General features: G+C 44.0%; 2 protein-coding genes, 1 long non-coding RNA gene and 1 pseudogene across 20 annotated transcripts; 2 read left to right on the top strand and 2 right to left on the bottom strand.

Moving 5' to 3' along the window:
- Positions 1-15,099: 15,099 nt before the first annotated feature.
- Positions 15,100-27,974, bottom strand: LOC309647666. Its single transcript, XR_014256239.1, has 3 exons — positions 25,484-27,974; positions 20,947-22,831; positions 15,100-16,029 (listed from the first exon to the last, which is right to left on the bottom strand). It is a non-coding gene; the product is annotated as an uncharacterized lncRNA (long non-coding RNA).
- A 9,004-nt stretch (positions 27,975-36,978) lies between these two features.
- On the bottom strand, positions 36,979-65,404 carry LOC309647368 (alpha-1,3-mannosyl-glycoprotein 4-beta-N-acetylglucosaminyltransferase-like protein MGAT4E; annotated as a pseudogene). Its single transcript, XR_014268473.1, has 4 exons — positions 64,428-65,404; positions 45,784-48,473; positions 43,391-43,544; positions 36,979-42,625 (listed from the first exon to the last, which is right to left on the bottom strand). The product of XR_014268473.1 is annotated as an alpha-1,3-mannosyl-glycoprotein 4-beta-N-acetylglucosaminyltransferase-like protein MGAT4E (transcript).
- A 16,599-nt stretch (positions 65,405-82,003) lies between these two features.
- Positions 82,004-95,552, top strand: TMEM183A (transmembrane protein 183A). 4 transcript variants are annotated; one of them, XM_082434775.1, is made up of 8 exons: positions 82,004-82,226; positions 82,421-82,510; positions 83,324-83,491; positions 87,970-88,126; positions 89,016-89,196; positions 91,611-91,691; positions 93,310-93,457; positions 94,793-95,493. In XM_082434775.1, exons 1-8 carry the CDS (start codon positions 82,118-82,120, stop codon positions 94,885-94,887), a joined length of 1,029 nt encoding a protein of 342 aa, XP_082290901.1. In that variant the 5' UTR covers positions 82,004-82,117; the 3' UTR covers positions 94,888-95,493. The 4 variants fall into 4 exon arrangements, with proteins under 4 accessions (XP_082290901.1, XP_082290900.1, XP_082290898.1 ...); XM_082434774.1 differs by having other exon boundaries at positions 82,005-82,226; positions 87,967-88,126; XM_082434772.1 differs by having other exon boundaries at positions 82,007-82,226; positions 93,302-93,457; positions 94,793-95,552.
- Positions 95,553-95,685: 133 nt separating this feature from the next.
- On the top strand, positions 95,686-143,959 carry PPFIA4 (PTPRF interacting protein alpha 4). Of its 14 annotated transcripts, XM_082434466.1 has the most exons (31): positions 95,686-98,209; positions 98,351-98,412; positions 109,406-110,037; positions 112,078-112,179; positions 112,570-112,734; positions 113,049-113,123; positions 113,355-113,444; positions 114,021-114,212; positions 114,512-114,658; positions 114,928-115,062; positions 116,926-117,009; positions 117,306-117,437; positions 117,803-117,865; positions 118,556-118,647; positions 120,523-120,631; positions 122,188-122,396; positions 123,892-124,132; positions 124,601-124,636; positions 124,854-124,987; positions 125,291-125,457; positions 127,341-127,434; positions 127,928-128,009; positions 128,542-128,742; positions 129,446-129,508; positions 131,858-132,033; positions 135,517-135,614; positions 136,364-136,539; positions 139,290-139,358; positions 142,875-143,052; positions 143,290-143,395; positions 143,656-143,959. In XM_082434466.1, the coding sequence occupies exons 3-30, from the start codon at positions 109,804-109,806 to the stop codon at positions 143,346-143,348; spliced, it is 3,603 nt and encodes a 1,200-aa protein (XP_082290592.1). In that variant the 5' UTR covers positions 95,686-98,209; positions 98,351-98,412; positions 109,406-109,803; the 3' UTR covers positions 143,349-143,395; positions 143,656-143,959. The 14 variants fall into 14 exon arrangements, 7 of the variants coding, with proteins under 7 accessions (XP_082290592.1, XP_082290593.1, XP_082290591.1 ...); XM_082434467.1 differs by lacking the exon at positions 143,290-143,395; XM_082434465.1 differs by lacking the exon at positions 143,290-143,395 and having other exon boundaries at positions 114,021-114,254.
- Positions 143,960-144,179: the final 220 nt, after the last annotated feature.

Raw genomic sequence — 144,179 nt, 5'->3', positions numbered from 1 at the left:
TGACACTTTGGCTCCAACGTGTGCTTCCTTGACCTGGGTCCAGGCGTGAGAGCCTGCAGTCCTGAGAGGCCTACCAGTGTTAAAGCAGTACCTTCACTGAGGCTTCTCAGAAGGAGCTGCACTGCCACACTTTTCATGGCACACGCGGTCCTTCCTTTGGCCGCATGGTGGCAGGTTTCCTAACCACTAGCCAAGAAGGCTTTGGGATGAGCTCCTAGTGAGGAACTGCACACACCCCCTTGTTCTTTCGAGAAAACTCACTCTTCCTCACTTTGCCTCCCAGGGAACTCCTACGGTGAGTACAAGACGGGCAGAGGGACTTCTTTTCAGGCAGCTCTGAGCACGCAGCTCTCCGGCTTGCCAACAGGACAGATTTCGCTTTGCTCGTCCAGCCCCCTTTTCACAGTTGCCACACAGCTCATGTAGCTGACGTTCCCGGGCAGCCGAAGGAGACCCATGTCACATACTGTACCCCTTCGCTGAAAGCACTTTGGAAAGGCAGTGTTCCTCCTGAAGTGAATTGCGCGAGCCAGTGAATGCCTTCGTTTCGCCTAGGTCATGGTACATTTTGCAAAGGAGTAGCAGTCTCCGGAGGACGACTGCCTATTTCTCCCTCGAGAGGTGAAGTCCAGGTGCTGCTTCAGGGAGCAAGAGGTCTAGTATGAATTCCGAGAACTCGTGTAAGCCCGGTGTTTTTCCAAAAGCAGCTCAGGGTTACAAAAGTAGGCCCCCTTGCATTGGCCAGAAGCCCCGTTATAAACGTGTTCTTCAGGCATCCTCTAAGCTCTCCAAATCGAGCTCTCCAATGGAGCAAACACGTTGTTGCCCAGCCTCCTGCATACAAAACAGTAGAGTCCAAACACCCTTGTGGCTGGGTGTTGCTCAGCAGGCACAGATGCCACTTCTGCTCCACAGTGACCTTCCTTGGCATACGGTGCAGACGCTCGCATCCTCATCCTTTCAGAGTCTTGAAAGGCACACCAGCATTTACAGCAGTTCAGTCGGGAAGGCCTCTTTGAAACTGCTGACTGCGACTGTGCCGGTGGAGAGAAACACTGCCCCTTACCTTGAGTCTGGCGCTCGGCTGACTTACGCCCTAGATAACCTCCTCTGCTGGATGTACACCTTGCAAGCAATTGCCAGCATGCTGTTTCCTGGGGCAAAGTCTCCGTTCCTCCCCGGGTATTCCCGCAGGGTTGGGAAGGTTGGCGACCGCCGGGCTTTTCATTAAGCACTCATCATCGAAAACACGGACGTTCCTTGCACCACGCGGGCAGGTTTCCTTCCCACTGGCCAAGAAGGCTTTGGGATGAGAACCTAGCAAGGAACTGCACGCACTCCGGTTCGTTGAAGAAAATTCACTCTGCCTCAGGTTGCCTCTCAGGGTAATCCAGGGGTGAATAGAAGACGGGCAACAGAACTGTTTCTCAGGCAGCTCTGAGGACGCAGCTCTCCGGTTTGTCACTGGGGTAAATTGTGCCATTCCCGTCCCCCTCCACTTTCACGGTTGACACCTAGCTCATGTACCTGAAGTTCACAGGCAGGCCACATAGACACATGCCACACACAAGGGCCCTTCCATGACAACACTTTGGCAAGCAGGAGTCCTCCTGAGGTGAATGGCGTGAGCCAGTGAACGCCTTAGTGTCGCCTACCTCACCGTGGATCTTGCAAAGGCCTAACAGTCTTCAAAGGCTGAGAGCACAAGTCTCCAGCTGGATCTGAAGTCGACGTGCTGCTTGCGAGGGGAAGACGTCAGCTATGAATTCTGAGCACCCTTGCCGTGGCGGTGTTTGTTCCGGTGCAGCTCAGGTTGTACCAACCGGGGTCCCCTTGCATTGCACAGCAGACCAGGGAGAAAACTCTTCCTGAGGATTCTTCTAAGCTGTGGATATCTGGCTCTCCGACGGAGGAAACACATTGCTGCCTGGCCTTCGGCATACCAACAGTAGAGCCCAAAGACCATCATGAGGCATGAGGTTGCTCAGAAGGCACAGATGACACTTTCGGTACACAGTGATTTTCCTCGGAAAATGGTGCAGTCGCGAGCGTCCTCAGCTATGTAAAAGGCACACCAGCATTACAGCACTTCAGTGGTGAAAGCCTCGGGTCTACTTGTGACCGCCAAGTTTGCTGATGGAAACATTGCCCCTTACGTTGAGTAGGCCGCTCAGCCGACATTCGCCTTAGCTGAAGTAGTCTGCTGCATGACCTCCTGGCAAGGAGTGGCAGGCACACTGTTTCTTTCGAGAAAACTCACTCTTCCTCCTGAGGGATTCCTGCAGGGCGCCCAAGATGGGCGGCCGCCCACACCCGCCCCCGTGCTTTGCCTTCAGTTTTCTGGCCCCAAGCCTCCTGTTCCAGAGGAGCCAATAATGCTTGAGCCCTCAGGATCCAGTTTCTACGTGCAAACCCAGCCTGTGGAGAAGCACCTTCTGCTCAGCTACAAGAGAGCCATGTGACACAGCAGGCGCTCCTGTGAGGAGTCTTTGTAAGCAGAGGTTCTGCGCAAGGTGACGTGGCTAGCCACGACAGCGCTTCAGTCAGGCGTTGTCGCTACGGAACTTTCCATCTCCCAGCAGTGCTTCGGGAAAGGTGTCCATCATTGCAGGCTGGTTGTAAAATCACATTTCTACTGGAGGTGAAGGGTCGTCAGCTTTGAGTTCGTAGAATCCATGTTACTCGCCGGATATGATTCAGTGCAGCTAAGAGCCAAGCCGGGAGTCTGACAGGCATTGCACGTGACACCGTCCCCCACTCTGTTACCAAGACTGCTTTCCAGAGTTGGAGGTCTGGCTCTCCGCCGGAGCAAGCCGTGTGTGGCCCAGGCCTCTGCATGCACAGAGTGGAGGCCAACCACCCATGTGGCTGCAGGTTACTCGGAAGCCGCAGTTGACACTTTGGCTACAACGTGTGCTTCCTTGACCTGGGTCCAGGCGTGAGAGCCTGCAGTCCTGAGAGGCCTACCAGTGTTAAAGCAGTACCTTCACTGAGGCTTCTCAGAAGGAGCTGCACTGCCACACTTTTCATGGCACACGCGGTCCTTCCTTTGGCCGCATGGTGGCAGGTTTCCTAACCACTAGCCAAGAAGGCTTTGGGATGAGCTCCTAGTGAGGAACTGCACACACCCCCTTGTTCTTTCGAGAAAACTCACTCTTCCTCACTTTGCCTCCCAGGGAACTCCTACGGTGAGTACAAGACGGGCAGAGGGACTTCTTTTCAGGCAGCTCTGAGCACGCAGCTCTCCGGCTTGCCAACAGGACAGATTTCGCTTTGCTCGTCCAGCCCCCTTTTCACAGTTGCCACACAGCTCATGTAGCTGACGTTCCCGGGCAGCCGAAGGAGACCCATGTCACATACTGTACCCCTTCGCTGAAAGCACTTTGGAAAGGCAGTGTTCCTCCTGAAGTGAATTGCGCGAGCCAGTGAATGCCTTCGTTTCGCCTAGGTCATGGTACATTTTGCAAAGGAGTAGCAGTCTCCGGAGGACGACTGCCTATTTCTCCCTCGAGAGGTGAAGTCCAGGTGCTGCTTCAGGGAGCAAGAGGTCTAGTATGAATTCCGAGAACTCGTGTAAGCCCGGTGTTTTTCCAAAAGCAGCTCAGGGTTACAAAAGTAGGCCCCCTTGCATTGGCCAGAAGCCCCGTTATAAACGTGTTCTTCAGGCATCCTCTAAGCTCTCCAAATCGAGCTCTCCAATGGAGCAAACACGTTGTTGCCCAGCCTCCTGCATACAAAACAGTAGAGTCCAAACACCCTTGTGGCTGGGTGTTGCTCAGCAGGCACAGATGCCACTTCTGCTCCACAGTGACCTTCCTTGGCATACGGTGCAGACGCTCGCATCCTCATCCTTTCAGAGTCTTGAAAGGCACACCAGCATTTACAGCAGTTCAGTCGGGAAGGCCTCTTTGAAACTGCTGACTGCGACTGTGCCGGTGGAGAGAAACACTGCCCCTTACCTTGAGTCTGGCGCTCGGCTGACTTACGCCCTAGATAACCTCCTCTGCTGGATGTACACCTTGCAAGCAATTGCCAGCATGCTGTTCCCTGGGGCAAAGTCTCCGTTCCTCCCCGGGTATTCCCGCAGGGTTGGGAAGGTTGGCGACCGCCGGGCTTTTCATTAAGCACTCATCATCGAAAACACGGACGTTCCTTGCACCACGCGGGCAGGTTTCCTTCCCACTGGCCAAGAAGGCTTTGGGATGAGAACCTAGCAAGGAACTGCACGCACTCCGGTTCGTTGAAGAAAATTCACTCTGCCTCAGGTTGCCTCTCAGGGTAATCCAGGGGTGAATAGAAGACGGGCAACAGAACTGTTTCTCAGGCAGCTCTGAGGACGCAGCTCTCCGGTTTGTCACTGGGGTAAATTGTGCCATTCCCGTCCCCCTCCACTTTCACGGTTGACACCTAGCTCATGTACCTGAAGTTCACTGGCAGGCCACATAGACACATGCCACACACAAGGGCCCTTCCATGACAACACTTTGGCAAGCAGGAGTCCTCCTGAGGTGAATGGCGTGAGCCAGTGAACGCCTTAGTGTCGCCTACCTCACCGTGGATCTTGCAAAGGCCTAACAGTCTTCAAAGGCTGAGAGCACAAGTCTCCAGCTGGATCTGAAGTCGACGTGCTGCTTGCGAGGGGAAGACGTCAGCTATGAATTCTGAGCACCCTTGCCGTGGCGGTGTTTGTTCCGGTGCAGCTCAGGTTGTACCAACCGGGGTCCCCTTGCATTGCACAGCAGACCAGGGAGAAAACTCTTCCTGAGGATTCTTCTAAGCTGTGGATATCTGGCTCTCCGACGGAGGAAACACATTGCTGCCTGGCCTTCGGCATACCAACAGTAGAGCCCAAAGACCATCATGAGGCATGAGGTTGCTCAGAAGGCACAGATGACACTTTCGGTACACAGTGATTTTCCTCGGAAAATGGTGCAGTCGCGAGCGTCCTCAGCTATGTAAAAGGCACACCAGCATTACAGCACTTCAGTGGTGAAAGCCTCGGGTCTACTTGTGACCGCCAAGTTTGCTGATGGAAACATTGCCCCTTACGTTGAGTAGGCCGCTCAGCCGACATTCGCCTTAGCTGAAGTAGTCTGCTGCATGACCTCCTGGCAAGGAGTGGCAGGCACACTGTTTCTTTCGAGAAAACTCACTCTTCCTCCTGAGGGATTCCTGCAGGGCGCCCAAGATGGGCGGCCGCCCACACCCGCCCCCGTGCTTTGCCTTCAGTTTTCTGGCCCCAAGCCTCCTGTTCCAGAGGAGCCAATAATGCTTGAGCCCTCAGGATCCAGTTTCTACGTGCAAACCCAGCCTGTGGAGAAGCACCTTCTGCTCAGCTACAAGAGAGCCATGTGACACAGCAGGCGCTCCTGTGAGGAGTCTTTGTAAGCAGAGGTTCTGCGCAAGGTGACGTGGCTAGCCACGACAGCGCTTCAGTCAGGCGTTGTCGCTACGGAACTTTCCATCTCCCAGCAGTGCTTCGGGAAAGGTGTCCATCATTGCAGGCTGGTTGTAAAATCACATTTCTACTGGAGGTGAAGGGTCGTCAGCTTTGAGTTCGTAGAATCCATGTTACTCGCCGGATATGATTCAGTGCAGCTAAGAGCCAAGCCGGGAGTCTGACAGGCATTGCACGTGACACCGTCCCCCACTCTGTTACCAAGACTGCTTTCCAGAGTTGGAGGTCTGGCTCTCCGCCGGAGCAAGCCGTGTGTGGCCCAGGCCTCTGCATGCACAGAGTGGAGGCCAACCACCCATGTGGCTGCAGGTTACTCGGAAGCCGCAGTTGACACTTTGGCTACAACGTGTGCTTCCTTGACCTGGGTCCAGGCGTGAGAGCCTGCAGTCCTGAGAGGCCTACCAGTGTTAAAGCAGTACCTTCACTGAGGCTTCTCAGAAGGAGCTGCACTGCCACACTTTTCATGGCACACGCGGTCCTTCCTTTGGCCGCATGGTGGCAGGTTTCCTAACCACTAGCCAAGAAGGCTTTGGGATGAGCTCCTAGTGAGGAACTGCACACACCCCCTTGTTCTTTCGAGAAAACTCACTCTTCCTCACTTTGCCTCCCAGGGAACTCCTACGGTGAGTACAAGACGGGCAGAGGGACTTCTTTTCAGGCAGCTCTGAGCACGCAGCTCTCCGGCTTGCCAACAGGACAGATTTCGCTTTGCTCGTCCAGCCCCCTTTTCACAGTTGCCACACAGCTCATGTAGCTGACGTTCCCGGGCAGCCGAAGGAGACCCATGTCACATACTGTACCCCTTCGCTGAAAGCACTTTGGAAAGGCAGTGTTCCTCCTGAAGTGAATTGCGCGAGCCAGTGAATGCCTTCGTTTCGCCTAGGTCATGGTACATTTTGCAAAGGAGTAGCAGTCTCCGGAGGACGACTGCCTATTTCTCCCTCGAGAGGTGAAGTCCAGGTGCTGCTTCAGGGAGCAAGAGGTCTAGTATGAATTCCGAGAACTCGTGTAAGCCCGGTGTTTTTCCAAAAGCAGCTCAGGGTTACAAAAGTAGGCCCCCTTGCATTGGCCAGAAGCCCCGTTATAAACGTGTTCTTCAGGCATCCTCTAAGCTCTCCAAATCGAGCTCTCCAATGGAGCAAACACGTTGTTGCCCAGCCTCCTGCATACAAAACAGTAGAGTCCAAACACCCTTGTGGCTGGGTGTTGCTCAGCAGGCACAGATGCCACTTCTGCTCCACAGTGACCTTCCTTGGCATACGGTGCAGACGCTCGCATCCTCATCCTTTCAGAGTCTTGAAAGGCACACCAGCATTTACAGCAGTTCAGTCGGGAAGGCCTCTTTGAAACTGCTGACTGCGACTGTGCCGGTGGAGAGAAACACTGCCCCTTACCTTGAGTCTGGCGCTCGGCTGACTTACGCCCTAGATAACCTCCTCTGCTGGATGTACACCTTGCAAGCAATTGCCAGCATGCTGTTCCCTGGGGCAAAGTCTCCGTTCCTCCCCGGGTATTCCCGCAGGGTTGGGAAGGTTGGCGACCGCCGGGCTTTTCATTAAGCACTCATCATCGAAAACACGGACGTTCCTTGCACCACGCGGGCAGGTTTCCTTCCCACTGGCCAAGAAGGCTTTGGGATGAGAACCTAGCAAGGAACTGCACGCACTCCGGTTCGTTGAAGAAAATTCACTCTGCCTCAGGTTGCCTCTCAGGGTAATCCAGGGGTGAATAGAAGACGGGCAACAGAACTGTTTCTCAGGCAGCTCTGAGGACGCAGCTCTCCGGTTTGTCACTGGGGTAAATTGTGCCATTCCCGTCCCCCTCCACTTTCACGGTTGACACCTAGCTCATGTACCTGAAGTTCACTGGCAGGCCACATAGACACATGCCACACACAAGGGCCCTTCCATGACAACACTTTGGCAAGCAGGAGTCCTCCTGAGGTGAATGGCGTGAGCCAGTGAACGCCTTAGTGTCGCCTACCTCACCGTGGATCTTGCAAAGGCCTAACAGTCTTCAAAGGCTGAGAGCACAAGTCTCCAGCTGGATCTGAAGTCGACGTGCTGCTTGCGAGGGGAAGACGTCAGCTATGAATTCTGAGCACCCTTGCCGTGGCGGTGTTTGTTCCGGTGCAGCTCAGGTTGTACCAACCGGGGTCCCCTTGCATTGCACAGCAGACCAGGGAGAAAACTCTTCCTGAGGATTCTTCTAAGCTGTGGATATCTGGCTCTCCGACGGAGGAAACACATTGCTGCCTGGCCTTCGGCATACCAACAGTAGAGCCCAAAGACCATCATGAGGCATGAGGTTGCTCAGAAGGCACAGATGACACTTTCGGTACACAGTGATTTTCCTCGGAAAATGGTGCAGTCGCGAGCGTCCTCAGCTATGTAAAAGGCACACCAGCATTACAGCACTTCAGTGGTGAAAGCCTCGGGTCTACTTGTGACCGCCAAGTTTGCTGATGGAAACATTGCCCCTTACGTTGAGTAGGCCGCTCAGCCGACATTCGCCTTAGCTGAAGTAGTCTGCTGCATGACCTCCTGGCAAGGAGTGGCAGGCACACTGTTTCTTTCGAGAAAACTCACTCTTCCTCCTGAGGGATTCCTGCAGGGCGCCCAAGATGGGCGGCCGCCCACACCCGCCCCCGTGCTTTGCCTTCAGTTTTCTGGCCCCAAGCCTCCTGTTCCAGAGGAGCCAATAATGCTTGAGCCCTCAGGATCCAGTTTCTACGTGCAAACCCAGCCTGTGGAGAAGCACCTTCTGCTCAGCTACAAGAGAGCCATGTGACACAGCAGGCGCTCCTGTGAGGAGTCTTTGTAAGCAGAGGTTCTGCGCAAGGTGACGTGGCTAGCCACGACAGCGCTTCAGTCAGGCGTTGTCGCTACGGAACTTTCCATCTCCCAGCAGTGCTTCGGGAAAGGTGTCCATCATTGCAGGCTGGTTGTAAAATCACATTTCTACTGGAGGTGAAGGGTCGTCAGCTTTGAGTTCGTAGAATCCATGTTACTCGCCGGATATGATTCAGTGCAGCTAAGAGCCAAGCCGGGAGTCTGACAGGCATTGCACGTGACACCGTCCCCCACTCTGTTACCAAGACTGCTTTCCAGAGTTGGAGGTCTGGCTCTCCGCCGGAGCAAGCCGTGTGTGGCCCAGGCCTCTGCATGCACAGAGTGGAGGCCAACCACCCATGTGGCTGCAGGTTACTCGGAAGCCGCAGTTGACACTTTGGCTACAACGTGTGCTTCCTTGACCTGGGTCCAGGCGTGAGAGCCTGCAGTCCTGAGAGGCCTACCAGTGTTAAAGCAGTACCTTCACTGAGGCTTCTCAGAAGGAGCTGCACTGCCACACTTTTCATGGCACACGCGGTCCTTCCTTTGGCCGCATGGTGGCAGGTTTCCTAACCACTAGCCAAGAAGGCTTTGGGATGAGCTCCTAGTGAGGAACTGCACACACCCCCTTGTTCTTTCGAGAAAACTCACTCTTCCTCACTTTGCCTCCCAGGGAACTCCTACGGTGAGTACAAGACGGGCAGAGGGACTTCTTTTCAGGCAGCTCTGAGCACGCAGCTCTCCGGCTTGCCAACAGGACAGATTTCGCTTTGCTCGTCCAGCCCCCTTTTCACAGTTGCCACACAGCTCATGTAGCTGACGTTCCCGGGCAGCCGAAGGAGACCCATGTCACATACTGTACCCCTTCGCTGAAAGCACTTTGGAAAGGCAGTGTTCCTCCTGAAGTGAATTGCGCGAGCCAGTGAATGCCTTCGTTTCGCCTAGGTCATGGTACATTTTGCAAAGGAGTAGCAGTCTCCGGAGGACGACTGCCTATTTCTCCCTCGAGAGGTGAAGTCCAGGTGCTGCTTCAGGGAGCAAGAGGTCTAGTATGAATTCCGAGAACTCGTGTAAGCCCGGTGTTTTTCCAAAAGCAGCTCAGGGTTACAAAAGTAGGCCCCCTTGCATTGGCCAGAAGCCCCGTTATAAACGTGTTCTTCAGGCATCCTCTAAGCTCTCCAAATCGAGCTCTCCAATGGAGCAAACACGTTGTTGCCCAGCCTCCTGCATACAAAACAGTAGAGTCCAAACACCCTTGTGGCTGGGTGTTGCTCAGCAGGCACAGATGCCACTTCTGCTCCACAGTGACCTTCCTTGGCATACGGTGCAGACGCTCGCATCCTCATCCTTTCAGAGTCTTGAAAGGCACACCAGCATTTACAGCAGTTCAGTCGGGAAGGCCTCTTTGAAACTGCTGACTGCGACTGTGCCGGTGGAGAGAAACACTGCCCCTTACCTTGAGTCTGGCGCTCGGCTGACTTACGCCCTAGATAACCTCCTCTGCTGGATGTACACCTTGCAAGCAATTGCCAGCATGCTGTTCCCTGGGGCAAAGTCTCCGTTCCTCCCCGGGTATTCCCGCAGGGTTGGGAAGGTTGGCGACCGCCGGGCTTTTCATTAAGCACTCATCATCGAAAACACGGACGTTCCTTGCACCACGCGGGCAGGTTTCCTTCCCACTGGCCAAGAAGGCTTTGGGATGAGAACCTAGCAAGGAACTGCACGCACTCCGGTTCGTTGAAGAAAATTCACTCTGCCTCAGGTTGCCTCTCAGGGTAATCCAGGGGTGAATAGAAGACGGGCAACAGAACTGTTTCTCAGGCAGCTCTGAGGACGCAGCTCTCCGGTTTGTCACTGGGGTAAATTGTGCCATTCCCGTCCCCCTCCACTTTCACGGTTGACACCTAGCTCATGTACCTGAAGTTCACAGGCAGGCCACATAGACACATGCCACACACAAGGGCCCTTCCATGACAACACTTTGGCAAGCAGGAGTCCTCCTGAGGTGAATGGCGTGAGCCAGTGAACGCCTTAGTGTCGCCTACCTCACCGTGGATCTTGCAAAGGCCTAACAGTCTTCAAAGGCTGAGAGCACAAGTCTCCAGCTGGATCTGAAGTCGACGTGCTGCTTGCGAGGGGAAGACGTCAGCTATGAATTCTGAGCACCCTTGCCGTGGCGGTGTTTGTTCCGGTGCAGCTCAGGTTGTACCAACCGGGGTCCCCTTGCATTGCACAGCAGACCAGGGAGAAAACTCTTCCTGAGGATTCTTCTAAGCTGTGGATATCTGGCTCTCCGACGGAGGAAACACATTGCTGCCTGGCCTTCGGCATACCAACAGTAGAGCCCAAAGACCATCATGAGGCATGAGGTTGCTCAGAAGGCACAGATGACACTTTCGGTACACAGTGATTTTCCTCGGAAAATGGTGCAGTCGCGAGCGTCCTCAGCTATGTAAAAGGCACACCAGCATTACAGCACTTCAGTGGTGAAAGCCTCGGGTCTACTTGTGACCGCCAAGTTTGCTGATGGAAACATTGCCCCTTACGTTGAGTAGGCCGCTCAGCCGACATTCGCCTTAGCTGAAGTAGTCTGCTGCATGACCTCCTGGCAAGGAGTGGCAGGCACACTGTTTCTTTCGAGAAAACTCACTCTTCCTCCTGAGGGATTCCTGCAGGGCGCCCAAGATGGGCGGCCGCCCACACCCGCCCCCGTGCTTTGCCTTCAGTTTTCTGGCCCCAAGCCTCCTGTTCCAGAGGAGCCAATAATGCTTGAGCCCTCAGGATCCAGTTTCTACGTGCAAACCCAGCCTGTGGAGAAGCACCTTCTGCTCAGCTACAAGAGAGCCATGTGACACAGCAGGCGCTCCTGTGAGGAGTCTTTGTAAGCAGAGGTTCTGCGCAAGGTGACGTGGCTAGCCACGACAGCGCTTCAGTCAGGCGTTGTCGCTACGGAACTTTCCATCTCCCAGCAGTGCTTCGGGAAAGGTGTCCATCATTGCAGGCTGGTTGTAAAATCACATTTCTACTGGAGGTGAAGGGTCGTCAGCTTTGAGTTCGTAGAATCCATGTTACTCGCCGGATATGATTCAGTGCAGCTAAGAGCCAAGCCGGGAGTCTGACAGGCATTGCACGTGACACCGTCCCCCACTCTGTTACCAAGACTGCTTTCCAGAGTTGGAGGTCTGGCTCTCCGCCGGAGCAAGCCGTGTGTGGCCCAGGCCTCTGCATGCACAGAGTGGAGGCCAACCACCCATGTGGCTGCAGGTTACTCGGAAGCCGCAGTTGACACTTTGGCTACAACGTGTGCTTCCTTGACCTGGGTCCAGGCGTGAGAGCCTGCAGTCCTGAGAGGCCTACCAGTGTTAAAGCAGTACCTTCACTGAGGCTTCTCAGAAGGAGCTGCACTGCCACACTTTTCATGGCACACGCGGTCCTTCCTTTGGCCGCATGGTGGCAGGGTTCCTAACCACTAGCCAAGAAGGCTTTGGGATGAGCTCCTAGTGAGGAACTGCACACACCCCCTTGTTCTTTCGAGAAAACTCACTCTTCCTCACTTTGCCTCCCAGGGAACTCCTACGGTGAGTACAAGACGGGCAGAGGGACTTCTTTTCAGGCAGCTCTGAGCACGCAGCTCTCCGGCTTGCCAACAGGACAGATTTCGCTTTGCTCGTCCAGCCCCCTTTTCACAGTTGCCACACAGCTCATGTAGCTGACGTTCCCGGGCAGCCGAAGGAGACCCATGTCACATACTGTACCCCTTCGCTGAAAGCACTTTGGAAAGGCAGTGTTCCTCCTGAAGTGAATTGCGCGAGCCAGTGAATGCCTTCGTTTCGCCTAGGTCATGGTACATTTTGCAAAGGAGTAGCAGTCTCCGGAGGACGACTGCCTATTTCTCCCTCGAGAGGTGAAGTCCAGGTGCTGCTTCAGGGAGCAAGAGGTCTAGTATGAATTCCGAGAACTCGTGTAAGCCCGGTGTTTTTCCAAAAGCAGCTCAGGGTTACAAAAGTAGGCCCCCTTGCATTGGCCAGAAGCCCCGTTATAAACGTGTTCTTCAGGCATCCTCTAAGCTCTCCAAATCGAGCTCTCCAATGGAGCAAACACGTTGTTGCCCAGCCTCCTGCATACAAAACAGTAGAGTCCAAACACCCTTGTGGCTGGGTGTTGCTCAGCAGGCACAGATGCCACTTCTGCTCCACAGTGACCTTCCTTGGCATACGGTGCAGACGCTCGCATCCTCATCCTTTCAGAGTCTTGAAAGGCACACCAGCATTTACAGCAGTTCAGTCGGGAAGGCCTCTTTGAAACTGCTGACTGCGACTGTGCCGGTGGAGAGAAACACTGCCCCTTACCTTGAGTCTGGCGCTCGGCTGACTTACGCCCTAGATAACCTCCTCTGCTGGATGTACACCTTGCAAGCAATTGCCAGCATGCTGTTCCCTGGGGCAAAGTCTCCGTTCCTCCCCGGGTATTCCCGCAGGGTTGGGAAGGTTGGCGACCGCCGGGCTTTTCATTAAGCACTCATCATCGAAAACACGGACGTTCCTTGCACCACGCGGGCAGGTTTCCTTCCCACTGGCCAAGAAGGCTTTGGGATGAGAACCTAGCAAGGAACTGCACGCACTCCGGTTCGTTGAAGAAAATTCACTCTGCCTCAGGTTGCCTCTCAGGGTAATCCAGGGGTGAATAGAAGACGGGCAACAGAACTGTTTCTCAGGCAGCTCTGAGGACGCAGCTCTCCGGTTTGTCACTGGGGTAAATTGTGCCATTCCCGTCCCCCTCCACTTTCACGGTTGACACCTAGCTCATGTACCTGAAGTTCACAGGCAGGCCACATAGACACATGCCACACACAAGGGCCCTTCCATGACAACACTTTGGCAAGCAGGAGTCCTCCTGAGGTGAATGGCGTGAGCCAGTGAACGCCTTAGTGTCGCCTACCTCACCGTGGATCTTGCAAAGGCCTAACAGTCTTCAAAGGCTGAGAGCACAAGTCTCCAGCTGGATCTGAAGTCGACGTGCTGCTTGCGAGGGGAAGACGTCAGCTATGAATTCTGAGCACCCTTGCCGTGGCGGTGTTTGTTCCGGTGCAGCTCAGGTTGTACCAACCGGGGTCCCCTTGCATTGCACAGCAGACCAGGGAGAAAACTCTTCCTGAGGATTCTTCTAAGCTGTGGATATCTGGCTCTCCGACGGAGGAAACACATTGCTGCCTGGCCTTCGGCATACCAACAGTAGAGCCCAAAGACCATCATGAGGCATGAGGTTGCTCAGAAGGCACAGATGACACTTTCGGTACACAGTGATTTTCCTCGGAAAATGGTGCAGTCGCGAGCGTCCTCAGCTATGTAAAAGGCACACCAGCATTACAGCACTTCAGTGGTGAAAGCCTCGGGTCTACTTGTGACCGCCAAGTTTGCTGATGGAAACACTGCCCCTTACGTTGAGTAGGCCGCTCAGCCGACATTCGCCTATAGCTGAAGTAGTCTGCTGCATGACCTCCTGGCAAGGAGTGGCAGGCACACTGTTTCTTTCGAGAGAACTCACTCTTCCTCCCGAGGAATGGCTGCAGGTTGCCCAAGATGGGCGACCGTCCACCCCCGTCCCCGTGCATTTCCTTCAGTTTTCTGGCCCCAAGCGTCCTGTTCCAGAGGGGCCAATAATGCTTGAGCCCTCAGGATCCAGTTTCTACGTGCAAACCCAGCCTGTGGAGCAGCACCTTCTGCTCAGCTACAAGAGAGCCATGTGACACAGCAGGCGCTCCTGTGGGGAGCCTTTTGTAAGCAGAGGTTCTGCACAAGGTGACATGCCTAGCCGAGACAGCGCTTCAGTCAGCCGTTGTCGCTACGGAACTTTCCATCTCCCAGCAGTGCTTCGGGAAAGGTGTCCATCATTTCAGGCTGGTTGTAAACTCACATTTCTTCTGGAGGTGAAGGGTCGTCAGCTTTGAGTTCGTAGAATCCATGTTACTCGCCGGGTATGATTCAGTGCAGCTAATATCTAAGCCGGGAGTCTGACAGGCATTGCACGTGACACCGTCCCCCACTCTGTACCAAGACTGCTTTCCAGAGTTGGAGGTCTGGCTCTCCGCTGGAGCAAGCCGTGTGTCCCCTGCCCTCTGCATTCACAGAGTGGAGGCCAACCAGCCATGTGGCTGCAGGTTACTCAGAAGCCGCAGTTGACACTTTGGCTACAACGTGTTCTTCCTTGACCTGGGTCCAGGCGTGAGAGCCTGCAGTCTTGAGAGGCCTACCAGTGTTAAAGCAGTAACTTCACTAAGCTTTCTCAGAAAGATCTGCACTGCCACACTTTTCATGGCACACGGGGTCCTTCCTTTGGCCGCATGGTGGCAGGTTTCCTAACCACTAGCCAAGAAGGCTTTGGGATGAGCTCCTAGTGAGGAACTGCACACACCCCCTTGTTCTTTCGAGAAAACTCACTCTTCCTGACTTTGCCTCCCAGGGAACTCCTACGGTGAGTACAAGACGGGCAGCGGGACTTCTTTTCAGGCAGCTCTGAGCACGCAGCTCTCCGGCTTGCCAACAGGACAGATTTCGCTTTTCTCGTCCAGCCCCCTTTTCACAGTTGCCACACAGCTCATGTAGCTGACGTTCCCGGGCAGCCAAAGGAGACCCATGTCACATACTGTACCCCTTCGCTGATAGCACTTTGGAAAGGCAGTGTTCCTCCTGAAGTGAATTGCGCTAGCCAGTGAATGCCTTCGTTTCGCCTATGTCATAGTACATCTTGCAAAGGCCTAGCAGTCTTCGGAGGACGACTGCCTATTTCTCCCACGAGAGGTGAAGTCCAGGTGCTGCTTCAGGGAGTAAGAGGTCAAGTATGAATTCTGAGAACTCGTGTAAGCCCGGTGTTTTTCCAAAAGCAGCTCAGGGTTACAAAAGGAGGCCCCCTTGCATTGGCCAGAAGTCCCGTTATAAACGTACTCTTCAGGCATCCTCTAAGGTCTCCAAATCGAGCTCTCCAATGGAGGAAAAACGTTGTTGCCCAGCCTCCTGCATACAAAACAGTAGAGTCCAAACACCCTTGTGGCTGGGTGTTGCTCAGCAGGCACAGATGCCACTTCTGCTCCACAGTGACCTTCCTCAGAATACGGTGCAGACGCTCGCATCCTCATCCTTTCAGAGTCTTGAAAGGCACACCAGCATTTACCGCAGTTCAGTCGGGAAGGCCTCTTTGAAACTGCTGACTGCGACTGTGCCGGTGGAGAGAAACACTGCCCCTTACCTTGAGTCTGGCGCTCGGCTGACTTACGCCCTAGATAACCTCCTCTGCTGGATGTACACCTTGCAAGCAATTGCCAGCATGCTGTTTCCTTGGGCAAAGTCTCCGTTCCTCCCCGGGTATTCCCGCAGGGTTGAGAAGGTTGGTGACCGCCGGGCTTTTCATTAAGCACTCATCATCGAAAACACGGACGTTCCTTGAACCACGCGGGCAGGATTCCTTACCACTGGCCAAGAAGGCTTTGGGATGAGAACCTAGCAAGGAACTGCACGCACTCCAGTTCATTGAAGAAAATACACTCTGCCTCAGGTTGCCTCTCAGGGTAATCCAGGGTTGAATAGAAGGGCAACAGGACTGTTCCTCAATCAGCTCTGAGGACGCTGCGCTGCGGGTTGCCCTTGGAACAAATTCTGCTTTTTATGTCCGGCCCCATTTTCACCTTTGACACACAGCTCATGTACCTGAAGTTTCTGAGCAGCCAAAAGAGACACATGCCACAAACTGGGCCCTTTTTTTTTTTTCACACACACACACACACACTGTATTTTATTTTTACAAGAGATAAATAGACTGACACCAAGCATTGTACATGGTTGACCACAACAAAAGCAACAATGATTGCAATTACCAAACATGAAACACACTCATACTATGTCATAATATTGACATTCAGTCCAGTAATCCTCCACTGTAACAGCTCCTTTTCTTTTCAGTGAAAATTGATTTCTATATTCTTTGCCTCTGAGTCCTTGTGGGATTTTTTTTTTTAATTCAGACAGAAAGTCACAAAAATTATACTCATCCTCATCAGTTCACTCAGTCCCATGTAATTAATTGTTTTTTTTCATCTTGATCTTTTGTTAGCACTTTTATGAGTTCATCAGTTTTTCATCAGAGTTCTGAAAATGCTTATTCATTCAGTTCAGCAGTACAGTCAGTTACCAGAAACCTGTACTTGTCAGAGTCTTTTCCATGAATTTCTTAAAGATGAAACCCTTTTATAGGAACATGTTTGCAAAATCATCAGAGTACACCCAGAACTGTCTGTAAATGACAAAAGACTTAAAAATGACCACGGTAAAAGATTTGATGAAAGTTCATAATAATGCAGTTGACAAGAAAATTAGTTATTTCTGAGATATACATTTTAAAGTAATAACTAGGATTATTACTTATAACATTATACCAGAAGATATATGATTTTTAGAAATTTCATGTAATGTCTGAATCATTTATATTAACATATTTCCATACAAATAAAAATATAAGATTTTTAGAAATTTCATGTAATGTCTGAAACATTTATATTAACATATTTCAATACATATTTCCATACAAATACAAATATAAGATTTTTAGAAATTTCATGTAATGTCTGAAACATTTATATTAACATATTTCCATACATATTTCCATACAAATACAAATATAAGATTTTTAGAAATTTCATGTAATGCCTGAAACATTTATATTAACATATTTCTATACAAATAACCCAATGAAAGTTTAGTATTAGTTGTTTTGTTTGTTTTTTTATACTGCAGGTTCTTATTAGGCATTAATTTAATACACACCAGTGTATACATGTCAATCTCAATCGTCCAATTCAGCACACCACCATCCCCACCTCACCGCAGTTTTCCCCCCTTGGTGTCCATATGTCCATTCTCTACATCTGTGTCTCAACTTCTGCCCTGCTAACTGGCTCATCTGTACCATTTTTCTAGGTTCCACATACATGCATTAATATATGATATTTGTTTTTCTCTTTCTGACTTACTTCACTCTGTATGACAGTCTCTAGATCCATCCACGTCTCAACAAATGACTCAATTTCGTTCCTTTTTATGGCTGAGTAATATTCCATTGTATATATGTGCCACAACTTCTTTATCCATTCGTCTGTTGATGGGCATTTAGGTTGCTTCCATGACCTGGCTATTGTAAATAGTGCTGCAATGAACATTCGGGTGCATGTGTCTTTTTGAATTATGGTTTTCTCTGGGTATATGCCCAGTAGTGGGATTGCTGGGTCATATGGTAATTCTATTTTTAGTTTTTTAAGGAACCTCCATATTGTTCTCCATAGTGGCTGTATCAATTTACATTCCCACCAAGAGTGCAAGAGGGTTCCCTTTTCTCCACACCCTCTCCAGCATTTGTTGTTTGTAGATTTTCTGATGATGCCCATTCTAACTGGTGTGAGGTGATACCTCATTGTAGTTTTGATTTGCATTTCTCTAATAATTAGTGATGTTGAGCATCTTTTCATGTGCTTCGTGGCCATCTGTATGTCTTTTTTGGAGAAATGTCTATTTAGGTCTTCTGCCCATTTTTGGATTGGGGTGTTTGTTTCTTTGATATTGAGCTGAATGAGCTGTTTATATATTTTGGAGATTAATCCTTTGTCCGTTGATTCGTTTGCAAATATTTTCTCCCATTCTGAGGCTTGTCTTTTTGTCTTGTTTATGGTTTCCTTTGCTGTGCAAAAGCATTGAAGTTTCATTAGGTCCCATTTGTTTATTTTTGTTTTTATTCCCATTACTCTAGGAGGTAGATCCAAAAAGATCTTGCTGTGATTTATGTCAAAGAGTGTTCTTCCTAATTTTTTTTCTAAGAGTTTTATAGTGTCCAGTCTTATATTTAGGTCTCTAATCCATTTTGAGTTTATTTTTGTGTATGGGGTTAGGGAGTGTTCTAATTTCATTCTTTTACATGTAGCTGTCCAGTTTTCCCAGCACCACTTATTGAAGAGACTGTCTTTTCTCCATTGTATATCTTTGCCTCCTTTGTCAGAGATTAGTTGACCATAGGTGCGTGGGTTAATCTCTGGGCTTTCTATCTTGTTCCATTGATCTATGTTTCTGTTTTTGTGCCAGTACCATATTGTCTTGATTACTGTAGCTTTGTAGTATAGTCTGAAGTCAGGGAGTCTGATTCCTCCAGCTCCATTTTTTTGCCTCAAGACTGCTTTGGCTATTTGGGGTCTTTTGTGTCTCCATACAAATTTTAAGATGATTTGTTCTAGCTCTGTAAAAAATGCCATTGGTAATTTGATAGGGATTGCATTGAATCTGTAGATTGCTTTGGGTAGTATACTCATTTTCACAATGTTGATTCTTCCAATCCAAGAACATGGTATATCTCTCCATCTGTTGGTATCATCTTTAATTTCTTTCATCAGTGTCTTATAGTTTTCTGCATACAGGTCTTTTGTCTCCCTAGGTAAGTTTATTCCTAGGTATTTTATTCTTTTTGTTGCAATGGTAAATGGGAGTGTTTCCATAATTTCTCTTTCAGATTTTTCATCATTAGTGTATAGGAATGCAGGAGATTTCTGTGCATTAATTTTGTATCCTGCAACTTTACCATATTCATTAATTAGCTCTAGCAGTTTTCTGGTGGCAGTTTTAGGATTCTCTATGTATAGTATCATGTCATCCGCAAACAGTGACAGTTTTACTTCTTCTTTTCCAATTTGTATTCCTTTTATTTCTTTTTCTTCTCTGATTGCCGTGGCTAGGACTTCCAGAACTATGTTGAATAATAGTGGTGAGAGTGGACATCCTTGTCTCGTTCCTGATCTTAGAGGAAATGCTTTCAGTTTTTCACCATTGAGAATGATGTTTGCTGTGGGTTTGTCATATATGGCCTTTATTATGTTGAGGTAGGTTCCCTCTATGCCCACTTTCTGGAGAGTTTTTATCAGAAATGGGTGTTGAATTTTGTCAAAAGCTTTTTCTGCATGTATTGAGATGATCATATGGTTTTTCTTCTTCAATTTGTTAATATGGTGTATCACACTGATTAATTTGCGTATATTGAAGAATCCTTGCATCCCTGGGATAAATCCCACTTGATCGTGGTGTATGATCCTTTTAATGTGTTGTTGGATTCTGTTTGCTAGTATTTTGTTGAGGATTTTTGCATCTATATTCATCAGTGATATTGGTCTGTAATATTCTTTTTTTGTAGTATCTTTGTCTGGTTTTTGTATCAGGGTGATGGTAGCCTCATAGAATGAGTTTGGGAGTGTTCCTTCCTCTGCAATTTTTTGGAAGAGTTTGAGAAGGATGGGTGTTAGCTCTTCTCTAAATGTTTGATAGAATTCACCTGTGAAGCCATCTGGTCCTGGACTTTTGTTTGTTGGAAGATTTTTAATCACAGTTTCAATTTCATTACTTGTGATTGTTCTGTTCATATTTTCTGTTTCTTCCTGATTCAGTCTTGGAAGGTTATACCTTTCTAAGAATTTGTCCATTTCTTCCAGGTTGTCCATTTTATTGGCATAGAGTTGCTTGTAGTAGTCTCTTAGGATGCTTTGTATTTCTGCAGTGTCTGTTGTAACTTCTCCTTTTTCATTTCTGATTTTATTGATTTGAGTCCTCTCCCTCTTTTTCTTGATGAGTCTGGCTAATGGCTTATCAATTTTGTTTATCTTCTCAAAGAACCAGCTTTTAGTTTTATTGATCTTTGCTATTGTTTTCTTTGTTTCTATTTCATTTATTTCTGCTCTGATCTTTATGATTTCTTTCCTTCTGCTAACTTTGGGTTTTGTTTGTTCTTCTTTCTCTAGTTTCTTTAGGTGTAAGGTTAGATTGTTTACTTGAGATTTTTCTTGTTTCTTTAGGTAGGCTTGTATAGCTATAAACTTCCCTCTTAGAACCGCTTTTGCTGCATCCCATAGGTTTTGGGTCGTCGTGTTTTCATTGTCATTTGTCTCTAGGTATTTTTTTATTTCCTCTTTGATTTCTTCAGTGATCTCTTGGTTATTTAGTAACGTATTGTTTAGCCTCCAAGTGTTTGTCTTTTTTACGTTTTTTTCCCTGTAATTCATTTCTAATCTCATAGCATTGTGGTCAGAAAAGATGCTTGGTATGATTTCAATTTTCTTAACTTTACTGAGGCTTGATTTGTGACCCAAGATGTGATCTATCCTGGAGAATGTTCCGTGTGCACTTGAGAAGAACGTGTAATCTGCTGTTTTTGGATGGAATGTCCTATATATATCAATTAAATCTATCTGGTCTATTGTGTCATTTAAAGCTTCTGTTTCCTTATTTATTTTCATTTTGGATGATCTGTCCATTGGTGTAAGTGAAGTGTTAAAGTCCCCCACTATTATTGTGTTACTGTCGATTTCCTCTTTTATAGCTGTTAGCAGTTGCCTTATGTATTGAGGTGCTCTTATGTTGGGTGCATATATATTTATAATTGTTATATCTTCTTCTTGGATTGATCCCTGGATCATTATGTAGTGTCCTTCCTTGTCTCTTGTAACATTCTTTATTTTAAAGTCTATTTTATCTGATATGAGTATAGCTACTCCAGCTTTCTTTTGATTTCCATTTGCATGGAATATCTTTTTCCATCCCCTCACTTTCAGTCTGTATGTGTCCCTAGGTCTAAAGTGCAAACTGGGCCCTTTTTTGAACGCATTTTGGCAAGCAGGCTTTCCTACTGTGATGAATTGCGTGAGCCAGTGAACGCCATAGTTTTGCCCTGTTCACGCTGGACTTTGCAAAGGCCTACCAATCTTTAGAGGATGACTGCAGATTTCTCCAGCTGTGTCTGAAGTACAGGTGCTGCTTGAGGGAGCTAGACATCAGGTATGAATTCCAAGAACCCGTGCAAGCACGGTGTTTTTTCCAGTGCAGCTCACGTTTACAAACTGAGGCCGACTTGCAGTGCACCGAATACCGAGTAGGAACGTTTTCTTGTGGCTTCTTCTAAACTCTGGAAATCTACATTCCAAAGGAGGAAACACTTTGATGCCTGGCCTTCCGCATACCCAATAATAGCTACCAAAGACCAATGAGGCTGGAGGTTGCTCAGAAGGCATACATGACACTTTTGGTAAAGAGTGACTTTCCTTGTAAAATTTTGTACCCCGGATCATCCTCAGAGTCATGAAAGGCACACCAGCATTACAGCACTTCAGTTTCGAAGCTCGGGAAACTGCTGACTGCCAACTATGCTGATGGAAACACTGCACCTTTCTTTGAGTCTGGTGCTAAGCTGACATGTTCCTTAGCTAAAGTAATCTGCTGGATGAGCTCTTAGCAAGGAATTGCAAGCACCCTGTTTCTTTTAGAAAACACTCTTTTCCTCTCTGGGCACTGCTTCAGGGTGTAGAAGACGGATGACCACCGTGCCTTTCAGTCAATTTTCTGGCCCCAAGCATCCTGCCTCCCAAAGGGGCAAATAATGCTTTTCCCATCAGGCTCTATTTCAACGTGGACCCCCAGCCTGTGTACTAGCACATTCTGCCGAGCAAAAAGAGACCCATGCAACACACTAGGTGCTTCCATAGGATAATTTTTAAGTAGAGGTTCTGCATGAGTGACGTGCATAGCCGAGACACTGCCTCAGTCTGGCCTCAGTGACGTTGAATCTCTTAGAGGCTTAGCAATGGTACAGAAACGGTGTCATTCATTTCGGCGGAGGGATATAAAGTCACGTTTCCGTGTGAGGTCAAGAGACGTCAGATTTGAGTTCCTGGAATCAATGCTAAGCGCCGTGTATGTTTCAGTGCAGCTCATATCTCCGCCGGGAGTCTGACATGCATTGCGCCTGACCCTGTCCACCACCATGTTCCTGAGGCTCTTTCCAAGTGGTGGAAATCTAGCTCTCCGCCAGAGGAAGCCCCTTGTTGCCCTGCCTTCTGCATGCATCGATTTGACCCCAACGACCCATGCAGCTGGAGGTTGCTCAGAAACCACAGCTGACACTTTGGGTACACCGTGTTATTTCTTGACCTGGGTCCAGCCATGAGAGACCTCGCCATCCTGAGAGGCATACCAGCGTTAAAGCAGTACATTCACTAAGGCTTCTGGGAAACACCTGCACTCCAACACTGTTCAAGGCAAATGCGAAACTTCCTCTGCAGCATTTGGGGAAGTTTCATAACAACTAGCCAAGAAGGCTGTGGGATGAGCTTCTAGCAAGGAACTGCTCACACCCTGGTTCTTTTCAGAAAACTCATTCTGCCTCATTTTGCATTCCAGTTTACTCCTGCGATGAATAGAAGATGGGCAACAGGACTTTTTTTGCAGGCAGCTCTGAGGACTCAACTCTCCGTGTTTTTGCAATGGGGCAAATTTTGCTTTTCCCGTCCGACCCATTTTCATGGTTGACACACAGCTCATGTACCTTAAGTTCCTGAGCAACCAGAAGTGACACATGCCACACACTGGGCCCTTCCATGAAAGGTTTTTGGCAAGCAGCGGTTCCTCCGTTTGGGAGTTGCGTCAGTCAGTGAATGCCTTAGTTTCACCTAGATCTGTGTGGATCTTGCAAAGGCCTAGCAATCTTTTTTTTTTTTTTCTTATTAGTTACCCTTCTTTTTTATTTAATTTTTCATTGATTTATTTTTACATTCCATCAGGGAACGTGTATACACCGAGTTCTGAGAGTACAGTGGTGAACATACGTGCTGCTGTTTAGTTAGTGCTCATCCAACTAAATGGGTCAGAGAAGTAAACAGATGATTATGAAATTAAAACATCATTCAAGGTACTTTGCTCTAATGCTACAACTTGATAATCGGTATCATAGGTGTATACAACCAGTCTTCAACTCCTGCAAATTCTTCCTTGGCAACACTTTTTTTTTTTAACATCTTTATTGAAGTATAATTGCCTTACAATGGTGTGTTACCTTCTGCTTTATAACAAAGTGAATCAGTTATACATACACAATATGTTCCCATATCTCTTCCCTCTTGCATCTCCCTCCCTCCCACCCTCCCCATCCCACCCCTCTAGGTGGTCACAAAGCACCAAGCCGATCTCCCTGTGCTATGCGGCTGCTTCCCACTAGCTATCTATTTTACTTTTGGTAGTGTATATATGTCCATGACACTCTCTCACCCTGTCACGTCTCACCCCTCCCCCTCCCCATATCCTCAAGTCCATTCTCTAGTAGGTCTGTGTCTTTATTCCCGTCTTGCCACTAGGTTCTTCATGGCCTTTTAAAAAAAATTTTTTTCTCCTTAGATTCCATATATATGTGTTAGCATACTGTATTTGTTTTTCTCTTTCTGACTTACTTCACTCTGTATGACAGACTCTAACTCCATCCACCTCATTACAAATACCTCCATTTCATTTCTTTTTATGGCTGAGTAATATTCCATTGTATATATGTGCCACATCTTCTTTATCCATTCATCTGTCGATGGACATTTAGGTTGCTTCCATGTCCTGGCTATTGTAAATAGAGCTGCAATGAACATTTTGGTACATGACTCTTTTTGAACTATGGTTTTCTCAGGGTATATGCCCAGTAGTGGGATTGCTGGGTCGTATGGCAGTTCTATTTGTAGTTTTTTAAGGAACCTCCATACTGTTCTCCATAGTGGCTGTATCAATTTACATTCCCACCAACAGTGCAAGAGTGTTCCCTTTCCTCCACACCCTCTCCAGCATTTATTGTTTCTAGATTTTTTGATGATGGCCATTCTGACCGGTGTGAGATGATATCTCATTGTAGTTTTGATTTGCATTTCTCTAATGATTAATGATGTTGAGCATTCTTTCATGTGTCTGTTGGCAATCTGTATATCTTCTTTGGAGAAATGTCTATTTAGGTCTTCTGCCCATTTTTGGATTGGGTTGTTCGTTTTTTTGTTATTGAGCTTCATGAGCTGCTTGTAAATCTTGGAGATTAATCCTTTGTCTGTTGCTTTATTTGCAAATATTTTCTCCCATTCTGATGGTTGTCTTTTGGTCTTGTTTATGGTTTCCTTTGCTGTGAAAAAGCTTGTAAGTTTCATTAGGTCCCATTTGTTTATTTGTGTTCTTATTTCCATTTCTCTAGGAACTGGGTCAAAAAGAATCTTGCTGTGATGTATGTCATAGAGTGTTTTTCCTATGTTTTCCTCTGAGTTTGATAGTGTCTTGCCTTACACTTAGGTCTTTAATCCATTTTGAGTTTATTTTTGTGCATGGTGTCAGGGAGTGTTCTAATTTCATACTTTTACATGTATCTGTCCAATTTTCCCAGCACCACTTATTGAAGAGGCTGTCTTTTCTCCACTGTATATGCTTGCCTCCTTTATCAAAGATAAGGTGACCATATGTGCGTGGGTTTATCTCTGGGCTTTCTATCCGGTTCCATTGATCTATATTTCTGTTTTTGTGCCAGTACCAAATTGTCTTGATTACTGTAGCTTTGTAATATAGTCTGAAGTCAGGGAGCCTGAATCCCCCAGCTCCATTTTTCGTTCTCAAGATTGCTTTGGCTATTCGGGGTCTTTTGTGTTTCCATACAAATTGTGAAATTTTTTGTTCTAGTTCTGTGAAAAATGCCAGTGGTAGTTTGATAGGGATTGCATTGAATCTGTAGATTGCTTTGGGTAGTAGAGTCATTTTCACAATGTTGATTCTTCCAATCCAAGAACATGGTATATCTCCCCATCTATTTGTATCATCTTTAATTCCTTTCATCAGTGTCTTATAATTTTCTGCATACAGGTCTTTTGTCTCCTTAGGTAGGTTTATTCCTAGATATTTTATTCTTTTTGTTGCAATGGTAAATGGGAGTGTTTTCTTAATTTCACTTTCAGATTTTTCGTCATTGGTGTATAGAAATGCAAGAGATTTCTGTGCATTAATTTTGTATCCTGCTACTTTACCAAATTCATTGATTAGCTCTAGGAGTTTTCTGGTAGCATCTTTAGGATTCTCTATGTATAGTATCATGTCATCTGCAAACAGTGACAGCTTTACTTCTTTTCCGATTTGGATTCCTTTTATTTCTTTGTCTTCTCCGATTGCTGTGGCTAACACTTCCAAAACTATGTTGAATAATAGTGGTGAGAGTGGGCAACCTTGTCTTGTTCCTGATCTTAGTGGAAATGGTTTCAGTTTTTCACCATTGAGGACAATGTTGGCTGTGGGTTTGTCATATATGGCCTTTATTATGTTGAGGAAAGTTCCCTCTATGCCTAGGCCTAGCAATCTTCAGAGGACTACTGCACATTTCTCCAAGCTGGATCTAATGTCGAGGTGTGCTTGAGGTAGCAAGACTTCAGGTATTAGTTCCCAATATCCATTCTAGGTCTGTTTTCCCAACTGTGTTGTGAAACCTCACGACCTTTACTTGCAATATATGTACCTCCATTTCCTGACAATGAAAAAGTGACACCCTTCTGTGAGTAAACTTTTCTACCCAGGGATTTCTGCGTGTGGTGAATTGCATAACTCTGTTAATACCCTAGTTAGGCTTAGGTGTGATCGCATATTCTAATGACATAGCAATATTTAGGGGAAAACTTAATTTTTTCAACCTGGTTCTAAAGTCACTTTTGTGCTTGAGGTAGAGAGACATCAGGTATGTGTTCCCAGGATCAAGGAAATCGCAGTTTTTATTTCAGTGTAGCTCAGGTTTATGCACCTATGTGACTTGCATTCCTATAATACCATGTAGAACTCTGTTCCGGAGGGAGTTTGAAAGCTGTGGAAATCTAACTCTCCAACAAAGCAGTGCGTTGCCGCTCAGTCTTCATACAGAGTTGATGCCAAGGGCATATGTGGATGTTGCTCAGAAGCGCAGGACTGACTTTCTATGCAGTGTTCTTCAATGGAAAATGGTGCAGACGCGAGCGTCCTCTGAGTCCTGAAAACCATAACAGAGTTATAGCACTACATTCACGAAGGTAATTTGCAAACTTCTCCACACTAACTTTGTTGTTGGCAAAACGGACCTTACTTTGAGTCTACTGGTCACGTTTATTTTCCCCTTTGCTAAAAAAGGTAGTAAGATGAATTCCTAGCAAGGAATTGGAAGCACTCTGTTTCATTAGAGAAAACTCACATTTTCACTGGGCATTCCTGCAGGGAATAGATGATGGGCAACAACAGTGTTTTTCAGGCAGCTTTCAGGCCACAACTATCCTGTTTTCAAATGGGGCCAATACTGCTTTTCCCCTCAGGCCCCAATTTTAATGTTGACACACAGCATAGCTACCAGCAGTTTCTGACCAGTGAAAAGAGACACAAGCTAAAATCTTGGCCCTTCCGCGATTAAACTTTTGTAAGCAGGAAGTTTTGCATGTGGGGAATTGGATTACAGAGTTAATGCCTTAGTTAGCCTTAGCTAACTTTGGATCTTCCAAGAGCCTGGCAATGTTAGGGGAAAACTTTAAGTTTTTTCTGGCTGGATCTAATGTTGAGTTCCTGCTTGCGGTAGAGAGATGTCAGGTATGAGTTCTCAGAATCAATACTAAGCACAGTGGGTTTTTTTCAGTGCAGCTCAGGTTTATGCATGAGGCAGGCTTGCACTGCACATGAGACGGACTTGTATGTCTTCCTGAGGCTGTTTGAAAGCTGTGGAATTCCAGCTATCCAATGAAGAAAGCTGTGCGGTGCCTCTTCATACGAAGAGTTGACCCAATGATCTATGTAGCTGGATATTGCTCAGAAGCCCCAGGAGGGACTTTCAGTACACAGTGTTCTTCCGTGGAAAATGGTCCAGACACGAGTCTTCTGAGTCCTGAAAGTCATACCAGCATTACAGCATTGCAATCACGAAGACATCATGGAAACTGCGATGGAAAAGTTAGATGAAATCAGGAGGAATGGAAAAGTAATGGGGGAGGATTACGATGAAGTCATAGATAGGTTAGTGCATAAAATTCCCTCAGTAATCGTCTATTGAGTTCCTAGAGATGGGCTGAAAATTTGAGTCTTTTTCTCATTGAGGTCAAAGAACCCAATTCTACTGGGTCTTTTCACTGTCATCTCTAGTTTGTACAAATCAGCTAACACAAAGCTTTTCAATGATGCTAGTGTTCCCTACACCAATATACTTCTTAATATCTTGGTGAAGGGTGTCCCCTGGGCTCTCCTTAGACGTATAGGTCCAAAAAAAAAAAAAAAAGAAGTATAGGTCCAACATTCCCATATCCCTGAACCTTTCCCATATTCCTTCCTCTATGGCACGCCAGGGAAGTTCAAGTATTTTTATCTCATTAGCAATAAAGTTCATAATCAAATCCAGCATTCCATTTACACTTCCATTAGTAGTAGACTATTAATGTAGACTACTATTAACATGTTCTCCAATGCTCAAGTGAGTATTCAATCTTGAATCCCAGGTTAGTATACCTTTGCCAATAAGTTCAACCTGATGGAGCCTTAAATTCCTTCTCCTTTGGTCCTATGAGTCCACTCTTATATAGTCTCTTTGGGCTCTTGCCAATACAGAGAGATGAAGAATTTATAGAAGTTTATAGGCAATTTCCTCCTGGAGCAGGCCTCATACCACATGACCTTACAGCCCAGAGACAATGCGAGGTGCAGAGGAGAGCTTGTTTCCTCATATGAGAGGAAAGTGAGATTTAGAAGAATTTGGAGTTTCAAACCTCATCCATATCTGCCAAAGTGTTAACACCCTAGGTCTCAGGGTCCACTCCTTTACCACCAGTGTTCTTACCTTAGTTTCAGAAAGCACTGATCATTTCATTTGCAACTCGATGTCTGTCGCTAAAATGTTTTTACATCGCCAAAATATTTGTAATTGAACACTTAGATGACACCACAATCTTTATAGTTGTTATTGTTTCCATAGTATCTAAATGCCACAGCCCCTTGATATGCTAAAACCTTGTCCTCCACTTGAACTTCATTTCATCTAAGACTACCACTGATGATAACTTGAGTAACCATGATGGTATAATTTGCCATGGATTACCATGTTCCATTTTCCTCCATTAAGGAATTTACTCCCTTAATGAATTGAGAAATTTCTTCCCATAATCTCAATCTGAAAATCAGTTTCCTGGTGCCAACTACTGATTAGCCCAGTGCTGTCCAATAGAAATATAATGCAAGCCACAAATTCACTTAGGTAATTAAATTTTTTCTATTAGTCACATTAAAAAGTAAAAGGTGAAATTTTAATAATACATTTACTTAATCCAATGTATTAAAAATATTATATCAACATGTAATCAATATAAAACATCGTTCAGATATTCTTTTTAGTATTAACTCTTTGGAATCAGATGTGTATTTTACTTACATCTCAATTTTGACTAGCTTCATTTCAAATGCTCAGTAGCTACATATAGTTATGGTATTAGTGCAGATTTAATAAGATAGTTGTTGACTAAGAAAAATGCACTACATGAGAGTTGTGAGTAAGGTTTTATTTGGGGCAAAATGAGGACTACAGCCCAAGAGACAGCATCTCAGATAGCTCTGAGGAACTGCTCCAAAGAGGTAGGGGTGCAGAGGTCAGTATTATACATGATTTTATTGAAGGGATATACGTGCAGTCAAGCACACATTGTGGCAGAGGCTTGCTGCTAGTCATGAGAAGGTTACTGCTAGTCAGAAGGAGCAGATGTCTCCGTTAATGATTTTAGTGCTTTTCTTGATATGAGAAGATGCAAGAATTTGGGCTCATACAATCTTCTCCTGAAAATATCTATCTGAAGACCTGTTTTTCCAGTTTTTCCCAGAGCATGGAGTGAGTCATTCTTGATCTCCACCCTGAACTCCTTTCAGGGTGTGTTGAAGGTCAGTGACTGCAGTGGCTAGGGACTTAATCCTTGTAGAGGCAGATGGCAAGTGCCAATTTTTAGTTGGCTTAGGAATTAGATAGGGGTTTAATAAAAGGACAATTTTGTTGCCAAAACTTGGCACCTACTCACTGGTGCCAAATAGAAACACGGAGACAGAGTTTCGGGTGAAGTAAGAAAGAATAGCTTTAATGCTTTGCCAGGCAAAGGGGGCCACAGCAGGCTAATGCTCTCAAAACGGTGTGTCCTGCCCTGGAGGGGTTACTGGGGAGTCTTATAGTGTTCAAGGAGCAAGATGTGATCATTTTGTGGACATTCTTCTTATTGGTTGGTGGTGAGGTAATTGGGAGTCAGCATCATAAACCTTCTGGTTCCAACCAGTCTGGGGTCCACGTGCTTGTGGGCAGCATATAGTTAACTTCTTCCACCTTGTGGGTGTTTTAATATCTGAAAAACAGTTCAAAGGACATGGCTCAGAATATTATCTATAGTCCTTGAGGAAAAACTAAATGTCTTTGACTTTGTTTAATGGCTAAAATATATATTATTATTTTGTCTTGCTTGACTGTTTTCCTTTCTTTCTGTATTTTTCTCACTTCTCTGATTATATTTATTCTTTGACTAAAGTTTTTGTACAGACAAAAGGCAGATGGAGGACACGGGTGGGGGTCTATTCTGGGAAGGCCTCATAGGGTCCTGCTTGGTTACATATTTACAAAAATGAAAGCAGAGTGGAGAAATCACAAAGGATAATAATACAGAACCGGGGGAAGGGGGGAGGGGGCTAGTAACAGAACTGTTATTATCCCTAAGCCTGAAAGGAGGAAGGAAGGGAGCAGTTATTAGAATCTCAAAGGAGAGAGTTTTGGAGAGAGGGATATAGCTTTGGGCAGAGGGATATAGCCAGACAGATGAGATTCTGCAGAGAAGGAGCCTGGATAATACATACCTAAACCTTATTCTTCTCCTCCTTCTAATCTCATCCAGATTCCTATTAGCCAAACACAACCAGAAGCCAGAGGGCAAGAGGACCTGTTAATGTGGACCATACTGTCTTCTGAGGCAGAGAGTAGAGTAGGGAGTGGATATCTAGCATCTCGGACATCATTTGTCTCCCTTCACTAGACAGTAAATTAAAATGAACAGGGATGTAGTCTGGCTAGTTCACCAGTATATACAGAACACCTGAAATACTACTTAGGCCTTAGTAAGTGCTCAATGGATGCCTGTTGAATAAATCTCAGATAAGATGACATTCTTCCCATCAGCTAGTGTGAGGAAGAGGTAGCATAAACAGAGAAGAGTAGACAAAATTGGAATGACTATTTGACTTATGATTCCTCCAGTGGTCATGTTTACACTTTACCTCTCTTTTGGTAACAGACTTCATCTTCCCCCTCTGCACTCCGGCTACAGAGATGGGTGTGCACATGACTCAGGTTAGACCAGTTAGTCTCTGGTCAAAGCAATTGGTTTTAAGGATAGGTGTATGACCTAAGCTTTGCTAATCAGAGTTCTTTCCTAGTATTTTTCTCACTGGGACTGGAACACCTTTTCTCTGGCCATGAGGCTGTAGGGAGGTAATTCTAGAGCTGCCTGGAACCCACATCACTGGTCTTGTGGGAAAAACCTGTCTTCAGCCAGAGAGAATATTGTCAACGTGTTAAAAATCAAAGACTAGAAATATAGATGGAGATGAACTTGGAGAAGGAATGGACAGAGAGATGGACACCTGATAGTACTGGAGTGTTTATGTTCTTAGTTATCCCTAGGACGAGTTGTACCCATAGACTTTCCATAGTTTGAGAGCATGAACCAATAAAGTCTCCCTTTTTAAACTGGGTTGAAGGTTTGAGTTTGTTATACAGGTCAAATATACAAGAGATGGAAGGACTTGTAAATCAAGTAGACTTCCAAATTATGTTTATGGCATGTTCTATAAAGGGTCAGAAAGGAAAAATCAACAAAGTTAGGAAGAACTGTGAAAAGCAGAAAATAATTAAGCCTGTAAAAGAGCAGATTACATTAGAGAATGAGTTACACTAAATCATATGAACATGTTATATTAAATGATTTTTGACCTACAAGGATGGCAATTTAATAAACCTAATAGAAACATTTGTTTTGGGATTTTGGGGTAAGAACTTATCCTGGAAGAGGAATGGCTTACCAGGTTGTTAGGGAAATGTTGTGGGGTCAAATAGTGACATCCCTCTTTTCTGCCTAAGTTTATAACCAAGTAAATGATAGAGAAGATCTGGTAAGATAGAAACTGGGGTAGACAGTCTCTAAAGAAGGCTGATATCGATTCTTTCTCTCCCGGAATGCTTTTCTCCCCACAGTGTAGTGGATTCTATATTCCTTTCTCTTGAATCTGGGATGGCCTTGTCACATACTTTGACCACTATGAATGTGACACAAATGGCATTATGCCAGTTCCAGGCCTAGCCAGCTGCTGAGCTCTCAAGGAGGTGGGACTAGAATACTGAAGGATAAAAGAGAAAGAAAAAGACAGACAGAGACAGAGAGAAGCCTGTCACCTGGAAGATCCCTGAGGCACCAGATATGTGGGTGATGCATTCTGAGACCTTCCAGCCCAGCCTAGCTACCAGCTAAATTCAGCTAAGTAACACCAGCTGATGCTATGGGAATCAGAAGAATGACCCGAGTGCTCTGAATTTCTGACTCAAAGAAAAAAAATAATAATTGTTTTAAATTACTAAGTTTGGGATGATTTGTTGTGCTGTAATAGATAACATGCAGAGACCAAATATTAACTTAATACCTGGTAAATTTTACAATGAGGAATGTGGCTTCAGTGTGTAACAAATATGGGCCTCCTAATATTTAGCACCAGAATTAGATAGACTTATCTAGTCCCTATGTATGGACTCACTCTGTAAAGCTTGAAGCATTGGGGGAAGGTGCATACCTCCTAGAACCAGCCTGACTCCCAAGAAAGAGGCTACCATGCTCAGTTCCTCCTCTCAAACTCACCAGTTAGGCACATCAGTTGGGAGGTATAAGAGTTGGAAAGAGGCCAGGAATACTGGGGGAAATCACTCCTCATAAAAAAAAAAAAAACAGACATAGGAAAGAAAGATAAAATATTGGGAAGGAGATCAAGTTAGAAACCTAACACTGTGGTACAGAGGAACAGAGGAGACATAACAACTTTGTAGTAACATAGATGTCCTTGCCTCATTCTTCACCAACAAAATTGAAACCATCAGCAATACTCTCATATTCCTAGCATTCTCCAACTCCATACTTTTATTTATACCTATTTGCCTCTGGTCTTAAAAGATGAGGAATACTTTCTTGATAAAATCTCTTTTCAGCTCTGCTTCTGATCTCATTTTATTCTGTCTCTTCTAGGACCTTGTTTCATCAGTCATAGTCTCTCCTGCGTCTTCCACCGCTACCTCACATTTGCTTCTACTTCAGACCTATAATTATACTCAATTCATCCTAATTCGAAATAAAAATAAAGTAAAATAAATCTTTCTCTTGGCTCCATATTTCCTCTAGCTACTACTCCTGCCTCTCTTTCACTTCTTATCCAAACTTATCAAGGAATAGATTTCATCTCCTGTGCAATCCACCTCTACCCCCTGCCACCTCAACCCTCTGCTCCCTTACCCTTACACACCATTTCACTGAAATAGCTTTCTCAGAACACCAAAGACCCTCATGTTTGCCAAACCCAGTAGTCACTTTCTACACTGTCTTAATGGCCCTCAGCAATAGATAGCTTTTGGGAATTTTGCCCAGCTCACATTTACATTCTTAATGGCTCTGAACCCATAGAGATGGTTCCTGGCTCACAACTGATTGTTTCAGAGTTAGACACACTACCAAAGCTGGACCAATCAGATGCTCCACAAATTTGGTATCAAGACAAAACATTTTAGTTCATACTGGACTAGACTCATTTATTTATTTGTTTGTTTGTTTAATTATTTATTTATTTTTCATTGCAGTGTGGGGGCTCTTTGTTTCATTGCGGTGCACGGGTTTCTCTTTAGTTGCGATGTGCAGGCTCTCTAGTTGTGGTGCATGGGCTTAGTTGCCCTGCGGCATGTTGGATCTTAATTCCCCCACCAGGGATCAAACCAGTGTTCCCTGCATTGCAAGATGGATTCTTAACCACTGGACCACCAGAGAAGTCCCTGGACTAGTCTCTTAAATGAAGATGTAAACTTGGTCAATGGTGACAGTGATGAGAGCCAAAGGGACACCTAACCTGGCTCTAGTTCTTTTTATATTCCACACTGCAGTCTTATGCTTGAATCCCTATGAAAATCTACGTTACATGTAGATTTCATTGGCGCCTTCCCAAAACTCTATCAGTATGTACTACTGTTTTCCCCATTTTACAGATGAGGAAATAGACACAGAGAAATTAAAATAATATGCCCAAATCACACAGCCAGTAAAGTAGGACAGCAAACATGTGAACTGAGGAGACACAGAGCCCACTGTATTACTTATAATACATAAATTTCCCATTTTGTTTGGGGCTAGTTTGAGTTAGCTAATGTTATTTTCTTTTTACTTCCAGTTTTATTGAGATATAATTGACATACAGCATTGTATAAGATTAAGGTGTACAGCATAATGATTTGACTTACCTACATCATGAAATGATTACCCCAATAAATTTAGTGAACACCCATCATCTCATATAGATATAAAATAAAAGGAAAAGAAAAAATGTTTTTCCTTATGGTGAGAACTCAGGATTTACTTACTCTTTACAATTTTCATGTATAACACACCAGTGTTAATTATATTTATCATATTGTACATTTCATCCCTAGTACTTATTTATCTTACAATTGGTAATTTATACCTTTTTAACCACCTTCATCCGATTCTCACTCTCCCCAACCCTCCACTTCAGTTAATCACAAACCTGGTCTCTTTTTCTAGTTTGTAACTGGAAGTTTGTACCTCTAAATTTCCTTCACCTACTTCACTCGCCCCCCAACCGCCTTCTGACAACCACCTAATTTATTATCTGTACCTATGACTCTGTTTTTGTTTTGTTATGTTTCTTCATTTGTTTTATTTTTTAGATTCCACATATAAGTAAAATAATACCATATTTGGTCTTTGTATGACATATTTTATTTAGCATAACAACCTCTAGTCCACTCATGTTGTCACAAACAGCAAGATTTCATTCTTTTTTGTGGCTAATATTCCATTGTATATATGTATCGCATCTTCTTTATCCATTCATCTATCAGTGGGCATTTAGATTGCTTCCATATCTTGGCTATTGTGAATAATGCGGCAGTGAACATAAAGGTGCATATATCTTTTCAAATTAATGTTTTTGTTTTCTTTGGGAAAATACCCAGAAGTGGAATTTCTGGATCATATGGTAGTTATACTTTCAAATTTTTGAGGAACCTCCATACTGTTTTCCATAGTGGCTGTATTGATTTACATTCCTACCAACAGTGCAACTTGATATTTGTTGTCTTTTTGATAATAGCCTTTCTGATGGTGTGAGGTGGTTTTGATTTGCATTTCCCTGAAGATAAGTAATATTGAGCATCTTTTCATGTGTCTATTGGCCATCTATATCCCTTCTTATAGTTTATTTCTCATGTTATAGCATTGTGGTTGAAAAAGATGCTTGATATGATTTCAGTTTTCTTAAGTTTACTGGGACTTGTTTTGTGGCCAAATGTGTGAGTTATCCTGAGAATATTCCATGTGCACTTGAAAAGAATGTGTATTATGCTGCTTTTGGATGGAATGTTCTATAAATTTCTATTAAGTTCATCTGGTCTAAAGTGTCATTTTTTAAAAACATCTTTATTGGAGTATAATTGCTTTACAATGGTGTGTTAGTTTCTGCTGTATAACAAAGCGAATCAGCTATACGTATACATATATCCCCATAGCCCCTCCCTCTTGCGTCTCCCTCCCACCGTCCCTATAAGGTGTCATTTAAGGCCAGTGTTTCCTTATAGATTTTGTCTGGATGAAATGTCCATTGGTGTAATGGTGGTGTTAAAGACCCCTGCTATTATTGTGTTACTGTCAATTTCTCACTTTATGTCTCTTAATATTTGCTTTATGTATTTAGGTGCTCTTATTTTGGGTGCATATATATTTACAATAGTTATATCTTCTTCTTGGATTGATCCCTTTATCACTATGAATGTCCTTCTTTGTCTCTTGTTACAGTCTTTGATTTAAAGTCTATTTTGCCTGACATAGGTATTGCTACTGCAGGTTTCTTTTCATGTCCATTTGCATGGAAAACCTTTTTCCATCCCCTCACTTTCAGTCTGTGTGATTCTTTAGATCTGAAGTGAATCTCTTGTAGGCAGCCTATGGTCTTGTTTTTTAAATCCATTTATCCACTCTGTCTTTTGATTGGTATCTACATTTAAATTATTTACATTTAAAGTAGTTAATGATAGGTATGTGTTTATTGCCATTTTATACATTGTTTTGGTGTTGTTTTTGTAGTTCTTTTTTGTTCCTTTCTTCTTCTTTTGCTTTCTTTCCTTGTGACTTGATGACTATGTTTAGTGCTATGTTTGGATTCCTTTCTCTCTTTCTTTTGTGTATGTGTGTGTGTGTGTCTATTATAGATTTTTGGTTTGTGCTTACCATGATATTTATATATGGCAACCTATATACATACATAATTATTTTAAGTTGATGCTCTCTTAAGTTCAAATATATTCTTTACTATTTCTTATAAAACCAGTTTAGTGGTGTTGAACTCTTAGCTTTTCCTTGTTTATAAAACTATTTCTCCATCATATCTGAATAATAGCATTGTTGGGTAGAGTATTCTTGGTTGTAAGATTTTTTTTTTCCTTTCAACACTTCAAATATATTGTGCTACTCCCTTCTGGCCTGCAAAGTTACTATGAAAAGTTGATGACAGTCTTACGGGAGTTCCCTTGTATGTAATGAATTGCTTTTCCCTCATTGCTTTTAATATTCTCTAATTTTTTCCATTTAAATTACAATATGTCTTGCTGTGGATATCTTTGGATTGAACTTGTTCAGGGCTCTCAGTGTTTCCTGGACTCGGATATTTGTTTCCTATCTTATTTTAGAGAAGTTTTCAGTTATTATTTCTTCAAATAAGTTCTCTACCCCTTTCTCTCTTTCTTCTCCTTCTGGAACCCCTATAATGTGAATGTTAGTATGCTTGATATTGTCCCAGAGGTCTCTTAGACTATTCTCACATTTTTTAAAAATTCTTTTTTATTTTTTCTCTTCGGCTTGGGTGATTTCCACTACTCACTGATCTGTTCCTCTGTATCATCTAATCTACTGTTGATTCCTTCCAGTATATTTCTAATTTCAGTTCTTGTATTCTTCAGTTCTGTTTGGTTCTTCTTATATTTTCTAGCCCCTTGTTAAACCTCTCACTGTGTTCATCCATTCTTCTCCTGAGTTCTCTGAGCATCTTTATGATCACTACTTTGAATTCTATGTTGGGTAGATTGCTTATCGCCACTTCAATTCGTTTGTCTTCTAGTGTTTTGTCTTGTTCCTTCATTTGGAACATATTCCTTTATCACCTCATTTTGCCTAATTCTCTGTGTTTATCTGTATATATTAGGTACGTTAGTTACATTTCCTGATCTTGGAGAAGTGGCATTTAGAAGATGTCTTATTGGGCCCAGCAGCACATTCTATGGTCACCTGAGCTATTTGATCTAGGGATGTCCCCTATATGGGCTGAGTGGGCCCTTCTATTTTGGGGGGGCTGACTACTGGGGGTGTGCTGGTAGGCTGACTACTGTGGGGCTGACTACTGTGGGTGTCCTGGGTGTGTTCCCATAACACTGTATTCCCCAGCCCAGTTGGCTGCCAGGCTCAGCCTTGTGCAGACACTGATGGCCACTGGCGGGGGAAGCTGGGTCTGAGGGCAACTGGCTTCGGGTGAAAGGGGCTGGGGCCGGCACCAGCCTGCTACTGAATAGGACCATGACCTTCAGAGTCCCAGGGCTGGATGCATGCCTAGGGGGTCCCAGAGAAGCTGGAAATGGGGCCTGGGGGACCTAGGGCTGGTGCCAGTCAATTGGTGAGCAGGGCCAAATACCCATGTGACTGGTTGCTCAACCAGGGGGTCTCCAAGGACTGGTGCCAACTGGCTGGTGGGAGGGGCCAGGTCCTGGCACTAATAGGCTAGAGAGAGGACTCCAAAGTGATGCTTGCCAGCACCAGTGTCCTCATGGTAGAATGAGCTCCCAAAAGTAGCTGCTGCCAGCATCCATGTTCCCAGAGGGAATCCCACTTGCCTCCTGCCTCTCTTGGAGGCTCTCCATGATCAGCAAGTAGGTCTGATACATACTCCTTTTAAATTATTGCCTCTGTGCTGGGTCTCAGAGCATGTGAGATTTCATGTGCACCCTTTAAGAGCAGAGTCTCTGTTTCCTACAGCCCTCCTGTTCTCCTGTATGCAAGCCCTGCTGCCCTTAAAAACAGACATTTCTAGAGGCTTTCCAGTGCTGGGAAGCCTGATGTGGGGCTCAGGCCCTTTACATCTTGGGGAGGACCTCTGCAATTGTGATTATCCCCTCATTTGTCATCACCTATCTGGGGGGTGTGGATTTTTACTATACCGTGTCTCTGCCCCTCTTGCCCTTCTTGTTGTGGTTCTTTCTTCATATCTTTAGTTTTGGAAAATCTTTTCTCCTAGTCTTCAGGTCATTCTCATTTATAGTTGCTCTGTAAATAGTTGTAATTTTGGTATGCCTGTGGGAGGAGGTGAGGTCAGGGTCTTCCTATTCCTCCATCTTGGCTACTCCCTCTCTGGCTGATGTTATTTTCAAAGAGTTTTAACTAGTATGCATTCACTGATCCTTGACACTGTTGGCAGCCTCCTCTTTCCTGGAATGCTCAGACTCCCTTCACTTTGGTGAGATGGCACTCTTCTGGTTCTCATACTGTCTCTATTTCCTTTTTGGTCCCTTCTCCCTCCATCCACCCCTTGCATAATTGTTCTCCTGCACTGTCATCTTTGTCCCTGTGCTTTTCTTACTGAACACACACTATAAGCCTCATCTCCCACCATTCCATGTCTAGCACTTCTGTTCCCATAACACTGTATTTTCACACACACACTGTGTCTTTACATGTCCTGTAATGAAGATAGGGTCAGAAATAAGTGTAACAGAAAAAAAATGCAATAGAGAAAATTAACCAAGCCAAAAATCGGTATCTTAGAAAAAGTAATAAAATTGATAAACCTCTGATCAAGAAAAAAGAGCACAAACAAATCTCCACAAATATTAAGAGACTAACAAGATAATAAGCCATAAATTTGGCAATATTTTGATGAAATGGACAAACCCTTGAAAAACCACATACAAAAATTAACACAAGAAGACATAGTAAATCTGATTAGTTCTATATCTATTAAAGAAATTGAGTTCATTATTAACCAATTTCCACACAGACAAAAGTAAAGACCCAGATAGCTTCATTGATGAATTCTTCTAAACATTTAAGGAAGAAATACTAATCTTAAACAAATCCTTTCAAAAAGTAGAGAAGGGAATACTTTCCAACCAATATTTTTGAGACCAGCATAACTTTAATACCAAAATCTAACAAGGGCAATATAAGAAAGGAACATTACAACCCAATCTCTCACAAGAACATAAATGTAAAAATCCTGAGCAAATATTAGCAAATCAAGACCAGCAATATATAAAAGAGAGTAATAAGCATAATACATCATGACCAAATGATACATTTTCCAGGAATTATCTTGATAGATAAAGAAAAAGAACTAGATAAAATTCAACATTCATTCATGGTAAAAACAAAACAAAACAAAAAACCCATAGCAACTAGGAACAGTGGGGAGATTTCCTTAATCTGCTTGGAGTATTTACCCCTTTCCCACAAAATACTAATGGTAAATTATTTATTTATTTATTTATTTATATTCATTTACCTTTAAAGTGTTCACTGTGATGGTTTGATATACATATACATTGTGAAAGGATTCCTATCATCGATTTAATTAACACATTCATCACGTCACATATTTACCATTTTTCTTTTTGGTGAGAACACCAAAAGAGAGTAAGTTCTACTCTCTGAAATTTCAATTATTCAACACAATCTTATCCAACATAGTCAACATGTTATACATGATATCTTCAGACCTTATTTATCTAACTAAAAACTTGTACTCTCTTTTACCAACCTCATCCTATTTCCTCCACGCCCTGCACCCCACCCCCAAGTCTCTGGAAACCACCATGACACTCTCTATGAGTTCAACTTTTTCGTTTTCTATTCCACATGTTAGTGGTACCATGCAGTATTTGTCTTCCTCTGTCTGGCTTATTTCACTTAGCACTCTGTCTTCCAGGTTCATTGATGTTGTAAGTGGTGGAATTTCCTCCTTTTTTTAAGGCTGAATAATATCCCATTGTCTATATAATAGTGAATTATTGAAAGTTCTCCCCATCCCTGAGATTAGGAATGAGCAATGATGTCCTCTGTCACAACTTCTATTCAACACTGTACTGCAGTTCCAGCCAGTTCAATAAGTCAAGGAGGAAAAGTTAAGAAAAGCCATATGGTTTGGAAAGAAATAAATGAAATTGTAGCATGATTTTATACAAGGGAAATCCCAAAGAATCTACAAACTTTTAGAAGTAATATGTGAATTTAGCAAGGTCACTGAGTACAAGGTCAAGATGTAAATATCCATTGTATTTTCTATATACTAAACACAAATAATTAGAAAAAAAAATTTCAAATGATACTACTGATAATAGCATCAGAAAATATCAATCCTAGGAATAAATTTAACAAAAGCCTTGTAAATTGAAAAATATAGAACATTAGTAAAATAAATTAAAAGGGATATAAAGAAATGGAAGAATATACTATATTCATGGATTGGAAGACTAAATATTGTAAAGGTTTAGATTCTTGCAATACAAATAAAAATTCCAAGAAATACTTACTGGTGGAAATTGACAATCTGATAGGGAAATGTAAAGTGTCAATAACAGCAAGTTTTGAAGAACAAAGTTGAACAACTTACAGTATCAGTTATAAAGATCTATTATAAAGCTATAGTAATTAAGTCAGTATGGTATCGGCATAAAGATAAGAAGCTGACCAATAGAACAGAGTAGAAAGTCCAAAAATAAATTCATGCATATATGGTCACCTGATTAATGACAAAGGTGATATAGTAGAGTGGAGAAAGGATGATCTTTTCAATCAAATGCTGCTGGGTCAAGTGGATACCCATCTGAAGAAAAAAATAATGATCCTAACTCATACTACATACAAAATATCAATTCCACATTGATAGAGTTCTATTACTAAGAGAATAGAAGAAAAGCTCTTAGGAAGGTATTTGATACTCTTAGTGATGTATTTACAGCTGGTAAAATAAGGTTCTCTTTTAAAGAATTTTCTTGAATATTTTCACATGTTTATTTTTATATGTCAAATATAGAATATCTACAGAATATATATGTAAATATATATGGAATAAAAATGTCAAATATCGGGAAATTTACAAATAAACTTGGAATTTTATTGGGATTGCATTGAATTTACACATATTTATCATATATACATGACTGTAAATAAAGAAAATCCAAAAGAATCTATAGACAAATTATCATATTGAATACTAAGCATTTGTGGTTGCTATTAATCTCTTGCTAGTACCACCTAGGTGTTTTTCTCATTTTAGAATCTTTGCTACCTTGAATAGGCCCCAACAAAAAGAACTCACAAAATAAATAACTCTGAATGAATATATGAAGGAATGAATTAATGTATGCTCTCAATCCTAAACTTAAAATTCTGAACAGACAGTTTCATGCCCTTAGGTAATAAATTGTTTACTGCCATCAAGAAAGTGTATCTACTAACTTAATAATTTTTGTGTTTTTTTTTTGCATATAGAATGCTGATGAGAGTTATGGTTCTTTGCCCTAGAAAAATGTAGGTGTGTAGATATACAAATATTTGCATCTACTGCTTAAAAATTCGTAGACAGTTAAAAGGTCATGTTTTGACTCTCAGTGAGGTCCAATGTTTGGTGTTTGGAGGATTAGACCTTGCATGAAATCAAATGCTATGCCCATGTTCATTTTTTAGGCACTGCCAATACTCTATAAAACAGTATCTACTTCAGGGAGAGATCCTACGATTGGAGATATGAGTAGAGAGAAAACTGGGGAAGATTTTGGTGAATACTTCCCTCTCTCTGGCTCTTGAGAGTTTTCTTCTTGCTGCTTATAAATCGGTGTCATCTATATTCAGTAGTGTAGAATGACTCCGCATGTGATGTTCCTGACCAATTTCAAAGTTTTAATTCCTTGTCACCTGTGTTAAGTCCATCCCCAAACCTGATCCTTCTGGAATGCACATTGACCCTTATATTCCTACCTTTTCTCAGACTTAATCCAGATGCTGATCTGTCTAATCCATAGCTTAGACTCCTGCCGGGCTCTCATCAGCAGTTGTACAGATACATATCTCACTGCCTCCACAAAATCTACTTCATAATATACCTTCTGATCAAATTTTTCCTTCACCAGTGGTCTCAACAGGGTATAGCGGACAGTCCTTTTTTTCTCCTGAATGGGATCATAGCCCAGTTCCACCTGCCTCTGTTTCAGTTGATATATCCCCAGCTTACCAATGCCTGTGAGCACCTGTATCTGGTTCACCTTGTGTAGCTGATCCAAAATCAAAGTATATATGTTGCCTGGAATGGGATACTGAATCTCAAAGTAACTTTCATTCAGAAAATAAGCATGTTCTGGGAAATGAGAGCTTTTCACCATCATGTCAGTGTAGATCTTGGTGGGAGAATTATCAGGTTTACTAAGATTCTCCTCTTCCTCTCCTTCTTCCTCTTGGTAACATGTGTCTTTAGAGGTAAAATAATTTTCCTGAGAGTGGAAGAAGTTGGGAATGAGGCTAATTGGAGCTGTTTGGCCCAAGAGGAAACTAAAATTTGAGAGAAGCAAGTGAATAGGACTGTCCTTATGGAAGAGGAGGAAGAAAGAGGTCAAGCGGGAGAGGTCACTGGTGTGGAAAACATTTCTGGAGAAGGTCAGTCTGGAAAACTCCAGGATCACCCAAGGTAGTTCTTTCTATGCTGATAATGCCCAATAGATAGTAGAAATAAAATTGGGGGTGCAGTTAACATAATCTTCCAGCATCATAAAGTATTCAGAGAGCTTGATAGCAAAGTTCATGAGGAGGGCATGATCTACTTTCTGCCTGGAATAAAGTGTTTCACAGGGTGAGGAGTGATTAACGTTATTCAGATCTCCTGGGAGAGGAGAGTCACTGAGATGACCATGGATCACGAGCAGCTGCTGGGCCTCAACATGAAGATGTCTGAAATACTGGCAATCATTTGGCTGAGCCATTCAGGGTCAAGATCTGACAGGTAGACCAGCACCACAATATACTTCACCTCAGGTTCTGAGGAAGCTTGGAACAGGGACTGCAAGGTGTCCAAGAGGTAGCACCCATTAAGATGCTACACTGAGGAAATCCCCACCGTCTGGAGTCCTGGGCGTGGGGAAAGATAAGGGAGCCTTTAGCACCAAGATGGTGAAGAGTTCCTAGGTCTCTCCTTCTAGGTCTTCCCCTTACAATACCTATGACAAATTCACATTTCCTCTCCCTAGGAGAGTGTGATCCAGAGGCTAATCTCTGGTCGGAAGTAGTGAAGTTGTTTTATTTGATCACTGCTTTGAAAGGCTGTTGGGGGGATCTTTATGAAGGACAAGACTCCCTCTAATGTGAAAGGCTGCCATGTACCAAAGATAAAATTGCTGGCTTAGCAAATTAGCCTGGCATTGACCTCAGAGTTATCTCAGCTATCATGGATCAACCAGACCTGGATTAGAGGATCTCCAGGGACCTATGACACCAAAGGATTCTGGCAGCCTAGTGTACAGTGGGTCAATATCCACCTGCCCTCTTCTCCCTCTACCCAGGGCTTTTTCCCATGGTTCCCTCTGGGTCCTCTCCCATTCTGTTTTCCTATCCCTGAGGGGCCTGCCATGAATGAGTTTCTCTATGGGTTGGCTTCTTAATGGTTGCGTATGGACTTAACTTGTTAGTCCTTCAAGGTGGTGACAAGTGGGAAGAAAATGCACTCAGGATTATAAACTATACCAAATTCTACAGCATGGCCCACCCTCAGAGCACCCTCCTTTCCCTGCCAGATGCCAGCTCATTTTCCCTGTTTACCCACTTTCCTTTTCCTTATTGGACTATGTACCATGTCTGACCTTTTCCCAGAGTGAGTACGGTGTCTCACATACTCACTCTTTTCCTGGGGAGGGCCTCCAGGCAGGAATTTGTACTTGGCATGTTGGAGTAAAAGGGAGTTTTTCTATATGTCCTTGAAGATCTCCAGATGGTTCCTGCTTTCAGAGCTGATTTCCTCAACAACTATCTGCCAAGCTATGTCCTGTTCCTCCTGTTGGGGATAAGATATGTATCAGATTTGAAATTCACCACCAGATCCTCTAGAGACAATTGTGAGGCAAATCCCCCTTTCTGGACGGCCAGGCAAGCCCCAGAATCCGGTCACTAATGAGACCGAGTGTCAGGGCTCAGTTATTTGCCATCCTTACCCCATCATGAGAACACACAGGGCCTTCCAGAAGGGGTGGTAGGCCTAGAGTGAGTGAAGCAGGGCTCTCCAGTTGTGTGCAGAATGCCTATAGGAAAATTCTAGGTTTATGTAGAGTAAGAACTTGCCTGTCCTGATCATAGCCCACATCTAATCTCTCCTACAATTAATCAGCTGGGCAAAAGTCATCTAAGTTGGATTAGACTGTGTTAGGTTCTTCGAGAGATGCTGAAGACCAATGCTTTGTCCTGTTCTTAAGGAAGTTACACATAGTGCCTCAGTTCTAATGTCCTTTCTTTTGCTCAATTCTGACCATGTACACATATGAACCACTTCCCCACAACTACCTTATGCTTTGCCTTCGCTGGCCTGAGGCATTTAGGAAAAATGGGGATTCCAAAACCTGAGCATGACCTGTGTTGGATTTGGTTTTCTCTACTTGCAGATATTGTACACTTGGGAGAAGTTATTTTAGATCTGAGTCTCAATCCCTGCATATGAGAAATAGAAAGAATAACATCTCTCATGCCAGGCTCTGGTGAGGGAAGTCACGCAATCATCATCACATGCTGGTCCTGCCAATCAGCATGGTCTTCTAGAAGTGTCTGTGCATTGTACTCTCCACACTTAAAATGCCCCCTCTTCTTCCCTGCCCATATTCAAATCCTATCCATATTTCAAGATGCAGTGGAATGTTGCTGTTTTAAACCCAAGAATTTGGAAAGCAACTTTGAATTAAGCTGACAGGTGTTGGTTTGAATTATTCCTTCAACAACATAGAGACCCTCGTGGAGTTTCTGAAGGAGAGCTACAGGGAGATGGTGGAATCTCTATTACTCCCATTCCACACCCCTGTTATGTGGGTCTATTAGTTACCACAAATCATGCATCAAATCTCTGATTATTTCCTACGTATAGTGCTGCTCTGTTTTCCCCTGAAATTTCCCTTTTCTTTATCTGTTCCTTTCTTCTGTCACCATTGACAGTTATATCAAGTTACTCTCTTCCCCTTTCTTGGCTGGGCAATTGAAAGAATGTAAATTGTCTCTTCTTCAGGAAAACTAGAAACCAAATCATATCATTTCCTTTTATGTTCATATAAAAATTTACTCTGAGTCTTAAGCTCTCTCCTCTGAGAACATTTGCAGTGATTCTGGAGTGTTCCACATTGATAAGACCTAACACTGACTTTTATTTCTCTATTTTCCTACTTAATGGTTGAAAATTGGCTACACTATCAGGTTCTTGTACTCACCAAAAGAAGTTTATATTCACCATTTTGCATTTTCTCATGGAGAAAGAAGCACAAGAGGGCTAATGACACAACTGCTATGATATATCTCCCAAAATAATGCTGCATGATGCCAGGGGTTGGGTGCAGTGAACAGCATACAGATCCTGTGTCTCCTACTCAGAGAAGCACACAGATGCCATTTTCTTGGCTTTATTCCTTCCTACTTCTAGGCATCACTGCCTTATTCTTCTCCCCCCTGCCATGACACGGCTCATTCCAACTTTTGCCATCTAAAGAATGAAAAAGCCCAAGGGGTTTGATTCTATTCACTCTCTACATTCTGTATCTTCTGCATGGGTTTACAGATGAATTGTTATTTTCTACTTATTTACTACAAGAAGTTAACTAACACTGACTTTTTCATCCACTTATACAGGAATACTTCTTAGGAAAGGTGAGGAAAGAAAATGGACATGGCCATGCTATTAAAACCCTCTTGGACTGGGATCTGATGGAAATGGCACCAAAGAGAGGAAACCAAAGAGGGCTCAAATACTCTGTCCTCCAAATTCCTCAATCTCAAACTAAAGTTCTCTCTTGGGTTTTGCTGATTCTCCCTTTCTCCTAGTCATTATGCTGCCTAATTCCTCAAGGCTCAACTCAATGTCTCCTTCCAACCTCACATTTGGTCCACATGGTAGCATTTTTGTAGAGACTTATACCTCAGAATCAAGTAAAGATATTAGAGTATAAGTGCTTCAAGACATGTATCACATTCCCACTAGGGCTATTGATGTAGGAAGAAAAATGAAAGTAACCAGAAATTTCTAACTATGTGAAAACCCTCACCATAGTGGGAACAGTAAGTCCATTGGAGTCATTTTGTCTGTCAGGTGGCTCTCAGATCACACACAAAAATGGAATGTGAAGTTCCTCAGGAAGCAAGGATTTTGCTGAAACTGAGAAGAAAACAATGCTAGTTGTCTGTAGGGTTGGGTTCTGACTATACAGAGTGGGATGAGGCCACTGAATAGCTCCTACAAGATAGCCAAACCTGTCCCCTGCCAGGAGACATCCCCTGACAACCATTGTTCTCTCTGAATGGAAAGCAGGTAGCGCACCATCCCCACTATCACAGAAAGATCCCTTTGCAGGCAAAGGTTAGTTTCAAGTAGTGAGAAAGTGTTGAAAACAGCTTTCTAATTATGGCAGAGATAATAGATCTCGCCAAATATTCCATTTGTTCTCCTACGTTTCCTGGCCGCCTTGCAGTTAGGTAAGGTCACAATACTAACTCAAGCCAATGAAAAATGAGTAGAAGGAGTGTGTGGCATTTCTGGCGTCAGACTGAGAAACCTATATGACCTTCTCTACTTTCTCTCTTCCCCTATTCTGGTGACTGAGTTGGTTATGCATTCCTGATGGCATGGCTACAAGATGTTGGAGTATCTATCAGTCTAATTTCTGAGTGACCATATGGAACAAAGCTACCACTCCTCCCCCAAACCTGGATGAGACATGTAATATAAGGAAGAAATAAATTTACAGGGAGTTGATGGGTCTTTCTTCCTTACTCCCATGCTATTTTTCCAGACTAAGATCAGGCTCTAATGCTAGGTAGATCCCTCAGTTACCATAAAGTAGTCATTAACCCTCCAGTTCTTTCCTAGCCCCCAATCTGTTCTGTTTGACCCAGGAAATTTCCTTATTCTTCATCTGTCCCTCTCTAGTTTTATCATTGACAGCATCCTAGTTGTTTCCTGGTCTTGTGGACTTTTACTTTATGTATGTATTGCCTAGCAGTCAGCAAAGACAAGGAAACCCCTATGCTGATTTCTGGAGCTCTTTGTTCTGCATAGTTTCCTCCTTTCTGGAACTCTGCTCTGGAGAATCTGTGGTCCAAAAATTGCCTCAAATCAGAAAGCCTGGGTAATTGTAGGACTTAACTTCAATTGTTTCCCTTCTCTCCTGGGTTACTTGTTGTCTGATATCTGAAAACAATTTTTCTTATATTTTATGTAATTTTGTAGTTGTTATAACAGGAGGTTAGCTCTGGTTCTAGTTACTCCATCCTCACCAGAGATAGAAATCCTAAATTCAACTTTTAAATATAAAGAATGAAGCCTACAATTGTAGATAAACTTTGCTTAGTGATAATGTTTTGTTAAAGCTATATAAAACTATATAGTTTTATATAAAGCTATATAAGACTACAGCATTATGTCACAACAGGGCATGGCTCATCTGAGACAGAGATAAATAAGCATCTTCTTCCTCTCCTTCTTCTCCTCTTCCTTCCCATATTCTTTCCTCCTTTTCCTTCTTAGTCTTTTAAAAAAAATTCTCCTCATCCATCCTCTTCCTTCTCTCTCAACCAAAATAGTTCTTCTTAAACAACTTATGTCAAAGTTAAAATGATCATAAAATTTCCAGTATAAAAAATAATTATTTCAGAAACTAGTATTTCTGTAAGTTTGGTTTGAAACTCCATATTTTCTTTTCTACATGATTTAGCAGACCAATGCATTAAAAAACAATTATAAGTCTATATTTTTGGAAACACAATGTAAAAAGATGTGACATTGCAATATCAAAACAGAAATGTTGCAGGAAAGAAAGTGGGGCTGGATAGGATAGTCACGTCCCAGGACTCAGGGAAGTCCCTGGGACAGCCACCAAGTGTGGGTTCTTGGCTTCACACAGGGAAGAATTCAAGAGCAAGCCATAGTAAAGTGAAAGAAGGTTTATTCAGGGATAAAAACACTCCATAGACAGAGTGTGGGTCATCTCAGAAGGCGAGAGGCCCCAGGGTACACGGTTGTCAGCTTTTACAGGGGTGGGTAATTTCATAGGCTAATGAGTAGGAAGATTATTCCAATTATTTGGGGGATGGGGCAGGGATTTCCAGGAATTAGGCCACCACCCACTTTTGGGCCTTTTAAGGTCGGCCTGGGAACTATCATGGCACCTGTGGGTGTGTCATTTAGCATATGTTGATGTATTACAATGAGCATATACTGAGGCTCAAGGTCTAGTGGAAGTTGACTTCTCCACCATCTTGGACCTAGTTGGTTCTAACCAGTTTATGTCATGTCCTCAATGGCTATGTCATTCTTTTAAAGGTTGTGCCCTGCCCCCTTCCTGTCTAGAAATGAGTTGGGATGAAAATGTATAGGAGCAGAGTTTTTCTATATTATTGAAGTTAAGAAGGTATAAATTTAAATTAGAATGTTATAAATTCAGGGTGTTAAATGTAACTTCCATGTGTTACCAGATGAAAGTCCATGTGCCTGATGCACAGTGAGGCCAAACAACACTGAAACGTTGGAGTTTGGAGCAGAGGAATGTTTACTGCAGGGCCATGCAAGGAGGCAGGTGGCTCATGACCCAGAAAAGTCCCGAACTCGCCAAAGGCTTTCAGCAAAGCTTTTTTAAAGGCAAGGTGAGGGAGCGGAATGATTAGTTGTTGCAAACTTCTTGCTGTCGGATCCTTCGCTCTAGCAGCTGTCCACATAGGTCAGGTCACGATCATGATGTTCCTATAAAATTCCAACAAAACAAATGTTATTCTCTATTCTGCAACTTTTTTATCCCCATATGAATGAGCTCTTAAAGGTCAGAGACTTGGGACAGGCTATCTTGTATATTTCAGGCTATAGGCAACATTCTTTCACAAAAAGTGCAGAGCCAGCATGACTAAGCACAGCTTACATTCTTTTACAAAAGGTGCAGAGCCAGTCTGGGGTCACAGGGTTGGGCAGATTCAGTGTGACTAAGCACAGGAAACAAAGCACAAAGGTTAAAGTAAAAAGGAACAGATCTAATATGGAGTCAGATTTGTTCTTCCCTATTATACATGGTAACCACAAAGAATATAGCTATTGAATATACATAAAAGGGAGTGAGAAGATAATTTAAATGTTTGACTATGAAAAATCAACTAAACACAAAAGTAGTACTGCAGGAAATGAGAGACAAAAAAAGCTATTACAGCATTTAGAAAACAAATAGCAAAACGACAGAGATAAGGCCCTCCTTGCCAGCAATTACTTTAATGTAAATGGATTAAACTCTCCAATCAAAAGACAGAGGTTGGCAGAATGGATTTTAAAAACTATGACCTAACTACGCACTGTTCACAAGAGACTCACTTTATCCAGATACCCAGATTGGTTGAAAGTGAAACAATGGAAAAGACATACTCCATGCAAATAGAACCAAAAGAAAATAGGGATGTTTTTAGTATCAGACAAACAGACTTTAAATCAAAAAAGTTTACAAAAGACAAAGAAGGACATTTTATGTTAATAAAAGTTTCAATACAGCAAGAAGATATAATGAGTTATAAACATTTACACATCAAATAACAGACTTTCAAATATATGAAGCAAAAATGGACAAAATTGAAGGGAGAAATAGTTCTATAATAATAGTTGGAGACTTCAAAACCCTACTCTCGACAATGAGTAAAACAACGAGACAGAATATAAGTAGGGAAATGGATGGCTTAAAGAACACAGTAAGCTAACTAGATCTAACAGACATATATAGAACAATCTACTCAGCAACAAGAGAACATGCATTCTTCTCAAGTGCATATGGGACATTATCCAGGATAGATCATATGTTAAGACACAAATTAAGTCTCAATACATTTAAAAAGGTATATATCATATATTACAAATGAACTTATTTACAAAACAGAAACAGACTCGCAGACTTAGAGAACAAACTTATGGTTACTGGGGGGAAGGGTGGGGGTGAGGGATAGTTAGGGAGTTTGGGATTGACATGTACACACTGCTATATTTAAAACGGATAAACAACAAGGACCTACTATAAAGCACAGGGAACTCTGCTCTATATTATGTAACAACCTAAATGGGAAAAGAATCTGAAAAAGAATAGATACATGTATATGTATAACTGAATCATTTTGCTGTACACATGAAACTAACACAACATTGTTAATAAACTATACTCCAATATAAAATAAAAAGTTTTTAAAAAACAAAATTAAAAAAAAGATACATATCACACAAAATATCTTCTCTGACCACAACAGGATGAAGTTAGAAATCAATAATAGAAGGAAAACTGGAAAATCCACAAAACTGTGGAATTAACACACTTTTTAAACAACCAATGGATCAAAGAAGAAATCACAAGGGAAATCAGAAGATACTTAGAGATGAATGAAAATGAAAACAAAACATACCAAGACATAGGGATACAGCAAAAGCATTGCTGAGTGGGAAGTCCACAGCTATAAATGCTTACACTAAAAAGGAAGAACGGTCTCAAAACAACAACTTAACTTTACAACTTAAGAAACTAGAAAAAGAACAAACTAAACCCAAAGCTAGCAGAAGGAATGAAATAATAAATATTAGGATGGAGATAAATGAAATAGAGAATAGAAAAACAATAGTAAAAATCAACGATACCAAAAGTCTGTTCTTCAAAAAGATCAATAAAATTAACAAAATTTTAGCTAGATGGACTAAGAAAAAAGAGATAAGACTCAAATTACTAAAATCAGAAACGAAAGTGGGACACTACTATTGATTCTACAGAAATGAAAAGGATTATGAGAGTACTACGAACAATTGTACACCCATACATTGGATAACCTAAATGAAATGGACACATTCCTAGAAACAAAAAAAACCTACCCAGACTGAATCATGAAGAAATAGAATATCTGAATAGACTTGTAACTAGTAAAGAGACTGAATCAGTAATCAAAAATCTCCTGACAAAGAAAAGCCCTGGATCTGATGGCTTCACTGGTGAATTCTAACAAATATTTAAAGAAGGACTAACTAATTCCTCTCAAGCTCTTTCAAAAGACTGAAGAGAAAGGAACACTTCCTGACACATTCTATGAGGCTAGCATTGCTATGAAACCAAATCCAGATAAAGACACTACGAGAAAACTATAGCCCAATATTCCTTATGAATTCTGATGTAAAAATCCTCAACAAAATATTAGCAAACTGAATTTAGCAGTACATCAAAAGGATTATATGCCATGACCAAGTAGGATTTATTCCTGGAATGCAAAGATGGTTCAAGATATGAAAATTGAACAGTGTAATACTCGACATTAATAGAATGAAGGAAAAAAACCCCACAGGATCATCTCAATTGATGCAGAAAAAGCATTTGACAAAATTAAATACCCTTTCATGATAAAAACACACAACAAGCTATGAATAGAAGAAAACTACCTCAACATAATAAAAGCCATGTATGAAAAACCCACAGCAACCATCATACTCAATGGTGAAAGACTGAATGGTTTTCCTCTAAAATCAGGAACAAGGCAAGAATGCACACATTTCTATTCAACATAGTACTGGATGTTCTAGCATAGCATTTAGGAAGAAAAAAAATTAAAAAGGCATCCAAATTGAAAAGAAAGAAGTAAGATAATCTGTTTGCATATGATATAACTTTATATGTAGAAAACACTAAGGACTCTACCCCCAGAAAAGTTTGGACTAATAAACAAATTCAGCAAATTAGCAGGATACAGAAGCAACATGAAAAACTTAGTTGCATTTTTGTATGCTAACTACAAACAACCTAAAAGAGGAAATAAGAAAATAATTCCATCATTAAAGACTTAAATGTAAGACCTGAAACCATAAAACTCCTAGAAGAAAACATAGGGGGAAAGCTCCTTGACATTGGTCTAGGCAATGATTTTTTGGAATTGACACCAAAAACACAGGCAACAAAATTTTCTGCAACAACAAAGGTAACAATCAGCAAAGTGAAAAGTCAGCCTGTGGAATAGCAGAAAATATTTGCAAACTATATATCTGACAAGGGGTTAATATCCAAAATATATAAGGAACTCATACAACTAAACAGCAAAAACAAAAAAACCCACAAACACAAATAATTTTATTTAAAAATGGGCACAGGACCTGAATTTTCCCAAAAAAGATATACAAATTGTCAATAGGAATATGAGAAGATATTCAACATCACTAGTCATAAGGGAAACGCAAATCAAAATCACAATGAGATTAGCACCTCACACCTGTTATTATGCCTATTATAAAGTCAAAAGATAACAAGTGTTGTGAGGATGTGGAGAAAAGAGAAACCTGGTACATTGCTGCTGTGACTGTAAGTTGGTACAGAGATTATAGAAAATAGTATGGAGGTTCCCCCCAAAATTAAAAACAGAACTACCATATGATGCAGCAATTTCACTTCTGGGTATATATCCAAAGGAAATAAAATCACTATCTCAAAGAGATATTTGCACTCCTTTGTTAATCGCAGCATTATTCACAGTAGCAAAGATATGGAAACTACCTAAGTGTTTGTTGACAGAGGAATGAATAAAGAAAAAAATATATATATATATACACATAATGGACTATTATTCAGCCTTTAAAAAGGTGGAAATCCTGCCATTTTCTACAACATGGATGAACCTGGAGGACATCGAGCTAAAAACAAAGTGAAATAAGCCAGACACAGAAAGACAAATATTACATGATCTCATTTGTATACAGTCTTTTAAAAAAAAAAGTTGGAACTTATAGTAACAGAGAGGAGAATGAGGGTTACTAGAAGCTGGGGAGTGAGGGAAATGGGGATATATTGATCAATGGATACAAACTTTCATTTATAAGATGAATAAGTTCTAGAGCCCTAATATACAATATAGTGTCTATAGTTAATAATAATGTATTGTGTACTCAAAATTTAATAAGAGAATAGATCTCAAGTGTTCTCACCACACACACACACACACACACACACACAGAGTAACAATGGGAGATGACGGATATATAAATTAGCTTGAGTGTGGTAACCATTTCACAATGTATACATGATGTAAGCATTGTATAATATATATATGTGTATATATATATATATATGTGTATATATATATATATATATATATATATATCCTTTTGACCACCTTCCCTTCACTCATTTTTCATACAATTAGTACAATTTCATTCAATTCATATAATTTTATATATCAAAAATAAGTAAGTTAAAAAAGAAAACAATTCCATTTATAATATCATCTAAAAGAACAAAGTACTTAGGAATTAAACAGAGATGAAAAACTTGTGCAATGAAAACTGCAAAACATTGCTAAAAGAAATTAAAGACATAATAAATGGAAAAACATCCAATGTTCATGGATTGTTAGATTTAATATTGTTATGATGTCAATACCACTCAAAGCACAGGTTCAATGCAATTCCTATCAAAATTCCAATGATTTTCTTCAGAAATAGAAAAGAACCAATCCTAAAATTTTTATGGAATCTGTAGGGACTCCAAATAATCTTGAAATGAAAGAAAAAAGTAGGAGGACTCACACTTCCTGATTTTGATGGTTAATTTTGTGTGTCAATATGACTGGGCTCAGGGATGCCCAGATAGCTGGTAAAACATTCTATATGGTGTGTCTGTGTGGGTGTTTCTGGAAGAGATTAGCATTTAATTCAGTATACTGAGAGAAGATATCTACCTTCATCAATGTGGGTGAACATCATCCAATCCATTGAGGTCCTGGATAGAATAAAAGGAAATGGAAGAGTGAATTCTCTCTCTCTTCTTGAGCTGGCATGTCCATTTTATCCTCACCTTGGACATTGGAGCTCCTGGTTCTCAGGACTTGGGACTCAGACTGAATTATACCACTGACTTTCCTGGTTTTCCAGCTTACAGATAGAAGATTGTGGGATTCTTCAGCTTCCATAACCTCATGAGCCAATTCCTACAATAAATCTCTTCTTATGTCTCTCTCTCCCTCTCTCTCTCAGTCTCCCCTGGTTCTGTTTATCTGGAGAATCCTGACTAATACACTGATTTTTAAGCTAACTACAAGCTACAGTAATCAAAACAGTGTGGTTTTGGCATAAAGAGAGACAGAGAGGCCAATGGGATAGGACAGCCCAGAAATAAGCCCTTGCATATGTGGTCAAATAATTTTTGACAGACTATTAAATGGAGAAAGGTCAGTCTTTTCAACAAATGGTGCTGGGAAAGCCGGATATCCATATGCAAAAGAATGAAGTTGAATCCTGTACCTTATGCTAAATTAACTCAAAATGGATCAAGGATATAAATGTAAGAGCTAAAACTATAAAACTCTTAGGAGAAAACATAGGCAAAAGCTTCCCAACTTTGGATTTGGCAGTGATTTCTTGGAAATGACACCAAAGGCACAGGCAATAAATGAAATAATAGACAAATTGGATTTCTTAAAAATTCAAAACTTATGTACATCAAAAAACACTATCAACAGACTAAAAAGGCAACCCAGAGAATTGGAGAAAATATTTGCAAATCACATATCTGATAAAGCACTAATATACAGAATATATAGAGAACTCCTAAAACTCAACAACAAAAAACCAACAACATGATTTTAAAAATGGGCAAAGAACTTCATTAGAGATTTCTCCAAAGAAGATATATAAGTGTCCAACAAACACATGAAAAGATGTTTAACATCACTAATCATTAGGGGAATGCAAATCAAAACCCAATGAGATTCCATCTCATACTCATTATTTGAATACTATTTAAAAAAAAAAACAGAAAATATAACAGGTGTTGGTAAAAATATGGAGAAACTGGAACCACTGTGTGTGTTGTACAACCACTGTGGAAGACAGTATGGTGGTGCCTCAAAAAGTTAAAGATAGAATTACCATATGATCCAGCAATTCCACTTCTGGGTAAATACCCAAAAGAATTGAAAGCAGATTCTCAAGGAGATATTTGTACATCCATATTCATAGCAAGATTATTCACAATAGCTAAAAGGTGGAAGCAGTCCAGGCATACACTGATGGATGAATGACTAAACAAAACGTAGCATATACATACAGTGGAATATTATTCAGCCTTAAAAAGGAAGTAAATTCTGGGGGGCAGAGTCAAGATGGTGGCGTCTGAGGATGCGGAGTTCAAGTCTCCCCACAACTAGGGCACCTGCTGGATGCTGGTGGGGGATCTCGATGCCCAAGGAGATGGGAGGAACCCCCAAGTGACTGAGTAGGACATGGCGGGGAGTGAGGGGGGAGGAGAAGTGGAGGCCAGACGGCACTGGTGCCCTTGAGGGGTGGCTGGGAGAGGGGAGGGGTTCCCATGCCTGGAGGGACCCTCAGGGGCTTGGAGGATCGGGGGGAGTGCAGCTAGCATTTCCCCTGCCCAGGCCAGGTCCTCGGCCTTCAGGGGCCCCCTCTGACTGTGTTGGTCCTAGGGGTGCTGTGGGGGAAAGAAGAGGAGAGGCAGACGGGGAGGGACCCTCTAGGATCAGAGGATCAGGGGAGATGCGACTAGTTTCCCCTGCCCACTCATGCCCTGGGAGGCCTGCTGGGGTCCCAGGCCAGGTCCTCTGCCTTCCAGGGCTCCCTCCAGCTGTGTTGGTCCTGTGGGTGTAGGAGGGGGTGGGAAGAAGAGGAGAGGCAGACACGGAGGGGCCCTCCGGGATTGGAGGATCAGGGAGGAGCACACCTAGTGTCTCCTTTACCCACTTGGGCCCCAGGGAGCCTCCTGGGCTCCTGGGCTCCTGGGCCTGGTCCTCCACCCCTCCGAGGCCCCATCTGGCCACGTGGGTCCTAGGGGCATAGGAGGGAGGGAGGAGGGGGAAGAAGAGGAGAGGCGGACAGGGTGTCCCTCCAGGACCGGAGGATCAGGGGAGGCATGGTGGGCGTTCCCCCACCCACTTGGGCCCCAGGAAGCCTGTTGGCTTCTGGGCCTGGTCCCCTGCCTTATGGGCCACCGTCTGGCCACATGGGTCTTAGGGAAATAGGAGGGAGGTGGGTGAAGAAGAAGAGAGGCCAACGGGGAGGGACCCTCTGGGATCGGAGGACTGAGGGGAACGTGCCTAGTGTTTCCCCCACCCACTTGGGCCCAGGGAGCTTGCTGGGGTCCTGGACCTGGTCCTCAACCCTCCAAGGCAAGAGGCACTCCCGGGCCATTTTGGCTGCCCTGAGCCTAAGCCCCGCCCCCTACCCCCTCAGGACCTTTTCTGGCCCTGTTGTTCCTAAGCATAGGCCCTGTCCCCCAGCTAAACCCCACCCCTGCCTACATCCCGTCACAGCCAAGGACTTTTCCAGCTATTTTTTCCCTCTTTTTTGCTATTGTGGTTCTGTTTTATCTTCTAGTTGTTGTTTCAAGTATATTTTTTATTTTTTCTAACATATCTGTTAGTTTTCTAATCTTATTTTATTTTTTACTCTTTGTTATTGTTCTGCTCCTTTGTTGTTTTTTTTTTTTTTTGCTGCCACGTGTGGCTGTGGGATCTTGGTTCACAAGCCAGGGGTTGGGCCTGAACTCCAGCAGTGGGAGCTCCAAGTCCAAACCACGGGACTAACAGAGAACCACAGACCCCAGGGAATATTCATCAGAGTGAGGTCTCCCAGAGGTCCTCATCTCAGCACCAAGACCTGGCTCTACCCAACAGCCTACAAACTCCAGTGCTGGAAGCCTCAGGTCAAACAACCAGTAAGACAGGAACACAATCAAATCCATCAAAAACCAAAAAAAAAGAGATGATAAAAAAATATGTTACAGATGAAGGAGCAAGGTAAAAACCTACCAGACCAAATAAATGAAGAGTAAATAGGCAACCTACCTGAAAAAGAAGTAAGAGTAATGATAGTAAAGATGATCCAGAATCTCAGAAGTAGAATGGAGGTACGGATTGAGAAAATACAAGAAATGTTTGACAAAGATCTAGAAGAACTAAAGAACAAATGAATATAGATGAACAACACAATAACAGAAATGAAAAATACTAGAAGGAATCAATAACAGAATAACTGAGGCAGAAGAATGAATAAGTGAGCTGGAAGACAGAATGGTGGAAATAACTGCCAAGGAGCAGAATTAAGAAAAAAGTATGAAAAGAATTGAAGACAATCTCAGAGACCTCTAGGACAACACTAAATGCACCAACATTCAAATTATAGGGGTCCCAGAAAAAGAATAGAAAAAGAAAGGGTCTGAGAAAATATTTGAAGAGATTATAGTGGAAAACCTCCCTAACATGGGAAAGGAAATACCACCCAAGTACAGGAAGCGTAGAGAGTCCCATACAGGATAAACCCTAGGAGAAACACACCAAGACACATGTTAATCAAACTCACAAAAATTAAATACAAAGAAAAAATATTAAAAGCAGCAAGGGAAAAGCAAAAAATAACATACAAGGGAATCCCCATAAGGTTATCAGCTGATTTTTCAGCAGAAACTCTGCAGGCCAGAAGGGAGTGGCAGGATATACTTAAAGTGATGAAAGAGAAAAACCTACAACCAAGATCACTCTACCTGGCAAGAATCTCATTCAGATTCGACAGAGAAATCAAAAGCTTTACAGACGAGCAAAAGCTAAGAGAAGTCAGCACCACCAAACCAGCTTTACAACAAATGCTAAAGGAACTTCTCTAGGTGGGAAACACAAGAGGAGGAAAAGGCCTACAAAAAAAACCCCAAAACAATATTAAAACTGGTAATAGGCACATACATATCAATAATAACCTTGAATGTAAATGGACTAAATGCTCCAGCCAAAAGACACAGACTGGCTGAATGGATACAAAAACAAGACCCATATATATGCTGTCTACAAGAGACCCACTTCAGACCTAGGGACACATACAGACTGAGAGTGAAGGGATGGAAAAACATATTTCATGCAAATGGAAATCAAAAGAAAGCTGGAGTAGCAACACTTGTATCAGATAAAATAGACTTTAAAATAAAGACTGTTACAAGAGATAAGGAAGGACACTACCAAGAAGAAGATATAAGAATTATAAATATTTATGCACCCAACATAGGAGCACCTCAATACATAAGGCAAATGCTAACAACAATTAAAGGGGAAATCGAGAGTAATACACGAATAGTAGGGGACTTAAACACCCCACTTACACCAATGGACAGATCATCCAAACAGAAAATAAATAAGGAAACACAAGCTTTAAATGACACAACAGACCAGATAGATTTAATTGATATCTATAGGACATAATGACAGAATACACTTTCTTCTCAACTGCACATGGAACATTCTCCAGGATACAGCACATCTCGGGTCACAAATCAAGCCTCAGAAAATTATTTTTTTGTTCTTGTGCCGGGTCTTAGTTGTGGCTGGCAGGCTCCTTAGTTGTGGCATGAGAACTCTTAGTTGCAGCTCACATGTGGGATCTAGTTCTCTGACCAGGGATCAAACCTGGGCCCCCTGCATTGCGAGCCCAGAGTCTTAACAGCTGCACCACCAGGAAAGTCCCAAACCTGAGAATTTAAGAAAATTGAAATTGTATAGGACTTCCCTGGTGCACAGTGGTTAAGAATCTGCCTGCCAATGCAGGGACACAGGTTTGAGCCCTGGTCCAGGAAGATCCCACATGCTGTGGAGCAACTATGCCCGTGTGCCACAACTACGGATCCTGTGCTCTAGAGTGCCTGAGCCAAAACTACTGAGCCCATGCACCACAACTACTGAAGCCCGTGCACCTAGAGCCCATGCTCTGCAACAAGAGAAGCCACCATAATGAGAAGTTCACAGACTGCAATGAAGAGTAGCCCCCACTTGCCACAACTAGAGAAAGCCTGCACGCAGCAACAAAGACCCAACACAGCCAAAAATAAATAAATTAATTTAAAAAAATTGTATCAAGCATCTTTTCTGACCACAATGCTATGAGATTAGAAATCAATTACAGGAAAAACCTGTAAAAAACACAAATACTGGAGGCTAAACAGTGCACTACTAAATAACCAAGAGATCACTAAAGAAATCAAAGAGGAAATAAAAAATACATAGAAACAAATGACAATGAAAACACGATGACCCAAAACCTATGGGATGCAACTAAAGCAGTTCTAAGAGGGAAGTTTATAGCAATTCGACCTCACCTCAAGAAACAAGAAAAATCTCAAATAAACAATCTAACCTTACATCTAAAGCAATTAGAGAAGGAAGAACAAAAAAACCCAAAGTCAGTAGAAAGAAAGAAATCATAAAGATCAGAGCAGAAATAAATGAAATAAAAATGAAGAAAACAAGAGCAAAGATCAATAAAACTAAAAGTTGGTACTTTGAGAAGATAAACAAAATTGATAAACCTTTAGCCAGACTCATCAAGAAAAAAAGGGAGAGGACACAAATCAATAAAATTAGAAATGAAAAAGGAGAAATCACAACTGACACCACAGAATTCCAAAGGAGACTACTGCAAACAACTATATGCCAATAAAATGGACAACCTCAAAGAAATGGACAAATTCTTGGAAAGGTACAATTTTCCAAAACGGAACCAGGAAGAATTAGAAAATATAAACAGACCACTCACAAGAAATGAAATTGAAACTGTAATTTAAAATCTTCCAACAAACAGAAGTTTAGGACCAGATGGCTTCACAGGCGAATTCTATTAAACATTTAGAGAAGAGCTAACACCTATCCTTCTCAAACGCTTCCAAAAAATTGCAGGGAGAGGAACACTCCCACATTTGTTCTACAAGGCCACCATCACCCTGATACCAAAACCAGACAAAGAAATCACAAAAAAAGAAAAGTACAGACCAATATCAATGATGAAAATAGATGCAAAAATCCTCAACAAAATACTAGCAAATAAAATCCAACAACACATTAAAAGGATCATACACCACGATCAAGTGGGATTTATCCCAGAGATGCAAGGATTCTTCAATATATGCAAGTCAATCAATGTGATACACCAGATTAACAAATTAAGGAATAAAAACCATATAATCATCTCAATAGATGCAGGAAAAGCTTTTGACAAAATTCAACACCCATTAATGAAAAAACTCTCCAGAAAACGGGTATAGAGGGAACCTACCTCAACATAATAAAGGCCATTTATGACGAATCCACAGCAAACATCATTCTCAATGGTGAAAAACTGAAAGCATTTCCACTAAGATCAGGAAGAAGACAAGGATGTCCACTCTCCCTACTCTTATTCAACATTGTTTTGGAAGTCCTACCCATGACAATCAGAGAAGAAAAAGAAATAAAAGGAATACAAATTGGAAAAGAACTAAAACTGTCACTGTTTGCAGATGACATGACACTATACATAGAGAATCCTAAAGATGTCACCAGAAAACTACTAGAACTAATCAATGAATTTGGTCAGGTTGCAGGATACAAAATTAATGCACAGAAATCTCTTGCATTCTTATACACTAACAACAAAAAATCAGAAAGGGAATTAAGGAAGCAATCCCATTTACCATGGCAACAAAAAGAATAAAATACCTAGGAATAAACCTATCTAAGGACGCAGAAGATCTGTACTCAGAAAACTATAAAACACTGATGAAAGAAATCAAAGATGACATAAGCAGATGGAGAAGTATACCATGTTCTTGGATTGAAAGAATCAATATTGTGAAAATGACTATACTATCCAAAGCAATCTACAGATTCAATGCAATCCCTATCAAATTACTAATGGCATTCTTCACAGAATTAGAACGACAAATTTTACAAGTTGTATGGAAACACAAAAGACCCTGAATAGCCAAAGCAATCTTGAGAAAGAAAAACAGAGCTGGAGGAATCAGGCTCCCAGACTTCAAACTATACTACAAAGCTACAGTAATTAAGACAGTATGGTACTGGCACAAAAACAGAAATATAGATAAATGGTACAGGCTAGAAAGGCCGGAGATAAACCCACTCACATATGGTCACATAATTTATGACAAAGGAGGCAAGAATATACAATGGAAAAAAGACAGCCTCTTCAGTAAGTGGTGCTGGGAAAACTGGACAGCTACATGTAAAAGAATTAGAAAATATAAACAGACCAAAATTAGAAGACTCCCTAACACCATACACAAAAATAAATTTAAAATGGATTAAAGACCTAAATGTAAGACTGGACACTATAAGACTCTTAGAGAAAAACATTGGAAGAACACTCTTTGACCTAAACCACAGCAAGATCTTTTTTGACCCATCTCCTAGAGTAATGAAAATAAAAACAAAAATAAGCAAATGGGACCTAATGAAACTTTAAAGCTTTTGCATAGCAAAGGAAACCATAAACAAGATGAAAGACAACCCTCAGAATGGGAGAATATATTTGCAAACAAAGCAACAGACAAAGGATTAATCTCCAAAGTATACAAACAGCTCATGCAGCTCAATATCAAATAAAACAAACAACCCAATTAAAAAATGGGCAGAAGACCTAAACAGACATTTCAACAAAAAAGACATACAGATGACCAAGAGGCACATGAAAAGATGCTCAACATCACTAATTATTAGAGAAATGCAAATCAAAGCTACAATGAGGTATCGCATTACACCAGTCAGAATGGCCATCATAATAAATGTGCAAACAGTAAATGCTGGAGAGGGTGTGGAGAAAAGGGAACCCTTTTCCACTGTTGGTGGGAATGTAAATTGATACAGCTACTGTGGAGAACAGTATGGAGGTTCCTTAAAAAACTAAAAATAGAACTACAATGACCCAGCAATCCCATTACTGGGCATATACCCTGAGAAAACCATAATTCAAAAGGACACATGTACCCCAATGTTCACTGCAGCACTATTTACAATAGCCAGGACATGGAAACAACCTAAATGTCCAATGACAGATGAATGGATAAAGAAGATGTGGTACATATATACAATGGAATATTACTCAGCCATAAAAAGGAACAAAATTGGGTCATTTGTAGAGATGTGGATGGACCTGGAGTCTGTCATACAGAGTGAAGTAAGCCAGAAAGAGAAAAACAAATATCGTATATTAACACATATATGTGGAATCTAGAAAAATGGCACAGATGAACCTATTTGCAGGGCAGGAATAGAGACGTAGAGGTAGAGAATGGACATGCGCACACAGGGGGAAGGGGAGGGTGGGATGAATTGGGAGATTAGGATGGACATATATACACTGCATGCGTAAAATTGATAGCTAGTGGGAACAATCTATAAAGCACAGGAAGCTCAGCTTGGTGCTCTGTGATGATCTAGATGGGTGGGATGGTGGGGGTGGGTGGGAGGGAGGTCAAAGAGGGAGGGGATACATGTATACATATAGCTGATTCATTCACTGGACAGCAGAAACTAACACAATATTGTGAAGCAATTATACTCCAATAAATAAAATAAAATAAATAAAATAAAATAAAGGAAGTAAATTCTGACACATGCTATAACATGGATGAACCTTGAGGACATTATGCAAAGTGAAATAAGCCAGTCACAAAGACAAATATTGTATTATTTCACTTATATGAGGTATATGTATGTAGTCAATTTAGAGATAGAAAGTAGAATGATGGTTGCCAGGAGTTTATGGGGAGAAGGGAATGAAGGGTTTTTAATGGGTAGGGAGTTTAAATGAGTTTTTTTGGTGTACAGTTCTATGAATGTTAATACGTGCATAGACTCATGTAATCACTCAATCAGCATACAGAACAGCCCCCTCACCCTTCTAAAACTTCTTTGTTCTATCCCTTTATCATCACACCCTCCCCCACTCCTAACCTCTGGCAACATCCTATCTGTTCTCCATTACAATAGTTTTGTGTTTTTTTGAGCATTCCATAGAAATTGAATCATATAGTATCAATATCTAACTTTTTGAGACTGACTTGTTTCATTCAGCATACTGCATTTGGGATTCATCCAAGTTTTTGAATGTAAAACAAGTTTATTCCTCTTTAGCACTGAATAATATTCTATTTTATAGATTATCAGAGTTTGTTTATCCACTCACCTATTAAAGGTCATTTGGATTGTTTCCAGCTTTTGGCAATTATGAATAGGGCTACTAGAAACATTCATGTACAGCCTTTTTTGTTAACATGGATTTTTAACTTCTCCTGAGTAAATATCCAGGAGTATGACTTCTGGATAATATGTTAAGTATATTTTTAAGTTTATAAGAAACTAAATTGATGGTAAACTGTACCATTTCCAGCAATGTATGAGAGTTCCAGTTGCTCTGCATCCTTGTCAACACTTGGTATTGTCAGCATTTTAAATTTTAACCATTCTAATAGTTGTATAATTGTATTTCATTGTGATTTTAAATTGCTTTTCTTTGACAGTATCTTTTGAACACCTTTTCATGTGCTTATCTGCCATCCGTATATTTTGTGTGTGTGTGTGTGTGTAAGTGTCTAGCTCTTTTGTCCATTTTAGAAATTGGGTTGTCTTGAGAGTTCTTTTTTTTTTTAAGTTATGTCTTTTTATTTTTATTTTATTTATTTTATTTTTGGCTGTGTTGGGTCTTCGTTGTTGCATGCGGGCTTTCTCTAGTTGTGGCGAGTGGGGGCTACTCTTTGTTGTGGTGTGCAGGTTTCTCATTGCGGTGGCTTCTCTTGTTGCAGAGCACGGGCTCTAGGCATGCAGGCTTCAGTAGTTGTGGCTCACGGGCTCTAGAGTGCAGGCTCAGTAGTTGTGGCGCATGGGCTTAGTTGCTCCACGGCATGTGGGATCTTCCCGGACCAGGGGTCAAACCTGTGTCCCCTGCATTGGCAGGCAGATTCTTATCCACTGTGCCACCAGGGAAGCCCGAGAGTTCTTTAAAGGACTTTTTTCAAGTCCTCTATCAGATATGTGACTTGCAAATATTTTCTCCCAGTCTATAGCTCGTCTTTTCGTTCTTTTAACAGTGTCTTTTGCAGGACAAAAGATTTCATCTTAATGAAGACCAACTTATCAATTTTTTGTTTTATGGATTGTGGTTCTGGTGTCATGTTTAAGAACTCCTTGCCTAACTCCAGGTCTCAAAGGTTTTCTCCCATGTTTTCTTCCAAATATTTTATAGTTTCATATTTTATATTTATATATGATACTTTTTAAGTTAATTTTTATATAAGGTGTGAGGTTTTAATGGAGGCTCATTTTTTTGCATACTGATGTTCAATTGTTCTAACATCTTTGTTAACAGGATTATCTATTCCCCACTGAAACTGCTTTTGTACCTTTGTCAAAAATCAATTGGCTACATTTGTGTGAGACTATTTCGGGACATTCTCTTTTCATTTATGTGTCTATAACTTTGCCAATTCCACACTGTCTTGATTACTATAACTCTATAGTAAGTCTTATCATTGAGGTAATGGTTAATTTAATTATCAACTTGGCTAGGCTGTAGTCTCCAGGTATTTAATAAAAATCTAATGTTTGAAAGAAAAAAAAAGGGAAGCTACTTCAGATGAGCTTGCAAACTCAAAGTGCAAAGAATATGACCAAAAATAGCCAACCAGCTCAACAAATAGAAGAATTCACTCCTGAGAAAAGGTAAACAATTGAACAATTTTTAAAAAGGCTTTAAATAAGTATATTTAAGATCCTTAAAGAGGTAATAAAGCTATTCTAAAGCTAGAATAAAAGGTTATAAAACAAAAGAGGCTATGATCAAGTAGCTACGAAAAAGAACTAATTATAAAACTAAAACTAAAAATATACTCACTGAAATATACAAAAATAAGAAGCAAGAGACAGAATTCTTTCTTGGTGGAGCTACCTCTGATGACCTCCAGTGTTCCAGCTCCTGAGATAGGACCGGTGGTTCTAGACTTGGGCACAAAGATATTGGAGAAGCAGGATCAGAGATCATTTTATGGCCCTACATTGTTTTAGAAGTGTCTTGTTAGGCTGAGCTAGGTCAAGTTAGGTCAAGATTGGAGCCAAGGAATGAGAAAGTCCCTGCTACAGCCAAATACCAGATAAATCCTTTCACTTTCTTGTCCATTGGTCCTTGGGTTCATTAGGCAAATAATCAGTGCTGAACTGCTGCTCCTATCCAGTATTCTCTGGAAATTATTGGACGGCCTTCATTATTCAGAGGCTTGCTACTCCAGGACCGCTGATAACTTGTCCAGCTTCATATAGACATTTTGGAAGGATATGATGTTGCCCAGGAACTCTACCTTTGGGCTCTCAAATGTAAATTGCTCAAGGTTATTTCAGAGGTGCTGTGGCCCAGAGCAGGGAATCATGAGAGGTCAAATGGGCATATAAATCAAAATGTTATCTAGACAGATAACTATTTTTTCTAGGAGGCCATGAGAAATCCATTCATTAGTCCTAGGAAGAATACAAGGGAATCCGTCAGAAGAAGCCAACATACTCTTTTGGCTAATGCCAAAAGATGAAAATTCATTAAAATCTCAGGTCTATGGAGATGGCCCACGATGTTGGTGATCTGTTTGTTAGCCATCATCCTGTTGAGTGATCCTGTTGAAGTTGTAGCAATCCTTTAAAAATGGATATGTTTTTTTTGTTCACGAAGTGTGCTGCCCTCCCTCCCCCAGGGGGAGTCAGTGGCTTGCTGAATCCACACTGCAAGTTGATGCAAGTAGGATTCAGGCTTAGAGAGCAAAGAGATTAGTTAATATTCTTTAGTTACAAATAGAAAGAACCAACTCAGAGTAGTTTAAAACCGCAGGGGTGTCTCATGAAAACAAGGAAAGGAATGCACCTGGATTTCAAGAGGAATTGTAATAGGGACATAGAAAACCTAGCCTTAGAAATCTAGGAAATACTGTCCCTCTATCTCATGCACTGTGTTTCTTGGAGAGTTTGCTTTATTCCTTCTTGCCAAATAAGCTTTCTCTATACTATACAAGCCTCATCCACTTGACAGAAGAGTAATCCCTTAGAACCAGCTATATTCAATAATACTTAAGATGTCAGGATCAGTTTCCTTTACTTCAAGTTAAAAAACACCTCCTGGTATGTGACTTATTTATCTAGGATTCTGATAACACGGCAGGATAGGGAGGTTGTTTTTGACTTACAGAGATGGTTAAGTTGCTGTGTGAGGTAAAGTAGAAGGTTTGGGTCTTTTAGGTAATAATGTGGTTGTGGGTTTTGAGCCAGAAGAGCCTGAGTGTCGAGGGGGAAACGTGGCCAGTGTTTCAGAGTGCTCCTACATGCACAGATGGAATTCCCTATTCTTTCCATGTGGAAGGTAGGTCAAGACTTGGTCCTTAAAACTATATCATGTAGCTCAGTTTATCTTAGCATTAACTGAGAGGCAGAGCTTTCCATTCTTAGCTCTGCAAGGTTGCATAGATAAAATTTCTACTTCCCATCTACCTATGCCGAGCCCTGATCTGAACCTGTGGTTCTCAATTGCTTTGGCTTGGTTCTAGTGCAAGCTTTCCTTGAAAATGGGCCCATAAGGACAGTTTATTCTACTCTGTCATCCAAAGAGAGAAACAATTAGTTGGCTTAATGGATAACCAACCACCCCTCCCCTGTTCTCAATGTATGGATGATGCTGTTAGCCACTTTTTAATGGGTGAGGCCACCACATACATAGACCAGTATGGTTATTTGGTTCCACATCTGCCAAGTACAATACCCCCCAAAATGACCTATTAAGATACTTTTGTAAATCAGGAACAGTGTTCCATCTTCCAATATGTGGGAAGAAAGAGAAATACCGAAGGGGAGTCTAGTGGAAATATTTTCTGGTATGGTAGCAGTGGTGAGGCAGTAGCTATAGGGTGAGATGACTTCAGGAATTTTTAAGCATAATTCACAGAGCTCTGAGCTAATTATAGTAAACCACAAGTGGAGTGTTTACAGATAGCAATTTTTTTTTTTTTTGGCATCCCGCAGGGCTCCAATGTTACTCAGGAGAAAGGAATGGAGCAGGAATTCCCTAATGGAGGATACAGTATAAAAGTCTCTAAGGTTAGACTTGAACTTGGCTCTCAAAGTTGACTGGGTCATTAAGTGTGTGTGAGCTTATGAGGCTGAGCAAAGTTGTGTCCACCCCCCCACCTGCCCCCAACTTGACCCGCCCCCTTTGGACATGATACTTGATCAAACCTCTTTATTAACATCAATTCCTTCTTAACGGTCGCATTTCATACTAAACCATGGCCATGCCCCTTGTAAATTAGCAATCTGATTCCCAAACTTTATAGGGAATTTACAAAAGCAAAATAGGGCACTGACATGGACTTATACCCATACTAAACAGAGCATATTAAAAGAATACAGGTTAGAGGAGAAGAACAAAGAGCTTCTTCACTGTGAGAGTGGCCAGAGAGGTAGCAAGAGAACTAAGGAAGTGAAGTGTCACAGAGAAGATGCTTTCAAGGAGGATTTCCATAGAAATACAAGAAGGAAGAGAACTCTGAAAATGCAGTTAGGAGATCACTGGCAACCCTGGAGAGTAACGTTTCAATGAACAGGTAAGTTTTGAAGCTAGAATTTGGAGACATAAGAAGTGATGGGTGCTGAAAAAACAAAGACCATTGGTAAAAATTATACTTGCTAGTCATAAATGGTAGATAGAGGAGGAAGCAGTGTTTTGCATAGATGTTTCCAAGACAGAACAGACTTATGTATGATTGGAAACTAGAGAAAGGATCTTATAGATAGAAAAAATATAATCATTTCTATCATTCCTGATGTGTTTAGTTTTACAGAGTTAATTTTTAAGCTTTATTAATCCCAAAAATCTTGACGCTGTAATGAAGCTATATTGCCCCCATGTAGTATAGGCTGCCCAGGAACTTCATCCTAAACTAGAAGTCAGCAAACGTATTGTAAATAGTTAAATATTATAGACTTTCAGAGTCATACGGTCTTTGTCACAACTACTCAACTGCTCTTGTAGAGTGAAAGTAGCCACAGATAACACATAAACAAATAGGCATGGCTGTGTTCCACTAAAACTTTATTTTCAAAAACAAGCAAGGGGTCATATTTGTCCTGCACCTCTCGTTTATTGGCCCCTAACCTAAACCTGTAGTGCTCAATATTTGGGCATTAAAGTTATCTGGGGATCTTTTTTAAAAATGTGGGTGTCCAGACCTTATCTCAGACCTATTGAATAAGAACCTTTGGGTATGGGGCTAGGTTGCTGGTACTTTATAAAATTCCACCAGAGAGTCTACTGTGCAGCCAAGGTTGAGAATTACTGATTCAAACCAATAGGTTTCTAGTTGTAAGTGTAGCAAATAAGAATAGCTAATGTTTTAATAAAGGCCATATATGACACATCCACAGCAAACATCATTCTCAATGGTGAAAAACTGAAAGCATTTCCTCTAAGATCAGGAATGAGACAAGGATGTCCATTCTCACCACTATTATTCAACATAGTTTTGGAAGTCCTAGCCACGGCAATCAGAGAAGAAAAAGAAATAAAAGGAATACAAATTGGAAAAGAAGAAGTAAAACTGTCACTGTTTGCAGATGACATGATACTATACATAGAGAATCCTAAAGATGCCACCAGAAAACTACTAGAGCTAATCAATGAATTTGGTAAAGTTGCAGGATACAAAATTAATGCACAGAAATCTCTTGCATTCCTATACACTAACGATGAAAAATCTGAAAGACAAATTATGGAAACACTCCCATTTACCACTGCAACCAAAAGGATAAAATACCTAGGAATAAACCTACCTAGGGAGACAAAAGACCTGTATGCAGAAAACTATAAGACACTGATGAAAGAAATTAAAGATGATACCAACAGATGGAGAGATATACCATGTTCTTGGATTGGAAGAATCAATATTGTGAAAATGACTATAGTACCCAAAGCAATCTACAGATTCAATGCAAGCCCTATCAAATTACCAATGGCATTTTTTACGGAACTAGAACAAATCATCTTAAAATTTGTATGGAGACACAAAAGACCCCGAATAGCCAAAGCAGTCTTGAAGGAAAAAAACGGAGCTGGAGGAATCAGACTCCCTGACTTCAGACTATATTACAAAGCTATAGTAATCAAGACAATATGGTACTGGCACAAAAACAGAAACATAGATCAATGGAACAAGATAGAAAGCCCAGAGATAAACCCACACATCTATGGTCAACTAATCTATGACAAGGGAGGCAAAGATATACAATGGAGAAAAGACAGTCTCTTCAATAAGTGGTGCTGGGAAAACTGGACAGCTACATGTAAAAGAATGAAATTAGAACACTCCCTAACACCATTCACAAAAATAAACTCAAAATGGATTCGAGACCTAAATGTAAGACCGGACACTATAAAACTCTTAGAGGAAAACATAGGAAGAACACTCTTTGACATAAATCACAGCAAGAACTTTTTTGATCCACTTCCTAGAGTAACGGAAATAAAAACAAAAATAAACAAATGGGACCTAATGAAACTTCAAAGCTTTCACACAGCAAAGGAAACCATAAACAAGACAAAAAGACAACCCTCAGAATGGGAGAAAATATTCACAAACGAATCAACGGACAAACGATTAACCTCCAAAATAAATAAACAGCTCATGCAGCTCAATATTAAAGAAACAAACAACCCAATCCAAAAATGGGCAGAAGACCTAAATAGACGTTTCTCCAAAGAGGACATACAGATGTCCAAGAAGCACATGAATAGCTGCTCAACATCACTAATTACTAGAGAAATGCAAATCAAAACTACAATGAGGTATCACCTCACACCAGTTAGAATGGGCATCATCAGAAAATCTACAAACAACAAATGCTGGAGAGGGTGTGGAGAAAAGGGAACCCTCTTGCACTGTTGCTGGGAATGTAAATTGATACAGCCACTATGGAGAACAGTATGGAGGTTCCTTAAAAAACTAAAAATAGAATTACCATATGACCCAGCAATCCCACTACTGGGCATATACCCTGAGAAAGCCATAATTCAAAAAGACACATGCATCCCAATGTTCATTGCAGCACTATTTACAATAGCCAGGTCATGGAAGCAACCTAAATGCCCATCAACAGATGAATGGATAAAGAAGATGTGGAACATATATACAATGGAATAGTACTCAGCCATAAAAAGGAACAAAATTGAGTCATTTGTTGAGATGTGGATGGATCTAAAGACTGTCATACATAGTGAAGTAAGTCAGAAAGAAAAAAACAAATATCGTATATTAACGCATGTATGTGGAACCTAGAAAATTGGTACAGATGAACTGGTTTGCAGGGCAGAAGTTGAGACACAGCTGTACAGAACAAACGTATGGACACCAAGGGGGGGAAACCACAGTGGGGTGGGGATGGTGGTGTGCTGAATTGGGTGATTGGGATTGACATGTATACACTGGTGTGTATAAAATTGATGACTAATAAGAACCTGCAGTATAAAAAAACAAACAAACAAAAAAACAACTAATACTAAACTTTCTTCGGGTTATTTGTATGGAAATATGTTAATATAAATGTTTCAGACATTACATGAAATTTCTAAAAATCTTATATGTTCTGGTTAATGTTATAAGACATAATTCTAGTTATTACTTTAAAATGTATATCTCAGAAATAACTAAACTTCCTTGTCAATTGCATTATTATAAACTTTCATCAAATCTTTAACCATGGTCATTTTTAAGTCTTTTGTCATTTACAGACAGTTCTGGGTGTACTCTGATGCTTTTGCAAAAATGTTCCTATAGAAGGGTTTCATCTTCCAGGAATTCATGGAAAAGACTCTGATAAGTACAGGTTTCTGGTAACTGACTATACTGCTGAACTGAATGAATAAGCATTTTCAGAACTCTAATGGAAAACTGATGAATTCATAAAAGTGCTAACAAAAGATCAAGATAAAAAAATTAATTACATGGGACTGAGTGAACTGATGAGGATGATTATAATTTTTGTGACTTTCTGTTTGAATAAAAAAAAAATCCCACAAGGACTCAGAGGCAAAAAATATACAAATCAATTTTCACTGCAAAGTAAAGGAGCTGTTATAGTGGAGGATTATTGGACTGAATGTCAATATTATGACATAGTATGAGTGTGTTTCGTGTTTGGTAATTGCAATCATTGTTGCTTTTGTTGTGGTCATCCATTTACAATGCTTGGTGTCAGTTTATTTATCTCTTGTAAAAATAAAACACAGTGTGTGTGTGTGTGTGTGTGTGTGTGTGTGAAAAAAAAAAAGAATAGCTAATGTTTATTGAATGCTTATTATGTACCAGGTGCTGATCTAAGAGCTTTCCACATATTATCTCATTTAATGCTCACAACAACTCTATGAATTGGGTACCATTATTATGCCCATTTTATAGATAAGGACACTGAATTTTGGTAAGATAAAGTAATTTGCTCAAGGTCAAAGGAGATAAGAATATGCCATCCCTAAATATGTCACCTTTGTATAAAGATTATTTTAAGCTAAAGACATTTGAGATTCAACAGATACAGAAAAAAAAACAAAAACAAAAACAACCTTCTCAGAGTTTCCCTTATCTGACTAAAAGCAGCAACTTCTGGAAAACAAGGCTACCGTAAATTCTTCTTCAGGGCAGATCTACTCCCAGAAGGGAGAATGCAAATAAAACCTACCCCAAATCCCTTATTTAGGGGAGTTGTATGGCCCTAAAGTAGACAGAAAAGCCACTTACACCTGGATAGAAAAACATTATCACAAATTTTCTTATAGCCTGTTTGTTTTCCTGAAAGCCCATTTATCTTTCCAAAAAGTAATTTGTTTTCCTGTAAGTGCCTTCCTTTTCCTCCCCTTCACCTCTTAATGGTTTATAAACCCCAAATTATAATCACCTCTCTGAGTTACTCATCACTGAGGTCTCCCCGTGTATGTATGTTACATATGTAAATAACTGGGGTTTTTTTGTCTTGTTAATCTGTCTTTTGTCAGTTTAATTTGCAGGACTCCTAAGATTCAGAACCTAAGAAGGTAGAGGAAAAATTTTTTCCTCACCTACAAGGTCATGTAGCTATTAAGAGGAGGAACAGAGATTCAAACCCAGATATACGCTTCTAGAATCTGAGTTCTCCATTACTAGACTACTCTAGTTTTTTTAACTGAAAAACACTTGGCCTCCATCTTAACTAGATAAAACTATTCTATCATATTTTAAATAGGATATATAAAAAATTATTCAAAAGCAGTTTTCTCCAGATTTAATTAATGTACTTTTTCTAGTGCCATTTAATCTTATTTTGAATCAGATTCTTCTCAGACCTTGTCCATAGCTTTGGCACATCATAGAAACTCATTGTTTAAGTACCCTTTCAGTTTATTTTCTATCTTACAGATTTTCTCCATCTTAGCCACTGTTTTGACTCCACACCTATTTAGACACCTAATATTATTCAAAGGCAATGCTTTAATATGATTTTCTTCATTTTAGAGGCAGTATAATACAGTGGTTTTATATATGGGCATTGAAGCCAGGCAGTCATCAGTTTGAATTGTGATTCTGTCACTTGCATGGCAAGCACTCAATAAATATCAGCTAGTCTTCTAGCATTTTAATCAGCAAAAATGATATGTCTTGCTTCTGATTTCCCTATATTTTCTCTCTTCATGAAGTAAAAGCAAAAAGAAATTAATTACCTAAGGTGTCCTCAAATAACAACCACTACCACCACAGTTTTAACCATCACCACCACCACAATAATAATAGCTGACACTTATTGAGTGATTTATTATTTTAAAACTTCTCATGGATTAATTAATTTAATTATTCCAGTAGCCCAATGAAGCAGGTGTCTTTATTATCTTTAATTTATAGATAAAGGAGACTGAAACCCAGGGAGATTAAATATTAATTTTTCCATGGTCATGCAGATAATAAGTGGCAGAGATACTTTTTTTGTACCCAGGTAAGTCTGGCTTCAGAATCCACACTCTATTACTTTTCTATATTGTTTCATTATACTACACTGCCCCCGAAAGGAAATTCTACTGTTAAATATTTTTCTAAATCAGAAGGGATAATTTTCCAATGCCGCCAAAGCAATGGTGCCTAGGCTTTAGAATTTCACAGACTGTTAAAATTTAAAAGAAGATTCTGGCAAACCATATAGATTTGCCACTTTTAAGTTTTGACAAGAAAGGACTTTAAAAAGCAAACACCACCATTATCATTTACTATTAGCACAAAATAAAGGCTGATTTAATACCAAAAACGTAGGATGGGTATAATCTAGAAAGATACCATCCTAATGCTATATATATTCATGCACTGTCCTTAAATTTTCCACTTTGTTGAGGACAAAAATTTTAGAACAACATTCTCTTTCCACCCTCTTCCTAATAGCTAGGCTAAAACCCACGCACTTATAGTCAATTAATTTACAACAAAGGAGACAAGAACATACAATAGAGAAAAGACAGTCTCTTCAATAAATGGTGCTGGGAAAACTGAACAGCTACATGTGAAAGAATGAAATTAAAACATTCTCTAACACCCTATACAAAAATAAACTCGAAATGTATTAAAGACCTAAATGTAAGACTAGAAACCATAAAACTCCTAGAGGAAAACAAAGGCAAAACACTCTTTGACATAAATCGTAGCAATATTTTTTTGATCCATCTCCTAAAACAAAGGAAATAAAAGCAAAAATAAACAAATGGGACTTTAAACTTAAAAACTTTTGCACAGCAAAGAAAACCATGGACAAAACAAAAAGACAACCTATTGAATGGGAGAAAATATTTGCAAATACTATGATTGATAAGGGGTTAATATACAACATATATAAAGAACTCATGCAACTCAACATCAAAAAACCCAAACAACTCAATTAAAACCAAAAAATGGGCAGAAGAAACGAACAGACATTTTTCCAAATAGAAAATGCAGACGGCCAAGAGGCACATAGAAAGATGCTCAACAATGCTAATCATCAGGGAAATGATGCAAATCAAAACCACAATGAGATATCAACTCACACCTGTTAGAATGGCTATCACCAAAAAGAACACAAATAACACATGTTGGCAAGGATGTGGAGAAAAAGGAACCCTCGAACACTGGGTTCCACTGTTGGTGGGAATGTAAATTTGTGCAGCCACTGTGGAAAACAGTATGGCAGTTTCTCAGAAAACTAAAAATAGAACTACCACATGATCCAGCAATTCAACTCCTGGGTATATATCCAAGAAAAAAAAATGAAAACACTAATTCAAAAAGATATATGCACACCAATGTTCATAGCAGCATCATTTGCGATAGCCAAAATATGGAAGCAACCTAAATGTCCATCAATAGATGAATGGATAAGAAGATGTGGTATGTGTGTATGTATATACACACACACACACACACACACACACACACACACACACACACACACACTGGAATATTACTCAGCCATAAAAAGAAATGAAATTTTGCCATTTGTAGCAACATGGATGGACTTAGAGGATATTATGCTAAGTGAAGTAAGTCAGACACAGAAAGACAAATACTGTATGCTATCACTTATATGTGGAATCTAAAAAATACAACAAACTAGTGAATATAAGAAAAAAGAAGCAGACTCACAGATATAGAGAACAAACTAGTGGTTACCAGTGGGGAGAGAGAAGGGGGAGGGACAATATAAGGGTAGAGGATTAAGAGGTACAAACTATTAGATATAAAATAAACTACAAGGATATATTGTACAATGCAGGGAATATAGTCAATATTTTATAAGTATAAACGGAGTATAACCTTTAAAAATTGTGAATCACAGGCTTTCTGGATGGCACAGTGGTTGAGAATCTGCCTGCCAATGCAGGCGACACATGCCACGGAGCAACTAAGCCTGTGCACCACAACTACTGAGCCTGCACTCTAGAGCCCACGCGCCACAACTACTGAAGCCTGCATGCCTACAGCGCGTGCTCTGCAACAAGAGAAGCAACTGCAATGAGAAGCCCGTGCACCACAATGAAGAGTAGCCCCCGCTGGCTGCAACTACAGAAAGCCCCCACGCAGAAGTGAAGACCCAATACAGCCAAAAATAAATAAATAAATAAATTTATTTTTTAAAAATTGTGAATCACTATATTGTACACCTGTAGACTTATATAATATTATACATCAACTATACTTTAATAAATATATGTATATATGATCTGATTAAAAAAAGAAGTGATAGGTATTGCAAATTAAATAAAAAGAAATAATTTTATTAAATAAAGAAATAAAAACGGCTCCTTGGACTTGAATCAAGATGGCAGATGCAGAACTCACCTGCCCCTGTGAACACATCTAAAATATATCTATATGTGGAACAACTCTCACTGAAAGCTAACTGGAGACTAGCAGAAGGACTCCTGCACAACCAAGGCTTTAAGAAAGATCACACAGAATTGGGTAGCAAGGGAAGAAAAGCAATCAGGTCAGGATCCGTGCCCCTGGGAGAGGACTCAGAGTAAAAGGGAGACTACACAGGTGGAGACCCTTCCTAAAGAGTGAGTGTTTTGAGCCACACACTGGGTGCCCCAACACTCAAATCCAACAAAAGGATGATGAGCCCCCTTGGCTGATTGGAGGACCAGTGAGACTAACAGGAGGGCTGTGGGAAGCCCGGACTCTGCTGAGGAGTACATAAACACTTGCTTGCTTCCAAAGCAGGGCAGAGAGGGCAGACTGAAACTGCTTGAGTGGCTGACTGGTGTCTTGTGACCGCCCTGGTACCTGCCCCAGCCTGAGCCGAGTGAACACTCCAGCACCACTTACCTGGCGTTGCAGTTCCACACTGGAGCAAGGGCTGCCATGACTAAGGAAAAGGCTTGGCTGTGAGATGCCGAAGTAGTTCAAACCAAAAGCAGCATCTGAGCAGGGAGGGGGCAGCCATTACAGATGATTGCAAAAGGCAGCCCATCAGAGGCAGTCTCGATTTCTGACAGCAGCCAGACAGCCACACACCATGCTTGACCCTCACCAGATACCCACACCAACCCCTCATGCTCCAGTACTGCTCCCCTCTGGGGCGAGGGTTCCAGTGTTGGGAGGGGGAAGAGCACGCACTTAAAGGGAACTGACTCAGCTTGGAACTGACCCTCAGGGATTCTGCTCCAGTAGCTTGGGACCTGACCCCACCCCCAGTAGGGCAGTGACAGCCACTAAGCAGAGAGAAAGTCCCGCCTCACACCCAATTCTGGCCCTAGCCCTTCTATTTTCAGCCCCACTTCTTACCAAGGTGATAGCTGCCAGCACATCCTGAGGAAAGACAGGACTTGTGTTCATGTCAAATACAACTCTCCCACCAAAGCCACTGGACACACGCAGACTATAGTGAAGCTCCTACATAAGGACACTCCTTCAAGACTGCTATAGGTAACTGTTTAACTTAATTTCATAGAGACAGAGAAAGATAAGCAAAATGAGAAGACAGAGGAATTTGTCTCATTTGAAGAGCCAGAGAAAAACCCTGAAAAAACAACAAATGGACAGAAATAACCCATTTACCGATAAAGAATTCAAAGCATTAGTGATAAGAATGCTAATGGAATTGGGAAAAAGAATAGATGGACATAGTGAGAATTTTAATTAGGAACTATAAAATATAAATAAAAAGAACCAGTCATAACAGATGAATACAATACTGAAATGAAAACACATTAGAAGAAATGAACAGCAGTCTTGGTGATACAAAATAATGCACACGTGATCGGGAAGATAGAATAATGGAAATCACCCAATTAGAACAGCAAAAAGAAAAAACATTCTCCAGGATACAGCACATGCTAGGCCACAGAATAAGTCCCAACAAGTTTAAGAAGATAAAAATTATATCAAGTATTTTTTCCAACCACAGTGGTATGAAAATAGAAATCAATTACAGGAAGAAAAATGGGAAAAGAACAAACATGTGGAGATTAAACAACATGCTACTAAAAAACCAATGGGTCAATGAAGAAATCAAAAGGGAAATCAGAAAATACCTCAAGACAAATGAAAATGGAAACAACTTTCCAAAATCTATGGAATGCAGCAAAAGCAGTTTTAAGAGGGAAGTTTATAAAAATACAGGCCTATCACAAGAAATAAGAAAAATCTCAAATAAACAACCTCAACTTCCATATAAAGGAATTAGAAAAAGAAAAACAAACAAAGCCCAAAGTCAGCAGGAGGGAGGTAACAATAAAGATCAGTGAGGAAATAAATAAAACAGAGACTATAAACCCCAGAAAATATCAAAGAAACCAAGAGCTGGATCATTGAAAAGACAAACGAAATTAATAAACCTTTAGCCAGGCTCACCAAGAAGCAAAGAGAGAGGACCTAAACAAACAAGATGAGAAATAACAACCAATACCACACAGATACAAAACATCATGAGAATACTATGAACAGTTATATGCCAACAAATTGGACAATCTAGAAAAAATGGACAAATTTCTAGAAACATACAACCTTTCAAGACTGAATCAGGAAGAAATAGACAATCTGACAAGACTAATCACTAGGAGTAAAATTGAATCAGTAAAAACAAATGAACAAACAAAAACAAAACAAAACAACAAAAACAAGCAAACAAAAGTCCAGGATCCAATGGCTTTACAGAAGAACTCTACCAAACATATAAAGAAGAACTAATACCTATAAGTTTTAGACTATTCCAAAAATGAAGAAGATGGAACACTTCCAAATTCATTCTATAAGGCCACCATTACCCTGATACCAAAACTAGATAAAGACACTACAAAAAAAAAGAAAATTACAGGCCAATATCTCTGATGCAAAAAAATCTCTACAATTATCAGCAAATCAAACTCAATAACCTATAAAAAGTATCATGCACCAATGATCAAGTGGTATTTATTCCAGGGAATCAGGAATGATTCAATAATCGCGGGCTTCCCTGGTGGCGCAGTGGTTAAGAATCTGCCTGCCAATGCAGGGGACACGGGTTCGAGCCCTGGTCCGGGAAGATCCCACATGCCACGGAGCAACTAAGCCCGTGTGCCACAACTACTGAGACTGTGCTCTAGAGCCTGAGAGCCACAACTACTGAGCCCACGTGCCACAACTACTGAAGCCCAAGCGCCTAGAGCCTGTGCTCCACAACAAGAGAAGCCACCGCAGTGAGAAGCCCGTGCACTGCAATGAAGAGTAGCCCCCGCTCGCTGCAACTAGAAAAAGCCCGCGCACAGCAACCAAGACCCAACGCAGCCAAAAATAAATAAATAAAATTAATTTTAAAAACATAAAATGATTCAATAATCACAAATCAATGTGATTTACCATATTAACAAAATGAAGGATAAAAGTCACATGATCATCTCAACAGATACAGAAAAAACATTTGACAAAATTTAACAACCATTCATTGTAAAAACTCTCATTGAAGTTGGTATACAGGGAACATATCTCAACATAATAAAAGCTATTTATGACAAACCCACAGCTAACATCATACTCAATGGTGAAAAGCCAAAAGCTTTCCCTCTAAAATCAGGAATAAGAAAAGGATGCCCACTCCTGCCACTTCTATTTAACATAGTATTGGAAGTCCTAGCCATGGCAATCAGACAAGAAAAAGAAATAAAAGGCATCCAGACTGGAAAGGAATTCTTAAAACTGTCACTATCTGCAGATGAAATGATACCATATATAGAAAACCCTAAAGTCTCTACCAAAAACCCACTAGAACTAACAAACAAATTCGGTAAAGTTGCAGGATACAAGATTAATAGACAGAAATCTGTTGCATTTCTGTATACTAATAATTTCTCAGAAAGAGAAATTAAGAAAACAATTCCATTTACAATCACATCAAAAAGAATAAATACCTTGGAATAAACTTAACCAAGGAATGAAATACCTATACTCTGAAAACTATAAATTATTGATGAAGGAATTTGAAAATTATAGAAAGAAATGGAAAGATATTCTGTGTTCTTGGATTGGAAGAAATAATATTGTTAAAATGTCCATACAACCTAAAGCAATCTAGAGATTTAATGCAATCCCTATCAAAATACCCATGACATTTTTCACAGAACTAGAACAAATAATCCTAAAATTTATATGGAACCACAAAAGATACAAAATTGCCAAAGCAATCTTGAAGAAAAAAAGAACAAAGCTGGGGGTATTACACTCCCTGACTCCGTTCATACTACAAAGCTACAGTAATAAAAACAGCACAGTACTGGCACAAAAACAGACACATATATCAGTGGAATAGAAAAAAGATTCCAGAAATAAACCCACACACTATGGTCAATCAATCTACAACAAAGGAGGCAGGAATATACAATGGAAAAAAGACAGTCTCCTCAGTAAATAGTGCTGAACAAACTGGACAGCTACATGTAAAACAATGAGATTAGAACATTTCCTCACACCATATACAAAAATAAACTCAAAATGGATTAAAGACCTAAATGTAAGACTAGAAACCATAAAACTCCTACAAGAGGACATAGGCAGAACACCCTTTGACATAAATCATAGCAATATTTTTTGGATCTGTCTTCTAAGACAAAAGAAATAAAAGCAAAATAAACAAATGGGACCTAATTAAACTTAAAAGCTTTTGCACACCATAGGAAATCATTGACTAAACAAAAAGACAACCTACTGAATGGGAGAAAATATATGCAAATGATATGATTGATAAAAGATTAATAGCCAAAAAATATAAACAGCTCATACAACTCAATATCAAAAAAACAAAGAACCCAATGTAAAAATGAGCAGAAGACCTGAACAGACATTTTTCCAAAGAAGATATACAGATGGCTAACAGGCACATGAAAAAATGCTCAACACTGCTAATTATCAGAGAAATATAAATCAAAACCACGAGATATCACCTCACACCTGTCAAAATGGCTATCATCAAAAAGACCATAAATAACAAATGCTGGCAAGGATGTGGGGAAAAGGGAACGCTAGTACACTAGTGGTGGGATTTTAAATTGGTGCAGCCACTCTGGAAAACAGTAGGGAGGTTTCTCAAAAACCTAAAAATCAAACTACCGTATAATCCAGCAATTCCACTGCTGGATACCTGAAGAAAATGAAAACACTAATTTGAAAAGATACATGCACGCTAATTATCACAGCAGCATTATTTACAATAGCCAAGATATGGAAGCTACACAAATGTCCATCAAAAGATGGATGGATAAAGAAGATGTGTATACACACACACACACACACACACACACACAATGGAATAGTACTTGACCATAAAAAAAAAGAAATTCTGCCATTTGCAATAATGTGGATGGACCTAGAGATTATGCCTAGTGAAATAAGTCAGATAAAGACTAATACTGTATGTTATCACTTATATATGGAATCTAAAAAATAAAACGAATGTAATAACAAAACAGAAACAGACTCACAGATACAGAGAACAAACTAGTGGCTACCAATGGGGAGAAGGAAGAAGGAGGGGCAAGACAGGGGTATGAGATTAAGAGACACAAACTATTATGTATAAAATAAGTGAGCAACAAGGATATATTGTACAGTACAGGGAAATATAGCCATTACTTTGTAAATGGAGTATAATATATAAAGAGATTGAATTACTATGTTGTACACCTGAAACTAATATAATATTGTAAATCAACTATACTTCAATAAAAAGATAAAGAAAACATTGACAAGAATAAACAATAAGTTTGAGTAAAAACAAATTAAGGGGCATAAAAGAAGATGTTACTAAATGGAGATGCATACCAAGTTCCTGAGTGGAAAGACTCAACAGTATATAGATGTCAATTCATTCCCAAATCAAGTCTATAAGCTGAAGGAAATTTTCATAAAAATTTTCAATAAAATTCTTTTTGGAACTTGCAAAAACATAACAGCTCTTTTAGTAACTTTTACAACTTGTCTTTCTAGAAAGAATGTGTATCTTTGAGTTTGGAATCTAGCAGTGTCATTAATTAAAAATTGCTGCTTTTTAGTAAAAGGTGAAATAAAAGATTTACATGTGTTTGGTTCCACTAATGTGGCCAAAGGACTTAAGAGGGAGCTTTGCTTTAGATCTTCATATTCTTGAAATTTGAAAGATAAACAGTTTTGGGGTTAGCACTTCTTTCATTCCAATGAATTAAAATAGTAATTATAAGGTTGAAAATGAATGTTTCGGTTAAAACCTTTAAGTCTCCGATAGTGACGGCATAAAAATAGGGTTTATTTCTTTTGCACCTTTGATTTCCTCCAGAGTCTCAATGCCTCGGTGTTTTCAACAGGGTACCACATTAGCAGAAATATACTTGCATGTGGGCGTTATGAACTTTTTATTAATGTTGTGAAATGAGAAGCCTTGGTGCTTTACCAGCTGTGTTTTGACTACAAACATCAATCATGGAAAAATTATTTGAAACAATTTTCTTTTAGTTCAGTCTATTAGACCCTTGTTCATGTTATAACTTTAGATAAATTTGAATAGTTCACGACTATAATCAATTACTCAGTTTCAATTATAATTCCTAATTGATTCAACCCTATTAGCACCATCTCTAGTGATAGTCCGTTACACGATGTTAGTAAAAGGCCAGTGGTTTGCGCCTAATGAATGTCTATGTATTAAGTAATTAAAAACAGAAGTCTGTTTCTAAATATGTTAGGGTGGCATTGTCTGATGGGTCTAACAGTTTGGATTCCTGGTCCCTAAGTACCATGCTTCTCAAGCCAGGGATTAGCACCTTTGGGGAGCTGCAAAGAACTTAGAAGGACAAAGAACCTAACTTAGGACACACAATAACTTATTCGTACTGGTGATACTAGACCAGGATCCTGCTCCCTCACAGTTCTGTAACCTTCTCTCGGTTTTTTCTCTCAATACAAAGGAAAGACACCATTCTTTCCTCATCGATCTTTCTAGTATTAAGTTTGGAGGATGGTGGTAAATTAATAAACTTTTAAGAACCCCTCCCCCACCTTTGAGAATTCAGAAATTTATAGCTTTTGTATAATAAATTAGAGTGAAGACTCTTTTATACCCATGTTGGACTATGTCTACGTGGCCTGAGAGATGGAGCACGAAGATGACAATAGATGTGCTTTTGGGATACTAAAGTGAACCTGGAGTGTGGACAGAGGCAGTAGCAGAAAAATCGGGGAGACCATAATGTAAACTCAGTTCTAATCAACGGGGTTGTGGGTTTCGGGTCTGAGACACCAAATCACCTTACAAGACGTATGATTAAAAACCCACACTGCCCAGAACAGCCACCTACCCTTAGGTAACCAGAGGCAGGTCGATCCTTAGGCGCTGGGTGATGACGTACCCCGAGACCAGGTGGTGATTGGTTTCTGAAGAGGGGAGTTGGCCGCCAGTGCGACGCGGAGCCCTGTCCTAAGCCTCGCGAGAGCTGCGGTCCTGGAGCGGGATGGCCTCGGAGCCGGGCAGAGTTGGCCCTTGGCTCCTGCTTCCCAGTCTCTGGCCCGAAACATGGCCCGGGGTCCTGGCCCGCTAACCCGGCCTCGCCCCGACACAGTCGCCATGCCCAAGAGAGGAAAGCGACTCAAGTTCCGGGCCCAAGACGCCTGCTCTGGGCGAGGTGGGCAAGGGCGGGGGCGTTGAAAGGCTTGGGGCTGGAAGCAGGGAGGGGGCTGGACAGCACCGAGGCGAGTGCTCGCCTGCCGGCGACGGGAGGGCGGCTGGACTGGGGACTTGGAGTGAGCAGGAAATCTTGGTGGGGAGGAAGCTGAGGAGAGAAGGCCTCCTCCTTTGAGGTTTGGTGCTGTGTTTCAGTGACCGTGGCGGATTATGCCAACTCGGATCCGGCTGTCGTGAGGTCTGGAAGGGTCAAGAAAGCCGTCGCCAATGCTGTTCAGCAGGAAGGTAGGCTTCCTTCGAGTCTTATAAGACTCAGTGAAGAGAGAACTCGGTGCTTTATTTTCCTGGGATTCTGCCTCAGTGTTTTTCTTGAAATCCTTTAGGCATCTTCCCGTAAACGTGTTTGCTCTCCTCGATGGTTACTCATATATTCAGGGGAGGGGAAGGATTAGCCAAGAGCAGTAGCAGTTTCTGTAGCAGAAATATTTTATTTCTGTCTTACCGTAAAAAACAAACAAACAAACAACAAACAAAAACCCTTTGCATACTCTTCTGTGGTTTCCACTGCTTTCTTCCTGGTTATTAATCTTATTCCTGTTCACATATATTCTCTACTTAACTCTGCTGTTTGCTTCTTTGTGTAATAACCTTGAAGTAGTCTTTTCCTTTTCTCATGCTTCTCTTACTTTCAAGCTTCTTACTCAGGGGTCCTTGAAACTTGTCTTTTCATGATATGTACTGTCTCCAGCCCAGGAATAAGGTTAAATTGGGTTTAATTCCTCTCAAACACTGCTCCTCAGAATTTATGCAAATGAAAATAGCGTTCACCTTTTGCTTTTACCCTGAAGGGTTTATAGTGGAGAATAATTCACTCCCTTTTTCTTCAGGTCTGAAGCAGTTTCTGCAACTTTGGAGTCAGTTTGCTCATTACTTTCCAATTTTTTGTGTTTAAAATGCTATTTTTTTTTTCTAAGATTCTCAGCTTCCTTTAGCAGACTCTCACACTGCTTTTGCTTTTTTTTCTTTTCCTTATGGATTCTGATATCCTGCCTAAGCCATGGTACTCTGCCATCTCATTCTCTTCTTATTTTCTTCTAGTAAAATCTCTTTGTGGCTTGGAAGCCTCCCAGGTTCCTGCAGTAGAAGCTCTTTCTGGGGCTGGTGAGCCCTGTGACATCATCGACAGCAGTGATGAGATTGATGCCCAGGAGGAAAGCATCCATGAGAGAACTGCCTCCAGAAAAAAGAAAAGCAAGAGGCACAAAGGTACAGGGCTCGCTCTCTTTTGGATTATTAGTCCTATCTGTGGTGATAACTTGAAGCTGTCACTTTCTCAGTAGCACAAGAGGTGATACCAGTGGAGAACCAGAGTTTGGATCTTTGTAGTGGGACAGGACTTTAATATACCAGGGCTTTCTACTTATATCTGAAGTTGAGAGGAAAGGAGATTGGTAACAGTAGTAGCCATTCATTGAGAACATATCATTATCAGGTAAAATCCATGTAGCAACAGGAAAACAAAAAGCCTTTGCATTTCTGGATTTCTGAATGTGTAAGGAAGCAGAGTTGTGACAAAAATGTTCTCTCTTCCAAATATGTGGATTGTATGTAACCAATTTCATTTCAGCTAAAGTTAGATTATTATCGTGGACTCTTAAGTGCTCTGTAATTGTTAATACCTGCTTTATGTCTAGTAGGTACTGTAGGAAATAGAAAAATGTGTGGTATTTATGTATTAGTGGCAATAAAACTTACACAAATGAAACAAAGAAAGGTAAACTAGTGGTATACAGTGTGCCAACCCATCATTCACTGGTTTGCTCCAGACTTAAGGAATCAGACTCTTGGGGTAGAGCCCAGAATTCTTAAAGCTAAAGTGGTTCTGATGATCAGCTAGAGTTAGGAGGAAACTAATATAATAAATGATATGTGTATTTTTGGTGTCAGATCTGTGAGAACTTTCACTTATACTTGAGAATCAGATGACAGACTCTTGCATATGTTAAAATATATTGAAATAATCAATAAATTAATGAATCAATGAACTGACTTTGCTTTGAAGTTATACCAATTATTGTCAGTGATACCGCTCTTTTCCGCAACCAAGAATGTTAATAGACATTCCTCACACTTCTTTGTTCCTTAATTTCTTGCTTTAAATCCCTACTCATCATCACCATTGTATTAGCTATTTCTCTTGATTTTCCTTTTTGGTTTTGAGCACATTCCACAGAAGAGCTTACAGACTTTTAAATCATCTTTATTGAGATAAAATTCATCCCTTTAAAGTGTACAATGCAGTAGTTTTAGTATGTTCTCAGAGTTGTGTAGCCATCAACATGATCTAAGTTTAGAACATTTCTATCAACTCAAATCGATTAGTATCATTCCTCATTCCCTCCCAAAACTCTCTCCCACCCATCCCTTCCCCCAGGCAACCACCAATCTACTTTCTGTCCTTATAGATTTGCCTATTCCGGGCATTTCATATAAACGAAATCATATAATATGTCGTCTTTTGCGTCTGGCTTCTTTGACTTAGCATAATGTTTTCAAGGTTCATCCATATTGTAGTATATATCAGTACTTTATTCCTTTTTATTGCTTTTTATTTGACTATCATAAATAATGCTACTATGAACACTCATGGACAAGTTTTTGTGTGAACATATATTTTCATTTCTGTCCAGTAGGAGTGAAATTGCTGGATCACATGGTAACTATGTTTAACTTTTTGAGGAACTGCCAAGTTTTTTATGAAGTTTCCATTTTATATTCCCACCAGCAATGAATGAGAGTTACAGTTTCTCCACATCCTCCTCAACACTTGTTATTGTCTAACTTTTTAAACTATAGGCATTCTAGTTGATGTAAAGTGGTATCTCATGGTTTTGATTTGCATGCTAATGATGTTGAGCGTCTTTTATATGCTTATTGGCCTTTCGTATATCTTCTTTGGAGAAATGTCTATTCAAATTCTTCGCTCATTTTTACATTAGGTTATCTTTTTTTTTTTTTTTAAACATCTTTATTGGAGTATAATTGCTTTACAATGGTGTGTTAGTTTCTGCTTTATAACAAAGTGAATCAGTTATACATATACATATGTTCCCATATCTCTTCCCTCTTGCATCTCCCTCCCTCCCACCCTCCCTATCCCACCCCTCTAGGTGGTCACAAAGCACAGAGCTGATCTCCCTGTGCTATGCGGTTGCTTCCCACTAGCTATCTATTTTACGTTTGGTAGTGTATATATGTCCATGCCACTCTCTCACTTTATTACAGCTTACCCTTCCCCCTCCCCATATCCTCAAGTCCATTCTCTAGTAGGTCTGTGTCTTTATTCCCGTCTTGCCACTAGGTTCTTCATGACCTATTTTTTTTTTTTCCCTTAGATTCCATATATATGTGTTAGCAAACAAATACAGGTTATCTTTTTATTACTGAGTTGTAAGAATTCTTATGTATTCAGGAGACCAGTCACTTATCAGATACATGATTTGTGGTTTACAAACTCTTAGCTATAATTCATCTTTTACTTCCTTGCTCCACTTTACCCCCATTAGTGTCCTTCATTCTCATCAAACTGGTCTTTTTTTTCCCCCTCTTTTTTCTTTTAGCTTTTTAAAAATGAGACATATACAAAAGAAGAGAGAATAGTGTAATGAATCCAATGTGGCTATTACATAGCTTCGTTTTCAACTCTTGGTCACTTTTGTTTCAGCCACTACCCCCTCATCCCCACCTCAACACACACTCACACACATACCCCATACACACTTGATTATTTTGAAACAATTTCCAGATATTCCGTTTTTATATCTGTAAATATTCTGGTAGTTACTTCCAAAAGATAAATGCTCTTAAAAAAATTATCACATCTAAAAAAGTTATTAATTTTTTTTAAAGCTACTTTATTATTATTTTTTAAAATTTATTTATTTATTTTTGGCTGTGTCGGGTCTTCGTTGCTGCGCGTGGGCTTTCTCCAGTTGCAGCAAGCGGGGGCTATACTTCATTGAGGTGCACAGGCTTCTCACTGTGGTGGTTTCTCTTGTTGAGGAGCATGGGCTCTAGGCGCGCCGGCTTCAGTAGTTGTGGCACGCGGGTTCAGTAGCTGTGGTTTGTAGGCTCTAGAGCACAGGCTCAGTAGTTGTGGCACACGGGCTTAGTTGCTCTACGGCATGTGGGATCTTCCTGGACCAGGGCTCAAACCCGTGTGGCCTGTATTGGCAGGCAGATTCTTAACCACTGTGCCACCAAGGAAGCCCAACAGTAATTTCTTAATATCATCAAAATCTTGTTAGACTTGTCTCTTTATTGCCCTCACATGTGTTTTGTTTTTTTAAATATCCAGGCTTCATGTTAGCTGTTTATTTCACTTGGAATACTTTTCCCCTTAACCTATGAATATCAAATTTTTTGTCCTTCATAACTTATCTCCATGAAGCTTTCCTTTACTGATTCCATTTCCTACGTTTTGAAATTTCTTAATAATTGTGTGTAAAACATTGGCAGTTTTTATAATTACTTAGTTTTGTCCCCAAAGACAGAAAAATTTTAGTAGTACTCTGCTTTGTAAAAGTCCTCATGGGTCTCCGTGGAGGAAATTCCGATAGTTGTTTGCCTTCTCTTTTAGAGAGAGATTTAATGTGGGAGAAGGGGGCCCCAAATGTGGTAGGCTGAGCCTTAAATGGTTACTGGAGATTTCAAGAAGCATAAGAACCAGAAAAGACGATGTTGTTTTAGAAGCATTGGTCTCTGCTATGAAGAACCTAATGCAAGAACCTGATCGAGTCATAGAGCTACAGGAAGCAGCTAGAAAAGCAGAGGCAGCTTCAGGGAGGTAGTTGTAGGGGCTTTTTGCTCAGGAAACAGAAAGAAGAAAGCTGTGTTTTAGATAGCTATATAACCAAGTCTCAGTTAAAGTTTACGGTTAGCCCAGATTCTGGTATCTCTGTGGAGTGTGAATTTTTATTTGAACCTGACATGTGTTGTGGACCTCAGGGTCAAGAGAATTAACACTAATGAGGTCTGAAGGAGGAAGAGGTGGGGATACATCATCACAGGGTATCCTTGAATACTGGATGCTTGTGGCCAGAATTGTAGATCAAGCTGACAATGAAACAAGAAGAAACCAGAAGAAAAGAAACGTATCTAAGGCAATTACTGAGTAATGAAATTACACTGTAACTTACTTGGTTTTTTAATTTAGTTTGTACTTTGAGGTTTCCTCATACTATCTTAAAATCAGTTTTATTTTTTAAATGACTGAGTTGAAGAAAATGTTTGGTGGATGGGAACTGCAAGGGAAATCAAGGGCAGAATTTATAGTGAAAAGCTGGACTTTGGAGAAAACTGGGTTCTGTTTACTTTGAATACTTGCAAGGTTCTGTTTTCTTATAGTAAAATGGACACAGTAATGTTTTCCTTATTTCCACTGAAAAATTATTATAGTTGAATGATATGATGTATGCAAAGGTACCTTGAAAACTTCAAAATAGTATGTAAATAGTGGTTAAATAAAGGCCTTAAGAACAAGACCTATTCACTTGGGCAACAGGAAACAAAAGTTTTCAGCAGCTAGAATAAGCAGGAAATGATGAGTTTGAGAGGCTTCCTTGGACCTATTTAAACCATTTTCTTAACTGTGCAAGCCCTGGGAGAATTGAAATGATTGGGGATCTTTATATGTGCATATAATAGAAGGTCAAAAGTTATAGTTCTTTTTTCTGTTTCAGAAGATCTGGATGGGGCTGGAGGAGAAGAGTATCCCATGGATATTTGGCTCTTGCTGGCCTCCTATATCCGTCCTGAGGACATTGTGAATTTTTCCCTGATTTGTAAGAATGCCTGGACTGTCACTTGCACTGCTGCCTTTTGGACCAGGTTGTACCGAAGGTGCGACCACAGAGAGCTCACTGTGTTAGCTGCGTTGCTTATTTCTTGTTGTTTTTGATTTGGAGCTACTCCCTGGATGGTGACCTCTTTTCACTTTCTCTACTGCATGCCTGGGCATGAACCTAGCTTTGAATTCCTTGAGCTACTCTTTAATTTAAAATTGATATTATTAATTCATCCGGTAATTGTCTTCCCTATGGTGACCCACTTTTCTTCAGCGGTTTATCTTAGCTAGAATTTTGCAGAAGTTATAGATGCCCATCGGTTTATCTTTGCAACTGGATTTGTTGTTTCTTAGATTTGCTAGTCATCTTGAAGTATCATATAGTCTTTGTAGTTATGCTGCTCTGTGTATAGTTGTAGTGGTGAAGAGGGAGTGAATGATGTGATTAGTAAGAGGGCTAACTTTTGATTCTGGGTTAGAAGTGTAGTGAAGATTATAAACCGTCAGTAAGAATGTGGTGGAAGGGGATGGTGAGGTATCAGGGAGTAGAGAACTTTCTGAGACATGTGACAAGAGAACTTGGTGGATCTTCCCCAGTGCAGATTCTTTTTGAGCAGCTGAAGTATATTGTACTGGTATAAAGTCAGAGACTTGCCCCTTTTTTAAAGTGAAATAGTGAGGATTTAAAATTTTTAAATGAATAGAGAAGTGCAGGATTACAAGGTATATATGAATTGGGTTTTGCATAGCAAAGACGCAAAAGTAGCTAAGAAGTGAAGGAGATAGTGATTTGTGTGTGTGTATGTGAGAGCACTAGGGACAAACTAACTACTGGCCAGTGGAATAGTATAGTAAAATTTGTACTGAGCCCAGGAGTCCTAGGAGACTGTCTTAGAGCAGAAGAGAGAGGTCACTTATTGGTAGGAGTAATGTGTCATGTTTTAGGCACTACACGCTGGATGCCTCTCTGCCTTTGCGCCTGCGACCAGAGTCAATGGAGAAGCTGCGCTGTCTCCGGGCATGTGTGATCCGATCTCTGTACCATATGTATGAGCCATTTGCTGCTCGAATCTCCAAGAATCCAGCCATTCCAGAAAGCACTCCTAGCACATTAAAGAATTCCAAAGTAAGTGACAATTAGTGTTGGGGTTTAACAAATGGACTCTTGTATAATGGGCCTGTTATCATGGCTTGTTTCCAGCTTCCTTGATGGGGTGGTCTAGGGCCGTAGGTACCAGGCTGCTAAGGGACTAACGTAAACTTTCAGGGCTCGTGGGTATCTCTTCTCCAAGACATTCCTGCTGTGCTGGGTTGGCTGATGTTATCTTTACCTTAAAGCTTTCTTGTGCTTTTAGCATATTCCTTATTCTCTTTATTTTAATTTATTTTCATGCCTTATACATTGGGCCACTTTAGATGGTTTAGATGGTTTGATGGTTTGGGCTAGGAAGAACACAACTCAAATGGTAGATGTAAACTATAATTCTTAAAAGGTGCTTTAAATCATGATACAAAGATATAAAACAACTTACTAATTTTCTTTTTCTAATGTGACCTTGACATCTGGATTTCCACTTTCTTGTTAACCTTAAAAGATTCTGGTGTAGACTTCTTCAGCATTTGCAAAGTGCCCACTATTGCCAGGCTCAGGGGTGGATTGTTTCAGAGACTATAAGGTACTTCCACTTATAGACTTTAGCCCTCTAAAATTCTTCCTGTGTTCTAGGCCATTCCTTACATCTTGGGATTTCCCCAGTAGTTTATATTTGTACATTGTATTCAAGGTCCTGGCATTCTTCTGATTTGTAAGTAGGTCTATAAGCCTTTGGTCCATTCTCTCCTTTTTTCTGCCATAATGAAATATCTAGTGAACACACCTTTGCCAAGCTAGACTAGTATAGCATATATGATTATTTAGGCAAGTTGATGTCTCGGCCTTTTTCTCATTCAACTAATACTGTTGTCTAAATTTTGTATCTTGAGTTTGTTAATAATTTTTATTACTCTGTTCCTACCCAAAGTCTGGTGTTCTATAGCACTTCCTATTCTCTTCTGTTTTGTTTTTATGCTTTGGATGTTACATAATGATTCTTTTCCCCTAGTTCAGCTCTAGTGTGATAACATTCTACCTGATACATATTGATTAAAAGGGTACTGTTGATTTCAAGATCATCATGGTTCCCCCCAGGGTTGCAGACTGAGGTGGTCAGGGCCATTGGCTGAGCCAATTTAATGTCACACTAGCTGATGGACTTAGGGCAGGATTAGAATGCTGGGTGAGTAGAATTTCATTCCTTCTCCTTGTAATATGAGTGGACAGTGTATCATTTCACATTTATAGTTTTTCTCCCCCAAAAAACATTTGATCGTATCAGGTGAGGTGGGGATCATCCCAAAACTAACCATGCTAGGGGTGAATCAATTGTTGGGAGCAGAGCAGCATTGGGCAAACTCCTCATGCTTGACACATCCTCGCGGCTCCAGTGCACAATGCAAGTGCTACTGCCTAAATCTAAAATACCCATGTCTTCATATTCTTATAATTGTATATTAATTAAGTTTTTTAAGTGGACTAAAAAAGTGACTTTTAAGTGGCTAAAAGTCAAGGTGGTGATAACTAAGGTCTTAATCCAGACAGGAAGACTAGGCCACCTGTCTGCTGCTTTTGTGCCTGTTGTTAGAGATCTTCTGAAGAGGATGTGGGACCTGCAGTGGCAGGTGTCCCATGCATGGCCTTGCTAGTATAACCACATCGCATGGCATTCAGGAAGTTGCCAGCATGCCTAAAGGAAGTTGTCCCATGTTCCTGGACTCCACCTTTTCGTATTTGATTCTCCCTCTCTCTCTTTTCAGTAGCATAGCTTGTGTGGGACACTGGAGCCGTTGTGTTGGCAGCAGAAGTGTTTGCCCCTTAAAGCCAAGCCCATTATTTTTGATGGAACAGCAGGACGTACAGGGCATGTCTGAAGGGCAGGACAGCTGGCACGGCGGACGACCCACCCCTTATCCCCTGGGAGGTACTTAACTTCTTGTGTTAACCCTAGCTGTAGCCTGACTTTCCTTGAGGGGCTTACTCTAGACTGAATTCAGCTCACCTCTGTAGTTTCCATACCGGCTGTCTGCTCCCAGAAGGTCCTGAGTGGTTTGCTCCTATTACGTACAGGGCTGGCTGCCTCTGCCTGCCTTATGGCTTTGTTATCATCTTGTCTGGTGGCTACTGGCTGCCCTTATATTTTAATATAGAGGAGTGGCCTGCTGAATCAGATAATGCCCCAGTCTCTAGAGACCATGTTTCTGTCTTTAAAGATGAGAACAGTAGGGGTTGACCTCAATAGCATCTGAGGTTGACTTATATTGGTACCTCTTCTCTTTACTGAATAGTCTTGGGATTGTCTCTTTTCATGTTGCACCAGTGTCAAATTGTAGCGGTGGTGCGGGGGAGGTGGGGGTTTCTATCCGTGCCAAAGTAAAATCTCAGCATTGGGACCGTGGCTGGCTTTAGAGCTAGCAAACAGAAAGGTTATTTTTATTTTCTTACAGTGCTTACTTTTCTGGTGCAGAAAGATTGTTGGGAACAGACAGGAGCCAATGTGGGAATTCAACTTCAAGTTCAAAAAGCAGGTTTGTGCTTTTATCATCTCTTTGTTTTTCAGGTAATATCTTGCTCTAATTTTACTAGACATAAAATTGCCTCATTAAAATCAGATAATACATATTAAAGCATATAATGTCATGAAAAGAAAAGAAAGAACTATTTTATATGAAAGAGGCACAAAGATGCAATAGCTTAATGCAAAGAGTAAACCTTGAGTGGATCCTGGATTAATGAACAAAGAGCAATAAAAGACATTTTTGGTACAATTAAAGAAATTTGAGTATGCTCTGGATATTAGATTATATGAAATTATTGTTAATTTTCTTAGGTGTGATAATGTTACTGAGGTTATATATAAGTGTCTTTATTCATGTTGAATAAGGGTAGAATGCCAGTGTTACTTTCAAATGGCTTTGCCTCCCCCACCCCAAGAGTTCATGTGTTTTTTTTTTTAATATGTGAATATATATAAAATGAGAGCTGAGGTGGAGAGAAAACAAACGTGGCAAAATATCCAATGGTAAAGGGTATACAGGAGTTTATTGCACGGTTTTGTTAACTTTTCTATATATTTGAAGACTTTAAAAGTGGGGAAAAGGGAAAAACTTGTTATAACAATGTACTGAGGTTATTTGACTAAGAATTTTCTTGTTTTTCAAAGCAAATGTATTTATAAACAACAATAATTCATATGGTTTTATATCTGAGGCAGTTTGGGCAAGCCATGGGGAGAGGGACAGCCAAGAGTCTATTTATAAGAAGAGTAGATACTATTGCACCTTTGTCTCTGCCTTTTTCTTGGGCTGTACCTGAGATCTTGGCTACAGTGAAGATCTGTTCTGCATGTCTTTACTTCTTGTCCTCAGCAGCCTCATTTCCTCCATCTGTCTCCCCTACTTAGTATCTCACTGAGGTAACACATTACAAATAAAATTATAGTTATCTCTCACTTGATGACAAGTGTGTTCCAGATAAGTTTGTATTTAAAGTAAATCATATTTTTACATTGATTTGTCAAAAACACGGTTCTAGGGACGGATTTTGGCTCTGATCATTTGCTTTTAGTAAGATGTCCACAATCTATGATATCCATTAGATGTTGGTACAAAGTCCACCATAGCACCTTTCTGGGAGGGAACTGAGGAGCAGTCTTCGCAGTGTATACAAGCTAAGACCAGAACTGCTGCAGTAAAGTGAATGCTAAGATTTCCTCTAGCTCTGAGAGTTGTGACTCTTGTTTTATGATGCCTGGAATTAGATGGCCACTTCTGCTTCCATCCCTTTTTGTGCAGCAGATGTTCTTTGGAGTCTGACAAGTCACAAGGAATTTGTGATCTCTCAAACATTGGAGAGCCTCTGATAGAGCTATAAGTTTCCATTTCTTGCCAGATGGTAGGAAACACCATCTAAATGAAGCACCCACTGTCACATTTCTCATCCAAATGTGTTTCCATGTCTTTCAAAGGTCAGATTTTCCTTGATCTGTATAGAAACTGATATGTATATTAAAGAGAGAAGAGATAACAGAAAAATGGATCTCAGCAGCTTTAGTTAAGCCATAGCATTTTCATTGGTGGAGTCTTAGAACCATAAACATTTCCTCTAACCCATTAGAGTAATTCTTAATTCTCTTCAGTCCCCTAGATTAAAGAGCAAGTGTATGGGAGGATTGCAGCCTCCCATTCAGTACGAAGATGTTCATACCAACCCAGACCAGGACTGCTGCCTACTGCAGGTCACCACCCTCAATTTCATCTTTATTCCAATTGTCATGGGAATGATATTTACCCTGGTAAGTGGAGACAGGATGTCATCCTCAGCTCTTTCATAGACTCTCACTATACTTCGGGTTTGAAAGAAATTTGTAAATTTAACCATTGAGGAAGAAATCTTTGAAGAATAATTTTAAACAAAATCTGAAAGCAGACTTGTATACTAGGAACAGACATATTTGTGGAGAAGTTAATTATGTCTGAGAATATTTTACTTCTGTTTCCTTCTCTATAGTGAACAGAATGTTTTTGCATCTCCTGTGTGGTGCTCATTAATGTTTGAGAAACATTATCCCGTTAAGGTTAATGATGAAGCTTATACATGAACACTGTATGTCAGGACCTGAGGCATGCATGTGGTATCATAAATGGAATATTAAAATGTAGGGTTACCAGCTCTGTCTTTTGTGTGATGCTCTGACTATTCAAGGTTTAGCTAAGAATTAGATTAGTAAACAACAAATATGCTTCTGGTGTATTTTCCATGTTTTTAACATTTTTAACTGGATTGGCAACTGGAGAGTTCATGTAATTTATCTTCTCTGTATTTTAGGCTTATGTTCAGAGATATGTTTCCCCCTCCACATTGAAAATAGCTTTATTTTTTTTTTAATGGTAAAATAAATAATTCATACTTCATGTGAAGAATTTAAATAATACATAAACACATTGAGACAGTGAAGGTGACTTAGACTTCCGCTATCCTATAACTGCAGTTAACTTTTGGGGAACTGTTCTTTAATGTATCTGTTAATATATATTCAATACATGTATACACCCACTCTCTTAAATAATTTTGTATAATTGAGATTATGTCATATATCTGTTTTTATTGTAGGCACCTCTCATTAAGCCACATTAATGACTTATTTATATACTTATACTCCATATACTTCCTACTTGTAGAATTCTATACAGATTTACATATACATAAACATATTTAGAGATTTTGTGGTTTATTTTCCAAAACAATGTGATCAGATCAGTTTCATGCATCTTGCTTAACTTGCTCAACAATATCTCATCAGAATCCCTTCAAGTCATCTCTTATAGCTCTAATCCAGCTTTTTAAAATTGTCATTAAGGTAGTCTTTGTGCATGTATGCTAATCTGTTCAGCCATTTAAGAGGCTTTCTTTAGCACAGTTTAAATATATGAAGCTAAGAAAAACTTACAAAAATCACCCTTAATTTTTAATATCTTTGCAAAAAAAGATAGTATAGTGCTGTTGGTATAACTAAGAGATTATTTTGTGGCCTAGTTCATGTCAGTTGTCTAGATTGTCTCATTTTAGAGTGAGTCATAGGAAAACAAGGTTGTTTAATTTGAGTACTGAATTTATTTTTCCCTCCCAGTTTACTATCAGTGTGAGCACGGACATGCGGCATCATCGAGTGAGACTGGTGTTCCAAGATTCTCCTGTCCATGGAGGTCGGAAATTGCGCAGTGAACAGGGTGTGCAAGTCATCCTGGACCCAGTGCACAGCGTTCGACTTTTTGACTGGTGGCATCCTCAGTATCCATTCTCCCTGAGAGCATAGATACTGCTTCCCATCACTGAGGGCAGCCCTGAGCTAGGCCAGTCCATTTGTAATCAGATTCCAGTTTGGAAGGGGCAGCTGGATTGTATATCTGGTCAGTAATGCACATGCTCTTCAGGTTTCTGGGGCTCCTGCTAGGGGAAGGAGAAGGATTGAATCAGGAGTAAAAACATTATGATTTATAAACATATTTTAATGTAAAATTTTGCATTTGAAAAGTGAAACCTGGCCCTATTTTCTGTGTTAAACCCCATTTGGTGCTACTGAGTTTGTTGTTCTTTATTCTTTTATCCCAGCCAAAGTGGATGATCTCGCTTTAGGGGAAAATTAAACTCTTAAATCTCCAAACAAGGAAATTTCAGCATTCCCTTATGGATCAGAGTAACCTTAGAGGCCTAAAATTGTTGCTACTGTTGCTTCCAATTTAGCTGCCCCTCAAATTCAAGTGAATATTTCCTCTTCTCCCTTTACCCCTCTCTAGAAATAAAGCAGGTGACAGGGTTTTCATAATCTTATGAGATTGACTTGTGTATCTTTCTTTAAAAATATTTGTCACATAAATATTTTTTTGCCAGTTTTGGATTTTAGGTATTTTTTTTGCATGAAGCTGATAGTAATGATAATGATTTTGTGCTACACTAGGAACTTTTCATAATATCTCTAGTTCTCACAATGCTGCAAGGTAGGTGATACTATTCCCATTCTCTGGCTGAAAAAGCTGAATCAGTGACTTACCCAAGGCCATACTCTCCAATAAGTGGCAGAGCCAGAATTCTGACCCAGGTCCTTTTGCTGTGCCGCAATTAAAGAGGTCAGTCTCATTATTCTTGTGGTAGATGGTGGCACAGGGGAGTAGGCAGAGTGTACATAGATAGAAAGAGTAAAAGGGTGAGTAAAAAGTTGATTGTGGTATACCTTATCCCTAATCAGCCTTAAAGGTATATAAGATTGATGAAAGAATCTTTTAAATATGTGTTTCCAAGTAAAATGTAAAACAAATCAAGACAGTTATTGCAGGAAGGATAGTGATATTTTCATTGAATTGTTAGAAAAGCATTTATTATGAAGGTCATTAAAAAATTGCATTCTCGTATTGAAACCAGACTCCTGCACTATAAGAATTTAGTGACTCCTTTGCTCTGCTCTGCCCTGTGCTGCCTATGAGAGCTTGGCCTTTTATCCCTGCAGAAATGCTCATGTTCTCTTGGTGAGAGGACTTGCTTATAGCTTGTGTACTCTGAGAAGAGGATCATGTTTTTGTTTTGTTTCTGCTAACAAGATAAGTTTGCTGCTTGTCTCCTCGCACCTGCCCCCCACCCAAATTAGCTAGGGAGCTGGATATTAGCTAGAGGTGGGTATTACGACCATATTCTTTCAACATGAAGATCTCATGGGGGTAGTTATTATCATGAGCTTGACTGCTAAATTAGTGTGTTGTTTTTTCCTTACCATTCTCCCTACCCCCTGCTATTTAAAGAATATTCTTAGGAAGCATCTGCTTAATACAGCTGCTAACAGCTAACCTTACCCTGCACTGAGGGTGGTACTAAAGCTGTTCACACAGAAAGTGAGCCTGGGTCAGTGAAAACCAGAATTTGGGCAGTTAAATGATAACAAAAAAACCCTGAACAATAAGCACCATCTCTACAATCAGAAGTTGCCTCTTTGAGGCAGGAGGAGAGAAGCACACAGTCCTTAGTTCCCTGAATTAAAGATGCCATGGAGCAGAAGGGAGTTGTCCTGGTGGATTTTGTGTCCCCCATTTAGGAGTTACTTTTAGAAGGGGAGTGAAATAAATTTGGCTTAATAATTGTATTCTGACTGAACTTCCTAGTTTTTGTATGAAACTCCATGGTATGATGATATTGCCTCAGCTGTTCTTTTAGTATAATATTGACAAACACTTGGTAAATTATGTTATCAAAGGTTATCATGGCTTCAGCCTTCCATCTGCACTGACTGAGTTGCCTTTTCTAGGATGATTCCTGTTTTATTAGTGAAAGGATATGAAGTGTCTCAGGGATTTCCTTTTGATGAGAACCTGAAACTACCTGGAGAAGAGTTGGAACTTTCTGGACTGCTTTTGTAAAAACTGCTTTGTACTTGTCACTTCCTTAAATATGTACCTTGATTTTGCTCTAAGGGCCAGACAAACAAAATATTTAGCTTCATTTCTTACCCCTCAAATAAATCAGAATTACTCAGATTTTCCTGCCTTCTACCAAAGATACAAGGAAACTAAGCCAAAAGGTGAATATATTGGGGGAAAGAAAAAAATTAATTAATTAATGGTTATATGTGCCACTGATCTCAACTACAGCATTTGTTGCTGATATAGAACATGTGTGTGTATAAGTCTGTACACATGGCATGTATATAAAAATCCTTCACACTTCTAGCAGTGTGTACTGGGTATTGTAAAGGGGCACTGTGATGATACTTCACAAACCAGATGGGAAAGATGCATTAATAGCCACAGGTGACGGTAAGGAGCAATTCAAGAAAATGTACAGATTTAACCAAAATTTGTCATGAATTTTGGCATTGAGACTGTCTTCATACTATGTATATATAATAGACAAACATTTCATTTTATAGTAAGTGTTAGCACAGCCAAATACCTGAATTCAGGCAAGCAACACAATTCACTGAAGTGCACCCTATGGAAATGTATCTGGATTAAGTTTCTCCACTTAAAAAATGGGTGCAACCAGAGTAAAAGTAGTAAATGGGCGCAAGGGAGTGTGAAAGGTGACAAACCATTGGCAAACAATTACAAGGCCAGTACTGAGGCCAAATTCGAGAGCAGGTGGTTAGAGACAAAGGTAAGTTCAAAGGGCTATGTGCTGCACCTCACTGGGAAGGAGGCAGGACTCCGCTGGGCTCTGAAACTTTACTGGCGTTGGGTAAAAACCTCGGCTCTCCGCCACCTCGTAAGGGACCCTCCGGGCAGAACCAAGATGGCGCGCAGCATCAAAGAGGCTCCTGTGTCACGTGTGAGGGAGCGCCGGGGGCGGAGGCGTGGCCTCGAGGGAGTCGGTCAGGCCCCGCCCTTGAGGTGGGGCCAGGGACTGTCAGTAGAAGGAGGGGGTAGGACCTTGAGGAGGGGCGCCACGGCGCTGGTGGAGGCTGCCGCGCCTGCTCGGCTCCCTAGGACGCGTCGGGCTCCCGGGGTCCGGGGTGGCTTCTTGCTCGGATACGAGCTGCCCGGCCTTCAGTGATTGCAGGCAGGTGAGCGTCCAGAGCCCGGGCTGGGGAAGGATGCCTCTTTTTCCCACTTCCAGCTCCCCTCACAGTTTGGGGAGGGGGGGTCTCAGTCTAGCGGTTCTTGGGAAACAGCACCTTTTTACTCAAATGTGTCGTCTCCTTTAGACTTCGCTACTGCTGCTTCTGCCGCCCCTCACCAGCCTTTGCAGTGCCCTGTGCCCTTGGAGGTGAGAATGGGGGGGACGATGCCCGATTTGCGGGGAGGGCGTGGAGTTCGCCTTCAGCTCCATCAGCTTGGGGGAGGGGGGGCTGAGTTGGCAACTCTCCTGGTGGGAACTGGATGGACTGCGCCTTCATTTCCCCTCCAGGAGAGTCAGAGAAGAAGCGCCTGGGCCAGGTCCGCTCCTTTGGCACAAGAGGTACTGAGGTCTTCGCTCTTCCCGGGGGTCTTATTCCTTCCCACGTTGCTCATATCACCCGTTCTTAATATTGCTAGCTCTCCATTCCTCGAACTGCCAGTCTCAGGCTGTGCCAGAGATGCCCCCGTCTCTGCAGTGCCAGGGCGGTGGGGTGGAAGGAGCGGCCAATCCGAGGTCTGGTGAAGGTGGGGTTGAGGGTGGGCGCAACCATAAGAGAGTGCTGGAATACAGATTCCTGAGCTGGGAGGGTGGGAGTGGGGAACTGACTTTCCACCACGCAGTAGGGATGTTTTCCCCGTACAGTTTGGTGGTGGATGGGAAGAGAGAGGTCCGGTTGAAGGACTTGGAAACGAGGTGTGGCTGGGTTTTTTGTTTTGAGGAGGAGGGATTGAGGACAAGGTGCCACCAGGTGCTAATGTCACCTTTGAGGAGAGGTATGCTGGTAGAGGGGTCAGGGAATTGGGGCTGCTGTCCTATGTGGTGAGCAAGTGGTTAAGGAGGAGACTCTGCTTAGCATGGAGATGCCCTCCTGGCGGGAGCTTAAGGGGCTCCTCCAGTAGCCACGTTTCAGGTTCTTCCCCCAGTCTTCCCCATTGGAACTGGTACCTAGTACTTTGTTTGACATCCAACAAACATTAATTGGGCACCTACTATAATGCCAGACACCATGCTAGGTGCTAAGTCTTCTGAAGGCAATTTAGGGCTATGGAGCACCTGAAATGTACACACAGTAGACACTGTTAACAGCTCTGCACACCGCCAGCCCCCCCCTCCCCCAGCCCCAATTTTGTTACATTGCTATTGGATTAGAAAAATCCAGAGCCCTGTCCACATCCTTTCAAATAACTGTCTGAACTGGATTCCAACCCATCCACCCCCTACCACTATTAATCAGCAGGCAGTCCCAAGGAAAGCTACCTTAGCAAAAGCAACAGTTTGAATGATTTCCTTTGGCTATTTTCTAGGACTTTGTCCTGAGGTGTGAGGAGGCTGCCTGGGATAAAAGGTATCTCAAGATAAAAATGAGACAATGAATGGCACAATGGTTATCGGGGGCCAAGAATGCACTAGACACCCAGCACAATGGGAGACACCATCTCTGGAAGATAGAAGAGTGGGGGTGGGGGGATGTGAAAGGGAAATCTCGTCCAGTGGTATCTGGGCATGTGCAGCTGAGCACGTCATGATGCCGGAACTGTGGTATGTATAAGGAAGGTCTGGCAGATGGGTGCTAAGGAGGGATTGGAGGGGCAGGGCAGGGCAGCACAGGCAGCCAGGCTGCTGGGTCTCCTCTCTAGGAGATTGCTGAAATCTTAGAGCTGGAAAGAGCTGTCAGGGATTGCTTGTGGATCCTTTCAGAGAGAGCCTCTGAGGATAGCAGGGTGAGAGCTAGGGAGAGGAGCAGGGCCAGGGAGGTGGGGGCCAATGGGGCTTTAGGATATGGGGGAGATATCTGAGGTCTTTCTGTGCCAGGGATACTCTACTCTGGGGCTTTAGGCCCTTGGATGGGTTGACATAGAAACAACATGTGGTTTCTGAGTGGTATGGAGTTGTGTGTGGTGTGTGTGTGCTGGAGAGGAGGAGTTGGTATGGAGCAGGGAGGACTGAGTGAAAGCTGCCTCAGAGTCTAGGTCCCAGGTAGGGAATTGGGAGAAATGGAGGGGAGGGAGTGGGGTCAGAGGGAGGGGTGAGTGTGTACTGCAGCCACATGAAGTCACCATATGTCCCCCCTCTGGCCTGCGTGCTCACTGAGCTATAATTAGCTCTGGAGGGCATGTGGTGCTGGCTCACAGGAGTGTGGCACTTGGGATGGCCAGCAGAGTAAAGAGTACTCAGAGAGGTGCTGGTGCTGGGCGAACTCTGAGAGGGGGTGTTTCTAGGGGACCTTTGCTGAATTGGGTGTGGCCTGTTAGGAACTGAGAATGTCATGGGGAAATAGCAGTGGGGGAAGGAGCTCTAAGCCAGGATGGTATGAAACTCCAGGGCTGGCAGAGCCTGAGGACTCCCCTCTTATCTTCTGGCCGCTGGCTCACCAGTCACACAAGAAGCATGATTGCTGCCCAGCTCGTTGCTCTGCTTTCAGAGAGCATTGGGAGCTGCAGCCCCCCACCTCCCTCAAGTGTCTTCTGTTCCCCCAGGTGAAGTCAGTTCTAATCCAGAGCAGCTTCTTGCCTGTCAGTCAGGGGCTGAGAGGCCTTGGCTGGGGTTGCTTCATTCTCAAAGAGCTGGAGGAGAAACTATCACCAGTTAATTCAATTGGTCATACTCCAAGTGGTGCTCAGTGCTGACCCCCAGGCTGTGCCAGAGACTGAATATTTGATCACATGCTACTCTGTATTGCTCCCAAATGATTACTTGTATATCTTATGTTCTTTCAAGTAGACTGTGAACTTCTTAAGGGTAAAGATTGTATCTTACTTGCCTTTTGTATCCATAACAATTCCTAGCTAAGTAAGTAATCTACTACAGCACAGGAAATCTACTCACAGTAATCGTTGGATTGAATTAAAGAGGTCTGTCTTCAGATCCCCTGGGTTCAATGAAGCCTCCTTGCAACTAGAAATATTTAACCAGGAGCAGAGGATCCTCTGGGGACCCAATACAGTGGTATTACATCAGAGGGAGAATTAGATTCTATAGGCAGTGAAGTGAAAATTCCTAAATCTCCCATAAAGCCATGGTATGTGGTTTAGGTTTATAACTCTGAATAATAATACTAATGTACAGATACAGTATATATTATAGAGTAATTATAAAAATACATAATGTATACAATGATTTAAAAGAGTATTTAAGTACAAGTATAGTTTTGTAGTTAAGTGTCAGATGAAATAGCTGGTTTGCATTTAGAGGCCTTTATTGCTCACTTTGCCCAGCCAGCGGAATTTTATTTATTCTCATAAATTAAATGCATGTCTGATGTGACTTCATGGCCACTGTCTTCAGATAGATAACTGTCATTTTAAAGGAGAGATAGGTTTCCATTTAATTTAAGAAAAACTTCCTTAGGACAATGAGGGATTCCTCATTTAGTAGTGAGCTCCTTATTCCTGAAGGATAATCAAGTAAAGACTGAACTGTCAGGGATGTTGTGGAAGGAGCTCCCTCCCAGGGTGGGAGGTTGGCCTGCATAATGTCAGAAAACCATTCAAGCAGGGATCTGCAGTTCCAAGTACGGGCAGGGGTGGGCGTGGGCACTGGATGATAGAGGTTCTTGACAGCTACTACAGAAGAGGATTTTCCTGTGTTTGGCTTAGAGCAGGGGTCCCCAACCCCCAGGCCGCAGACAGGTACCAGTCCAAGGCCTGTTAGGAACCAGGCAGCACAGCAGGAGGTGAGTGGTGGGCCAGCGAGCGAACCTTCATCTGCCGCTTCCCATCGCTCCCCATCTCTCACATTACCACCTGAACAATGCCCCCGCCAACACCGTCCGTGGAAAAATTGTCTTCTACGAAACCAGTCCCTGGTGCCAAAAAGGTTGCGGACCGCTGGCTTAGAGGATAGCTGCTGAGAGGAGGGCCTGGGAAGTGCGGCCAGGCCAGGAGCTTGGCGTTGACTGTTCCATGAGGAGTGAGCATTCTGGGAGACTTAGGGGGTGACCACCGCCATCTCTAATGCACACGGAGCCCTGGGCTCGGGAGATTAGGCAGTGGAGCTCTGATGGATGGTGGTAAGTAGAAGGGTAGGCTGGGACCAGTTCCTTGACCTCAGCTCACACTAGGCCAGTTGTGGAGTACCCCAAAATTTTGGCCCTTGTTTGGGACAGAGCACATGGAACAAGTGGAATTTTCATTCCTTCATTATTATCCTCATCCTTCCCTCCTTTCCCTCTCATACATTCTCACAGAAATTCAGGACCACATATACTCTTATACTCTTTCATGACCAGTGATACGCTTTCATGATCATGCACACACACAAAGCTCTCACGGCACCCATGAGCTCTTATGAACATACATGATTTCATGACTCCCAGATGCATTCTTATGACTGCACACACACATGCATTCTCACGACCACAGTCGTATACCATCATGAGCCCTGACATACACTTATGACCACACACATCGACACACAATCTCACCGTTATGCATACCCACTTATGCTCTCTCATACACATGCGCTCAGGACCCCATTTTCATGACCATACTCTTACACACACACACACACATGCTTCTCTTTCATGATTACATATTTACACCACAAATTCTCATAACTATGCACTTACACACTCTGTTGTGTGAATATACATGCCTTCCCCCACGTTCTCTCTGTGTCATAACCACATATAGCCCCCACACTTTTGTGACCACATACACTTACACACTTTTGGTGGTGCCTACATTTCTCTGGGCAGTTCTGTGTACTCTGGACCTTTCACACCCCAGCACCTGGCAGCACTCCCTTCTGGTGTTCCTGATTACCCCTGAGCAGTTCTGTTTTCTACTATGTGACAGCTCTCTAATCTGATGGGCTGACCTACTAATGCAGAAACTTCTGAGCAGTTTTTTGTGAACACCAGAGGACCCATATTCGTCCCACACAGACCTCTAGTTTGAAAGATTTTTATCCTCCAAATAAATGACATTTATTGCTTTGTTTCTTCTTTTGCAAACATTATTTGAAGACATCTATAAGTGTTAATCAATGGTTCTGATTAACAGAAGATGGTTAGGGTTACTGTACTTAATGATGTAAGTTCAGCGAAAGCCAGGTCCTGCCTATCTTAGCTTTTGTAAATAAATGATCTCTACTAGACATTTAGAATGTGGGTCCCCAGTGTCACCTGTGTAGCCTTCCCAGGTTTTTTTCTCTGTTGCATTGATGTGCTGCCTCTCTGAGAGAACATGTATTTATTTTAGCAGAGGTCTCTGTAGACAATACTTACCAGGGATCTTCTAACCTCTTTTTAGGCTTGGAACCCTTTTATACAAATGAAACCTTAATCAGATGTCCAGTAAAATTGACAGACTTGGAGTTGATGAGATTAAAGAAAGGAAAGAGAGTTCAGAGCCCTTTGTGTCTGTCTCACCTCTTTCCCCTTTTTTCGTCCTGGGCTGCCCCAAAGGTACTCTATCATAAAGCCCAGTTTGCAAATCCCTGGCTTAATTTAAAGAGGTAGTTGTGATGGCTGTAATTTTGGTTATTTCAGAAGTGGAACTATTTTGGAGGTGCACAGAGACTTTCAGTCCTCCTTTCCCCAGTAGCCTTTGACATTAGTCCTCCTGGGGTGGTGAGAATGCGAGTAACCATACGGCTAGGCATGCCCGGGGCAGCTGCAGTTTATATCTGTGTCCTGGTGTGGTTGTTAACAGTGCCTCCATTCACTATCCTGGTTTGGACAGAAAGTTGTTTGCTTACCCAAATGATAGGCCATGTCTTAGCAAGAGGTGGTTCATAACTAACTCCTGGGGAGCAGCTGGAGAGATGGGCTTCACAGATATGCGCCCAGAGGAACCTGTCAGATAGAGAGGCCTCTTCCTGAATCAACTGAATGTGCCGACATTCAGAAGTTGAGTATCTGGGCTGGCAGTCAGTGCTAACCTGTGCTTGGGTAGCATTTTATACTTTTCAGAACAGTTTCATGTCTCTTAACTCCTTTGACCCTCATGACACCCTGTATGATCACTGTATCGTGTTGTGTGTTATGACCTTCATTTTCCAGATTTGGGAACCTGATGCCCAGAGAAAGTCTAACTGCTGGCCTTTTAGGGGCCCAGGGAACTGGATGATTTAGAAGTGATTTGTGGCCAGCAGTGAGAAACTGTCAATAAAGCTTTTCCAAGAGTGTTTTTCCCTTGGAAGGCTTACTGTAGCTAATATAGATTTTTAGTTTTCTTATTGTAATTGGAGTGGGCCCAGCCTTGAGGTGCTTCAGGAGCCTGGGGTGCTAAGAGTTAACACTTACTGTTTGCTGGACACTGATGTCAACACTTTGCATATATTAACTCTAGTAATCCTCACATCAGCTATGTGAGGTGAATATTATTATCATCTCCATTTCACAGATGAAGAACTGAGGCTCAGAGAGATTAGGTATCTTTCCAGAGTCACATGTCAGTGGAGGAGACAGCCCATCAACCTGCTCCAGAGTCTTCCTTTCAAGGCAGGAGTGGCCTCCATCCTGCTGTAAAGAAGCTTTAATTTTTCAGAGGGGAAGATAAATGAACCTATTCCCAAGCCTTGAGTCAGTATTTTCTATTTTAGAGTTCCCCTTCTTTAAAGTTGGTCAGAGATGCACTTCCCAGAATGACTCTGTCACATGTATCCATTCAGCTCCATGTACGTTAGGACCATGGTAAGTGTTGGAGCATCCAAAGATAATTAGGTTATGGTTCTCACCTTAGAGTCTTCAGATGAGTCTATGTTGCACAAACAGAGGGAAAGGCTGTGCTGGGTCAGTGGAAGAGCCAATCTTATGTATGGGGGGGAATCAGAAAAGGCTCCATGGAGAAAGTGGTATTTAAGATGAGCTTAGAAGGGTGATCAGGAGTTCCTTAGACTAACATGGAAAGGAAGACTGAGGCAGGCCAGGTGAGGTGCTAGAAGCTCATGAGCAATAGGTGGGCTCTGGGAACATGACAGTGAGCAGAGCTAGGGAGTATCAGGGGAGAAGGGGCTTGACTGGGCTTTGGAGAAGAGGATGAGTGAGGGCAAGTCTTCTTGGGATGTTGAGCTGGATAGGGAGAGGAACAAGGGAGGAGGAGAAGCTTCTGGATTAGAGGGAAAGAGAGGTGGGGAGCGAGACTTCATTCCACTGGGAGGATGGTATCTGAAAACCCCACAGGGTGAGGGGAGCTGAGGGCTCAGAAGAATGTGTTCTGTAGTTCCTGTGAGAATGTGGTATGGTATGGGGAACTCAGGCAGTCTCCTTACAACTCAGTATGGAGCCAGCTAGGCAGTAGATGGAGAGAATTGGGTAGGTGGTAGATGAGGCTTTGGAGACAGGTCACTTCCAATGGGGAAGTGGCTGCCTCATGACCATGATGCCTGCTATGCAGAGGCCTTCGCTCAAGCTAGAGGAGGATCAGTGGAGGAGGGCCGAGGTGAGCTATCTCTAGGCTGCCATCTCCCTGGATGAAGGCGAGAAGGGCCGGGGCCCAAGTGCCTTGGCCTCTTGGAAGAAACACGACGCCTGAAGGAGTCATGTCCACTCCCTCTTCCTCCATCCCCTACCCCTCTTTGGAGTCAGACTGGAATTGAATCCTAGCTCTTCCTCTTACTAGCTGTATAGACTTGATTACATGACTTAAGTCCCAATTCTCACATCTGTGAAATGAGAAGAAGAATTGTGTCTTCCTTGCAAGGAACTGTGAGGATTAAAGTAAGTTAATATATGTCCACTGACAACACAGTGTCTGGCACATGGTAAATATTGAATAAATCATAGTTGCTATTATAATTATTATTTTCCTAGATGACCACTTCCCTCCCCATTTTCTCAGGTCTTCACCCTACCTCCAATTGGGTGGGTATCAGACCTTCCTCTTTTACCTCTTTACCTTGAAGCGCCCACTTTGTGTGGCTCATGGCCCACTTAGACTTGAGCACAGCTCCTGGAAGCTTTGCCCTGGCCCTTTGGCTTCTATGGGAGCTGGTAGCTTTGCCTTTGCTGAGCTGTCTCACCATGGTGGGGCCTGCCATCTGGCAGGGCAGTGGGGAGCCAGCCTGTCTGTGTGTGCATGTGGCCAGCTAGAGCATCAGACCCAAGTGCCCATCCCTCCTGTTTGTTAGGGAAAGATGGGGGTGATTTTTGGGGAACCAAAGAGGCCTCAGAGTCTGCCTCTTCTGTGTTTATAAGCCCAGAGGCCTGGTTTTCATCTGACCCCTCCCTCCTCACACACACATAAGCTCAGTCTGGAGCCCTTCTCTGTTGTGTCACAGCCTGCCCACACTCCTCACTGGCAAAACCCCTCACATATGTTTGCTTTGGGGGCTGGTAGCTTTCCCCTCTGAATCAGGACTTGTGAGTGTTACTTAGAAATTATGCAGGAGTTGAGGAGGCTTCTGTTAAGCTGAGATGATAATTGCGCTATTTAAAGATGGCCATGGAACCAGGAAGAGCCAGGCGTCCCGACGTGGCTGTCTTCAAGCTCCCTTCTGCTCACCATGCTTGTGCAGTTTGTGGGGACAGGGATAGGAAGTCCTGGACAGTCATCTCAGGGGCATCTGTCTGGCATACATCTCTGGCCTCATCTTCAACCTGCTCTACATGATGCCAGTTCACTAGGGGAAGTGGAGTCGCTACCTGGCTCTTGGTTTGGAAGGAGGCTGGGAAAGGGCTGATGGCACTGAAGCCAGCTTCTCAGTTACCAGAATGACTAGGAGGATTTGAGGAGGCCAAGTCAGACCAAATAGCCAGCACATCACTGTAGGCAGCCTGAGGTCCTATGTTTCCTTCCTGAGAACTTCCCAACTGCTTTCCTATAAGGAACCATAAAAAACCCACCCACAGGCCCACCTTTGCCCACTACTAAGGTAATTCATACTCCCCTACAATTGTGGGGTGCTTTCTGCTTTTCTAAACTCTTTATCCATGATCTCATCCCTCTGAGGTGGACTAAATAAGGGTTGTGGCTTCTGTCTTACAGTAGAGGCCTTAGTAGGTCATGACAAGCCCAAGGTCACTCAGCTGGTCTGTGGCAGAACTGCAGCTCAGGTCTCCAGAGTCCCCGCTCTGGGCTCCTTCCTCTATATTACACTGCAGGCTGCCTGGAGATCTGTTGGATTGAGTCCCTGAGCTCCTGAGCACATTATACTCTTCTCCAAAAGACAGCCTCTGCCACAGGGGCCCCCTTCCCCAGACTGGCCTTCTCTTCTGCTTCTCATTTCTTCTTGGGATGGGGGTAGGGGAGTGGGAAGGGATGAGGGTCTGGCTGTTGATGAGCTTGGAGAGGTATGATGGGGCCAATGTGGCCTTTAAACCTCACAGATTGGAGCTTTAGGGTGAAGTGGGTGGGAGAATCAGAGGACTTGCTGTTATTAGCATTAGTGAGATGGCACCTCTGGCAAGACTGGGGTAGCAGCCCCTCCTATCTGCTCCCAGCTGCTCTGTGGGGCAGCGATGTTGGGGTAAGGTAGGGTTCAGACCAAGGTGCTACTTTTCACTTCTTGGAACCCTGCCCTTTACGGTGGCTGTGCGGCTTGGGGAATGGATCCCTGGATCAGAGCGTGTATCCAGTTTCTGTGTCTGGGAACATGTGTATGTCCTAAGTCTCCAAGTTCCTGTGTCGCCCTGTGTGCATGTGTGGGCACGCCCACATGCTGCCTGAACTACTGGGCCCTCTGGGAATGGCTGTGGGTATGAGCTTGGGAGTTCTCAAGCTGGCACTCTAACTTTTATCTTATCCAGGCCCAAGTTTCTCCCCAGCCTCACCTTGGCTACCCCCCATTTCTGGGGGAGGGGATAAGAGGATGACAGGGGGTTCAGGTAGAAGAGACGTGGCCCGTTTTTGGTTCCCCTGCTAGGTTCAACCTTGCCACAGGCCAGAGGTTCCCTGTGTCTGACTTTTCACCTCACACTGGGTCCAGATGCCGCCTGTCCTCTCCCTGACCCTCCCAGTCTGCCTATTGCCCAGTCTGCTACCTGAGGGGTGAACAGGAAGCTGTCCCTGTGTCTCCCAGATGGGGATGGGGTAGGGAAGGAAGGAAAGCACCATTTACAGGGCTTCTCTGAGTGTTCATCACTGTGCTGGGTGTCTCACATCCCATCTCTCATAAAACAGGAGCTCTGAAGACAGCTCCCTCTGAAAACTGATTAAGGTGGTAGCCTTCCAGCAGTGAGCAGGGAGGTTGGAACCTGATGGCAGGCAGAAATCCCTAGCTGCATGCTGCCTTCCTCGGTTCACCTTCCTTTGCTCTGACCACTGGGATTCCCTGTGCCAGGCTCAAGGCGTTACTGCCAGGCTGTGCACATGCTAACCACCCTAGCTGGTGACTTCCGACAGTGCCAGCATTGGGCAGTTACATGGAGGGAGAAGATTCCCAGACATGAACAGGGGCCCCACATGGAAGCCCTGCCCTAGGAGAGTAACATCTCCCCCACCTACCAACATCAATCCTTTACATCATTCTGCCTCTGCTCCAACCCAGAGGTGGTAGGCCATGAGTTCAGAATGGAAGCCTGCTGTCTGCCAGGTTTCAGGAGTAGGGGATGACTTGAGCCAGAGCCTCCTCCCTGAACGATGGGCATGGAGCAGGTCAGGGCTGTCTGCCTGCCCCAGTGTCCAGCCTGTGCCTTTTCAAGGAGCCATGTTGTGCCAGTGGTCAGGGTAGGAGCTACTCTCTCCCTGTTTCCTATGAACCCAGTAGTCCATCCTGTATGGGACTCATACCCACTAAGAGCCCTTTAACCCCTTCTGTGCTTGCCTTGGCCTGAATGTGGGGGAGAAACCTATGGGGTGGGGCAGGGACCCTATTTCCTCTCCTCCCACTCTCAAAGCCCCAGGTCTCAGGAGGACTCTGGGCAGCCTTCCGGCTGCTCCCTTGCCGCTTACTGAATTATTTCTATATTTGGCCAGCAAGCCACATGGGTGGGGGAACCACTCCACTGCAGCTGCACTTCTGACAGCTGTGGGTGGGGGAAGCTGGTGACAGAGGCTACAGCAGTGGGCATGTGCATTTCTTGGGAGAACTAAGGAAGGCACCATCTGAGTGAGTAAGCCCAGAGAAGCGGCACGCGCCAACTCCTCACCCTCTTCCCCCACGTTCTGGTCCAGGTTCCTGCCTCCTCTCCCCTCATCCACCTCCTGGATGCCCTTCTCTGCTCAGCTGTTTCTCACAACAATCTCTTCTCCCACAGACCACTGCCCTCCAGAAACGATGGTTGTCGCTGGACCCAGCTGGGACTCTGCCAGGCTCCAGTGCTCAGTCTAAGGAAAGGGCCCTCTTCCAGCCCTGCTCTCCCTGTCTGTCATGGCCACACTCAGCTGCTGCCTGCTTGCCTGGGGACATAGGGCACCCAGCCCCAGCGCTGAGAGGTTAAACCAGGCCCTCTCGCTCCATTTCACAGGGGCACTCTGGGCACCAGGCCCCTTTCAGACCGAGAGCAACTGATGCCATGGGTGAAGCCCCTGCCCGTCTGTTCACTCACCTGGCACTGCCTGCTCTGAGACCCCTACACGGGTCGCCCTGGAGGTGCCAACCCTGTGAACCCCTCCCCTGTGCCCTGACACTGAGAAAGCCCTGCCCACCCCCACCATGTGTGAAGTGATGCCCACAATCAACGAGGGGGACCCCCTGGGGCCTCCCCATGGAACGGATGCTGACGCCAACTTTGAGCAGCTGATGGTGAACATGCTGGATGAGCGGGAGAAGTTGCTAGAGTCCCTTCGGGAGAGTCAGGAGACTTTGGCGGCGACACAGAGCTGGCTCCAGGATGCCCTGCATGAGCGAGACCAGCTCCAGCGCCACCTTAACTCTGCCCTTCCCCAGGTAAGGCCTGATAGTCTGCATCTCCCTCATCCCCTCCCCTCACCCAGCCTTTCAGAGCCCTCAACTTCTGGGTCCTCAGCTCTCTTCATCTATTAGCATCTCAACAAAGGGAATTCACAGAGCATTTACTCTCCTTCACCTTGCTTCATAATACTTTTCCCTGTTACTCCCAAGCTCCTCAGGCTGAAATTGGCTCCACCTGGAGAAAAGGATGGACTTTGATGCAGGAAGAAAACCCAGCCTTAGTTGCCAACTGCAGTGAACCCATGCAGCCAGAAGGTGGCAGGCTGTACTGGAAAGACACCTCCACCTTGGCTGCTCCTCACCAGTGTCCTATTCTTGGAAGTGGTGGGTGGCGAACCACAGAGAATGGAGATGGGAGAAGCCTTAGAGGTTATCTAGTCCACCTCTCATCGCACAGATGAAAAAAACAAGAGGCATCACATGGAAAATTATAGGCAGAGCTGTGATACCCCTCTTATTCTCCTCAATCAACATGACTACTAGCAATAATAGTCACCATTTATTGTGTTTTCTGTGTGCTAAGCACTTTGACTGGAATTTCCTTCACTAAATTCCACAGCGATGAAGTTAGTGCTGTTATCGCCATCATCTCTAATTTACAAATGATGAAGCTGAAACTTGAGGAGATTGGTAAACTGCTCATGGCCACCCTGCCTGTGGGGGTGCTGCAAGGGTTAGGGAGGCAGCCCTGAGGGGCCACACTGCTCAGGACTCAGCTCCAGGCCCTCTCCCCACGTGTGGGGAGAAGAACCAGAGTGGCTGAGTTTCCTACCCAGGGTCCAGAAGGGTTCGGGGGGCAGAGTCTTGTGATGCTTTGTAGATAGGAATATGGAGCCCTGGTGAGGAACTGGGGTGGGAGATGGGCCCATCCTACCCCACTGTGTTCGGAGCCCTGAACAAACCCCAGGATGAAGGAGTCAGTCCCTGCCCCCAGGGAGCTCGTACACTAGAAAGGAGATAGACAAGAGCCCAAATGATAGGAAGAAAATGTGGAGGAAGAGAAGAGAGGCCCCCAAAGGATTGTTAAAACAGTGTCAAGACCTAAAATAGCTGCCAGATAATTGATCCTCAGAGCAACACTTGAGGGAGGATTGTCTTTCGGATTAGAGGTTCAAAGGGGTTAGGTATCTTGTCCAAGGTCACAAACGGGCAGAGCTGAGATTTGATCTCAACCCCTCACTGGGAGCTTCATGAGGGCAGGGATTATGTCTTTCCTGTTACCGTGTTTCCAGTGACCAGCACAGGAACTGGTACATGGTAGGTGCTCACAGTGCTGGTGTTCTTAACAGTTTTCAGAGGAGGGAGGAAGCCTTCCACTGGGAAGTCTGGAAAGGTCCCAAGGAGGTGTGTCCTTTGAGATGGGCTTTGAAAGATCAGGTGTTGACAGAAGATTGGGCTTTCAGGGGTGGGGGGAGCCCACTAAGCACAGGTGTGGAATTAAGAAGTTTACTAGTGACTGTCAACAGCGGTTACCCAGGTTGACCAGGTCTTAGGGTGTATGGAAAGGAACTGTGAGAGAGAAGCTGGAAACCAGGATAAGAAGTTTGTATTTAATGGTGTAAACAACATTGTGCTTTGGGAGATTACCCTGGCAGCAGTGTGTCAGAGAGGTTAGAGTTGGGGAGGGACATTACTAATATTAAACCGGAAGTGAAACTCCCCTCCATCCACTTCTAAAGGGAAATGTCACTGGATTGTTGGAGAAACAGAAATACAAAATGGGAGGGAGGACATAATCAGGTTATATTGGTGGCTGGAGGGAGAAGGGGCCGCAGGGCTGACTTGGTGACTTTCTCACTCTTATATCTAACTGTATTCCCTTGCACCCTACTACATACTTGGAATGCTTCCCCTCTTGAGAAGCACATGCTTAGTAGTATGGATGGATAGGGATTTTTCTGGGGACAGTTGGTGGAAGTAAGGGACGAGTGAGAGGATCCCACCACTGACTTGGGCGTGCAGGATACTGCTTAGGTGGTGGATCCCCAAGCACTGAGGGGCCTTGGGGGTTTTCAGGAATTTGCCACCTTAACCCGGGAGCTGAGTATATGTCGGGAGCAGCTTCTAGAGAGGGAGGAAGAGATATCAGAGCTGAAAGCAGAGCGGAATAACACGAGGGTAAGTGGGGTGACCTGGCGTGTGTTTGTGCTTTGGGGGTGGTGGGTATGACCAAGGGAGCAGGCATGGCCAGGGCCAGGACATCCCCAGCCCTATCCTAAACTCCTCCTGCCTTATATTCTGGGGTGATAGTCAGTTTGTTCAACCATCAGTGCTAGGCTTTTCACTTCTAGTTCGGGGTCATGGGAAAGGTTGGGGTCTTGGGAGAGAGGCTAGGGCAGGTATTCAGTTGGGGCAGCAGCTGTTTACCCACATGGAAGTATTTCACCATTCTAACAATGGTACACATGGCAGTACTCGTGTCTGCTGGGTGTTCATGTGGACCCTGCTTATAGCCCCTGGGGCATAGGCTCACAGCCCTTCCTCTTGCCCTCCCCTTCTCTCTGCCAGTTGCTTCTGGAACATCTGGAGTGCCTAGTGTCCCGTCATGAGCGGTCACTGAGGATGACTGTGGTGAAGCGTCAGGCTCAGTCACCTTCAGGGGTTTCCAGTGAGGTGGAGGTGCTGAAGGCTCTCAAGTCACTGTTTGAGCACCACAAGGCCCTGGATGAGAAGGTACCTAGGCTGGCCCACAGCCTGCCTCCACCCCCAATCCAGCCAGGCTTCCCCAGAGCCTCTGTGCATCCCTTCTCTGAGATTTCTGAATCCTGTGTTTAGGGAAAACTGCCGTCTAGCTTCGTAACTGGCTCCCTCCTACAATTAATCCAATTTCCAGGTCCTCCTATTAGGTTCCCTCTCAGAAATTTGCCTCTTGGCAGGTCCTTCTCTTTGCCTTATGCTCAGTGGTGGTAGACCAAACCCAGCCTTCTCCAGCTTGAGTCCAGTGGGGTCCCTGTTTCGTTCTTCATCTCCCCTTTTATCTTGGACAGGTGCGAGAGCGGCTCCGGGTGGCCCTGGAGAGAGTGACCACCTTGGAAGAGCAGTTGGCGGGTGCCCACCAGCAGGTAAGCTGCTTGCCCTCCCTCCATCTGTAGACTACAGCTCCTGGAAGCCAAGGCTGGTTTACCCCTTTTCCCCACTCTGTTCCTCATCAGATTTCTCCCCTCTGTCTTAACTGGAGACTGTTAGCCAACAGGAGACATCTCTCTCTAGGAGGTGGGAGACTTGGAAGGGTCTAGAATATATAGGAGGTTCTCTTCTCTTTGACTCACTGCCCTGGGGACTGTGCCCTACAGGTGTCTGCCCTACAGCAGGAGGCAGGGGTTCAGGATGGAGTGGCAGAAGAGGAGGGGACTGTGGAACTGGGACCGAAATGCCTGTGGAAGGTGGGTCATGGGGAGCTGCAAAGAGGGGACATGTCTTACCCCAGACAGGAGGTGGGGGCCCTGCCCTGCCTTAGGGCAGTAGAGCAACTGCTTGAATTAAATTTGGAGCTTTCTCCAATGTTACCATCTCTCTTTCCTGCTTTCCCCTACCCCATCTGCAAAGAAATCTACAGATTTTTGTTTTAGTGCCCAGTACATACACTGCTAAGCATATAATGTGTTTGTCCACTTGAATTGTTAGGTGCCATGTACCTAAGAGATCACTTTTCTTTCTGAGCCTCTGTTCCCCTAGTCATGCCCCTTTCTAGGTTACAAGAGGCTTAAATAGCAGGTAAAACTAGAAATGATTATGATTTCAAGAGATACACAGGAGAGTGAGAGTGTTCGGTCATTGTCTGGAATGAGCTTCTGGAGCCCAGAGGAAGAAGGGTGTACCTGGAGGTGTGCTCTAAAATTGAGGGCAGAGCTGTGATCTGCTCTGGTTGTGCTGTCCCTCTTCCCACCTCCCCAGGGCAGGGCAGGGGAATGGGATGCCCAAGGCTCTGATGACTGACTGATAGTTCACTGTCTCTGGAGCATGACGCGGGCCAGGTAGAAGAGCTGCAGGAGCTCCTGGAGAAGCAGAACTTTGAGTTGAGCCAGGCCCGGGAGCGACTGGTCACCCTGACAGCAACCATGGCCGAACTTGAGGAGGACCTGGGCACGGCCCGCCGGGACCTTATCAAGTCGGAGGAGCTGAGCAGCAAACATCAGCGGGACCTCCGGGAAGTGAGCAAGGGCCTGGGCCTGACCCTATCTTTCTGGGTGCAGGTATTTGGCACTCAGGAAGGTAGCTGCTGGACGTCCTGGGTGTAGAGGGAGAGCCAGGCAGGGGCTGAGGAGTGTAAGACTGAACACTTGGTAGGGTCCAATGTGGGGAGGAGTGGTGGGAGGGATGGATCAAGGTCAGAAACTGATAAGGTAATGTGGAGGAGATATAGCCAGCCAGATTTGGTGGGGAGGTGCGGACAGGATGAGGGCAGGAAACAGATGATGACCTTCATCTCATCCTCTCCTGTACCGCTCAGGCTCTAGCCCAGAAGGAGGACATGGAGGAGCGAATAACCACACTGGAGAAGCGCTACCTGGCTGCTCAGCGTGAGGCTACATCGATTCATGACCTCAACGACAAACTGGAGAATGAGCTGGCCAATAAGGAGTCCCTGCACCGCCAGGTAACTCATGCAGATGGGGTTGGGGGACACTGTACTTGACCCTGGAGGTCCTAATGATCGTGCTGGAACCTCCCCTTGGTGGCCCAGGAGACCCTGAGGTGCTGGTCACCTTGGGAAAGGGAAAGTCAGGTATCTCTGGGTAGCCAAGAATCAAGATTGCCCCCTGCTGCTTCTGACCTATCACTTGCTCTCTACTGAGGATGGGCCAGGGGGTGGGGGAAGCTTCAGTGCTCCCTATTGACTCTTCTCCCCACCCCCCATTTTGCTAGTGTGAGGAGAAAGCCCAACATCTGCAGGAGCTGCTGGAGGTAGCAGAGCAGAAACTGCAGCAGACGATGCGCAAGGCTGAGACACTGCCAGAGGTGGAGGCTGAGCTGGCCCAGAGAATTGCAGCCCTCACCAAGGCAAGTGGGCCAAGGGCCTGGGGATCTTCCTCTGTTCCCTGCTTCCTGAGCTCTTATGTAGCCAGGCAGTGAATGGAGAGAGTGGGAGGCACGTTGGGCTGGGGGCCAGGAAACTGCTTCTCATTGCATGACTCCAGGAAACACACTTTGTTGTGTCTGTCAGATGGAAGAGTAATCCCTGCCCTCATCACCCCACAGGGATGTGACAGTCCCATAAGAAGGGATGTAAGAGTACTTTAATAAGTAGAAGAAACTGTGCTGATGCAAAATATTTTTATTATCATTTATACCATTGTAGTTAATACTTCCTTTTGGGGGGCTCTGAAGTGGAAAAAATAGGACTTTCATTTCTGGAAAGGTAAAATCTGAGAGGAAATATGATCAAAGTTTATACATCTCTGAATGGGGTGGGAGTTTAGGCTGAGCATATCTTTTTTTTTTTTTTTGTCAAATTGAAGCATTCTAGATCTAGGGACCATCCCTAGCTGTTTGAAGGATTCAGCTTTTGGACAAATAAAAGGGAATATAATTTTACCCAATGGATAGTTAATTTCATGGAGGTATGCAGGCTGAAAACATCCTAGGTCTGGAAGAGCTATGTAAATGCATGGACCTCTACATGTGGTAGCTTAATCAAGAGAATTTAGGAGTGTTTACAGTGGGTCGGAGGCTTTCAAGGGTGCCTCATGTGGGATCACCATAGCTACCCACTCAAGCAATGGAGAGAAGAAAACCAATATTTAGTAAGCATCAGACCCCAGAGCCTCTGGAGGATAGAGGCTGGCCATTGTGCCAGTGTGGCAGCTTGGGGGCTCTGGGGATGGAACCTGCAGCCTGGCTGTACCTCAGTAGACTCAGGACCACGTTTGCTTCTGCCACTGACTTGCTCTGTGACCTGGGAAAAGTCACTCCCTCCCTAATTGGGTGTCTGTGTCATTATCTCTGTGATGATGTCATCATCTCTATAATGATGGGGTTGAATTTGGTCATCTCTAAGGCCTTTCAGGCCCCTAGGAATGAAGGGCAGAGTTTAAAGTGCAGCAGAAGACATTATGTGTGGGATGCTGAACAGTCAGGTTTAGTAACTCTCAAAACTGACAAGAAAGGATGGACTGAAGTGATTAATATGTTCAAGGGAGTCATAGTAGAAGGGCTTTAAGGAGGGATTTCCTGACTGTAAGATGTGTGATTGTCTGGAATACCTTGTCAGAAGAGGCAGTGGGGTCTCCATCTCTGAAGATGCATGAATGGAAGGGGAGACCACTCTACTCAGGCTGGTTTAATAACAAAGGTAATCACCATGGCTAACATTTGTTGAGTGCTTACTGTGTCCTAAGTGTTTGCCATGGATTATCACCTTTAGTCCTTGCAATGGGCATAGGTGCTGTTACTACAACTGAGGAGATAAAGGCTCAATAGAGGTTCAGTAACTTGCCCAAGGTCACACAGCTGGGAAGGGAGGGAGCCAGGATTTGAACCAGTCTGGTTTGAGTCCATGCTCTTAAGGGCAATTCCATCTATCTGGAGGCATAGAGATTTATGGTCGCTCATACTTTCGAGTGGAGTTTTTTTCTGGAAGCGTAGGGAGAATTTAGCCTCTTGAGCTCCGGGATGTTTCAAGGCTAGCCCTGAGCAGGAAGGAGAGGGTGTGGGTGGGGGGAAAGCAGCAGGGTTGGGGTACTTGGGAAGAAAGGCAATGGTGGTGGCAATTATGCTCCAAGATGGTAAGTGGAGAGCTTGGCTTCATTGGTCCCTGAGGCCCTGATTCCCAAGGGCGGCTCTGGCACCTGGGTGCATGGGATACAAGGTCTGAGCAGGAAGGCAGATGATCTTCAGGCTGCACTGACCCATTCCTCCCTCCAGGCTGAAGAGCGGCATGGCAACATTGAGGAGCACCTGCGGCAGCTGGAGGGACAGCTGCAGGAAAAGAACCAAGAGCTGGCAAGGGTGAGCTTACTGGGCCAGACTCTCGAGCCTCCTCTCAACCCCAGGGCGGCATCCCAGGATGGTCTGTGGATAGGGAAAGGAGGAAGAGTGAGAGCTAGGGAAGGACCTGGCTAGGGACAGAGACAGAGCCACAGAGGGGTGGGAGGAGGTGGTCAGGAAAGCTGCAGACAGGGGCCCCCAGAGGATAAGAAGGGGACAGATGAGTGGGCTGGAACCACAGCAGGAATGAGTGGCTCCCTGGGATTGCAGTGAGATGGCCCTGGGGTGGCTTGGTGCAAGGTGGTCTGGTTATGCAGGTGCGCCAGCGGGAGAAGATGAACGAGGACCACAACAAGCGACTGTCAGACACTGTGGACCGACTGCTTAGCGAGTCGAATGAGCGCCTGCAGCTCCACCTCAAGGAGCGCATAGCGGCCCTGGAGGAGAAGGTGCTGTGGGTGGCGGGTCTGGATGGGCAGGGCTGCCCAGAAGGACGGCGCTGGCGGAAAGGGGCGGAGTGGGTAAAGGTGTGGGTGGAGCCGGGCGAGCAGGAATGGTTGGGATGTGAGAGCTTAGTCAGGAGCGGGGCGGGGGTGGGGGGCTGGGCGAGGCGGGGACTGCGGAGGGGTGTGGAGTGGAGTTAGGCTGAAGAGGAGCAGCCTGGTCTGGGGGTGGGGCGGTCTGGCAAGGAGAGGTAGGGCTGGGAGAGCAGACCGGGAGGCAGATCTTGCTGGAAGGGGAAGGCCTGAGCCGGAGTAGAGGAGCCGGGGTGGAGGGGAAGGGGGCTTCTTGGCTCACAGCTGTTCTCCCCCAGAACACACTGATCCAAGAGCTGGAGAGCTCCCAGCGGCAGATTGAAGAGCAGCACCATCACAAGGTACCCAGCTGCTGGCCAGCCCTGCCAGCCTGGGAGGGCTGAGCTTGCTGTGAGGAAAGAACAGGACTGTGTTTCAAGCAGCTGCCCTGAAACCCAGCACTGTGCTAGCCAGTTTGTTAGTCCATGTACACACATTATTTCACTAATCCTCCCTAAAGCCTATCATAGTAGATGCGTCACCACCACCCACCTGTAAAGAAGAAACTTAGCCATAAGCATAGGGCAGAGAGTGGGTAGCAGAGAGGCAGGACACAGTGAAGGACTCGACAAAAGGATTTGGTGGGGCCTCAAACCTGGTGAAGCTCTTGCTTTCTGGTGATTTGGGGCGGATTAGCCACTATCCCTATGCTAGCAATGTCTGTGAAGTCTGGGAGTTCACTGAGGGCCCCTCTGCTGCCCAGCCTTATTTGTCATGCATTTGCTTGTTAGTGAGGGCTCAGCAGGCCTGTTCTGGTAGAGTCCTTCCAGACAGACCTCTCTTCTGGCCCTGCCCCTGCTAACACTTCTACTCACTTTCCAGTTGGACCTCTTCTCTTTTGGTGTCATCTGTGGGCTTGGCCTTTGGTCCCTGGCTTTGGACTTTGCAGTGCATTCTTCTGCTTCTCCCCAACTCTGCTGTTCTCTTTGTCCTTCTCTCATCTCTCTTCCCCTCCCTCACCCCTACCCCAACCATGGCTCTGCCTGGCACAGGGCCGCCTGTCTGAAGAGATTGAGAAGCTGCGCCAAGAGGTGGACCAGCTGAAGGGTCGAGGAGGGCCATTTGTGGATGGCATCCACTCCAGGTACTGGAGCTCAGGAGGCTGAGCATGCTGTGATGGAGTCCTGGATGGACCTAGATGGACCCTGGGGGAGGAGACTTCCTCCCACCAAAATACCGCCCAGGACCTCAGGGTCCTCCTTATATTCAGGGTGGGACACTGAGGCTTCGAGAACTTTGTAAAGTCATCCAGCTCACTTGGGCAGTTTAGAAGGGAGCACCTGTCCTCTGAGGGATGCTGAGAGGCAAGTAAAGCACAGGATGATCCTTCCCCACTGCCATGAGACACAGAGCATGATTCCTGCTTCCTTGACAGAGGGCACACCCTTGAGAGGGGTCTGCTGAGTTACATGCTCACCCATGTCCCACAGGGCCTGCTCACAGGGAATATCTGGGTTCACTCTAGTTACTTTGAGACACCTTATTTAGGGCTCTGAACCTAATGCTTAAATTAGGCCCATGTTTTAGGGAACTTCTGGATTTTTCTTCATATTTTGTGAAGCATTTGGCAGTGAACTCAGACCTCAAGCCTGCCCTCAGTTCTTTGCCCAGAGAGGCAGGCTGATGATCGAGGAGACTGAAGTAGATGGTGCCACTCAAGGTTCATGGCTCCTGGATATTTTCTGTCCAAACCAAAGTCTCTTAGATCAGAACACATAAGGTTCCCTATGGTCATGCTCTTGTTATATCAGGGAAATAGGGATCAGCTTCTTTGAAGAGAGGTTAAAGGAAAAGTGTACATGTATATGTGCAGAGGGGTAGGGCTTAAATTAGGGAAAGAGATGTTGAACTTGAAGAAGAGAAGCCTGTGGGTTTCTGGGGTGTTAGAGATTTGGGTATCAATTTCAAGTTTGTTAGGAATTATTGTATAGGAGTGTGGAGAGAAGCAGGGAATAGAGACAGAAAATGGTAGTTGGAATTCCTCATACTTCTCCCTTCCTGTAAGTTGCTCAGAAGAGACCAACTCCCTACGCCAATTAAAAAGGCATAGCCCAGAGTACACCAAGCTATTTGGCACTGCTTGCTTTCCTTAATGGTTGGAAATTCTTGGCTTTGACTATAGAAGCACTGGCCCCATCATGGAATTGGGACTGAGTTGCAGGGAAAAGGGGGTGATAAGCAGAAACTCCCCCATCCCTCCAGATACCTTGTGTAATCTGTTGTAGGCTCACCCTGTTCCTTTGCTCTGGGCTCCGTCAAGTTCTAAACTGGGAAGGCATAGGAAAGAAATGTCAGTAGGGGAGGCTCCAGATATTCCAGAGGATCATTACTGTGATCCTAAAATTTCAGGGTTGGGATAGACCCTTGGGGCAATCAAAATGCTTTCTCTAGCCCATGTCTCTGATACAGTGTCAGGGCCTCCTGAAGCTTCCTGGGGATAGGGAGTATGCCTGGCTTGAATTTTGGCCAGGGACTTAGTCCAGAGGAAGACCAGAGGTAGTTGCTAGGGAGAAGACCAAGAAAAAAGACGCTCAGAGTTCAAAGGACTTTTAGAGATCATCCCTTCCAACTTCTCTTGGTGCCATGATCCCTCCCACACATTCTTGTCAGATGGCCAGAGAGTCTCCACCTGAATACCTCTCTGAGGGGAGTTCAGCTTTTTTAAAGCTACCAGTTGCATCATAAGCCAACTCTTGCTATTTGAAGGTGCCTCTTGTGTTAAGTCTAAAGCTGCCTCCCTAGAACTTTCTCCCCTGGATTATACTGATCCCTGGAGCACCAGAGAATAAACCTAATCTCTTGCTTACGTGGCAGCCCTTAAGTCATTAACAAAAGCTCATGTCCTGCTAAGACTTCTCTTTTCCAAGCTAAAGATCCCTTAACTCTTTGGGCCCAGTGGGTGTAAGCTGGGGCTGTCAGTCCTCAGGGCTTGTCTTTTCTCCCCCATCCGCCACTCAAGGGCGCACATAGGCAGTGCAGCAGATGTGCGGTTCTCCCTGAGCACAACCTCCCACGCACCTCAAGGTCTGCATCGTTGCTACTCAGCACTGCGGGAAGAGTCTGCCAAGGTGAGGGGGTGGAGGGGTGAGTGTGGATGGGTCTACCCTGGGGAGTTTGGGGTCAGTTCAGCCACGTGCCTTGCTCCAGTTTCACAGACGGCTGGTGTGTGATGCAAATCCTCCCCCTACCCTCCCCCGTGTCAACGACAGCTGCAGCCTTGGGGTTGGGGCCATCACTGCAACAGCTGTGTCTCGCCTCAACCTCCTGGTGGGCAAGAGGTAGAGGCTGGTGGGTGGTCAGCTAGTCCCTGAGGCCCCACTGAGGCCTGTGCATGTGTACCTGGGTGTGCAGGCACGTATTTCTAGTGGTTGGGGTGTGGGATGCAGGGGCAAGATGGAATTGGCAAGCTTTCTGGAACAAAAGCTGTGGTTTATGGGTAGATGAGAGAGGATGACAGGTTAACTGGCCTTGGGACGGCACCTGAAGTTTTCTGAGAAGCATGTAGTTCATGTGGAGTCTGCCTAGGGAGATTTAGAGGGAACAGGAAAGATTAAGGGCAGAAAAGGACTGACTTCAATCTTTTGGGGAAGTCTGATTCCTTCCTAGCCCCATAATTGTTAACCATGCTCTGTCTCGAGCCCAGATCCTCTACATGCTCTAGGGCACTAGAAGATATAGGTGGAGAGGGAGGGAACTCCTAGTCTGATGGCAGAAGATTCATCTCTGCCATTAGGAAACCCCTAGTGTGAGGGGGGAGTTGAAGTCTGAAGTCATCTCTTTTTCTCTCTCCCCTCTCTCCCTTTCCTCTGTTTATAAGAACACAGCAGCTGCCCAGGAACTCAGTCTAAAGGCTGCAGGAGTGGGAAAAGAGCCCTAAGGGGATCTTGGGGGTTTGGGTCATACAGGATGGGGTTAGAGATGGCCTCTTTCCTTTTCTTCTGCTGCTCTTCTCACACTCCCAGCCCAGTTCTGTGCTCTTTCTGTTTCTGGGCCTTTGTCTACCGAAGGGGTTTGTAGAATGATTTCTGAGAAGCTACCTCCTCTGAGGGTTGATCAGAGGGTCCTGTAATGTGCTGAAACTCTGAGACACAAGACAGTCAGGCCTGCTTGGCTTTTTCTCGTTCCCTATATCAAGTCACCTTTTGTGTGAGTAGAAACAAATAGCCTTTACATAATGCTTACTTGGTGCCAGACCCTGTGCTAAGTGCCTTACATGCATTTCCTAATTTAATCCTCAGCTACCTATGAAGTAGGTACTATTACTATTCCCACTTTACAGATGAAGAAACTGAGGCACAGAGAGGTGAAACAGCTCTCTCATAGCTTGTATTTGGTGGAGCCAGGATTCAAAGCAAGGCAGTATCTGGAATCTGTTCCTAACCATTCTGCTATCTGGCTCCTTGAGTTTGAGTAGTATTTCTTAGACTAACATACAAGTAAGTTACCCAGGGATTTTGTTAAAATGCAGATTCTGAATTAGTAGGTCTGGGATGGGGCCAGAGATTTAGCATATCTAACAAGCTCCTAGGAGATGCCAGTGCTGCTGGTATAGGAGGGGAGGGTCCTGCCCCTTAGTCATCTGGTGTGTCTTATTACTACTCCTCTGCTCTCCTTCTCTGCTAAGGACTGGGAGCCATCTCCACTGCCTGGGGTGCTGGTCCCCACAGCCACCCCTGCCTTTGACAGTGACCCTGAGATCTCTGATGTGGATGAGGATGAGCCAGGGGGTCTGGTGGGCTCCATGGACGTTGTCTCCCCCAGCAGCCACTCAGACGCCCAGACCCTGGCCATGATGCTGCAGGAGCAGCTGGATGCTATCAACGAGGAGATCAGGTTAGGGCAGGGGTGGAGGGCCTGGGAGGTTCCTTGAAGGACAGAGGCTCTTTGTCTTTGGTCACTGCAAGAGAGATTCTACATGTGTTTGCTTGTCTCTTACAGCTGCACCTTAGAGTGCCACAGTTTAGGGACCCTGTGTGGAGCATCAGGCAAGGTTCTGGCCCAGTGCTGGACAGAGAGGGGTAGGACCTCAGATTGACTTCTTAGGCTTCATTTTCTCTCCCAGGTCTATGGAGACTGTGTTCCTGAAGTTCCTGAAGCTAAACATAATCAGTAAAAGTGTAGTTCCCACATACTGAGGCCAACTCAGGGTGAGAGCTTTTGTCAGTCTAATCACAGTCACTGGAGGAGACAACATTATCTCCATTTTATGGACAAGGAAACAAACCAGAGAGATTAAGTGATTTGTCCAAAGCGATGCAGTAAGTGGCAGAGCCAGGATTCAAACTCTGGTCTAAACTCAGTGCACTGTGTCATGCCTCCGGTTCCTAATGAGGCATCAAACAGAAACCATTTGCAGGGAATGTTATGAAGACCTGCACTTTACCCTGCCTTTGTAGAGAGTTTATTAATGTTCGTGACAAACAGCAAGGGAAAATCCAAACCAGAGAACATCAGAGCTTTACAGGGCTGTAGGGGTCATCTGGTTCAATGGTTCCCACACTTTTGGATTTCACAGACGAGCTAAGAAGAAAACACTAGACACACACACACACACACACACACACACACACAGAGAAAGAGAAGGGTACTAACATAGGACTGCCAACTTTCATTCTGCAAAATGAAACATTAAAGATAATTACCATTTCCTATCACAACCATTCTACAAAAGAAACGATATTTTAACATCCCTAAAGTTGGAAAGACATGCTCTGAGAATAAAGATAGGTCCTGCTCCTAAAGAATAGTTGGCATCTTTACATTAGTTGTGTGTGTGTGTGTGTGAGTGTGTACGTGTGTGTGAGTGTGCATACACACATTCCTCTCTGAGTGCCCCCTTCATACACATAACATTATCACTATTATTCTAACTTTTCCATGGAACAGGGAAAGCTCCATCAGGGATCAGTATCAATTAAAGGTCCTGTGTTTGAGAAATACTGACCTAGACCATTCCTGGCATTGGGTATATTGGGAAACTGAGGCCCTATAGATAGTGGTAGGTCAAGAATTCTGACTTCCAGGAAGGTTAATATTCCACTGACTAAATTGCCTCCTTTCCCAGCAACTGCTTTTGTTAAATTAGGGAATTTTGTTACATTAGGCCAGTTAACAAGAAAGAGAGAAAATTGTCTAAGCTGCAGTGGGATAGAACCAACTCTGCCCACAAGGCCTTGTATGTCCCTGCAATGCCGAAAACAATGGGGCACACCTGGCCATTGCCTTCTACCTGGGGTCACTGGGTGGTGACTGCAGGCAGTGCCCACATCTGCCTCCTGCTGGTCCTCTCTGGGGCTAATCATGAGATCCGGTTTTGCCCGCCTCCCAGGATGATCCAGGAAGAGAAGGAGTCCACAGAGCTCCGTGCTGAGGAGATTGAGACACGAGTGACTAGTGGCAGCATGGAGGCCCTAAACCTGACCCAGCTGCGCAAACGTGGTTCCATCCCCACCTCTCTGACTGCCCTGTCCCTGGCCAGCGCGTCCCCTCCATTCAGCGGCCGCTCCACACCTAAGCTTACTTCCCGCAGTGCTACCCAGGACCTGGACCGAATGGGGGTCATGACCTTGGTGAGAGTCTTGGGGCAGTTGATGAACAACCTTGTCATCACTGGGCTTGGCCAAGGGGAGTTGACAAGGCACAGCAGGGCTCACTCTCTCTCATTTGGGCCCCAGCATCTTCTTCTCATGATGTGTGCAGACCCTGGCATACCAGGTCACCAGCATGTCCTTCTGAGTGTGGAAAGGGCTATGTAGTATCTTCCTTACCCTCTCCCTTGGATAATGCTTAAGAAACTCACCCAATGCCCATACCTCTTTCTCTTTTCCAGAGGTAGCCCTGATTTATTTTTTCAAGCCAGTTTTTTGTTGTTGTGTTGTTTTGTTATTTTTTGTTTTGTTTTGCTGTGATATTCTCTTCAGGCCTGTGTGAGGCACTGAATCCTATCTTCTCATCCTAAGACCACTGGGCTCCCCTTGGGGTAGACTTTCAAGCATCCAAAGGGTGAGTCCAAGCTCACCCTTCACTCTCTCTTCCAGCCCAGTGACTTAAGAAAGCATAGGAGGAAGCTGCTGGTGAGTGCTGCCTGATGACCCAGGTACTAATAGGTTAATTCTCCCAGGCCTTTCCCTTTTGGCTTCTCCCCACTGGGCCCTTGAGTCTGAATCTGAACTCTGAGAGGCCCCTAGGGCCTCCCCTCTGCTTTTCTCCATGCTCCTCTGCCTGTCTGGGCTGGGTAGGCAGGCCCCAGATCTCTCCCTCTATCCCCTGACGGCTTCACTGTCTGTTCAGTCACCAGTGTCTCGGGAAGAGAACAGAGAGGATAAAGCCACCATAAAATGTGAGACTTCTCCTCCTTCCTCACCCAGGACGCTGCAGCTAGAGAAGCTTGGCCACCCAGCCCTGAGCCAGGAAGAAGGCAAGAGGTAAATGGAGCAGACCCCATATCGAGCCTCTCCATTCCCAAGTTTATCTCGTCCCTCTCTCTGCCTCTGAACAGGCTGCATCTCACTTGTCCCAGGTGTCTGAACATCTCACTTGTCTTTGAAACACCATCAGGGAAGGACAGTCCCATGTCTCCTTTGGTCACGTGCTCTGATCATATCCCCTTAACCCTCCCAACTCTGACACTTACTGTAAGTTCTTCCTGAAGTCTAACTTCCATCTCTCATGCTGTAATTTAAGTATGTTTCTTCTCATTCCACCCCCTCCTGGCTGTCATCCTGTAGTGCTTTGGAGGATCCAGGCAGCAACCCCAGCAGCAGCAACAGCAGCCAGGACTCCTTGCACAAGGGCGCCAAGCGCAAGGGCATCAAATCATCCATCGGCCGCCTGTTTGGGAAGAAGGAGAAAGGCAGGCTGATCCAGCTGAGCCAGGACGGAGCCACGGGCCATGGTCTCTGTCTCCTAGTAAATGGGTGCGAGTAGAGGGCAGAAGCAGGAGGGTATCCTTGGATCCAGTCTTCTCTGCCTGCCTCCCAGGGACCAGTGGGCAGAAGCCACAGACACAGAGATTCAGCTCCGGAGAAGAAGTTTTCTGTTAGAGCTATTTCACAGCGGGAAGGGCTACCTCATGAGGTGGTAGCTTCTGCCACGAGAAGTGTCAGGCATCAGTATCAGGCTGTTTATTCAGTATGCTGTAGAAGGGGTTCCTGTATTCAGTGTGAGGTTGGACCTCTGAGGTTTCTTCCAATCTGGAGGTTTTCTGAGGTACTATGCTCAGGACCTTCAGGAGAAATTTCTTAGTTCTTTCTCTAAGAGAGTCAGTTCTTAATTCCTAGTACATCTTGCCTCCAGGACTCAAAATATCACAATGCCTAATCATGACTTTGTAGACATTATAGTCAAGTAAGTGCTTGGGCAAGGGTAGCATTATTAACACCTCTATGATGATATAAAGTTCCAGTGTGTGCTTGGTGTGTGGTAGGTACACAATAAATGTTAGCTGTCTTCCTCTCCCTTCCCCTATTCCTTCTTCCCTTTCTTCCTTTCCCTCCCTTCCTCCTTCTCTTTCCCTCATCTATTCAGTTATTTGTTCAATAGACATGTATTGAGTAACTACTGTAAACAAGGCTTAGTATTAAGTATCAGAGCAATAGTGCATTCCTTCAAGGAGCTCAGTTTCTAATGAAAAGGAAAAAATAAAGAGATGATTCTAAAACAATATTAAGATAGCAATATGCTCTGGGTGCTTCTGGAACTCAGAGGTCAGCCATGGAGTGGTGGGAGCGACAGGAGCAGCTTCCTCTGCTGGGCAACACCTGGGCAGAAGCTTGAAGGCTAAGTGGGAATTAGCCAAGCCAAGAAGAGGTGTGTGTGTGTGTGTGTGTGTGTGTGTGTGTGTGAGGGGAGGGGGATGGGGTAGGGGGGGTCTGAGAAAGGCAAAGATTCATGGGTGTGAGAGTTTTGTAAGCAGTTGAGTTTATTCAGAGTGGGGAGGGAAGTGGGTGGGGGGAGCAGAAGAGGTGAGTTTAGACCCTAGGTTGGGGCCAGCTCATAAGGGCCTTGCAAAATATATTGTGGAGCCAGCCACAGATGGGAGGGGGCAGGGCTGAGAAGGTCCGGTCAGCGGAAGAGGCATCTCGTGTTGAAGCCTTATGATTTCCTATGTTCCCCACACCACATTGGCACCTAAACCTAAGACAGCATCCCAGATTGGCTTCTGGATTACCAACACCCTCTGTCCTCTGTGCACTTGTGAGGAGTGACCAGGGCTTAAATGAATTGTAAAATGCTGCCCCTGCCATGAACTCTAGCATCAGTTCAGGAGATCTTTAACAGAAGAGGACAGAGCTATGCATGTTCCCTTTTGCGATTTGTGCAAGTGAGTGGCCCTGAGAAAGAGGCCCAGACACACATCTCTGAACGTGCCTCTTTCCCCACCCTCAACCCAGGTCAGGACAATTCTAAGCCTCGAAGCCCACTCTGGCTCTCTGGGTTTCCTTTTCCCCTTGGTTTGGAGGAGGGACAAGTCCTGGCTAGGATTCTGCTGCCGTTAGGGTGGAACAACTTCCATCCATCTGGCTGAAAAACACCTCCAGGGCTGAGGTTCCCAGGGGAAGGCTCTTTGGGCTTGGGGTGACCCACTCGATGCCGCTGTGGGACTGCCTGGTTGTAGGGATGTCATGTGGAGGCTCCAAGAATAATGGGTTGTCCCATCAGACCCTCGGGTTGTCACATGCTGAGGAGCCTCCTGCTGGTCTGCTCCCCAGTCCTGGTGCAGGCCAAGGGAGGAGAAGCAGAGAGGGCCTAGCTGATATGCCATCTCTTCCCTTCTAGTTCTGCTAACAGACTCTGAGCTCGGTCTGCAGGAGCCCATGGTACCTACCAAGCTGGGAACCCAGGCAGAAAAGGACCGGCGGCTGAAGAAGAAGTAAGAGCCACTGGCCAGGCTCTGCCAGGGTGGGGTCCAACCCCTCACCCACTGTCTTTTCCCTGGACTGCTATGGGACTGAGCTCAGGCAGCCAGAGCCCAGCAAAGCCCTTTCTGGACTGAGTTGGCCTGGTCTAAGTGGGCACAGCAGGGTTTGGGAGGTTGTTCTTAGGATGACCTGAGTGAGAAAGAGACAAGGGTGCTGTGTGAGAGTGACCCAGCACCTGGGGCTCTCTGGCAGAGCAGAGTAGAATGTCTGTGTTTCAGGCCATGTGCAAACAAAGCGAGAGCCCTCACCTCGGGGAATGGAGAGGTGTTGCTGCTTCATGTCTTGGTGTCACACTGCTTCAGGAATAGAGCAGGGGTGGCAGTCCAATGGTGGGGAGAAGGGGTAGTGGGAGTCCAACTCTTGGCACAGCCCATGGTCCCTGGGAGTAAGCATGGTTGAGAAAGAAGGAAGGACTAGTGAGTCTGTTGTTCCTCTTCCTGCAAGACACCAGCTGCTTGAAGATGCCCGCAGAAAAGGAATGCCCTTTGCCCAGTGGGACGGCCCTACTGTGGTCTCCTGGCTAGAGGTAAACCTGGGCAAAGGGAGTCTAAGTCTACTCAGGGGTCTGGTGGGAAGGATGTGTGGATTGGGACAAGGACTCCTTGAGCAAAGGGGTGGTATTCCTAGAGTTTTCCCAGCATGTTTCTCCCTTGCCAAGTGCACAGTGCCATACCTAGCACTTAGCCAGAATCGATGCTATATACTGATGCCTCTCGAGTAGCTAAGTCTGGATAAGGGGAATTAATCTTCACTGAGCCATTAAGTCTTACACAGGTGGTTTCATTCTTCCTATAGGTGCCCCCAGGAGCTAATCACCCATGCAATGTTGGTAAAATCCCTTCACCTTCCCAGGCCTCAGATTTTTCATCTGTAAAATGGGAAAAAGAGGCATTTGATGATGGTCATCTCCACATTTCTAAATTCCTCTGCTTTTCATTTGCTGTTCTGAGACCATGGATGAGGCCTGGCCCTTGCCTCTCAGTATTGCCAAACTTTTGCAGTGGAGCCCAGATCTTGGGAAAGGGGCTGAATTTACCCTCTGTGCCCCATATCTGCAGCTCTGGGTGGGGATGCCTGCTTGGTATGTGGCAGCCTGCCGGGCAAACGTCAAGAGTGGTGCCATCATGTCAGCCCTCTCGGACACAGAGATCCAGCGGGAAATTGGCATCAGCAATGCCCTGCACCGGCTCAAGCTCCGGCTGGCTATCCAGGAGATGGTGTCGCTGACCAGCCCCTCTGCCCCACCCACCTCCAGGACTGTGAGTGGCCTTTCCCTCACCCAGGACATTTTCAGAAGCCCCAAAATAGTGTTTACAAAGTCTCATATTGGTCATTGGGAAGATGGCAGCATTTGAGTCCTGCCCCTTACTTCCCATTCCCACAAAGGGTTCCACCCAGTCTCCAAGAGGAGGTAACACTGTTGCTGGCAGAATCCCAGCAGGCCTAGTTCCCTGCCTCCCACGTACCACCCATGAGCTCCATCTCCCCATACCTACTCTGCCGGTAATTTTAGATCTTTGGGCAGAGTTTCCAAAGACAGGACTTCTGGGTTCTGTGTTTTTGACAGATTGGGGTAGCAGAGGGAGTAGGGCATTTGTAAATTCTGGTCCTCCAACCTCTCCACAAGAATGTAAACCTCTCCATGGACCCCCCAGGGTAAAATCTTTCACTGTAGTCCATCTCTGTGATTGGGGTCAGCCCTTATTCCAGATTCACATCATTTATTCATATTCATTCAGGAAACATTTGTTGGGTACTTCTATGTGCCAGGCACTGTGCGAAGCAGTGCAGATACAGTAATAAAACAGAGTCGCTCAGAGCTAGACAATGTGCAGAATTCTGGGATGGGCCTGTGGGAAGACTCAAGGGAAGGGAGCTATGTCTTGTCCTTAGGGCTCCCAGCCTGATGGGGAGCCTAGGAGCTCACACGCAGGATCAGCTAGGTCTCCTCTCTGCCTACAGTCTTCTGGGAATGTCTGGGTCACCCATGAAGAGATGGAAACTCTGGCAACATCCACTAAAACAGTGAGTCTGGCCCTGGGCCCTGGGCCTAGGGTTAGGGCTGATGACTTGCATGAGGATGAGGGAAAGGTTGTGGGAAGTCAAAGGGGCTTGTAGCTGATCTAATACGAGATTGGTATCCCTGATGTGTGATGGAGTTCTGTTCTCAGGGTGGTGGGTTGGTGGGAAAGAAGTGAGAATGGAAACAGTTTTTGTGTGTGGGGGGTGGTCTATTCCAGGGGGTCACAAGTTCACCCTGGGCTACTGGTATACTCCAGTGAAGAAGAGCAGGGCTTGGGAGCATTTTGCCCTGCTATCGGCATGAAGCCACAGAGTCCTTACCCTTGTGCTTGATCCTTGGTGGAGGAACAGGGAGGGTTGGGAGGACCTGGCACCTTGCCTGACTGTGTTTCTGCCACACACACATTTGATCCCCCCCTCACTGCAAACACAGGCACGTGCACCAGCCTTCTGTGCTCTCTTAACCTTTCCAACAAGCTTTCCCTAGTCACCCATCCAGCTACTGGGGTGTCTGCTCCTCCTTCTTGATGGGACCTTGGGTGGAGGCTGCCAGGTTTCTTGACTTTGCCTGTTTCCCCCTGACATGCTGCACTCATTCCTAGGACAGTGAGGAGGGCAGCTGGGCTCAGGTAAGACCCCCTCCTCTTGTCCAGAACCAACTCTCAGCAGTTTGGGGTAGTGTTCTCCCAGCAGGTTCGCTCCCCTGCAGGACTCTCTGAGCCCCAGTCTTTTAGGTCCCTCTTCACCTGTCCCTGGGCACAGGTTCTCTCCTCCGCTGAAGCCATCCGCCTCCATCCTTCTTCATTCCCCTTTAGCTACTTCTGGTTTTTCACTATGGCAGGTGAGGAGCCTTGGAGGGCTGTGCCCCCAGCATGCCTGCCTCTTCCCCTCAGTTCGACCCTCTTCCCAGGAGTAATGAGACTTAGATTAGTATGAATCCTCTTCCTCTTCCTGTCCCTCTCAGGGGTACCCCTGGTGAGCTGAGCAAAGTGCTTTCATTCATTCACTTGGTGAGCAAGGATTTATTGAGCAGCTGCTAGGTGTTAGGCCTTTCTATGCCCTCTGGATACAGAAGTGAGCAAACTTAGCCCTCATGGGGCTTATATTCTAGGGGAGAAACAGACAGTAAACAAACAAATAAATGGACAATACATCAGATAGATGTAAGTGCCACGAATAAAAATGAAGCATGTAGCACTGTTTATACTTGTTGGGCAACCCCATCAACAGGAGACTGGACAGATCAGTTATAGTATATTCTCACAGTAAAACACTATTTAGCAAAGGGAATGGATGACTCAGACATATAGTGTAAAGTGAAAAGTGTAAGTCCCAAAAGATTTTCTATTAAAACTCAAAAACAAGCAAATTTAATCATATTATTTAGAGAAATATACCTTGGTGACTATAAGAACATTTTTTCAAGCAGGGGCATCATGGACAGAAAACTCAGCATGGTGGTTACCTCTAGAGGGGCAGTAGGGCATAAGATGGGGAAGAAGAACATAAGGATGGATGCAACAGTGTGGATAACATGGATGGTGTCCAAGGATGTTAACTTCGTTTTTATGCTTAGTAATGAACATATGCTACATATGTTTTATATGTATCAATCGCTTTATTTTAAAAGATAACAAAATAAAATTTTCAATTCTAAAAAAATCAAGTTGGGTAAGGAAAGAGAGTGATGGAGGGTTACCATTAAAATTCATTCTAAGGATAGATGGTTAGGGAGGTCCCTGCCCTCAAGGCAGGAGGCAATGACTAAGTGGAGCAGGCCTCTCAGAACCAGACTGGGTGGGAGGTGGGGCGCACGGTGTGTGGTGGGGTGGGGAGGCGGCACACGAAGGACCTAGGGAATCTCTGGAGAGACAACCAAGCCTTAGAGAAGAGCGCTGGCAGGTGCAGTTCACCTTACTTCATTTTTTTATATCTTTAGCCAAACGTAACTCCCTGTGGACCGTGTGAGGCCAGTTTCCCAAGTGAGACTGGCTTTCTTTGTCACTCTGCAGGCCCTCTGTAATGCAGCCTATCCCCTGGGCTCAGCAGGCTTGAGGCTGACTGAAAATCAGGAAGGCAAGTCTGCCTTACAGCACCACAAATGCATTTCAGAGTCGATGGGAAGGATTTCCTATGATTTGCTGCCTAGGTAGTTGCTTCTGTTCATTAGTGTAGATAACTGATAAGTGACTGGGAATATATCATTTCAGGATCTTAAAAAGCTCCATTTAAAATCCCCACCTCCCGCCTCTACCAGCCCCTCAGTGAAAGTAAGCTGAAATTTTACTGAACTGCTAGCTGCAACCTGCTGGCACTGCCTTTGCCCCCAGCCTCCTCCATCTTGTTCTCCAGACCCTGGCCTATGGGGACATGAACCACGAGTGGATTGGGAACCAGTGGCTGCCCAGCCTGGGGCTCCCCCAGTACCGCAGCTACTTCATGGAGTGCCTTGTGGACGCTCGCATGCTGGATCACCTCACCAAGAAGGACCTGCGGGTCCATCTGAAGATGGTGGACAGCTTCCACCGGTGAGCCAGGCTGGAATCCAGGGCCACCTCCCTACACAGGTCTCCCCCAACTCTGGGGGTCTGTCTCCAAGAATAGAGGTGCTTCCATCTCTTTCTTTGCCTGTTCTGGGTGGTAACAGGTCTCCCTTTGGGGAAAGCCAAATCTTTGTCTCCCCTGCAGTTTGAGGGTTTAGTCCTCTCACCTCCAACCCTTAAGACACAGTCATTTCTCTTTAGCTTCATTTGGAAAATTTTCCCCCTAGATATAAATTTTATTTCTTGTCATTGAGCTTGCTGAATTCTCTACATTTACCCTGAGAAGACTCACACTGAACCCAGCATCTATTTTAGGTGTCTAATTCCTCACAAGATGAGAGGAAAGTTCTTTCTGGATGCTTGCTCTGCCAACATCCCAGATCTGAGCCTCTCAGTTTTAAACACACATCCTTTTGTACAGGAAGTCATCCAGTGTTCTCCTCCTCTTTGTTGAAAAGATCTTCTGTGCAAAAGTATCTGCAGTGGAGGTCACAAACTGGTAGCCTGAGGGCAGAATTTGGCTCACACATGTAATTTGTTTGGCCTACATTGTATTTTTAAAATTATGACCGTAGCTGCCAATATTTAAACACTAGGAAATGTTAAACAAAATTCTGGATGTCTGGCTTCTCTTGAAAAAGAGAAAGCTCTATGGGCACATCCCAGCATGGAAACAACCAGCTGGAGCTAGGGAGGCAGCCCTCCTAAGACATAGGTTTTCGGTAATGGTTCCAGGAGTTGATGGTTTTTAGGAAGTCCTTTTTAACATCCAACTTCAAATCACCCAGGCTGCTATTTGAGCCAGGTCTTTTATCTTGAGTAGTTAATGTGACAAAGGGTGGAGCTAGGAGTGTGTGGCTTTTCAAGGTTCTTTTAGGGCTCTGCAGGTGTCCCTTGGTCTCTCCAACTCATAAACAACAGAACGTTATATTTGGAAGGGATCTAGTTAGCCTCCATATTTTATGGGTGAGGAAACTGAGGCATGGGAAGGAGCAGCGGCCCGAGGTCACTCAGGGATGCTAGCAAAATGCAAGTCTCCTGACTGAAATCCAGTTCTCTTGCCACCACATTGCAGAGCCGCCTATGCTGGAACCCCCAGCTGTGTCTGTCCTGAGCACCACCCCTCCCTCACCACCGGGGCTGAAAGGGAATCTTTTGTTTCTGTCAATCTGGGAGGCTGCCAGGCCTAGCTGCACCTGTTCCCTCCTCAGTGATTGATAGGGCTGGGGAGAGAAGGGCCATTCCCCACCAAGTTGAGATGTGCCTCGGCTGCTAGAGGATCAGGCAGCCCAACCCTATACAGCATTATGGAAGTCCTCCCCCGACCCTTTGCCCATGAGAGACTCTCAGCCTATACACATGGTTCCAGATTTAGCTCTAAATCTTGGGTATTTCACAGTTTCTAAAACATTTCCACATTCCTTACCTCAATTAGGTATATAACTGCTTTTTTTCCACTTAATATTTCATAAGCATGTTCTTATATCTTTAAAAATTCTTTTAAATCATACTTCTTTAACGATGAGAAAGAGTTATTTAAAAACTCTCCTTTCACAGATGGGGAAAACAAGTCCAATAGAGATTGAGTGTCACCAGGTCACTCAGCCAAGTGGTTATAGAATGGGGCCAGCATCCTTCTTTCTTGACACCCAACTCAGAGCTCTTTTCCTTAGACCATAGTGTTCTATTGAGCAGGTTTCCATGAGAATCTCCTATTTTGATAGGAGAAAAAGCACACACAATAATTAGTAATGTCCTCCCAAAAGTGGTACCGTTACTGAATGCCTCTGATGTTCAAGAGCTGGTCTAAGCCCTTTCATACAGGGTCACCTTTAATGCTCACAGTAACTCTGCAGGAGAGGTATGACCCCCATCTCACATATGCTGAGTGCCACTCAACTGGGGAGTGGCACAGCTGGCATTCAGATCCAGGTTGATCTGACTTTAAGGCCTTTATATTTTTGCTAAGCTGTGCAACAGCTTTGAAAGTCATAGGAACTGAACTGAAAATTATAGTAAGTGAGATTGAAATTAGAGGCATTTCCATTTAGGAGGTATGTGTGCATCTGCCCCCTCCAGGGGACCAAGGCTTAAACCAGTGGCCTTGAGCCAGATCCCTTAGAAGTGGTGTCTCTGAGCTATAAGGGTTTGTTCTAGGCAGATGGGCTACCTGGGTAGAACTGAGGGGAGAGAAGTAGGGAGCAATCAAGCATAATTTAATCTCACAAAGCAATGGCCTCAATGATAGAGTCAAAAGTATTTGGAATTGGGAGAGACCTTCTATTCTATTCCTCCACTTTGTAGATGACAAAACCCAGAGAGGCTGAATGACAGAGTAGTGTTCAAGTTTAAAGAAGAACACTACAGGGAAAGCTGCCCAAGATGGAATGAGCTGCATCAAGAGGTAGTGAGTTCCCTGTCACCAGAGGTGTTTAGGCACAGGTGTTCATAATACTCAAAAGGATGTTACAGAGGTGACTCCTGCATTAGGTGGGGGGGAGCTTGGACTGATAGTGTGTGGGGTCCCTTCTAACCTACAGATTCTTTGGTTCGTGGCCTGGCTTAGTAATTATTTATTGAGTGCTTACTATGCACCTGGTACAGTTTAAAGTACTTTTAGTACTTTATGTGAATTATTTCACATCATTCATTTAGCATTTATGGTGTTTACATTTGTGGAATGTGTCAGGCACCATCCTAGGGGTTTGAGATACATCAGTGAACAAAACAAACCTCCTTGCCCTCGTGGAGCTTACATTGTAACTGGGAGAGACAAACAAGGAATTATAAATATATAGAATGTTAATAGATAAAAGGTGGTAGAAAAAAAAATTAGACCAGCGTAAGGGGGATTGGTGGTGCTGGTGATGTTGCAGTTTTAAATCAGGTGGACAAGGTAACTACTGAATTTAAAATATAACATTTGAGCAAAAACTTAAAGGAGACAAGGGGGTAAGCCACGTAGCAGACTGGGGGGCAGGGAGGGGGTGTGTTCCAGGCAGAAGGAGCAGCCACTGCAAAGGCCCCAAGGCACATAGGCCAAGCATTCCTGCCATGTTTGAGGAACAGCAGGGCTATCAGTATAGGGGCAGATCAAGTATCACATTGTAGGCCATTGTAATGACTCTGAGTGAAATGGGGACACGAAAGAATATCTGTAGGGTTCTTTGTCATTCCAGTGCCTGGAGAGGGAGGGACATGTTGCTATCATTCAAAGAACTTTCCTTTGTCATTCAGGCCCACACCCTGGCTGAGGGGGAGGACTTGGGGTAGGCAGAGAGAGAGAAGTGGCCTTGGGATGGATTATGTCTAAGCCCTGGAGGAAGGAGGAGAAGGAGCAGGCTGGGATGCTCTCTGTGCTGGAGGATATAGGTTTTGATGGGCTGTGGTTGGTGCTGGATATGGGGCAGATGTGGTAGAAACGTGGCCCCACTGAGGCTCTGGCTCAGGGGGGCTGTGTCCCTGCAGAACCAGTCTTCAGTATGGCATCATGTGTCTGAAGAGGCTGAATTATGACCGGAAGGAGCTGGAGAAGAGGCGGGAAGAAAGCCAGCATGAGATCAAGGGTAAGCTTGTCAGGCTCAATGGAGCCTCCTCTGAAAGTTGTGGTGGGAGTGGCCTTGGGGGAGCAGGGACCTGCCTCACTGATCCCTGCCTTGGGCTGAGTGAAGGGAGGAGAGGCATTCTGTGCCACAGGGAAGCTCCAAATCTAAGAGGGAAGACACAGCCCTTAGGGAGCAGGGAGCTCCCAGTCTGATGAGGGAGACACAATCCATGCCCAAAGGATGCTGCCATCTGGTGGAGGAAAAATAGCCCCTGCCCAATCAGCTGCAACATCCCCCTCCCCAACACATTAGACAATGGCCACCAGCTAGACAAATGCAATGATCCCCTTGGGATAATGCTATAGACTGGTGTGAGAAAGTGCTCATGGAACTTGGTGATCTGGGTGGGGCTGGACAGGAAAGAAAGGCAAGTCTTAGAAGAGAACTTGAAGGTAGAAAGAATAAGAAGAGGGCCATTCCTGCCTGGGGGCAGGGGATGACTGGTACAGGGGCTCTGGGGAGAAAGCCTATTAGCCTGACCCTGAGTCTTGCAGTGGCAAGAATGGAGTGGTATGGGGCTGGTTCTCCAAGAGCCCAGGTGCCAGGGAGGACAGAAAGAAGATGTGGAAAGTTGAGGTGGGTAGGGGTGGGTAGGAGCCAAGAGAACAGGGTGGACTGGGGCTCTGGGTCTAGGGACCTCTATTTCTGTCCCTGGAGGGGCCTTGGCCAAACCTGTCTCTTTCTACTCCTTTTCTTCCCCTGCCCTCCAGATGTGCTGGTCTGGACCAACGACCAGGTGGTTCATTGGGTCCAGTCTATTGGGCTCCGGGACTATGCAGGAAACTTGCACGAGAGTGGTGTGCATGGTGCTCTGCTGGCCCTGGACGAGAACTTCGACCACAGTGCGTTGGCCCTGGTCCTCCAGATACCCACGCAGAACACCCAGGTAGGCTGTAAGTCTCAATCAGTCTGATCTTGGTCATCAGTCTCAATCTTGCCTCTCTCTCCCTCTGATATGCGCAAGTTTATGGATTGGTGGGAGGGCTTTTTGGAGGCCTGTTCTAGAGGGGATCACAAATGTCCTCAAACCTCCAAGTGGTCCCTATGCATAACCAAGTCCCCAGGAAACAAGTGCCCTTCACATACAGAGCACATTCAGCACAGGCCTGGAATACTGTGTTAATCCCCACACTGCAGTGGGCACCCCCATCTCCTCCCAGCCCCATCTTTACAGCTGACACTTTTCCTCTACTTGCTTCTCTGACCTGACTATTCATAGAAGAAAACTAGCCCTGGGGCCCACAAGGACCAGAGAACCCATATCCCCTTTGTTCCCCACCCCCGGGGATCTGTTCCTGGGTCCCTAGGTTTTAGAAAGCTAAATATACCAAATAACACAGCCCAGAGCTCTCCATGTCAGGGCTTTGTCTCCCTGTCAACAGCTCAAAAGATTAGACATCTCCTTCCATTACATTTGATAATTATTATGGAGCTGTCATCTAAGAATATATATAAATTCTCTTGAACCTATTTATATGTTTGGCTTTTTTAACTTCCTGTGGGTAATGGACTCTAGAATTACTACCTGTTGTGTAAAGTACTTCCTAATTTTATTTGTCCTAAATGTACCCACAGTGGGCTCCCCTGGGGAAGAGAATTGCCTCATCCTAATTGTCTACGATTTAGTATGGGTATTTGTATTTGACTATTTCTCACCTTCTGTGATTTCATAAACTCTGATTGTGTTGCCTCTGGGTCCAAGCCTTTGTCTCTCCAGACAGAGTGGTCTTAATTCTTTTAGCCTTTCCTCATATAGACTTGTCTCCATGCCCTGATCATTTTAGCTGCCCTTGTCTGGACTGTTTGCAGCTGTCAGATCTCTTGAAATTCAGCCACCAGAGCTGCACAAGCTATTCTGGGAGCAGACGAGTTTTCACTTGTGTGAGGATAGGGCTGAGTTGTCTTATAATTTTGGGTGGAGTGTTGGCCTTTTAGGGGTGATGGCAGCACACAGGGCCAGGGCGTCCTACAGTCTCTTTGCAATGACCCATCCCAACCAGCCAGAATGGATAGCACAGATTCCCCTCATTCTCTAGGAAGAGCTGAGATTTCCCCCTAGCTGCAATTTTTCTTTTTTTAATCAAGGAGTCATTTCTAATTGTAGTTATTTATTTATTTATGGCTGCGTGGCACGCGGGCTCAGTAATTGTGGCTCGTGGGCTCTAGAGTGCAGGCTCAGTAGTTGTGGCACACGGGCTCAGTTGCTCCACGGCATGTGGGATCTTCCCGGACCAGAGACTGAACCCATGTCCCCTGCGTTGGCAGGCAGATTCTTAACCACTGCGCCACCAGGGAAATCCCAATGCAATTTTTCTATGCTTGTCAATCTCCAACCCCAGCAGCTGCTTTCTTGCCCACTCATACAACTTTGTGAAATGTTTCTGAAGTTTGTAAATGTCATAGTCACCTTTCACTACCCAGAGGAACAGTGTCATCTGGATACTTGAAAATTAACTATGCTTCTCCTTTCTGATCACTTAAAAAATATTATGTTCCCAATACCAACAAAGACTGTCCCCACAGAATTCTATGGTTAATATTATCTACCCAGAAATGGGCTTGTTTTTCTCTCATTTCCTATTTCCTATCTCTAAATACATTTGTGGACAGCAGTACATCTGTAAACAGTAGCAGGGCTACTGTCTGTTGCTCTCTAACCAATCTTATTTTTCTGACCCATTCATTTAGCTTAGCTATTAGGGGAAGTAGGATCTGACCCAATATGGAATCCTTCACAAAATGGTTCAGAAGGGCTTCCCTGGTGGCGCAGTGGTTGAGAATCTGCCTGCCAATGCAGGGGACGCGGATTCGAGCCCTGGTCTGGAAAGATCCCACATGCTGCGGAGCAACTGGGCCCGTGAGCCACAGTTACTGAGCCTGCGCGTCTGGAGCCTGTGCTCTGAAACAAGAGAGGCCGTGATAGTGAGAGGCCCACGCACCGCGATGAAGAGTGGCCCCCGCTTGCCACAACTAGAGAAAGCCCTCGCACAGAAACGAAGACCCAACACAGCCATAAATAAATAAATTAATTAATTTTAAAAAAATGGTTCAGAATATCTGGTGGTAGTTTTGAAAATTTTCTTGTTTCTGGGATTTCTCAAATCTCCTAGTGAGAAATAGCTGGGAGGCCTAGAGAAGGCCTTTATGCCCCACTCAGCCCAAGGGCCACCAATATCCATGACTGAGCAGTTTTCCTAAGTTAAATTTTTGATGTGGAACTTTATAAAATACATTTATATAATCTAAATAAGTTAAATCTTCATTATCCATGGTCTACATGCTTATTTACCCCTCCAGAAAGATAGTATGGCATGATATTCCCCTATAGAGACAAACTGTGGGGGTTTTTTCCCCAGTAGGTGAAGTCTGTCCATCCACGTGTTCTATGATCCTACTTTTTAAAAAATTATAGTTTTCTAATTTGCTCCATATGAAAAAAATCGTAAGGTTAACATTTTGACTTCTCAGAGGACACCAAGGTTAGCTCAAAGGAGTGGCATCAAGGGCTAATGGGTTAAATGCACTGAAAACCCCATCTCTGCCCTTGGACCCCCTAGGAAACAGGTGAAAGATGGCATTAGAGGTCATTAACCATAGCGCCTCCCTTCTCTCCCTCTTTCACCCTGTGGACTCCAGGCACGCCAGGTGATGGAGAGAGAGTTCAACAACCTGTTGGCCTTGGGCACAGACCGGAAGCTGGATGATGTGAGTACCTGGCTGTGAACTGGGGGCCTTGAGGATCTGGTCACTGTTGGTTTGTTGGAGTTCATGAGTTCTGCTTTCCTTGGGCTAATGATTGGTGGGGTGGCCTAAGGGAGGAGAGCCATAGAGGATGGGGATGATATCAGGGGGTTGGGGAGGCAGGGACAGGCCTAGCAATAGGCCTGGAGAAGTCTCTATGACACTCCTTCTGGGTACCTCTAGCCTCTTCCAACTCTGTGCCCCAAATCTCCTAACCACACAGGATCAGAGGTTTCCCCCAAAGGTCATCTCTTTGGGATCATACCTTTTTCTTTATCTCTTAGACACCCTCTCTTCAGTGCTGTGAGCACAGCATATCTGCAGCCTAAGTTTCCCACCCATCCAATAGTGTGGTTGTTTGGAGGTAGACATTATTCTGAGGTCATTAAATGACAGGTTTGCTCACATGTTCCTCAGTGCAGTTTGACACAGCTAAACACATGGCTCAGGCTTCTATCATCCCAGCTTCCTTTCTAGATTTACTCTTACGCCCCAGGTCACTGAAGAAACAGTCCCTTCCAACTGGGTTTCATCAGGCCTTCTCCTTGAGTTTAGGTTGAACTATGTCTTGGAAGACTCCAAAGTTCTGGCCATAATGCCAGAACTGTTAGAGATGCCTCCTAAAACATACGTGTTTCCTGAGGGCACAGCCCCCTCCCCAGCCCCTGCCTCCTCTCCCCTCCCTCCTCCCTACTCACTTTCCTACCATTAACCTTGCCTGCCTTCGCTGTCAGGTTTGCCTTAGCTGCCTTGGTTCCAACCAAGTTAAAAAAGAGCCCAGACTGTTTATTTTTAGCTTCTCCATCTTCAGTCAGATCTGTTTCTGATCCCCATTTTCTCTGCAGCACCCCTACCCCTACCAATGCCTCTGTTTAGACTTCTGGGCCTCCTTGTGGGACACCATTAGTGTTATCTACTTATCAATTAGTCTCTTCTTAGTTGGGTTTAACAGGGCTAAAACCCACCTTTGTGGAATGACTACTGCACCTCGGTAGGTAGGACACACTCAGAAACATACAGAATTTGTGGAGGGGTGTTTTCTTCACAGAGGTACCTTGAAATTTGGATTGTGTTATTTACACACACACACACACACACACACACACACACACATATATTACATACATATTACATATGTATATGTGTGTGTGTGTATTCCAGTCAAGGAGAGAAACTGCCAAACCCCACCAGATGTCTCCACTCTGAGATCTGAATCTTCCCAATGCCCCTGCAAGGTGGACCCTCCTACTTATTCCCCACACACTAGGTTTTAAGCTTTCTTTGATACAGCTTTCCTATATATCTTTGAATGGTGCTTTCTAATTTAGAAAACTCTTTACTCCTTCAATCCTTACAAAAATATTCTTTGAATGCCTACTCTGGGCCAGGCATTGGGCAAGGCATGGTGGTGCAGTGAGGACAGACATCTTATTTTATGCTAACAATCATCATGTGAGACAGGTTATCATGCCATCTTACAGATGAGGAATTGAAGCTCAAAGAGGTAACTTACTTGCTGTCACAGATAACTTACCTGCAGTCACAGGCTGACATGTGGCAGAGCCAGACTGGAGCAAAAGTATATCTGATTCCTGTGTTCTTTTTCCTACCTCCTGCTGCCTCCTAAAAGTGGAGATAGCTGGCCTATCAGGCTTCAGGCACTGGGGTGGAGTTACTGAGTAGGTGATATCATCTTGGCAATGCAGTGGGCTTTCTGGGATGCAGCTAGGTGTGGGGCTGGAGAGAACTGATTCTTTAAAAGGAAGCTTAAGTAGAAGGCCAGGTCCTAGGAATAAGGTGAGATTTGGGGGTGGGGGGAGTGGCAGGTGGGAGGCTGGAGATCCAAGAGACTGCCTCCTGTCCAGCCGTCCAGCACATCATCAGCAACCTTGAGCTGTCTCTTGCAACGGTTTCCTTTGACAATTCTGGTTCTCAGTTTCCCCTCTCAAGCTTCAAGGCCCTGGAGGGCTATATCCAGTTCTCCCATGCATGGATGTCAGGACTCAAGGGAAATGAGGAGATGAGGAACACAAAGAACATCTGACTATTAGGGGACAGGGGAGAAAAACAGAAACAAGTTCTTAGGGTTGGCTGAAGATAGAAATGGAGAGAGAGAGAGCGTGCAGAAGAGAAGGGTCTCTAGATTAGGTTAAAGATAGGATCATGGCGAAGACAGAAATGATGAGGAAAGTTACTGATAAACTCAGGGATGGGATGCCTGCATAGGGAGCCAGCTGCCATTTAGCAAATATTTATTGAGTGCCTACTGTGTTCCCAGGCACTACTCAGGTCTGCGGATATATTGGTTGGAACAAAAAGGATCAAAATCTCTGTCCCATGAAGCATAGAATTTGAAAGGGGTAGGGTGGGGGGAGGAAGAGAGGGAGAGAAAGGAATTGATGAAATAATCTCATAAGTACATTTAAAAATGCTATGATGAATGCTATGACAGACATACGTGGTGCTAAGAACTGATGGGGGCATTTGGCCTACTCAGGGCACAAACAACAAACCCTAATGGGGTTGGGAGAGGTTGTTTAGGTGAGAACTGGTGGGTTAGTGTCTCTTACTCCTGCTGCTAGCACTCTACCTGCACCAGTTCCAAGAACACAAGCGTTGAGGGGGATTAGGCATGGCTGCCAAGCAGGATGGTTGTAAGCTGTGAAGGGTGGGGTGGGAGGCTTGTGCAGAGGGACATCCTGTAGAGTTATGGCTCTGGGTGCCCTCTGGCAGAGATAGTTATTTTGGAGACTTGGCTGGCATGGGTGAGAGGGCAGATAGCAGGAGCCTTTGGAGGAACCTGCCTCTGATTGGCCATCTGCCTGACCCATCACTGTCAATGGGTCAGTGTTCTCCCCTGATCCCCTCAGGGATAGGCAGCCTGAGAAATATGTAGGGCAGATGATGTTATTCCTATTTTACATTTACAGATAAGGAAACTGAAGCTCAGAGAGGTTACTTGCTCAGGGTCACACAGCTAGTATTGATAAAATGGAAGCCAGGTCTCCTAACTCCTGACCCAGCGCTGCTTCAGCACACCGGTGCTGCAGCCATAAGGAGGCCCCAGAAAGGCAGGGAGGAGTGAACGGAGGCTGGCTGGTGACTACTTCCCATGGATGAGGCTGAGAGGAGGAATACTTTAAAGGTCAATGGGCATCCCAAGCCCAGTTTGAGATGATTGATTGGGGTGGGCAGAGAAACCGAGTTCAACTGCAGGATGCCACATCCGAACAGGGGGACCCCACCCCGCCTAGAGACAGGGAACTTCAGAGTGGCAAGGGCTCCCCGCAGTCATCCACTTTGCCCCATTCACTTTACACTAGGAAAAGCTGAGGGCCTGAAAGCGGACGTGACCTTGCTCCCTTCTTTCCGAAGGGAAAGGTACCCCTAGAGCCAGCCATTGACTATCCTACCCCAGGCAGGGAGTGAGGATGGCAGTTCCAACGTAGCCCTGGTCCTCTGCGTGTCCCCACGGTGCAGGGGGAGGACAAGGTGTTCCGCCGCGCGCCCTCCTGGAGGAAACGCTTCCGGCCACGGGACCACCACGGCAGCGCCATGCTCAGCGCCTCTCGCGAAACGCTCCCGGTAGGCTTCCGCGTGTCCACGCTGGGGCCACTGAAGCCTCCACCGGCCCCGCCAAAGAAGATCATGCCTGAAGGTGAGTGGCAGGCTAGCTGGGCATGGCCGCGGCCCAGCAGGACCTAGGTGCCCGGGCGGCGGAGTGGGGCGGGCGCTGGCGCTCAGGCGAGGCCGAGGCGGGCGCGCAGCTCCCGCGCCGGCGCTGCACTAACTAATGGCCGCCGCGGGCAGGCGCGGCCGGGAAGGCCCTACGGGCGAGCTGTGCGCGCACTAACCCGCCGCTCTGTGTTCTCCCGCGGCTGCCGACTCCTCCCAGCCGGGACGGCGGGGGCGCAGAGATTGGAGACCTCCACGGTTCGGACCTACTCCTGCTGACCCCGCCTCCCGGCCCGGGTCTGACGGGGCTGTGCCCGTGGCTCGGGGTAAGTGGGCCAGGCCCTGGTCACGGGCGCTCTTCGGCCCGCCCTCCGCCCGCACAAGGCCTCCCCGCGCCTGTCCCTGGCCTCCGGCCGGCCGTGCCACTCCAGCCCTGCTCGCGCCCACTGCCCGGCTTGCCCTTCCTGCTTTCTCTGGCCTTGGGCGCTTGGAGCTTGCAAGCACGCCGCAGATACCTTGCAACCCATCTCTCAGGGACTCACTGCCAACTCACCGCGCAATGCCTGTCTCTTTCTCTCTCTTTTAGCTCACTCTCACTATCTCTACGGACACATGCTCTCCGCCTTCCGGGACTAGCTACAGCCCCCAAGGCCAGCTTTCTCCTGCTTGGTTTCACAGGCTCGGAGAGCCCTTAACCCTCCTGCTCGGTCCCCTTACTCCACGGCTCCTAGTCTCATATCTCAGAATATACTGCCTACCCCCTAGCCATCCCACTACCCCAAGTCCAACGTGTGTCCCTTGTAAGGCTCTCTGGAATGTGGCTGGGTTCCCTGGTGTTGTGGAGGCAACCAGGTTGTGGGTCTGCGGGAGGGAGAGGAAGGCAGCCCAAGATGGATGGACTCCACCTTCTCTCTTCTGCATCTAGCTGGTCTGGACTGCAAACTCCACCAGAGACCAGGACACGCGTCAAGGGCTGGGGATGGCCCTTCCACGAAAATGGCACTTCAGACTGCCTTGCTTGGGTTATTTGGCTTTCTGGTTTCTGTCCACCTCTTGGTTGTACTAGATGGTCTACATCTGCTTTTGGCACCCTCGCCATTATCCCTCCCC

The sequence above is a fragment of the Balaenoptera physalus genome (genome assembly GCF_965194825.1).
Source record: "Balaenoptera physalus genome assembly, chromosome: 1".
In the NCBI taxonomy this organism is placed as follows: Eukaryota; Metazoa; Chordata; class Mammalia; order Artiodactyla; family Balaenopteridae; genus Balaenoptera; species Balaenoptera physalus.
The sequence above is the reverse complement of the archived record's forward strand: the minus strand, read 5'-3'. Positions and strand labels throughout refer to the sequence as shown.

Bases quoted from the DNA above. Each gene is read 5' to 3' on its own strand.
- TMEM183A (XM_082434773.1), top strand. From the start codon at position 82,118: ATGGCCCGGGGTCCTGGCCCGCTAACCCGGCCTCGCCCCGACACAGTC. The intron at 83,492-87,966 runs GTACAGGGCTCG...TTTCTGTTTCAG, and splicing joins GAAAAGCAAGAGGCACAAAG to AAGATCTGGATGGGGCTGGA. The intron at 88,127-89,015 runs GTGCGACCACAG...GTCATGTTTTAG, and splicing joins TGGACCAGGTTGTACCGAAG to GCACTACACGCTGGATGCCT.
- PPFIA4 (XM_082434465.1), top strand. From the start codon at position 109,804: ATGTGTGAAGTGATGCCCACAATCAACGAGGGGGACCCCCTGGGGCCT. The intron at 118,648-120,522 runs GTACTGGAGCTC...CCGCCACTCAAG, and splicing joins GTGGATGGCATCCACTCCAG to GGCGCACATAGGCAGTGCAG. The intron at 122,397-123,891 runs GTTAGGGCAGGG...CCCGCCTCCCAG, and splicing joins GCTATCAACGAGGAGATCAG to GATGATCCAGGAAGAGAAGG.